General features: G+C 39.3%; 9 protein-coding genes, 1 long non-coding RNA gene and 1 other non-coding gene across 13 annotated transcripts in view; 7 read left to right on the forward strand and 4 right to left on the reverse strand.

Moving 5' to 3' along the window:
• The window catches only part of ccm2 (CCM2 scaffold protein), an 8179-nt gene extending 3291 nt beyond the window's left edge, over window positions 1–4888 (reverse strand). The window contains exons 1-3 of one of the 2 annotated variants that reach the window (XM_014996204.2): window positions 4476–4888; window positions 821–997; window positions 623–706 (exon numbers count right to left, since the gene is read on the reverse strand). In XM_014996204.2, the coding sequence (XP_014851690.2) occupies window positions 623–706; window positions 821–997; window positions 4476–4505 (291 nt within the window). In that variant the 5' untranslated portion in view covers window positions 4506–4888. Of the gene's footprint in view, window positions 1–622; window positions 707–820; window positions 998–1467; window positions 3104–4475 lie in introns of those variants that run through there. The other variant, XM_014996205.2, reaches the window with a different exon arrangement.
• A 6707-nt stretch (window positions 4889–11595) lies between these two features.
• Window positions 11596–13715, reverse strand: LOC148153043 (XK-related protein 6). Its single transcript, XM_088001904.1, has one exon. It carries the CDS (start codon window positions 13580–13582, stop codon window positions 12704–12706), a length of 879 nt encoding a protein of 292 aa, XP_087858030.1. The 5' UTR covers window positions 13583–13715; the 3' UTR covers window positions 11596–12703.
• A 374-nt stretch (window positions 13716–14089) lies between these two features.
• Window positions 14090–57202, reverse strand: xkr6b (XK related 6b). The gene is made up of 3 exons (XM_088002265.1): window positions 56634–57202; window positions 14739–14935; window positions 14090–14100 (listed from the first exon to the last, which is right to left on the reverse strand). Exons 1-3 carry the CDS (start codon window positions 57200–57202, stop codon window positions 14090–14092), a joined length of 777 nt encoding a protein of 258 aa, XP_087858391.1.
• Window positions 57203–62810: 5608 nt separating this feature from the next.
• Window positions 62811–72971, forward strand: mtmr9 (myotubularin related protein 9). Its single transcript, XM_014996202.2, has 10 exons — window positions 62811–62892; window positions 63265–63449; window positions 64633–64741; window positions 64856–64981; window positions 65084–65475; window positions 65958–66119; window positions 66215–66356; window positions 66461–66681; window positions 66807–66958; window positions 70320–72971. The coding sequence occupies exons 2-10, from the start codon at window positions 63268–63270 to the stop codon at window positions 70481–70483; spliced, it is 1650 nt and encodes a 549-aa protein (XP_014851688.1). The 5' UTR covers window positions 62811–62892; window positions 63265–63267; the 3' UTR covers window positions 70484–72971.
• Window positions 65526–70417, reverse strand: LOC148153044 (uncharacterized). Its single transcript, XR_015761798.1, has 2 exons — window positions 70294–70417; window positions 65526–66948 (listed from the first exon to the last, which is right to left on the reverse strand). It is a non-coding gene; the product is annotated as an uncharacterized LOC148153044 (long non-coding RNA).
• A 5112-nt stretch (window positions 72972–78083) lies between the features above and the next one.
• tdh (L-threonine dehydrogenase) lies at window positions 78084–84836 on the forward strand. Of its 2 annotated transcripts, none has more exons than XM_014996200.2 (9): window positions 78084–78316; window positions 80234–80428; window positions 80788–80830; window positions 80958–81028; window positions 81338–81487; window positions 81710–81882; window positions 82002–82092; window positions 83378–83647; window positions 83807–84836. In XM_014996200.2, exons 2-9 carry the CDS (start codon window positions 80242–80244, stop codon window positions 83944–83946), a joined length of 1125 nt encoding a protein of 374 aa, XP_014851686.2. In that variant the 5' UTR covers window positions 78084–78316; window positions 80234–80241; the 3' UTR covers window positions 83947–84836. The 2 variants fall into 2 exon arrangements, with proteins under 2 accessions (XP_014851686.2, XP_014851687.2); XM_014996201.2 differs by lacking the exon at window positions 78084–78316 and adding an exon at window positions 78741–79163.
• Window positions 84837–87333: 2497 nt separating this feature from the next.
• pinx1 (PIN2 (TERF1) interacting telomerase inhibitor 1) lies at window positions 87334–110417 on the forward strand. The gene is made up of 7 exons (XM_014996196.2): window positions 87334–87413; window positions 88159–88268; window positions 88572–88664; window positions 88896–88977; window positions 90098–90187; window positions 95574–95656; window positions 109346–110417. The coding sequence occupies exons 1-7, from the start codon at window positions 87395–87397 to the stop codon at window positions 109958–109960; spliced, it is 1092 nt and encodes a 363-aa protein (XP_014851682.2). The 5' UTR covers window positions 87334–87394; the 3' UTR covers window positions 109961–110417.
• A 3507-nt stretch (window positions 110418–113924) lies between these two features.
• On the forward strand, window positions 113925–118065 carry sox7 (SRY-box transcription factor 7). Its single transcript, XM_014996195.2, has 2 exons — window positions 113925–115310; window positions 116241–118065. Exons 1-2 carry the CDS (start codon window positions 115079–115081, stop codon window positions 117230–117232), a joined length of 1224 nt encoding a protein of 407 aa, XP_014851681.2. The 5' UTR covers window positions 113925–115078; the 3' UTR covers window positions 117233–118065.
• An 8624-nt stretch (window positions 118066–126689) lies between these two features.
• On the forward strand, window positions 126690–126772 carry trnal-cag (transfer RNA leucine (anticodon CAG)). The gene has a single exon. It is a non-coding gene; the product is annotated as a tRNA-Leu (tRNA).
• Window positions 126773–129441: 2669 nt separating this feature from the next.
• Window positions 129442–135637, forward strand: LOC106923254 (RP1 like 1). The gene is given in 4 exon segments (XM_088002266.1): window positions 129442–132385; window positions 134683–134859; window positions 135070–135529; window positions 135615–135637. Coding segments are annotated over 4 exon segments (1158 nt in total). The 5' UTR covers window positions 129442–131887.
• The window catches only part of rp1l1b (rp1 like 1b), a 12221-nt gene continuing 3552 nt past the window's right edge, over window positions 135511–144179 (forward strand). The window contains exon 1 of the mRNA XM_088002124.1: window positions 135511–144179. This exon is cut by the window's right edge and continues 3552 nt beyond it. Within this exon, the coding sequence (XP_087858250.1) occupies window positions 135652–144179 (8528 nt within the window). The 5' untranslated portion in view covers window positions 135511–135651.

The raw sequence follows: 144179 nt of genomic DNA on the forward strand, positions 1-144179 counted from the left end.
GAGCAGGAAAACACTACATCAGCAATTCTCAAAGTCCAGACTCTGATCTGGACTGGACCATAAGCCAACCGTGATCCAGTCTTCAGGGGCTGAAAACGCAGATGATATTGTGGAAGTGGACAAATAAAAGTGCAATACTCTCAACTGACAGAGCAAAACAATAAAAACCTGTAAAGCAAAGTGAAAAGCGAGAGAGTATGAAGTCATTACTCAAAAAAAATAATAAAAAATAAAAGCCAGATTGCTCACAGGGACAAAGACCTTCATTTTTAGAGAAATCTCCTGTAGTCTGATGAAACTAACGTAAAGCTGTTTGGTCATACTTAATGTTACATTTGGAGTTGATAGGGGCGCATGGAAACACCATCCTAATGGCAAAGCATGGTAGTGGCAGTATGATGTTATCGGGCTGTTCTGCTGGGTACAAACAGATCTTATAAACAGACAACGACCCAAAGCATACAGCCAAAGTAGTTACAAAGAGTTGGCTCTTTATACATAAAGTTTGTTCACTGGGATTAAACCACTTCCTGCTACTGTCAGCTTTGTACTAATAACCACCCAAATAAAGATGTAGGAAAATCGTATTGATCGTCCAGGCCAACACTGTGCATATACTTACTCTTGCATTGTCAATGAGCTGGAGAACCTCTGTTCGACTCGATGGGTTCAAGTATCCTGGAACTGATGTCAGCTGCCCTAAATACTGGACAGGACAGAGCAGGTGACTATTTTACATTAAGCGTTTTTGCATGCAACTTGTTAGATCCCTTTAATATGTGTACGATCAAGAAACGAATACGTGGACAGCTAAACTCACTTTTACTTCCTTCTCAATGTAGTCGTTAAGCAGAATGTCGGGTTCAATGCGGTGGTCAGGCTGAGACAGGGAGAAGGTGTGGAGGGCCCGGCGCTCTGTGGATTTCTCCTGAGCCTTCTTGTCTCTTCCCTTCTCTCCTTTCAGAAAGACCCGCTTGAACGGAGACACAATCCCCGGCTATAGAAAACAAAACAGAGGGGTGATGAGAAAAATACATAGGCTGACGTGCATGTGTGCAAACGTAACAGTGACGTGCTTTCACAAACATGACCAAGACACATCATATATGGAGCAAAATAGGCCAAACTACTCTATTCAAGTCATGTAGCAGACTTAAATAGCATAGCTATCTATACAATACTCCCACATAGTTTTAGTAGTCGGATTAAGTTATTGCTTAGATATACAAATAAATATACAAAGAGATGAAATACTAAAGTTCTATTGACTGCATTCGTGTTTCTCCTTAGTGTTTTAACAAAAGCAAAAGGAATAACAATGATACTGAGAGTCTAGCTCAAATATAAACACATTAGTATAAATGCTGCGTTTTGTATAGGCGAAAACAAAATCTGCCTGAAGAGCTTGGTATTTTAAGCCACCTCGTAAAAATCTATTCGGACCCAGAAGACTTTAAAAAGCGTTACCTCACTCTCCATGATCCCGCAAGCAAGCAGTCACACACACCTGTTCAATAGCAACTTCGCAGCCCGGCAACGGGTGCAGCTACAATTACTAATCTATCCCCAGTTGGCCCGATCTTGCAAACTGACAGCTGCCAACTGACGAGAGGCGCAGTGCACCAGACCTGGGCGGTGCGCATGACGGGTGTGACCCCCACAAAAAGGAAGGAACGTGTCTTTGACTTCTACTCAGGCACAAGAACAGGAAAGGAACCGGCCACAACTTCCTGTGATGACACGCGCTTTAAATGTTGTGACATTCACTTCTGCATCAGACTTCTCATGGCTTTTTTTTTTTTTTTTTTTTTTTTTTTTAAGTTTGCTTTGCAGACAATGGCCAAAAAAACACTCACTCGTGCATTCACTCTTAAACCTACTAATATTCTGATGTCACAGCTTCAGCCCGACTCACTTTCTGCAAGGACTTTGCAACCGAGTCTGTGCAAAAGTCTGCAAAACCACAGCAAGAAAGGACGGCATGCATTTCACTGTGCTAACCACACCAGTCACATCTTAAATATTGGTTACGTCGTAGATTTACAGAAGGGAAATGTAGAAAAAAAAAAGACTTAAACATTCATCTCATGCTTGCTGCTTTTTTCCCCCTTATTATTATTTTTAGATTCAACTCTGACTTTGTCAGATAGGTTACATACAAGCATCACTAGCATGTGAAAATAACAAAATAACACAAAGAGTTACAAAGACAAGAAACCTCGTCCAAGACAAAATTGTATGATTGATTGCTGTGCCTCAAACCTCTAGTCTGTCCTACAATATTCCTATATCTCCCGTTATCCATAATGTCCACAAGAAGATTGGATGATTTTAAATCTCTTCTAAAAACTCATTTATTTTCCTTGATTTTTTTTTTAATTCTTGGGGGCTGGAGAATTAGGCCCCCTAATTCTATTCCTGCTTTTATTGCTTTATTGTGTTTTTGTTTCTTTTGTTTCACTTTCTTTGCCTATTTTACACATGAAGAACTTTGGTCACTTTATTGTGTGTGAGAGTGCTACACAAAGACTGATTAATCAAGGGATATTTTTAATCCACGACTCTCTTATTCTGCCTGTAGGCTTTTCACTTTTTGAGTCGGACATCGTCACAAGAAATGAGGTGATGCTTTAATATCTCGAAATGTTCCTGTTCCACCCCATGAATATTTTCTGCAATGTCTCCTGTACTTTCGACAAGCTTGAAGTAGAGCTACCTAATCTGGTTTTTAAGGCAGTATCTGTTTCAAGTCACATTGAAAGGATCATTTGAAATATTTAACATTAAAAACTAACGAGACTTCAAATATTGCCATAAACTAAACACTGAATTTCTTTAAGATTAATGACACATTCTCAACTAACCATATGTTGATGAACAAATCTCATTTGCAGTTCCGTTTAAAAAAACAACAACAAAAAAAAACCAAAGCAAATATGTTTACGTACAGCCCGAAAATAATTGTTTTAGCATACAGATGACACTGATGATGTTTGGCTGCTTACAAAGTTAATACTACAACACCATGGTAGTGCCGTTGCATTATTTAATAGTATGCCACAGCTCAACACATTAACATTTTACGACTTCTGCCAGTGACATGCGATACGGCAGCCTTGGCAAGTGACTTACTTGCTATTAACTTTTGCATTTTCTTAACCGAGAGAACAGCAAGAGAGGAAGGCATTTTCATGGAATATGTAAAGCGACACTTTTCAAGGTTAATGACAGAGACATGTAAATGTCTTGGTATTATTCACTGAAAGCTACATAGTACAAGATATGGTTGATTCAGCAGTAAAATTTCTATATTTATAAATCGAGTTCTTTCTCTTCCAAAATTCAGTTGGTAGCGTTAGTGGATTACTAATGTTGAAAGAAATAGAAAAAGCTTCTACAGAAATGACATCTCTGTCAATGTTTGCCAAAAATCATGTGTCAGCCCGCAAATGAGATTTCAAACCTCAATGGTCTAGAGTAGATCTGCACTAGACCGAATATTGCATAACAAAAATGAGTCAAGATAACGCTTGGTAAAATTAAAAGGAGCAATCTATCACGTCGTTAAAGTGATTCTCTGTCAGCACCATGTGGTAAAAATAGTAACTGCATTCGGTTGAGTTGCCCATGTACCAAAATAAACATTACAAAGAGGCATTAAACTCATGCCATTAAGGATAAAAAAAAAATATGATCACCGCTTTCTTCCAATGACAAACAAGAACAGAGTAGCTTGTTTGTTTTTTCACCGTTTGTCCCATCTTGACATTTAAGAAAACGACAGAAGGTGCCTTTGCAAATTATTATACGTCTAGTATTGAAAGTAAATCCCACATCAGGTGGGAGTCATTGCATAGTATTGCAGGGTCCGTTTGTTAGGGGGAGACAGTAAATCTGCTCACTCTCTTGAGCCAGAACAACTATCGAAAACAGTTTCTAGTATCCAGCAAACGTGTTTTGTCTGTCTCTTAAATATATAATACTGCGTCGAGGAATTACGGTACGCACCTATTACATTAAGGAATAGACTGATCTCTGATAATTAAATACAGTAGTCTTAGCTATGCAATAATTCCTAAATGTTATTTTAAAAACTTTAAGCCGATAATTGCAGATGAGCAACAACTAAAACGTGAAATCAAAAAAGTGAAGAGCGCTGAGGTTTATAACATGGAAACCGCCTGAAGAACAATCGTTCAAAAGTTTAATGCAGATCTGACTTGGAAAAAAAACCCAACCCAAAGCTCTAAACTCCACTAATCAGACACATTATTCAATATTCACGAGTATTCTCTCTTTTGAATAGCTTATTAAACATACTATCTACATGTTAGTGTTGTAAAGTGGTGTGTTTGATTTCGATTGCTTGTCAGCTAACTCTAAACTTTTCTAATTAGCTAACAGTTAGCCTTACTCCCGGCAAGCTAACAAGTTAGCATGTAGTTAATATGCAAAAAAAGTGCACCGCAACCCACCTTTTTTACTTTTTTCACATCTTCCTCCATCTCTAAGTTGTCTTCTTCATTCTCCCTTCAGCACGGAGATCTATGTGAGACTGGGTGAGACCACAGGAGCTTTAAAATAGCACCTACCTAAGGGCGGTTAGCCTGCTAGGCTAATTTATTTTAGCACTGTGTATCTAAAGAGATACCCAGTTAGGAGCTGATAGCAACTCGCCATCCCAGCTCCCTTCTTATGGCTTAACAGTTAGACAAAAACCCTAATTATCAGTGACTTAAAAAAAACAGACACGGCGCGTGTCTAGAGCAACTGCGGAAAAGGTGTGGTAAAAAGACAAACTCGATGAAAACAGCAAAAACTTTTCAATCGTGCCGCCATTTTGGGCGTTGAACTGTAGTCCAGCATGCTTTGCTTTCCTCAAACCAAAACAGCCTGCTGGCGTTGTGCATTACTGAGATTACTGCGCTTATACGGAGGAGGCAATCGGCAAAAAAAATTTACAAAACATTTTTAAAAAATGGCACAAAGGATTTGAATATTTGCAAACTCACCACAGATACCACATAGACCAGAAGGCAATTATGTTCTAGTGCTTAACTTTATTATTTGCTTTAGTCATCAAAACAGAGAAAAGAATCAAATCATTAACGATAAACACAAACTAATATAAAGGTGTAAGTTAAGTCAGTGCTAATTACATCTACTCTGCTTTTTGTCTAATATAGTTTAAAGATTATATTACAAGACAATAATTTCTGGAAGGAGATTGGCATGTGTCCTATATCAGTGGTTCCCAATGCTTGGCTTTGGACCTGACTCATGAAAAATAAAGCAAAGCAGTCTTCAAATTATATTGGGAAATCAATTTTAAAAATTATAAAAATGACAGAAATTACAATATGTTTGCTATTGTTGTTAAATCTGACAAAAACAATTATGTTAAATTAAATTTAAATTGCAGTTTCACAGGATAAACTTGTTTACATAATTAACACATCCATTTAAAATGTATTATTTTTTCCTATATTTGCAAAGAACAATAATAGATGAATAGTTCTTATTTATTTATGTTTTCCTAGTATTTTTTTCTGTTTTTTTATTTGTTCATTTCCACTGATTGTTCTAATTTCGCTTTTTTATAATTAAATCACTAGAATAATAACAATAAAAAAATATTGTTGCTGATTATTTTTCCATCACACATTTTCCACCTATTTCAACACACTTAGTTTAATTTTGAAGAACTTGTCTCTTTTCTTTTCTTGTTAGTTTGAAATTAAGTATATTGACTCTGGCATGTTGATTTCCAGCAACTTGTGATAATTTCCACATTTTTTTTTCAGTGGGAATATTTACTGTAAACAGTTTAGAAGAGTGACTTAGAGGCTATTATCCTTTATTAAGAAATATTTTTGCTTGCTGGGAAAATAACAGAACGTGTAAATTCTTACAGTTACATATAATGTAGCTAATACATTATAATCATGCCATTCCTTTTGCTACCTTGACTGGTCAGAAAAAAGAGAGACTAACAGAAAATAAAAACACCACTGGGATTTTCCACTTTCAAATACTATATTTATTTTTCTCTTCTGGGATGAACAGTCTGATATATGAATCTACAGTAAGGCTTAACATTACATTTTCAGCATAATATTTCTCTTTTCATCTAAAAACCAAAACATACAAAATAACTTTAGCACCATATGTTATTAATAATATTCATATTGTTCCCAAAAATAGGGCGTAAGTACAACACTGGACATCAGTTTTGCTTTTTTTTTTTTTTTTTTCCTTTTCAAAGAAATGGGGATTCATTAAAACAATGTACTTACATTTTATATTTAACAACAACAAAGAAATTCCTTTGTATATGTTTTTCTCTCACAACATAGGCTGCAATGTTTCCACAATCGTAAGGAGCTACATTATGTAGCAGATTTAATGACTAACTTTTGGAATACCCCAGAAAAATCATATACCCCTCTGGAGTATTCATGGAACACACCAACAAGCTAACACAATCAATAGGTTGATTAAATATAAACAAAGCCAAATTCCCAACACTTTTCAGAACAATTCCAAAAAAAAAAAAAAAATTCAGCAGCAATATTAAGACATAGTTGCTCTGTCGGAATATCAAATTCATTTTTGAAGAAAATATTACAGCTGATTCTACAATTAGCAAAAGAATAAAAACAAAAATAGATACATACAGATAAAGGACATATAGGTGACAGGAATTTACAACATAGCAATCACGTTCTATATATATATATATTTTTTTTTTTTTAACCCAAGTCCAACTGCAGATGTACAGTTGTGCTCCTTTGCTTTTGCTGAAAGGATACACTTTGTCATCTGTTTCATTCTCTCAGAGAAAAAGAATTGAAATCCTAGTGCAGACAGATTTATTGCAAAATAAAACCCCACCATACGCTGAACCCAATAGAATAAACATTATTCAAACAGTAAGAACTGTAGTCTTTTTTTCTTTTTTTTTTGTGAAGGTTGAGAAATTAAAATGGCACCATTGAGAGTTGAGTTCTGCTGTAAACTGTGTGGATTTGAGGTGCTGGCTGCAGAGCATTCAAAGACTGCACATTTTGTGAGGGTGCAGGCTTTCTCGGTTTCACTGCAAGTGTATATGCTCTCAGAAAGCCAAAAAGTGGACCCTGAAGTCCACCTCGGTAGCACCTTTTAAATGTGTGTGTTTTTTTCTTTTTCAGCACCAGGTTATTGACAAAAAGATACAGAAGGAACAAAACAAACAAAAACATAATTGCACTGATTTACTATCCCCAACATCCTTCCCTTTTGGTAAAAACGACAGTTGTGACTTAAACCAGGTCAAACACTACAATGGTCTGCTGCTACACATTAATGGGAAATCAAACTGACTTTTGAGCACTGACATGCTAAATGCTGAGGTTCACCTGACAATGAGCCCTAAAATTCATGCTAGGAAGTGGAAGAAAATATGGGTATTTTAAAACAATATAGTAATCTACCTGTTTTATCATAGAAAATCCAACACAACACTTTTACTTTTTTTTTTTTTTTTTACACATTTTGTCATCAACCTCCTCCTATTTGTACCACAGGCATTGTTGTTTTGGCTGGAGGATGCTTTCACAAAACACCGAAAATGCTTGAAGTTTACTTCTTGGCACCACAAAATATTAATAACGGCAAGAAATAAGAAGATGTAAAGGCATAAACTAAAGTGCTTAACAATTGACCATAATTGTTTTCAACGTTGTGGCTGGTTTGTGCTGTAAATCTCCATCAAAAACAATCCAAACGTTATGCTTCAGGGCCAAACATTAAGCTCACAGTTGCAATGCGTGAAATGGTCATAATACAGTGTCTTGCAAAGGTATTCATTCCACTTTTAATTTATGACTTTTGTCCCGACTGGAAACTTAAGAGTATTTAATGGGGATTTTATGAGACAAAGCAATTCAAAGTTGTCCATGTGAAATTCAGGGGAAAATGATCCATTGTTTTCCAAGTGATTGATGAATAAAGTAAGTAATAAGTAATTCAACTTAATATATTTAATCTCAGTATAAATCCAGGTCTTCTGTGAAGGTTTAAGAGATTTATTGAAAAAACCAAACAAAACCAAACAAAACAAAGACAAGCCAATGAACAAAAGGCGCCATGAAGGCACACCTGAACTGATAGGTAAGGAGAGCATTAGTCAGAAAGCAGCCAAAAAGCCCACGACCACGCTTAAGGAGGAGCTGCACAGATCAACAGCTTAAGATGGGAGAATCTGTCAACAAGATAGATTCTGTTAGCCTTCCGCTTCACTAATCATTGCAGTTTTCTTCAAATGGGGGAATTAACAAAAAAAAGTGCTCTGGTTAAAAGAGACGGAATTTGACATGGTGGCGGCATCATCACACTGTGCTGATGTTTTCTGTGGCTCAAGCTCAGTACAGGGCAACTGCGAAAGTGAATCTGTTAGAGCGGGCTGGGGTTTCTTACTCCAGTCCTCGAGATCTTTTGTCCTGCAACATTTAGATGCCTCCCTGCTTCTACACACGTGAATTAATTAAATGGACGGCTTATTACCAGAACTCTGCAGAGCTACAAGATGGTGGTGAGCCTATTTGATTCAGGTGAGTTGGAGAAGGGAGAGGTGGAAAACCTGCAGGATGATAGATCTTGAGGACAAAGTACAGTCAGTGCTAAATAACTGAGTTTGAACTTTTTCACATGGGAGAACGGACAGATATATCAGTCTGTTGTTAAAGTTGCCAAAAAGACTCATAGAGAAACACATTCTCTAAGACAGACTGAATATAAATATCTGAAGCACTTTTTTTAAAAATTGTATTTGTAAATCATTTGAAATGTCATGTTTTCCTTCCACTTTACAATTACACAATACTTTCTGTCAGTCTACCAGATAAAAAACCCCCTAAAAAAACAATAAAAACACAATTGAGTTTATAGCTGGGCTTGGCAAAATGTGAAATACTCGAAGAGGTATGGATACATTTGCACATCACTGTAAACGTTGGCCCGTTTGTTCTTGTTAATCGTCTAGGTGGGTCTCACATATGGGAAATACAGAAGAAAGACGCTGGCATCACTGTCTGCATGCCGGGCTGCCATGGCTGGGTTGAAGCACCCAAGGTAACAAGGCACAACAAGGACTGAGACGAACAAACTTGCTCATATGCTCTTGCTGTGTGTTGCGGCCATCAGGAGTGCTGGCATTGAAAAAAAATATATATATCCTGACTCAGATCTCTGAAGGGGAATTTTTTTCATCAAGTCAGCTAATGGTATTATATGTATCAACCTGAATCCTGTTTTTGTTTTGTTTTTTTCTTTACTGTGAATAAACATCCTTAACTTCACTATATCTACCTTAGTTCTTGACACCCGTGTATATTTTAAAGATAATAGGAAAAACATAAATAACAAATAAAACCCACTCATTATCTGGCTACTCATTGGTTACAGAATGTGGCAGAACAGCGGTTGTTTGGTAAGAAATACATAAAATATACTCTATGTTTCATAAAAATTTAGAGTTGTACATTCGCACTATAGTCTTTAAAATGATTTATTTTGCTGTTAATTCTGTTTTAATGACACAGTTAGACAAGCATAGATACTCCGCATTATACAACAAGCACCAGAAAATGAAATCCATTCCAGTCTAATATAATCTTTTACGTGGAGCTACGTTATGCAGCCCATCGCCATCCTTTATCGCCTTATCCCACCAAGACATGGACAGACGGGGGGTTGTGTATGGGGGGGGAGGGAAATGAGTCACAGTGTGTATTTGCACCTGATTTGGACATGAGTCCACCTCTGGAAAAGGTCAGCAGTGTTTAGAAAGGATGCACTGCCCACCAGGCAGCCGACTACCACAAAATATAGGGCCTTACTCTAATTTAAAACAACAGTTCTCTTTGAAAGAAAAAGTGCAAACTGGAACTGAGAGGTGTAATCCCAGCCGAAGAGGATGAAATATGCAAAGAAAAAACAAACAATGCAGACCCTAAAGGATACGCCTGGGGATGAGAACTGCATTGAGACACCCCTGAGTCAGCTTGGTCAGTTGTCTTGGTTGTTGGTCCTGAGGAACACCTCTATTGGCTATTTTTCTTTTTTTTTCTTTTTTACTTATTTATTAATCACTCATCAGCTACCCTATTTAACATGGCTGTTCCTTCACTAAGCAGAGAAGCTACTCTAGTTGATATAATGAAAAAATGAAGAACTTAATTGTTTGCATACAGACGTGCATCAATCTGGCGTGCTGGCTGTTTGCTTCACCCTTGTACACCCAACAGTCCTCAATAATTCAGGGCTAAAGGGTGGAAGCCCCCAGCCGCACATTGGAGCTTTTAGTCATGGCAGTGTACCTCATTGCAAGTTCTCATGTCAGGATCTCTGTTTGTTAAGCCTCAGCCCTGTTGTTCATTGACCAGAGAGTGTTTTGCAGGAGTGTGCCAAGGCCCTGAACAGTCAGGGAAGAGGGTGGAGCAGCAACCAAGGATGGAGTCAAACATTCGGCAATAGGACAGAACCGTGGGAAACGTCTACGGACGGACAAGTGAACGCCCCTGATATCTAATCGGTCCCCGTACAGCATTCTGTCCTCATGTTCTTTTCCATCCCGGGCAAAGAAAAAAACAAAAAAAAAAAAAACAACCCTCTTTGACCTTTATCCGGGACTTACAGGGCATCTGCTTTTTTTTTTTTTTTTTTTACAGTACAATGTTAGCAGGCACACAAGGCCACAGCTATGCCGAACGCCGGTAAGTCAGGAAACGGGGATCTCTGTGTTTGTAAAGGGCTCTTGGGAAACCCTTGCTGGGTTTCATCAATACTGTGGTAAAATCATGCCGAACACTACAATGTAAAAGAAAACAAACAAAAAAAACACATCATAAATTCAAATGACTCATTGAGTTTATAAATGAAACGAATTATGAAATGCATTCATTATTCTCATGAATTTTTCAGTAGCCCTCTGTGGAAATTTTAGTCAAGCTCCTTTAACTTAGAAGGCATGGTATTATGTAGACATATATACATACTTTTTTCATATATTTCTCTTCTTTTTTCTTTTTTGAGATAGAGGGATGGTTGTGGTTGTCCCTGGGGGTATCAATAGTGGAAAAAGTCCACACAGAATGAACCAGGGTTGAGTTTCTTAATGTTATAACTGCTGCACAGCGTGCCGGTAAGACGGCACAGTTTCGCACAGACCCATCGGTCTGGGGGTTGGGGAAAGGAACGAGGGGCAGTTAAATTACAAAGACAGTACTTTAAGATTTGATTTGGCTTTGTTTCAACGTGTCAGCTAGTTCCAGAGCAGTCACACAGGGTACATAAGGTCATCACCTCTGTTTAAGGGCACACAGTTGGTGAGGAGTGTACCGTTTAACGCTGTAGAAGTGAGCTATGTCAAAACAGAAAATATAAAATGTTCTCAGTCACCATAAATGTCAACAATAAAGTATGATGGCACATAAATATCTCAGATGTGTGTGTGTGTGTTTTAAAGAAGTCTTTGCACCTATCACTTGATTACTAGAACTAAATAAATAACATTTTATAACAAAATAGGGAGGTTATGCTTTCCAGTATTTGAAAGGGAATGGTGGAGGATTCTCTGAAGGCTGTCTTTGTACGGCACGCAAACATTTGCATCTTAAAATGCACTTATACCTTTTCACTCGTAATTAACTACCTAAAGGCTATCTAAAAAGTCTTTGGAATGCTTATAACGCGTTTTGTAATAATTAAATTGGAAAATGTGCTTCTTTTCTACAACTTTTTATTTCTAAATGGTTTATTTAAGTTTTTTTTTTTGTGCTGATGCTTTGAGTCTCACAAGGCAATTTGTTACAGCTCCTTCCCACCAGAGGGCAGTCTACATTGTAGAAAAATTTTGTTTGTAAAACAGACTGAAGGCCAGTGTGCTCATGAATTTAAAAGCATTTTGCATCTAAATTAAAATGGGAAAAAAAAGTACAGTTCACGTGAACAAAATAAACACAAAAAGGAAAAAAAAATAAAACATACAACAAACACAATTTCAGAATTACATCTTGAAGTATCACCCATATTGTTTTTAAGCATATTTTTTTATTAATTGGCTAAGTACTTAGTAAACATTATTTGTTTCATATATTTCAGTGAGTTACAAAGAAAATGGCAGTAAATTTAGGGGTGTGCAAAGACCTGGCCCCTCTGAGACTCTCCTCCATCATTCCCATAAGGTTTTGCACCAGTCCCATGTCAGCGAGACACACAGTATGCCCTTCACAAATATCCACAGGTTGAGTCACCAACACAGTATAACACATAAACACATTTCATAATGAAACATTCATATGTTATCTACACACTCATTTAGAAGCCTCCTTTATCAGTATAGAGAGATTTATCTGAGACATATATATTTATATATATGTATTATATTTATCAAATAGTATACTGTAACATTTTCTCTCTGTACTATGTGTGTGTTGTTTTTTTTTTTGTGTTTTTTTTTCTCCAAAAATAATTCTTGAACGTTTGTCTGTTGGGTTTTTGGTTGACAAAAAAATATGTCCTGGAAAACTGGAAAACTTTCAGATCATCGAAGAGTGATGAAGAGAGCCCGAGAACGCATGGAAAGATGCAACATCTGAGGAGAAACGAAATGCGTGCGCACCATTCTGTGTAAAAGGTGAGGATAGCATCACGGACAGGGCCTTCAGAGGGAGGATTCATACTGTAGAAGTTCATAGAGGAGTGGACCGTCCCTATACCTGATGCCCACCGCATTGGGGCTAATAAACTGCAGCACGTTTATGGTCCTGCGCAGTCGCCTATCAACAAAGTGTGCGTCCCAGGCTGGATAGCGTTTTCTGGGCATGTCTATTTTAATAAGTGGGCCCTCAGGCGGGATGGGCCGGCCTGCCGCGTCCACAGGTTCTGTAGACCTCACTTGGAAAACCGGAAGGCATGTGTCTGTCGGTGTTTCGTCTAACCCCATCTGTTCTCCTGCCGCGCCTCGTGTAGGGGTGGCCTGGGAGCCACGAGGCCCAGGCGTGGGAGCCATTGGCTCAGCTTCAGGTGGTAACGGGAGGCCCCATAGGAGCTCAGCACAGCAGGAGGAAGCCAACATCCTCATTCGGGGGCCCATGGGGTGTAGGACCCCGTAGTAGAGAATCATGCAGGCCACGCCTGAGGCAAAGCACAGGAAGACGCCACAGATGGCAAAAGAGGCATAGGCGTCAGTGGTGGCTGGGTCGCGGTATGCGTACCAAAGTGAGGTCAGGATGGCATTCTCCAGCAACACGACGGTGTAGTAGACCACCATTCTGTACCGCGTCCGGCCCTCGCGTACGTTGAACCAGCAGAAGACGTAGACCACGCCCACCACCATGTTGAACAGTACTTCTTCCCATTTGGACATGCAAAAGTCAGTGCCGCCATGGATGACCCAAAAAGCCATGGCGCACCAATGGAGCACCACAAAAATGCCAAAGTAGATGTGAAAAACTGAGGCAAAAAGGGCAAAGGAGAGCACCCGTGAAGAGATGGTGAAAAGGCGCCAGAACAGATGCACCAGGGCGCCTCGGTAACTCATGCTCTTCTTGTCGTCACGCGAGTCGCGGAGGAGCTTGTGGTAAGAGGCTAGCACCCAGGCCAACGACGTTAGGGAGGACAGGGCAGAAAGACCTGAAAGACACACACACACACACACACACACACACACGCACAGGCACGCACACACACACACACACACACACACACACACACAGCAGAGAGAAACCAGAGAATCACCAAGTGCAAAAAGAGACATACGTAAGGACAAATTATATTTGTTATACATCATAAACTTAAAAAAAACCTATGTGTATCACTAAGAGGCGTATAGGTCTTTTAATTTTTAATCTTTGATTTTCAAATTAAAGATTTGCCGCTTTAGATTTTGAATCTTTGAAGTCTAAAACATAAATAAATCAAAATCCACTGCCTTTCAAACTGGATAAGTAATTTTAAAATGCATTTTTCCTTCCCATCTCCTTTGGTTTAACGTTCTTTCACATACTTTATTTTTTTTTTTTATTTTATGACTACCAAAAGAATACACCTACTGTGAACCTACAAGTCGGAAAACAGTTAAAAGTTGTAACACTCTCAGAATTTACGGTTTCAAACTGCATTGGTGGTTCTTCCACTCACAGAAGACAGATTTTATTTTAGCCAAAGCAATCCGTCACATCTGTGAAAGCACTGTTATTACTGAGATCATCACACATCATCCAGTCAACACAATCTCTATTTAGTGGACCAGTTCGGTTTTTCTGTGACATCTATAACGGTAAAGTCAGCAGAATGTCTGAGGAACAACCCTGTGAATGAAAAATGATAGAGGATTTTCTGCAGAGCAGCGACGTAGAACATTACAGCAAATGTCATGAAGGCATAAGGCACCCAATCCACTACGGGCACCACATGCTATGATTGAGTTGCTTTTCTCTGGAAACAGTATCGAATGAGGAAACACGAGTTGTAAAACCAGGTTTAATAACAACAGCGAGGAAAGTTGGAAACTGGATAGAACACAGCGTAATTAAAGAGGAATACAGAGGACACACATAATGATTTTTTATTATTTTTTTTGTCTTGGTTACAAAAGCATCACGACTCTAAATGGAAACTAAAACTTGTATGAGAAAAATCTAACCTGGTTTTCATGCAAATATCAAGTTTAAGAGTAATCATAAAAAAACACTTACACTGCAGCCACTCAGCCTTGTTGCTCTGGATCATGATGCAGAGCTGCAGCACCAACTGAGGGGCGCTCTCTAAGAAGGTCTCCAGCAGTCGCAGCATGTTGACATCAGCATACTCGTACATCATAGCCCAATAAAAGCGCCTCTGGTTCTCCTTCTGCCGGTGACTTTGTATCCCAAGATACATAGTGCGAATGTACCTGAAGAGAAAGAAAGGGTCTGAAATCAGGCTTCTGTGCTTTTAAACCACAAACACTTTCCAAAATTAATTGAGCGACACATGTGGTGTGATGTACTTTCTGTGAGCACCTGTCTGAGTTTCACCAACTGTGGGAGGTTTTACTAGCAACAAGTTCAACATAAAGTAGTCAAATTTGCATATGTTAACAGGAATCATCGTAAAAAGGAGATGTAACAAAGAGGATTACTCCTTTTTGACAAACATTTATGTTAATTATCACAAGATGCTCTTATGAAGAATTTTTAAAGGTAGAAAAAGAATAAAAATAAAAATGTCATTGTAAACACTTGAGAAAATAGGGAAAAATAAATAAAATAAACTGTATTTAATTTAAGTACGCACTTAAAATAATAATATAATTGACCTGAAAGTTATTACATATCACATATTTTCTAATGTCATGCAGGCCTATCAATGTGGTTTAAATGAAAACTTCTTTGTATTCTTCAAACAGAGATTGTTCAGACTGCTTTCTCGAGACTGTAAAAGACTGAAGCATGAATGGCTGAAGTTGGCCAGATATTTTAGAGCTACTTGTGCAATTAAGAAAAACAACAACAACAACAATAAGCTTAATTTCCCAGTTCTGTCCCGTGAATAAAAAGGCAAACCAGCAAATTAATTTTCTTTTTTTATTCCACAATACTGTCATTTTAGAACAGCAGTGAGGAAAAAAAAACACTTAGAAGCTAATTAAAATCTCAGTCACATTCTTCCAGGATTCATAAACTTGTTTCAGGATTAACAGCCACCTTGTGTAATATCTATTTTACCACCTTCTGAAGTTTAATTGAGAGGTCATGAAGCAAAGTGCACACAGCTTATAGTATCACACTACTGGTGTAATTAAAATCCAACAATTTCTTCTTTTCATGTTAGAAGATAATCACAAACTTGTTGTGTGTGGCTAACAATCAGTCTAATGCACTTTGCGTGGTTAAAGCTAATTAAGATTATTATCCCTCTTTGGGTGTGGAGTAAACTTTAAATCAAAGGATTCAAAAAGCGCCAGATTCAGTGAATAAAAATGTAAACAGAAATACAGCAGTATCACGACAAGCTCAATCCCCCACGTATCAAGCACATTTTTGAGCTTCTCAAAGACAGTGACAAAACTCTGGATGTGCAGAGAAAAATGAAAGTAAAATCAGAGTGACAGCTCTCATGCTTTGTAGTTATCTTAGCACTGACTTCAGCTAATGCACATTGGTTTGTAGCTGCAGGGTTTATCTGTCTGAGCTGGTAGAGTAGCCAAATAAATCCAGCTCTTGATGTGAAGGCAGTCAAGCGATGACAATAGCAAGGACAGAAATAGACTAGAAAGCAGCAGTCCACCTTTAAATTGGCAGAGGATCTAAATTCTGCACCTAAAGGTGAGACACACGTTCTCCATGGGAACTAAAGGAAAGCCAAAATACTTATGAGTGGTTTAATTCTACACATCTTCGGATATTAGATTTCTATGAGATGAACAGTGTAGGACACCAAAGCGTTCTCTCTTTTTTTTTTTTTTTCCTCTATCACAAAATATTTTTAGCATTTTCCTGCATAAATAGGAAACCTTTTCCATGTTTTTGGGGCAACCATTTTCCAGAAATGTTAGTAAAAAACATGTGAATCAATCAGTGGAGCCAAAACTTGTGCACACGGTAACATATCACAACATAAGCGAGGTACTAAAAGTGGGCATGAAATTCTTAAGTTTTGCCTGCCAATGCAGGATATGCGACGAATGTCTTTGCTCCTCAATCGATATTCCAAATAAAGCCATTAAGAACGGATTGACGTTTGATATGCAATAAAATGTAGGAGCAATGTCCCGTCTCAGGAAAGCTGATACGATGAAGAAGTAGACAAGATGATGGAGGGAAAAAGGTTTTTTTGGGGGATCAATAGTTTCAGGCAATTTAAGATGCACCAATATGTTCAGAGGTGAAATCTGGCATTCCATGACGTTTTCAGACAGATTGGTAAATGTCAAATGGAACAAGAGAACTCCACTTCCCCCAGCAATGTCCTGCTATAAATAAGATCTTTGTTTATACCAAGGAGTTTCAGAGGCTTTTCCATGAACTATCACTGCTCTGTTAGGTTTCCAGTTTAAACCAGTGTATCTTCACAACTTCCAAAGCTGTATTGCTTTAAAAAAAATCTATTCCGCAGCCATGTTTGTAGCTCTTTTAAGCAGATATGACTTACAGATTCTACATGAATGAAGGTCACTCTCTGTGGATCTACAAGGAAAAGCCAATTAGGAGTTCATTCCTTCTAATGACCTTCAGGATGTTTATTCTGGAAAAGTTTTGCACAGCCTGTAACCTTTCTTACTGAAAGATCGGACTATAACTTTATTAAAACGAGCTACTCCATGTTTCATGTGGCTTTTAATCTACCTTAAAATTAAACCGAGGAGGACTCTGGCTAGTTGTACAAGAGCCTTATATGAAAACCGGCTTGATGTGAAACAGAATGTGTTGACACATTCAAACCTCGTGTTAAAGAAACGGCTGGTTACGAGGTTCCCCTTTTACAGTATTCTTCTCTAATCATTAAAACCCAATTATTTCATGAAGAATATTTGATTTCCATTATAAGGGACTTTACTCACAAAGCAGGCAGCATATTGTCTATGCCCTTCAAGATTTTTATATAAAGCACTGGTTTCACACAAAAACACAAAACTAAATAAAGTACAAGAATATAATTCATGAAAAATTCCTTGATGTGCAGCTTTACATCAGCTCTGTGTATTTGTACAGTCTGCACATAACCTTGCAAAGTTACCTATCGACCTTATCAATCTGTGGATTCACATTAGTGTGGCTGGTTGAATGGGGCTCTATTTGTTTTACTTCATTTCATTCCCCATTTCTTCTCAGCTTCAAGAAATTCTCATTTGGCTGATAACAGTTCACGTGGCTAGCGCTATTCAGCGAACTTCAGTGACAAAAATAAATAAATAAATAGCCACGTCTCAGTATGAGATTGTAACACTACGATGTGAGGTAAATCCGTGTTACCATAAAATAGGAGGAGGTCGTGGGCGGTAAAAGAGCAGAATACTGAAAAGGAATAGTATAGCTGTCCAGACTTTTATTTAACCTCCATTTCAACAGAACAGAACCCAAATGACGGCATTGATTAGAGGATGCATGGTGCTTCCATGCTTCCATGCTTTGGTGTAGTCTAGATCAGCAGTCTTCAGAAATACCATCCGCTTAATGCACAATTATGAAAACAGGTATACCATGCAACGAGGTTGCAAAAATCAAACAGTGATTACACGACTTTCCGTTTAATGACTGCACTTTTGTCATTGCTAATACCAGTGGCTCTTTTTACATCAGATTTATTGCATAGACATGAGTTTTTCAGATCCGTGTACACCCACTTAAACAAGTCGATTAAATTCATTTCAGTCTGCCAGCAGAATGTTTACCCCGAGGGCAATATGGGCTCAACACACACTCACAGAGCTAAATTTACATCCAGTCACTTTGAAATTACACTGCACACCACAGGATGTGATAGGCCGTGGTTTCTGATAAGCGCAACAATGAGATAATAAGACTAATGGAGTTTTATTTCCTTTTAGGAGAGCACAGACGTATGGAAAGGAAGTTGCCAACTTTGTGAAGACTGGTAGAAATTAGACAGTCTCTCCATTTGTTTTTGATGTAAGTGTCTAGTTTTTTAAACCCGAGAGATATATTAGAGGAACATGTGTTTCCTGGAATTAAAAACAACAACAAGGATTTGGTGAGTTTTTTGTATCATAGCATATGCCTGATCCCGTGCACCTGGGTTGCTGCTCACTAATCATGGATGGTCAGGCTGAAAAAGTAACAAAATCTGTATATTGATTTGTCTACACTTTTAGACAGTGTAATAATAGGCATCAATGGTTGCAGTCCCCAAATCCCTTCTGACTAAAAACAACTCAAACACCCATTATACATCAACCAAGATACCTCTCGATGAATCTCAAGACTTTAGGGAAAATATTCTGTGGACTGAACCAAACAACCTTAGAACTGCTGAGGTGTACTTCCCATTGCATGTGGCATAAAACCAAAACAGTATTTTATAAAAGAACTTCATACTGAACAGGTCAAACATGGTGGTCAAACATGGAGTTGTCTTCAACTGCGGTCAATAGGTGTCTCTTTTTGATGTACAATTTCAAACCATTAATAGGTATTACTTTCTCACTGATAGGCTTTGAATCTGAGAAGACGACACCCAGGGTTTAATGATGAGCTGACATAAAAACAAAGTCACAACTATTTTTTTTAAGTTGCTAAATGCTCTTTGTTTAGTATTTTTGTGGTTTTCCTTGTTTTCTGTACCCAAAAAATAATTGTTTGAAGTAGCAGTTCAGTAATCCAAATCTGCAATAGGTCCCTAGAATAAAGTCCAGAACAGAGAGCGGTCTTGAAATAAATGGAAAAAGAGGAAGATACAAAGTCTTCACAAAGTAATGTACCAGTAAATACAATTATACTTGAAATTAGATTAATTTTAATTACATTAAGACAAATGGTTTAAGTACACGGATATGACATATTTTGTTTCCTGGTATGATCAGGAAACAGTGCAAATATTTAGTTAGCTTTTTTAATTTTTTTGCAGATTTATTGTGTATTTTGTAATAAATATGAAAGTTTATTCTAAATAAACAAATAAAATTAATAAAACTAACTGTCCTTTTTGGAGAAAAATTAATTGCTTGGATTAATGGAATAAACATACAAAACAATTGGCTGGTAGGTTAATGAATAAATAGTTCCACATAGCAGTGTTAATGTGCCCATTTTGTGCCTGATAAAACACTATTCTTACAGGTTTTTGATTTCAAAACAAAGTAAATAAATAAATAAAAGACCGGGATGGTTAAACATTCGCGTTTTTGGGGCCGTCAGAAAAATCTGAGCTCACTCCATCACATTTCAACACTGCGCCGCTTTTCTTAACAAGGATATCACACACATCCCGGGATTGTGATGCACACTGTTAACGCTCCCACTGTGAATTTTCAGATGTAGTAACACAAATAGCTTCAGAAAAAAAACAAGCACATGCACACACAAAGCGACGAGTACAGACAACGCACATGAACGCTACTTGTCAGCGCTGAAGGTAATAAGGGATTTCCCTCCTATTCCAAAAACACATCTGTCAGATGAAACTCTCTCTGTGTTCAATTCCTCTCCTTCCACACACTCGCGCAGACACGCACTCCACTTACGCTGTGGTTTTTGATGCTTTCCTACCCCCCCCTCCCCCGCCTCCTCTTCCCTTTAAGCTCCATAGCTCCTCCACAGGGATCCTCATGAATTATTTGTGGCAAGATCATAGCAATCACTCATGGCTCGTTAGGCAGCGTACGCATGGCCTAACAGCGCGATGAGGTGCCAGGGTCATCTTCCAGGCACAACCGTCTGCCATTTCTGTTGAGTAGCGGGCAACCATTAACCTCCTGCCCCGCACCTCCACCACCATAAACTGACTAACCAAAGATAAGACATCTGTTGTGAGGCGCTGACACAGAAACGCGCGGCCGCAGTATCAACGTTTGCATGAGTAGACATCTTGACCTCGGCATCTGAGAGGCAGAGAGAGACATCTGGAATGACAAAGGCGGACCATGTGGACAACTTGGCCGCGTTGTTCCTCGAGCTCGTCTAGAGTCACTGACCGGTGAATCATCCAAGCACTCTAACACTAATCTCTTGAGTAGGTGGCTAGATGGCTCACACACTCAGGCCACTCTGCCATGTTCAGCAGCATCTGTCTCCTAAGTCATGATCGTGGGAAAGCTGAGTAGCTCAGACCGTGTTCCTCAGGAAGATCCCGAGCACCGATAAGGCAGAACGAGACGGAGTTTTGTAGCAGGTGGAATGTGATGAAACACTAAATGTAGGGGTGGGCATGTAATATGTTAAATGCCAGAGAGGCTATGAGAAAGTAAGCGTGTGTGTGTGCGTGTGTGTTTATGTGGGTAAAGATGGAGGCTGTTCCAGCTTCAGTGAATCACACCCTGAGTCACTCTGAGGGACGCATGTTTACTCTTAATGAAGTTTAAACCTCCTATCAGGAAAATTTACTTTTCTGGCCATATTCCACTGATATATGCCATCTAAAACAGAAATTAATATCTTTGATTGTTTGTGGGTCTTTATAATTGATGATAGCCAAAATCTCAGTGTTTTCTTCTTTTAGTAAATTCTAAACTTAAGTATGAAAATGTAAATTATGTGTTCCGCCAAATAAGCCCATTTGCCCAATGTGAGTTATCTGAATGCATTTTCTTCTATAATATATTGGAATGGTGTTGCTAGTTAAACCGTAATTGGGAACATGCAAAATGCTGGTCAGCAAATAAACAAAGGATTTACTTCCAGAAATTGATTATCTAGACCAGCATAAAATCCTTTATAATGAAATAAAATAAAAATCAACATTATCTTTTTTTCCCCCACACATTGTATAATTGTTGTTTCACAAATTCCTGTCTCACGTCCCATCAGAAACAAACATCTTGGTGGAATTAAAAATAACAATAATAAAATCTTTGCACACCGTGATACTTTCACTGAAGGTTATCACACTGCTGGTTTCTCATTTTGGCCCATGCCTACACAGGGCTCAAGGCAATTGCTGACCTTTGCCTAATGGTGAAGTCCAACCCTGAATGTCAACTCTCAGCAGAATGAAGTGAGTACTGCTGATGTATGGATTAGGGAAGCACAGGATTTAATACTCTTCTCCTATGCAGTATTTTATTTACAACATTCAAACAGAGTAGGTGTGTGTGGCTGTCAGCTCGAGTTCTAACTATTGATCTTACTGTTACGGGGCCAAAGGTTACCGTCTCTCCGAGAGCAGCAATGGCACCAGTCGACACCCACAGCCTTTAATGAGTGGGTAGTACATGATTTTTGAAGGGTAACATAATCTTTTCTTTCAACTATGATGAGATCAGAAGGACGGATGCAAAGACAAAAGGGAAGCTGGTTGGGATCCACCATCTTGTTTAAAGGCATTAATGTTAACTGCCTCAAAAATGGCATGTTTTTTTTTTTTTCCCCACTCATTTAAAACAGTGTCAAAGGTAGGTAAGCAGGTAACTTATGTTTTCAAAAATACAAACATTTCTGCGATTCTTTCTTTCCTGAACCACGTCATGGGTTAATGTGGCACAGCAAAGCTTCAACTTAGAATCCACTATCACCGTGTTTTTATCCTCCTTCTGTTGGTTAAAAAGCCCTGGAATAAAGGCAGGCTGAGTTAAAAACCCCTGCTCCTGCAGGCAAGTCAGATACACTCAGAGAAACACACAGTGTCCTGTGACCAGCACCTTTGGGCGATGACTACAGAGAGGGTGGCTGGAATGTTGAACAGAGACTGAGCTGACAGGAAGCAAACAGAGAGAGATGAGGAGCGGCAGCCCGAGATGAAGTTGCAGTTGTCACCGAGGCTCCGCCTTGTCAGTTTTATGAGTTTGCAGTAGTTAACCAGCTCTGGCAGCTTGAATAAATATTAGCTCTGTAAAATGACAGGTCATACAGTTGCTGTTCTGGTTTATTTTCAATTTGCAATGGATGTTATGCTTTTTTAAAAATTCCTCTAAGTAGAAAATGAGCCAGGTTCAAGACCGGTCCGGTGGAATTATTGGTTGTTACTCTCAAAAGAGTAAAAGTAGTTTGTAGGATCATCGAAAACAACTACCGTAGTTTTATCTTTTGTCTCATGACCTAAAGGGATATCTGCAGCTTTTCAATAAGAATAATCAACCTGTAATTTCTCTCACAACAATACTACAAAATAATCTTCAACTGCTTGTTGTTGGTATTTTTCCAGCAAAAGAAAGCAAGGTTGAAAAATATATTAGAACACCTTAAAATGTCTTAAAATTAAACGCTATTAGGATACAAGATCATAAGCTTTTCTTAGCAGATGATGCCACAGCAAACCATGATATGATTACATAAAGGCGTGCTGATATTGTAAAAAAAAAAAAATATCCAAATGTTATTTTCATTAAAATGTAAACCCTCACAAAGAGCAATCACATTAACACCTCCTTCTCCTGTGCAGGCAACACATGCTGGGCCCTAGTATGCATATTAGCTTTCCTCTAGGCTGTACATTTTCCTTTCTTCTCTGCACACCAGTCATTTGTCACCATTAGCAACAGTCCACAGGTACCCCAACTCACTGAACCGAGGTCACGTGACTCTGTGATCACCGAGAAGAGAAGAAGCGCGGGGAGGAAGAGGTGCAGACAGGAACCCGAGACATGTGACAAAGGCTCCCCCTGCTTTCAGATGGAGGTGATTCCTGTCGACGCAAGATAAGGCCGAGTCAGTTTTCCGTTGGACAATTAAAGCAGCACATGGATTCGAATCTGTGGATTTGGTATTAGTTTCCAAGAGAGGCCTGTTGCCTTACCTTTAAAATAGAGGATATTGATCTCCTGTCAACAGCGCAGGGGATGTGCTTTCACACATGATAGCACAGTGATCACAGTGGTGATCAAATGAAAAGCACGGCTTAATTAAATTGCCCTACCTCGTTCAATAGGAAACGCGATGCCGATCGGACGAGAGATATGAGTCGGAGATTACTGCAAAACAGAGACTACTCACTGGCCATTCAGGTTCAGGAAGAGCTGGCATTTTCTACCTTTGACTTTGTAGAACATTTATTTTTCTCTGTAAACCTCACGATAAAAGAACTTCTTGCTAATAAGGTTGTTAGACGATTGTCTTTTTGTTTTCTGTTTTTGCATGGAAAATAAGGATTAATGCCGTCTTTTATTCCTCAGGTTGAACGTTTTGCAAAAATATTCCAACCGTTTGAACTTTTTCCACCTCTCATCACGTCACAGTCACAAACCTGTGTAGGTGATATTTAACTGGAATGTCAAACGCGAAGTTGTGGCTATTCCATCTGTGGGCATTTGTGGGTTGAAGTGAAGCCTATTTTTATTTTCCAAAAGCTTAAGCTCAGTTCTTTCAGGACTGCCCTGTATCCATCTTCCCACCAGGCCCCCACCCCCACCCTCCTGAAGAGAAGCATCCCACAGCATGATGCAGCCGTCGCCGTGTTTCACTTTGGGGATGGTGCTTTCTGGATAATGTGCAGTGTTAGTCTGTCATTACATATAACCTTATGCATGCAAGACAAAAATATCATCTTCCTTTTGTTTTTTGCAGTTTGCCTATTTGATGTAGTAAATAGCAAAGGGGGCAGCATTTTTCTTGTTTCTCCTCCATAATGGTAAATGCTACTGCTTGTCCTGTAGTACATGAGTTGTCATACATCTCTAGGCCGCATCTCTGAAAAAAAAAAAAAAAAAAAAAAAAACATTTTGCAAAGCTGTACCCCTAACATACAACACTCTCTGCTCTCCGTATTTCCTATGTTTCTCAGATGTTTTCTTCCTCCAACTTATTTGCTATTGAAAGGTTAAAATACTTGCTATAGAGTTATTCTTCAAACATCCAAACCAGCAACACTTTGCAGCTGGGTTCACAGCTTCTAATATCAAATACACAGTAGAATATTTCCTCCAGAAACATGAACTAAGCAGAGAGCTGCATGCCTCCATCCTCTGCTGGGAAAATTTGACAGTTTGAGTTTAAATATTACAATTGAGAATAGAGAATAGAGGGGCTCTTACAGTAAAAGCAATTTGTTACTCTGGTTTTCAGCTACCTTGGAAATCTATTTTTTTTCTCTTCTTTTTTGAGGCAGAAAGAAAGAGATGGGGTAGAGAAAACCCCTGACAGCCTAAAGTGAAATCCTCTTTCTCTCGTCTCTGTCTTCTATTCTGCGTCTTCCTGCCCCCTCCTGTGCTGTTTAGAGACTGCTCTTCCACTAGAGGAAGGGCAAGATTATGTACGGATTAAGAAGAAAAGACTTGACCCAATTCCTTTTCAAAGAGAGCTGTCCAGAAAGACCCATGTGGAGGCTGGCTTTCATTCAGAGTCAGCAGTTATGTTGCGAGACATTTGGTGCTCATGCTTATTGGCCCCAAGTTATAATTAGCAGGGTTGGCCTATGAGGCTAATATGCTTCCTCGCTCACCTTCAGACAGGCTGAAGTGAGTGAATGACAAGCCGCTCTTCTGAAAATAACATACTCACCTCATATGACAATGGCTTTAGCAGTTTAGGTGACAGTTTGCATTATTTGAGCCCACGAGACAGCGGCACACGAATGGATGCTCGAGCCAAGTCAGCACACAAGGAAGAAAAAGTGCAGGAGTGGGGTGGGGGTTGGTGGCATGAACGTCGGGGAACGGGGTGGGGTGGGGAGGCTGAGACAGAGATAGAGAGAAGAGGCAGCGGAGATAACCGCTGAGAAAGTGGGAGGGTGAGAGAAAGAGAGACAGAGAGAGAGTGGGCAAGATGAGGGGAGAATTGAGAGCTGTGACAGAGGGATGTAGTGACAGAGAGGAAGAGGAAGAAGCAGAGAGGCTGCAAAAGTGGCAGCGAGACAGAGACGAAGAAAACATACAAGAGCGGCAGAGAGGAACCGGGAAGAGTGAGAGGAGGTGAGTGAGCGGGGGAGTGAGACCCAGGAGGTAAACTAATCACCCAACACGCAATGCAATTTTCTGGCTTTGTGCCTCCACCCCAACCTACTCCGTCGTTCTCCTCTCTCTCTCTTTCTCTCTCTCTCTCTCTCTCTGGTGCACCCCCTCGCAGTCTGGGGGGCTCTTTTTACTATTCCACTCACACACACTGTCTCTTCCTCCATTATCTATCAGGACATACCATTTTCATGATCTCTCCACCCCCCCCCCACCACACACACACACACTTCCCCACTCCTGCTGTTTAGTTCTACTCTGTAATCCCCTTTGGCTTCCAAACATGGTCTGAGCCACTTTAGCCATCAGCATTTTACAAAAAAAAAAAATGTAGATGAAGGAAGTCAGAGGAGTATGAAGAGGTGGGGGAGAGGTTCTGTGCATTAGAAGTGCTGAATAATTTTTCTTAGGCGTAATAAAGCTCCAATATGACAGGGCGAATGATGGGAAAATACTTCAGCTGATTTTTTTAAAAAAAAAAGCATTTCCCTGCTTGCATCTCTTTACGAATCTAGGTGAGAGCATTTAGGAAACGTTTTATATTGCTTCTGTAGAGGATTAGAGATCAGCGGTGCAGCCTGCTTGCCTCCCTCGCTGCTTTGCAGCGTCTTGTTGATGATGATAGATGTTCACTCCAGACATGCAAATAAAGGAGGCATATGCACATGCTCTTTAAAAGAAATAAAAAGAAATAAAAAATACACGCTTTCTCTCCCTTCCACAGTAAACGTGTATGTTTAACTATGATCAAGTCATACATTGATATATTAAATTTCCCTCTTTAGGGCATATACCCGTGGGAAAGTTTAAAAAAAGAAAAAAGAAAAAAAAAATTGTTCCCACACACAGCAGTTTGCCCTATTTTCACAAGCGCAGCAACTAACGAGTAAAATTAGTCACACAGCATGCTATTTTGAAAAATCGGAACCCTTTAGTAAGAGACAGAGAGAGGCGTGAGCGCAGGAGAGGAACGTGAGCTCATTATTGACACGCGAGGTGTCACCTCATCCATCACATGCAACACTGCTGTCGCACAGCTCTGAGGGCCACATACCGTCCACGACACATCCACACATGCATGCTAAACGAAACAAACAGCAGGATCACCGTGCACCACAAATAGATTCAAATTAAGCTATTACACAGATCGTCGTATCAGTGCCAAAAGCACGCCAGGAATCCTCTCGCAAACACTTACAGAAACAGCTTTGGAGCAATGGCAAAAAAAAAAAAAAGCTACTTAGTTGAGGCTTCACACCATCACACGGTGTTACAACGCGGAAGCCCCGAGCTGCATGCTAACCTGAGGGGATCTGGTGACACAAAGCATATGTGTGAATCCCCGACTGCTAGTCACTGACAGGCCTGCTGAGAAAAATTTGTTGTGACAGATAAGAAATATCAGCGGGGCAGACGTGGCGATGGAGAGGAGCAGACAGCTAAACTACAGCAAATACCCCAAATCTATTAATTATGCCGTTCCTCGTAAAAAGCACTGAAATCAGGTGATAAACTGCAAACAAAAAAAAACCACAAAAAAAAAAAAAATAAGGAAAATGTGATATATATATGTCAGTAGAGTCAATGTTTTGTAAAACCATATTTCACTGCAGATTTTGGGCTAACTTTCTGTACGGAGACCTCCGACTCGGTCAGACTGGACGATGGAGCGCATTTGCGACCATCAGTGTTCAAATGTTGACACAGATTCTCAACTGGATTTAGATTAGCGCAAATCCAACACATGTAAATGTGTCAAAAATATGTACATGTGTCTTTTTATTTGGTGTATGTAAATATCTGGTTTAAGTTGTACATAAAATTATGTTTGCTCAGTTATTGTCCACCCTACTCTCGAGTCTTTTCCAGCCTTTCTTCCAGTAACACTCTACATTAAACTCGTCCATCTTCTCACCAACCCTGACCAGCTTTTCTGGCCTTGCTGACAAAAAGCATTGCTACATTTTGATGCTGCCACCCCCGTGTTTCACTGTGAGGATGGTACGCAATGTTAACCTTGATCAAACACTGTACTTTGAAGGTAAGAGAAAAGAGTTCTTCATTTTTGGCATCGTCTCCCATGTGTTTACTGTCTCTCCTACCAATGGCAAAGTGTCTCTGGGATTTGAGGGAGTTTCTTTGAGAAGTACCTTTCTTTTTGCCTCCCTTCAACAAAGACCAGATTTGTGGAGGGCAAGACTAATACTTGACCTGTTAATAGAATCTCCCGCCTCAGCTCTGGGTCCCTGCCACATCTCCAGAGTGACAAAAGACTAATAATCTCCTTATCTGGCCTGTAAGTTCAAGTAGACAGCCATGTCTCACTTCTGCCATGTTCTTTGCATTTTCTGGTGGACCAAACAGTGCTTTGTGACGTGGTTAATGCTTCGGAATATTGTTTTACACCTAATGAAGAAGGCCTGGGGTGTAAAACCGAGTCCATATGTTGGCCAGTTTAACACTTTCACTAACAAAAGCAATGTTGTCCCATAACTTAAACACTTTCTGATATGATTTATAACACAAAACCTCTTGCTCAGTAGAACCTAAATTCACAGGGTCGGCTTTTACAGCTCCTGAAAATTAATACACAGGATTGTAAAACACACACACACAATAGCAGACATACAACACATGGCATCAAGAACTCCAGGGTCCTGCTTTGTATCGCTGAAGTTGGGGGATGGGGCCGAGATCAATAAAGGTATCCTGCACAGTTTCCCTCTTTCTTCCATGCATCTACTGAAAGAGGACTAGATGCTGACAGGGCAGAGCCTCCCTGACAACAGTGCTACTGTCGGTCTTCCCAACTTGATGATGCTTTCACTGAGCAGCGGATCTGACTGGCAAGTGTCTTTGTGCTCCGCCGTGTTGCTTGTATGACCATCGTCTTGTGATGGCTGTGTGGTGTTGTGTGAGATATATGAAAACCAAGGCAAAAATGGTGCCGAACGCATTCATGATCGGCAAACACGATAAAAGAAAGAGGTGCTTTAAAGATTTCGGGTCAAAGTGCCCTCAGTGATTCAAAGAGAAACGGAGGCATAGGCAAAGGCTACATGTTAGCACACCCTTTGGGAAAGCATAAAGCAGGGCCATTTAATTAGCTTCAGATTGCTAAATCCTGTGGAAGCAGCAATGATATGCTTGGCACACTTGGTAAACAGAAGCTCCTTTACCATGAGAAGTGAATATTGCAAGTCAGTGACTCGATGCAGATTTGCTGGGTTTCCTTTGATAGTAAACTTCTTAAACCAATTTCAATAATGAACCAAACTTGACTGCATGGTTTAGAAGCCATGCAGCGTGGTTTGAATTGACTTTTTTTTTGTCAGGTGCCATCACACGACAAGTGTTGCGTACTGACGCCATATAAATAAACTGAACTGAATTATCACAATATGCAGATGCTTTGGCTGCAACAGGTGTGAGCTAATTATCTAATCAAGCTCAAATATAACTTTAATATATTTGGTGACACTTATTTAATGAAGCCTTTTTCTTTTTTTTAAAGAGCTGATAAAGCCGTCAGCTTAATAAGAAGCTGCAACCAAGTTATTTTAACACCAACATAGCAGACGCTGACGGCTGGATAACGTAGCTGGATAGAGTACTCATTATCTGTGGTTTTAATTTTTACTCATTTATTGCAAGTCAGTGACCAATATTATTTCACATTGCACATCCTCCTAACATTGTGCATCCCCAGTCCATGCTAGAGTTTACTCCACTGTCTTTTAAACAAAAGCTGCAGTAACACAGCAGAAGAGCCAGGCTGAAATAATCTAATCCAATCTAATCTAGCTCAGCTGTTGAAGCCATGAGGCGGCGTTCTGTGCGCTTTAGATAAAAATGCACTCAAACAAGCAGTCAACCTTATACAGATGCTACAGTAATGAGCAAACAAGCTGGAAAAGAAAACATGTCGTCACAATGGAAATCTATTCAATGGGTGTAAAATGTCTTCACAACTCTGTTAAAATGCTATTTTTGTGATATAAACATGTGGTTATGAATTTTTTTTTTAAAAAGGGAAAGATTTATTTTGTACCATGCAATGATTCACAGAAGCAAAACAAACAGATCTGTTAGAGGGGAAAATATGAAAAGCGAAACTGATATCAGCATTCAGTATCTGGACATAGGTCGGAGGTCATCAGAGTCATTCACCTCAGTGGTCATAATGTTCTGCCTAATCTGTGTATATGAAAAATAAAACAAACATTTCAAAAGGAGCTTTTTAATGTTATGTTTATATGTTCCGTTCCCTTAACAATTCAGATCAAGCACTGCTATTTTAAGACAAACGTAGAGCAAATTTGGAAAAAAAAAAAAAAGATGCAACTGAAACCAAGAAAGCGCTGAAAGGAGCTGAAGAGCCCTGGGAGATACTAAGTGAAGGTAACTGGATCCCAACATGTTGCAGTCTGGGAAGTCTCCTGATGAAAAGGAGGGGCAGCAGAGGAGGGACGGGAAGGGAGGCAGGAGAAAAGATTGCTGTGTAATGTATGGGCTCCATGCCAAAGGATCCATTTCATTCACAAAACCCCGAGCGTGGCCAGCCTTAGGCTGAACGATCTGCTGCTATAGCCGGAGGGGCAAAGGAAAGGAAAGTTCTCACTCCTACTTCTCCTTGCTTGCTTTCATCTGACTTCCTCCAGCCTTGTTCTTTTCCTCCTGCCTCCGTTCTTTTTCGTAGACTTTTCTTTTCTTTTCTTTTTGCGGAATTATCTCATTATTCAGTCTCTTTGAAGCAAACCAGCCAGACCAATTCATGACGCTCAGGGAATCCCTGGCTGATTTTATTCAAGTGTTTTCCAAGTTTGAAATGAGTCATCTGGCACTCGCTGCGCTCCATTTCAGATCTTTCAAATGAGTGAGAAATTTATCTAAACACTGACTTTTAGCCAAATAATTAAAGGTTAATCACAGCGATGCGAAACTGATGTGTTCGGCTGAACAAAATCACTGCAGCTTGTGTGCCAATGCTGCATTGTTCTTAGGTTACAGTGGACTCTTTAAAATGAAAAACTGTGGTTTTGTTTTTACTATCAAAAGCATCTCGTCTGTCACGAACCTGCTCAGTAATCACACTGGAGAAATTTGAGTCCGCCGTCGGCTTTTTCTCGTCATCATTTTTGAAAAAAAAAAAAAAAGACCTGATCAGGCATCACTGATAAAATACACCGCAATTTTGTAGAGATAAATTATAACAATGGTTTACCGGGCAGTAAATATAAGAAGATACTGTAACATTTTATTTGAAGGGGGGTGAATAAGACTGTCAAGACACTGTCATAAACATGACATAACACCTGTCATGAACATGAATAAGCCTTCATGAATATTTATGACTGTTGTCATAAAGCGTCATTCGGTAAATTATGACACTTTTAATACAAAGTTGACATTATTCAAAATGTCTTTGTTATGACAACTTGACATTAACTAAGAAATAATTACTGTTTAAACTTTACCTTTAATAACATAAAGTTACCTAATTTTTAAAGTGCAATCAGTAATACTTTTATAACAAATTTATACCAGTAATGATTTCTTGGTTAATGTCAAGTTGTCATAACAAAGACATTTTGAATAATGTCAACTTTGTATTAAAAGTGTCATAATTTACCGAATGACGCTTTATGACAACAGTCATAAATATTCATGAAGGCTTATTCATGTTCATGACAGGTGTTTATGACAGTGTCATGTCAGTCTTATTCACCCCCCTTCAAATAAAGTGTTACCGAAGATACCAATGATTAAATGGAGCGCACTGGTTGAGATTTGTCCACATTATGGCTGAAAAAAGGGGCACAGGATATAAATTGACTAAGATAAAGCATGACAGCTGGAGATGCACCAAGAAATCAGTTTGACCAACCATGATTGGTGATTTTTCCCATCTGTGAATTCGCTACAAACGACCGCCACCAGGTCACACGAACAACAGACGTTGGTACTGAGTGTAGAAGGCTGAAAGACATTACAGCTTCTTCCAGTGTCTGTTTGGTTTTTAAGATGAAATCAGAGGAAGTTAAAGAAAAAAGCTGTAAGGAGCTTCTGAAGAGAAAACTACTTTTTTTTTTTTTTTTAACAGAGGCATTCCCGCATGGGGAGTTAACAACTTGTTAAGTCTTGGTCTTAAATAAGTATCTGTCTATCAGTTGACCTGAAAAAAAAAACCCAACAAAATGTCACCCCTGTTTCCACCATGTGTTTGATTTGAAATATAAGTAAAATCCACTTTAACAGCAGAGCTGCGTAACACTGACTGCTCTCTCTGACATGGAGATTATGTCACCTTTGCAACTCATATAAATATTTGATTACAAAAAGGTTTCCTAAGGCTCCTGCATTCAAGAAATTTATAAATAATTTAACAGTCAGAGTGTTTTCCTCTCAAACATAGATTCTGGACATAAACTTTGGAGGTACTGTAAATTATTTATAAATTATTTTGAAGAGAAAACTGAATGGTTTATATATATATATATATATATATATATATATATATATATATATATATATATATATATATATATATGATCACATTTCAGTTTCAGTTTTCAATTTGCTGTTTTGTCTTCTCATAAAAATGTTACTGTTACTATGGCTATGCTTTAAATGTATCTAAAAGGAAAGAAAAACAATATTTTGCTGTTATTTATTGTAGTAAGGAATCCATACTGGTGTTAAACTTACTGATTGGAAATGGGCCACAATATTCTTGGACGGTGCCTCTCTATTAAAAACATCGATTTTGCATTTCACCAGCAAAAAGTAGATGAGAAATTGTCACTACCTTGCTTGGATGCACATGACTCTTTAATCAAACACTAACATCACATTCCACTCATTTGTTAGCTTAAGGCTCAAATACATATATATAAAAAACCCATCTAGACACACAAGAATCACTTCCATAATTAATGTGACCCATCGGATTCATAAGCAAGCTATAACTATGACTGGACAGCCCCCTATTTGTCAGATCAGAACTTTTTGATTTCACTTCAACTGGAACAGGGATGTGTCTGATACTACTGATGTGATGCTTTCTTTTACCTCTCATTTTGCTACTGAGGGTATCTCGCAACCTGTCAGACTGCGTCTTTCACCCTGTGAGAGGATCATGCCACTGAGGATGTCATTCCTTGTATGTTATTTCTTCAGAGCCACATCCTGCCACCTACCTAAGCTCTTATCTACCCTCTTCGCCTACCCACTGACTCCTTTTTATACTGACCCAAAATGGGTTGGTGTTATACTTAGAATTATTCGTGAAGTTACATTTTTATGTGTTGAAGTCATTAGGGATGTTATTTACAAAAATGTAGTGTCCAGGTTTCCCCCAACACACTTTTTAAGAGCACAGTGTAGTCTTGATGTAGAGATGTAACACCTTAATTACCTTTATATCAATTGTCAAACATCGCTGTCGTTGAGATGTTAGCACAACCTGGAGTCATGCAAGATCCCAAACATAGTTAATCTACAGAGAATAATGAATGTGTTGCGATGGTCTAGTTAAAGTTGAGTCCTTCAGCCTGGCTGGTTTTCTTGGATCAACCTAGGCCTGTGAAATATCAGAAAATTATCTGAAATTGAATGTGCTTAAGTGCACATACAATGAACGATCAAAATACACGTCGAACTGAATTTTGTTCCGTCACTTACAAAGGAATTCAAACGTGAAACATCAAACGGGAATTGAAATGCGGCGCTACGAGACTCGTGAAATGAAAAGCGGATTGGGGTTTTTATTCATAAAGACTGGTTGGAGCACGAATTCAGATGATGGGGGCTGAGGAGAAGATGAGGAGGATGAGAGGGAGAGAAAGTAGGACAGAGATGTGTGGGCTTGGCTCTGGAAGGACGATGGCTCTAATCAGGTCTGAGCAGCTGTTATTACTCTAGCACTCTCAGAGAGGGACGGCAAAACCCCACTCACGCTGAAACATCAAGGGAGAAAGTCTAAATCAAACAGTCAGAAGCAGCACATAGCTAAAATTAGGAAGAGAAAACAGGATTTTCTCAGTTTTTTGCTATATCCACACAGTAGTATCCTTAAAATATTAACCATTATTGATTTTTGGGTAAAAATCCATGAGCGGCTGAAAGCTTCAATCATTCAGACATCGTCAGAAAGACGTGTGAGTTAGAAAACCCTTGTAGGCCTGTTTGATTTCTTTGTCTTTTTTCTAACACTCATGTAGACATTTATCTCTTTAAAAATCCATAAAAACCTATGTTTTTACCCCCTCCCCCCCCCCAGTTAACTAAGACGTGTGGCTTTAAAATATTTCCCTAACTGCATCCTGCTGGAGTAACAAGCAGCTAGAAATCACTTAACTGGAACCAGCGCCATTAACTTCCCAAGGACGGCCAGCTTTAGGATAAGCTTGGAGTAACAATTGTTCCCAGGATCCCGGTGGGAGGCAGAGAAGAGGAAGTTGGGCTGAAACCCATTTCGTGTTACCCCGTCACAACTAGGCCAACGTCTACCCTTTGGCTCTTAATGTGAAGCCGCAAAAAAGACTTTTACAAAAATTTCTTTGAATGAAACGGGATCGAGCTGTTCAAGAAGCCGATGTCTCAGTTGTTGCTGGTTCCTTTGAGCATATCGGGTTTTTCTTAACGAGAGCATTTCAACTGGCATTGGCAACATCAGAACACATCAAAGCACACTTTACGTTGCAAAAGCCGCTTCGTTTAGTCTTTAAAAGTTAGCATGTGAAAGGAAAGCACATGCAGTCAGATTTTCAGATATGGATAATGAAATGAAACTGAAACCAGAATAAAAAAAAAATTAAAAAAAACACACACAAAAAAAGTTCCTAAATGCGGTTTTCTTTTAATCTTTTAACATTTAATTCAACATACAAGAATTGCTTCTTTTTTTTTGCCATCTTGGCACTTTCCCTCTCTCCGGAGGCCGACAGCTTTAAAATCATGGGGCAGATTGCCTCGCGAGGCGAACTTACAAATCAATTTATTGAGAACATGACACCGTGTTGCAGCTATCATCATCAGAAAAAAAAAAATACTTCTTCTTTTTTTATTACAAAGCTTTTCACATCAATCTCTTTAAAGCACACATTTTTTTTCAATCAAGTCGCCGAAGCTCGATTCCTTGCAGCACACCCCGCAGCATCAACACCCAGAAAGCCTTCGCACTGAAATATTAAACGGCAAATGGGAAGCGACAGTCTCTCGAAAACTCTGCACTTTGTCGGGGAAAACAAGCTGTCAATATCTGTGGGCAGGAAACTTAAAGGAGACAGAGCGACAGACATACTCGGGGGCCGGGATGGAGAAACGACAGAGAAAGAGGAAGCCTCGGCATCTGTCTCTCTTGCTGTGTCTCCCATAGGTTTCTCTGTATAAACTCGGATGTTGATCTTTATCTGAAGTTGAAAGCCGAACCAACAGAGTTACAACGGGTTGTGTTTAGGGGGCTGCGCAGGGTAAAAATGTAGTTAATGTCATTATGGAAGTATATTTTTTTTTGTGAAAGTATGAAGCACGTCAGTGCTGTAGCCTGTATGCTCCCTGAGTGGCAAAACTCTGAACTTTCCTCTCTCTCCCACTTGTAAGTAAAATGAGGGAATTTCATCATAAATTTAAGGCTGTTGTGCTCAACGGGGAGCAGCGCATCCGACCAGGGGGGGGGGGGGATAAGCAGACTACGCCATAAATCATGTTTGAAGATACTCACATTTACCTGCTTCTATGTCTTGAATAATTAGGAAGCACATCCTGAAGGCATTTACAGCTTTGATGTCCTCTTGGACCCAAATCAGATTCATCAGTGTGTCTAAGGCAACATGTGCAGACATGGTTGTAAGCAGACTCCCCTTTTTGACATTTTTGTGTACACACTGAAGTCTGCAATCCTGTTTGCAGCAAATGATGCACTACAAAACCATAGTTGAGACAGATAAAAATGTTTTTCAGCACACTTCATGGGGTGAAAGAATTCAACTTGCTGCACGGGTTTCATCATAGAATACAGACTTAAGTTATATTAAGATGACAAGCCAGTATCCTAAATCCCCATATCACACAATAAAAAGCCTAGTTATTCTGTTATTTGTGTGTGTGTGTGTGTTTTTGTCCATGCACAATGAATAACATCAAATAACCTGAAGTCTCTCTTTTTTTTTTTTTTTATAGTTATGAAAAATGTTGTACATCAAGATTATCTCCATAGATTTTAGGACCAGACAAGTGCAGATTTCTTTCTTTAAACTTGTTCAATTACAATTGAAGTAAAACAGATGGGGTTGAAAAGATTCACTGCTAATTATAGCAAATGCTTGATGACTGTTGTTGTCTTCAGTAGTACACAAAGAGTTCAATTACTTTTTTTTTTTTTTTTTTTTTAACAAACGGCCCATCTGGTTTGAAATTATGTTCTGGTGTGTGTGTCAACAGCAACAGATATCTTGTCAACACTTGCACTACAGTTTTCCACAAATTCATGTCTTGCTCCTGTTGAACTTGTTAGCCAAAAGAATAAATTCTTGACTTAGTAAGACATGGTTAAAGAGGCTAAGACTAGATTCTTACCATGACCGGGTGGCTTGAGAGCTTAAATCAGAAACAAATGCTTGGATAAAAGTTCAAATCTTTCCCCGTCTGGACGTTTTCTGTTTGTCAGGAGTCTTCGTACGGCCTCACAGTCTTTTATGTTTCTGTTTTCGATAGAAAAGCAAAATCATACAGTGGTCCTTGAACTCCCTTTGTTATGGATTGCTTATTTGACAGGATTTCTGCCCAGCCCCCTCGCCCCCCTCCAAAAACAAAACAAAAAAAAATCCCATAACATGTGAGGGTGGGTAATTAGCCAATGTTCACATGCACATTTGTTTCTTCTCTTGCAAAGGTCACTCACTCGATTCTCATCAGACCAGATCAAACGGCTCCATCTCTCAGGTCTGTGACACGCTTTCATCAAAGGCAGCACGCAAGAGACGCGGAGTGAAATCTTTTCAGAAGGGTTCAATATGTTCGAGCTACATTCCCAAAGCAAATTCACACACACACACGCACGCACGCACACACACACTCAGATACAAGTTTTTTTTTTTTTTTTTTTTTGAAGAGACGAATAGCACAGACTGTATCCAGTAAACAAGTCAAAAACAGATCTGCAAAAATTCAACAGAGCGGCAAGCTCAGGCAAAGTATAAACACAGCTCAAAATATGAGAATGCGACAGAATATTCAGCAAAAATGTGTCAGCGGCTTGCTCTCGCTCAGCCGGCTCCTACTCTGCTGCATTCTACGACGTTTCTGTCTGTGTCAGAATATAAGGAGAGACTGTTTCAAACGGTCTTGTCCCAGGTAACATCATGTCACAGTTCTGCCTTTTTTTTTCTTTTTTTTTTACCGTGGAAACATCCTGGACAGAGCATGCTCAGTGAGACTCAGTCAATAAGTCATTAGCGGTGGGTTCAATAGCAGTTGCTCTCCCTGTGAGGCCAAGCAGTGACCCAGAGTCAGTGCAAGGATTACTGGTTCGCCTCTCTGCACGGTTCCTAGAAAGATTTGTTGAATAGTGTCCACCTTCCACCTGTGGAAAGGTTTTCACTGACAACTGGACTTAAAAGCAAAATGTCTGCGGCGCTCTGCTGTGAACCGCAACTTCGGTTCACACGGTTGCAAACAATCAGCTATTAGATATGCAGCTCCAATGTCTTGGAAAAGAGTTTACACTCAAAGAAATGTTCACACGTTTGTTTGGCTTCTTACACACTTTAAGGTGGGTTTTTTTATAAAATTAGCAAAAAACAAAGAACATAAATGTGAATACATTTTTTTTTCCATATAAAGGTTTTGAAAGTAATTAACATTTGTGTTAATTATGCCTGAGTTCATATATTGGCCAACCACCTTTGCTGCAATTACAGCTTCAAGCCACGTGGAGTACTTCTTCTAAACCTAGAGAGCGTTTTCTCGGCCAATTCTCTTCACAAAATAGCTGAAGCTCACTCATGTCAGAAGGAGAATGTCTCCTTTCTGATTGCCACAGATTCTCCATTGGCTTTAGAGCTGGAGCCACTTCAACTCTGACTGTATGCTTAAGGTTGTTCTGCCAGAACAGCCTCGACACTTCACTTTGACACTTTGACGCTCCCATTCACTTTGACAAAAATTGTGATGCTTTTTCTCTATAATCACTCTGTGCTGTCTTTCAATGCGTTTCTGTCTAAAACAGCTTGCCTATTTGTTCCAGAGCTCTTTTTTAAGTCCTTTTAACCCAAGACCATTAGGTCCCTAGACAAATTCCTCTCTGCCAAGCTCTGTGTGAGGGAGCGAAAGCCTGTTAGAGAAACTCAAATTTCCAGGGAGGAGCAGAGATAGTACATTGACAGCACAGCCTCAGGTATTAAGCTCAGCTCTTTTACCTAATTCTCCGAGGAGCAGCCTCTAAACAGAATGATACCTGACAGCCAAGAAAGAGAAGGGAGGTCTTGTAATCACTGCGAAGGCCAAAGTCTCAAATGCAAAAACTTTGACGCAGTGTCGTAGAGCTTGTTATTACCGTCCATCATTATCACAAGGAGCCCGTGTTCTGCTTCTAAAAAAAAATACACAACGCAATTCATTTTGCATGACGGCACTCATGAAGGAAACGATGAAACAAATCACAACGCCTTGTAAAAGTATTCATACATTTTCTACATTTTATCACATTACAACCACAAACTCCCGCACTGCATGTGTTATTGGGATTTTACACCACAGACCCACACAAAGTACACCGTATTTGTGAAGTTGAACAAAAAGTTAGATTCTTTTCTAAATATTTCCTAATAAAAATTGGAAGAGCATAAATCTGAAGACGGTTAATATTGCATAATCTCCGAGTCAATACCTGGTAGAAACACCTTTTTGCTGCAATACAAGTCAAAGTCTTTTGAGGTATACAGTATCTCTACTTGCTATGGCAGAAACTGAAAATTCAATCTTTATTCGCAAAATATTTCAGACTCAGTGCAACTGTATGGACACTGTGTTGAGGTTTTTCTTTTTTTAGGTTAAAAATCCTCACAGGCCTTCACAGATTGGGTGCATTTTGTGGTTATCACACAGGCGGACTTTGTTTATTACTATGAGTTCAGAACATAATTAGTTTGACTGTCTTTTCTGTAGGGTTTCTGAGTATTGTTTTCTGAATACAGGCTTTTCACAATTTTCTTCATCATAAATTCTAAGAACCCTCTATCATTTTTTTGATTCTTTTTGTTGACGCGTCACATAAAAGTCTTGTTACAATCTGACAAAATGCAACAAAGCTCAACAGTTTCGCAAAGTGCCGCAGATAAACCCCACCAGAACTACTTTGCGCTATAATCTGTAGAAGATAGCCATCTTCAGTGAAAACAGACTCTCTGTGAGAGGCTCGTGGTTCTCATCAAACCGCACGATAAGCAGATTAAGATAAAACATCTTGTGCAAAAACTCAGAGTCAAATCTGCCCACTCCGGTTCTTCAGTAAGTTCAGTGGACACCCTGCTGGAATGACACCATCTGCAGCGAGGACTCAAAACACACCCACACTTGGGACTCAGCAGGAGTCTTTGGACTCACAAGAGATACTATGGTAACCAGAAATTGATTGTACAGCAAGTTTTTAAGAGACCTGATGAGCTCAAATGGATTACGTGAATTTGTGTGCAAGAAAAGCACCCGATCAGGAAACCAGATGTTACACTGCACTCCGCATTCTTAGGGGCGCCCCTCCATTTCTCACCACCTGCCCGCCTATTTCCATCCTTATTCAGCACACAAGCCCGAGACTGAGCATCCAGCTGCACGCTCAACAGCTGAAACTAATTCCACACCTTGAGCAAAGCTTCCGAGCAGTGGCGAGAAAAATGTAGACAGTGACAACAACCAAGAAACGGGGAAAGGCACGAGTCGTTGAGTCGACAGCGCAACGCAGAACCAGACCCACGGCGCAAAGACAAGCGCCATCTGGAAGCGGGAGCGCGTCGCGGCGTCACTCTGCCGCTCGTCTGGAAGCTGAAATCTCAACGCAGATCGTTGTAATCAACACAAAGCCACTGGAATCCGAAGCCCCGCTGAGAGAGGAAGCAATTAGCGACGATTCGTAGAACCCTAAACACCGCAACAAACAGAAGCGCGCGCACACAATCAAACAAGCAAGTGCTGATTGTCGCCTAACACTTAATGATGACTTGCTGTTAAACCGAAGCAGTGGGGTCAACAGCTGTGGGAATTTGGGAAGGGGGGCGGGTGAGGGGTTGGGGGATTCATGCGGGTATGCGCAGTAAACATCTGTGTACGCCTTCGTTCACAGCTACAAGGAACAGATCTCTTTGACTTTGTGGTGGGAAAAGCCCTCACATCCTTCTCTCAACGGAGCAGTTCCTTGAAGTGCTTGTTGCCATGGCGATTAAATGTCAATCAAGACAGTCTCGACTGGATTTTACACCCACATGTGCCGGCGCCGGGTCTTGCCCTTGCTTTTTTTTTTTTTTTTTTTTTTACCCAAACAGTAAGTGCGAGCATGAACATATGTAGGTGGAGTGCACCAATTACATTCTAAAAAAAAAGCTTTTATTTTAGTCTGCAATTTGCAAATTATGTATTCGTCTCATTGTACATCAGCGAATTTTTGTTTCTAATTTCACACTCGGATGCATAATTACATAATTAGTTTTTTTTTTCAATTTCTGCTTATCTTTCATGGTTTAAATCCAATACTCACAGCTTAAGGCCCTAATATGTGTGCGCTTATATCTACAGTAGGTATATTCAATATTTTCCACTTGCCACTGCGCAGGCTTCCAATTGCTTTGTTTCTTCGCCTCTGACAGTGTTACTAAGTCTCACTGGAGCACAAGTGACCTCGAAATCGACTGCTAATACAACTGTCATCGCCTGCTGCCCGCCAAAGCCCACCAGGGTAGGTCTGGGGAGAGCAGTGGCAGCAGCATCAGCAGCAGGAGAGGAAGAAAGAGACAGAGGAGGAGCGTGGGAGCCTAGCTGAGAGAGGTGACAACATCATGGTAAAGGAGCCTTGTAGTAGAGGGAGCGGTACAAACATAAGAGTGGAAGAGCAAACAGAAGAGAGGCAGACAGGCATCATGGGGGGGGGGGGGGAGCAGCAGACGACTCATGACGAAGACGTGTCACCGAGGTCACCCTGTGACAAGGCTGCACATTGTACCAATACGGTCAGCAGGCCAGACAGGTTGATGCCTGAACTAGACGATGTTTTCAACCTCACTGGACGCAACCTGATGCATGCGACTGCTTCTGCCACAGACGTGTTTGCACGGAAAGCAGCTTACGTACATGTAAACACATGAAAAACAAACACGACTTGTTATAAATAAATAAAAAAGTGACGAGAACCAATAGCGGGGATGCACAAACAGATACAAACCATGTGATTACATAAAAATGAGCAAACCTAACAGTTTTCTTTTCTACATTTTCTCATTAGTGTCCTTCAGGGGACCTTGAAGGCCACTGTCCTGCCGCTTTTGGGAACATCTCGCCCCCAACACAGTTGACTCAAATAATTGAGTCACCGCTTCAGAACGCCATCAAGTTTGCCATAATGAGACAGTCATTTGATTCAGGTGTGTTGGAGAGGGGATGCATTCTAAAGCTGCAGGACAGTTGACAACACAGCGCTGCTTTTCTTTTGCATATGACATTAATCACCTGCATTCTCCATATGTCTGGACTACAGATAAAGGTTGAGAGAACCATTGGGTTCAGGAAAAAAAATTCCCAAAGACTTGTGAAAGAGGTCTTTCATTGTTGTAGCTGTTTCAAATAAAAGCAGAGTCCTGCTGAAGTTCAGCGTCAGTGGATTGGTAGGTCAGTTATGTGCTCTGTTATGGAACTAGGCCACAGTTTGCATAAGGACATTAACTAATTAACAATTATTAGACAAATCTTTGTTTTTCCTTTTTGACCATGAGCTACATAGTAAAAAGGGAAGATTGGGGATAAAAGTAACTTCTCACCTTTAGCACCAAAATGACCCTCTTTTAACATGACTAGTATGCTACACCTCATTAAATTTGACTAATTTGAAAATAATTCATCTTAAATCCCTATGAAACAGCTTAAGTGAAACCAATGACCAATTCAGAAATGAACAAACGAAATGATAAATAAAGTGCAGGATTTTAAAAACCCTCAGCTGAATTTTTCTACCACTGCGGCTCGGTCTCTTCTCTCTCTCCTCGTTTCAATCGCCCATACGTTCCCTTCCCCAGCATTCGCCTCTGGCTTTGACGTGACGCATCTTAGTCACTCCTCCGACGTTTTGAGACGCCTTGAGCAAATTAATATCTTAGCTCAATTAATTTCGCAGAGTCTCTGGCAAGGACAGGTGTAAATGAATCCTGACACGTCGCATCAACATCAACAGTCCGAAACCAGGCAGGAAAGAACCGCACAAGCCCACACACAGACACTCGCACAGTCATCGGAGGTGTAAAAACAAGCATTTACATCTTTTGGCTTTGAGTAGTAATGTAGCAGGTAGAGAAGGCAACTGTGGAGAGGTTATAGAGCGACTATTGAAATTGTTGGCTTTAATAGTATTTATCCACCCGTGCATACACTGATCTGGAACTCAATTTGTAATAATTAAAAAATAACATGCATCTGTGGCTTTCAGGCATTAACCTGTGTCATTTATTGATATCAAGTTGTCAGTGATTCAACGATCTTCGAAAGGTGGGGAATTCAGTGACCTGACAACTTTTGACAGATATCAGACATTTTGACGTGAGAATTGAACTCTTGAGGTTTGAACATTATACCAAAACTGAGTTCTCAATGAGATAAGTGTGAGCATTTAGGGATATCTCAATCCAATTTTAAGCAATGAATCGGGATCCCAATCGAGGTGTTTTTGAAGGATCAACTCAACTCCTGAAATCTGTCGTTTATGTGCTGCTTTTGGTTTGGTTGTAGCTGCAACCTTACTGTTAGTCAGACATAAGGTCATGCAAAATGTTGGAACACATTCTCTTGCGCATGGCTTGCAAAATAATGTCACTGGATATTAGTCCTGCAAAGCCTTCTTCAGGGAAAATTGGTACCACAGACAAAAAAAAAAAAAGAAAAAACTTGACAACCCTCTGTAATGGCAATAATTGTAAAGAATGCTTGGATTGGAGTGTCTGTTAGCTGCTTCAGGTTCTCAAATTTGCATTTACATATCAGTAAAATGTTCAACGTTTAGGATGTCTTATCGGTTAGTTATCTCACAGACACTCCTTGCACTTTACAGATGATGGTACCCATAATAAAAAAATAATAATAAAAAAAACATTACAAAAAATAGATAAGAGTGAGAAAAACGTGGATTTGTAATATCAACAACAATGTTGCAACTGTATGATTCCCTTTAATCCCTCTCCTCATTCCACTGTATCTCTGGAATTCATGTTGTGTTTTGTTCTTCTATATTTACATATGAAAGGTGTAGTTTAATGGGCAGATGAGAAAGTTTGGCCATTTCAAAAGAGACAAAACTTAGTTTAAGGTTTAAAATCCAAAACTGTAAAAAAAAAAACACACACACAAAAAAACAAAAAAAAAAACATAATTATATTTTCTTTGAAGATCCAAATGTTGAAAACCTCTGGGATCTGTTCTGGGTGGATAATTTTTTTGACATTCTCTCTTTTTTTTTTTTTTTTTTTTTTTTCCAAGGGATCTTTCTCCTCGGTGCAGACAAATGGAATTTCCAGGCTTCAGTTTTTTATTTTTATCTTTTTCCCCTGCTGCCTTGCACTCAGAATAACGTTAACGTCTTATTAGGAAAGAGTTTACGGTTAAGCATCCTTCTGATCTTTGTGGCTTCTGCGCAAAACTCCAGAGAGCTTTAATTCATGCCAGGAAACGTATGGGCTCACACAGACAGCAGGAATCCTGTTGCTTTTCACAATGAAACTGACAACAGTAAAGTGTAAGAGCAATGAGCTCGCCTCTCACCACACAGCAAGGTTAAAACAAAAGTGTAAATTAGCCATATGGGTAATCAGTCTTGTGAATTTTTCTAAATTTATGGCAAGAGCATGCCATAAATTATTACTGGGTCGAGCACCAGGCACAATAATGGACATAAAATCTGATTAAACGTTGACTTCGTGAGAGTTTATAGTTATAAGTACACGACTAAATAAAAAGCATACTGAACCGAACGCTAAAGCTAAGCGAGAGAGAGAGATCAATAAAGGACTTGACACAGACTCAGCTCACAGCCCAGCACAGAAGCTTTTTAATTAGCTCCTCTAAATGGACACACGAGCAGACACCATATGCAAAACTAGAACAGGACAGCAGCACGCAGTGCTGAGGACATGGGGTGCACGCAGGACTAAATCGTGAGCCAAAACCGTTGCAGTTTGTATCCATCAGTTAACCTTAAACATGAACACAAATACAACCTGACTCGAATCGATAAAAACCACACCTGGCAAAGCAGTTATTTAAAAACGACGTTCTGCCTGTTGAGACAAACGTCTTGCTTGCTCTTTTGATTGATATATTCTGTCTCCGGGCCACAAACACTGTTGTTTGTTCTTGCTGCTCAGGGCTCCATATTGCATATGTGGTTCCTAACCCAAACCACAGAATAAAACAGAAAGCTATGCACATTCACTGACATAAAATGTATAAAAAGGCTTAATTTTTTTTTTATTGCAGTAACACAATATCACATTGAAAAAAGGTGAAAAATGTCATCCTTATCTTGAGTGCTTTTATTCAGCTGTGAGCAAAATTGCATGTTAATAAATGATGGATTTTTACGGACATCAGACAACTCAAACTTCTTTAAGACTCCCCGTTTTCTTGCTTCAGAAATTTGACATGATGCGGAGATGCGTTTCTTGTTTTGGTCTTCTAAATGGCAAAGAATGGAGCGCTCACCCATCAAGCAAGACAAAATGTCTGTTCAGGAAAAACAAAGCCACAAAGTTGTTGTTTTTTTTTTTCATATGAAACACATTAAACAATTATGACAATTGGATAAGGGCTCAAGTTTATTTTTTCATCACACACAATGAGCAGATGACAACTGAGGTAGAAAATGATTCTCCAAAACCTCACTGCAAATTTCTCAAAATGAAATTGTTCTACCGCAACTAAAGCTGAGCCCATTTGAAATGTTGCTAACATTTTAAATGTTCTGTCATGCATAAGACTGACATGACGCTGTCATAAACATAAAGGAGTCTTCATGAATGTGCATGACTGTTGCCATGAAGTGTCGTGAAGCTCATAAATAATGACATTTTTAATGCAAAGTTGCATTGAAAGTGTCAACTTTTCATTATTCGGTAAGTAATAATCAAACGTTTATTTTTTACCCCCCAACAATAGAGGTGGGTGTTTAATAAAGAGAAGAAGTCTTGTCATGTTTTTGTTTGTTCCAATCAAACATTTATTCTGTATGAAAACACCAGGTTCACACTTGCAGTTTTGAAGCTGCTACGCCCTTTGAAGGAGCTGAAAACATGGTGGAAGGAGGGTCAGATTGGGAACTCTAGTGGGCCAGTATTATTTTTCTGAAGAATGAGTATAAAATGAGCAAAAACTTGAAGATGGATTTTATGAAACCTATGAAAGATATTAAAAAGCATACATAAACAGTTGAAGGATAGGACTATATTTTAAAGTTTGAACGGGGTTTCTAGCTCAAAGTACGTGGTAGTAGTTAGCTGTGAAGGAGCGCAAAGTTTTTAGCTGAATTTTTCAGAAATTATGGTGATTTTTCCATTCATGTCAATGGGGCTCAAGACGATCGCAAAGGCAGAATATTTTGTAAACCGTAGAAGATGTCGGTACCAGAAGACATAGCCGTAATGACCCAGAATATGGTAAAAAAGTCGAATGGTTGAAACAGAACAACGTATGCAGAAGTAGTTAAACTCAAAAAAAAAAAAAAAAAAAATGCTCGGAAAAAAAGTTGAGGAACTCAGGAGTGTGAATCAGTCTGCAGTTCATGCAGCAGCATCAAAACAATTTGCGTGCTCACATGAGTACTTTATTTATGAAACATGGAAAAGTTTCCAGGTTACACTGTAATCCTCCAAACTCCCACATATTTGTTGTACTTATACTCGGGAAGCCGCAGCTGCGTCTCTTTACTTTTTTGTTCATATTTAATGTTCGAACTGAACAGGATCCCTAAACAGCCTCGGTGGAGCGAAATAGGGGATACACAGAATGTCAGGATTATCTGAAATTTTACTGAAAGATTAATACAAGAATCTTTACTCAAGAGCTGTATTGACTTCATCTCAATAGCCTGCAGGCATACAATTTCTAATGTATCCAGTATTGCTGGTTGCAGTATATTGAGAACTTTTAACATTTTCTGATACATTTATCCCACAATAAACTGTGTAAATGATATTTTAATCATGCATTTAATTTAGCCCACTATTTCCCCTATATATAGATTTTTACACACAAAAAAACACCACTCCTTTAAGCATGTTTTGAAAAGCTTTGTTGCATCACCATATTGTCAAGACATGCAAAACAGTTTCTGTTAAAAAACAAAACATATACTTAACAAGGTTTTAATACAGAAATAATCCAATTAACTATCATAAAACCTCCATTTTATGAGCAGGGACATTCTCAGCAGACTATCAGGTGTTTCACACCAAACCGTACGACATGAGTCACATGCATCTCAACAGTCATTGTAGCATAAGGCAAGAGAACATTCACACCTCCTATGCATGCAGCTCACGTGTTCGCATACTGATTTCTACACATGCAATGTATGAGTAATAAGCAGGAGGCCTGAGATATTTTTAAATATAGGGGTACTGAGGCATCAGTGGGTTCTTACAATGAGAAAAAAAAATTAAAAAAAGCATTCAGTCTCCTGTTTTATTCTGACACACCTCAAAAATGAGGCGTGAAAAAAATAAGAAAAAATAAATAAATAACTGGTTGGAGCTTCAGCGTATGAAAGGGGAACCTTAAAGAATCTATTCATGCTTCAAGTGATGGTGCTGGGTAACTTTAACTGATCAATGTTGGATTCCTAATCTGATCCTCCAACTTCCTGTGTGTGTGTTGAACCAAACCAACACACACACACATGCACACACGCACACACACAATGGTCACATGACCGAGAACAAGACGTCCAGCAATAACCCTATGGAAGAAAATAAGGACACTGGAAGGACAGTGATGGACTGCTGAGCAAGAGACCTGAATGTGTGCTGTTCTAAATATGAACCCAACGTTATGTGGGCCAGATCAGAACGTTCTTTCAGGAAACGTCATATACTGACGTGACAAATGGACTTACTGCACCAGGAAGGATTCAGGCTTATGGAAAAAAAAAAGAAAATTGTTTAGAGGAGGAGTTTGAGAGTCCACTAATGAATCTATTCAAAAGTGTTTGGAAAGATGAACTGCCACCATTGAGGTGGCAGGTAGTAGGTTTTGGTTTAGCATGGGAACAACTGCAGAGACAGTGATCGTTGTTTTTTTGTATGTTTTTAACATGACTTTTGCATTCCCATATTTGCACAAAGGCTCGATGCTTTTATAATCCGCAAAATAGGTTGCATTAGGTGTATCTACGTCTTCCCAGTTTCTGAGTGAATGTATCCCTCTTCGCAGCTACACTTACCGTGTAAATACGAGGAGATGCCTGGAAAACCTCGCAAACGGTCGGGCTGGGAGTAAGAGCACTAACACTGCTCTTCAATTATTTATGAGCAGAGATTGTCTGTATATCAAACTGACGCCCAGAGCATCGTCCATGATTAGAGTCAAACAACGGTGGTCCGCGCTGAACGCTGCTGATGCAGCTTTCAGGAAACTGCGAGATGAGAAAGGCACAGGCAGCTTCAAAGAGAGCTGAGGAAGCGTGTGTGTGTGCGCGTGTGTGTGTGTGTGAGAAAAAGTCTAAAGCTCTTTATATTTAAAGCAGAGTTTCTTTGCATTAAGTGAAATATTATTTTTTGTACATGTACGCAGGCTGAACTTCATCATAATTGAGACGTTTTAGGAAGAGTTCATTTAAAGAATGTGATTTTTATTGAAGGAATATTTTTGCAATTGTATATTTTAAGACAGGCCGGGGTTAAACCTGTTGGGGATCGCATTATAAGACAGTCCCTCACTCAAAAGAGAAATAAGTACGGTCCAAGCGAAAGCTCATAAGGCTGTCCACTTAAAGCTGCCCAGCTCAGTATTCTTCTGAGAACCTGCTAAAAGCTGGGCGGCTTCTGTGAATAATACAAATATCGCAAAAAGCTATGGAAACAGCAAAAAGAAGGAATAAACGACACTTCTTATCACACTGAACACATATGGTGGTGGCAGCATCATGCTATGTAGATGTGTTTTTATCACCAGGCACTGTGACGTTGATCATCATAGATGATAAAATGGACAAAAAAGAAAGTAAATAATCACTGAGTATTAAAATAGAAGAAAACCTGTTAAAAACTGAAATAAGAAAGCCTACATCAGTGCCCAAAAGCAGGTCGAGCCATTCTCCACAAGGTGATTCTATAAATTGACTCATTTATGCAGATGTGCACCACAATGGTTGGATATGAATCGTCCATCTAAATTGAAAAGCATGTACCCTCCTTTTGCAACCTCACAATTATGAACAGCTTTGTGCTGGTCTCTTTCTTAAAATAATTAAAAAAAATAATAAGTTCAAGATGTATGAACACTTTTGAAAGGCCCTTTAATTGCCTTGTTGTGTTTCTACTAATGAGCTATGGTTTAACATGGGGAACAATTGATAACTTCCCACATTAAATTAAGTTTGCAGTTATATGTAGAAAAATTCATATGCTTTTCTTGTTGTTGTACCACTGGGCAATTTGAGAAAGAAAAAAAAAACACTTGGAACCCTGCTGTTAGCTTCTTCTGCCATATATTCCTCTTAATGCCCATTTGTCTCATGTAACATAAGCAGTACTGCGTATGATATATGTTTTGCTTCATGCAGAACCTTCTTTTTACTGCTGATCTACTCATATTTAAACAATGCATATTGTAGATGTTGTTTCCCACTGTGATCTGCATTACATCAGACATTACAATTAAACATAAAACTCTCCGTTCTTCTCTTGCTGAACTTCCACTGACTCACTTCACTGCATTCTCTCCTTTTGCAAAAGCACAAACGAGTGCCAACGAACAGCTTCGAGTGTTAATGAATGGGGATGCGGAACGAGAGGAGAGCCGCGGAGCCACAGGTTAAAACGTGAGCTGAAACGGAGCAGGTCTCCTGCAGAAACGAGACGTTTTGTCAGAGCGTTAGCGAGCAGAAACGAGCGCGGCGCGTGAGAGCTCTGTCTGAAAGCGGGGCTCTGCAGGGAGTAGAGGGGATGTGTGGCATGGCAGGATGAGGGAGACAGGGAGGGAGGAAGGAGAAGTTCAGTTGTAATGGGGCAGGAGCCAGATGCTCCACTTTCCTTGACAGAAATGGAGGTCAAGTGCAGCTTTACTTGGAGACACGCACACACACACACACACACACACATACACACAGACATAAAGGGAAAGATGGAGGGCAGGGAGGTAGCATGATGACTTTAAGTAGCAGTAAGGGACACAGTTTTGGAACTCACAGCACAGAGAGGCCCATTCTTCTAACTATAGCCAGTAAGCAGAGAACAAAGAAGACACAGAGGAGCGCACAGTGTGGTGCCTTCGCCCAAGATGGATGGAGGCTTTAGAGGAGCCTAAGAACATTAATAGGTGTAAGCGACAGGGAGGGATAAAAATAAAAACATATGTTAACTTTGCAGGGAAGACAGATGGTGATGCGGCGACTTGAGCTTATGAGCACCGCTAATGGATAGAGGGAGTATACACAGAGAGAGAGAACATGATCATCCCAAATAGTGCATCTGGGAATGTAAGCCCCAACCTTTTCTCGGGGAAAAAAAAAAAAAAAGGAGAAATATATTTATAAAACAAAAGCAATATTAGGCTGAGAGGACTCCAGATGAAATATAGCTTTGCTATGTGTGTGCATGGGTGTGTGTGTGTGTATTTCAACTCACAATAGATGTCCTCTGGGCCCCGGGAAATAATGATATAAAGTACAGTTAAACAGAGACATACACATCACACAACAAAAGCTGCTTCAGGGGTTCTGGGAGAATTTAAAGGATTTGTGTTTTCCGAGCAGATTGAAGTAACTAAGAGCTGTTGGAAGGATTGAAAACTGAAGTGATGATTCGTTACAGCTGCCAAGCAAAACAAGGCAGAGCAAACAAACAAAAGACCTTAATGTCAATCAATCGTTAGTTGGTTACAATGTCTTTTTCTGCAATTTGCTCCATCTATAAATCCTATCTCAAAAAAAAGAGTAATAGTTGATTGCCTCTAATCAACTATTACTCCCAATTGAGGTGTCAAAGACTATTGTGCATTTCAGCCAAATGCAGCTGCTTTTGTCAATACAAACTGTTAGACGTGCAAATAAACAGTTAATTTCTGCTCCACTCACGATATTTTAAAAGGTTGCTTGACCCCTGCTGGATTTGATCGTGAGGTGTTGATCAAGACTCTACTTGATTTCTGTAACTTAGAACTTGGAAATTCCAACTTTAAGTTAGAATTGTAGTCTTTTCTGGCTCATCATCTTGAGAAGGAGTCACAATATGTCAGACATAACATAACATAAGATCCCTTTACAGTCTTCGCATAAAAATGTTGCTTCTTGAACTAACATTTCAACTAAGATAGTTAGTTACTAACATAGTGTTAGAGAAGGACAAAGTCCTAACTTTTTAACTAACATGACTTAAACATAAAATCCCTTTTGTCGTGTTCCGAATGAATATCAGAAGATCCCTTTTTGCAAAAGGAGAATACAAAAAGACTGTTGGGGAGTTCGTGGTCCATAATATTTCTCTGATCTATCAGAAAATGCCAAAAGGCAGAATTCAGCTAAGATGTGTGTCTCCGTGTATCTGCAGAAATGCTAACCATGAAACTGTATGCAAAGAAGAACATAATACAAAAGAGATGCTCTCTTATTCCCCATCCCCTGGAGTATAATATTCATACATACCACTGAGATGCAGACATAATTTTGAAACCCATCTGGCAAAGTGCTTCGAATTTCTAGGAGTGTCTTTGCATGTTATTACTGATGAGGGCAGGAAGGCAGCAGGAATAGTGTGGCTTTAAGGTTTGCAGGGTAAAGCCGTTTTACTTACGAGGCAGGCTGAATCAGGCGTCATCACAGGCCTTTTTCCATTCTTATTCATTCACCCTACGCTGACCGTACAAGCTCTCTGCAGTGACAGAAGGCGTAGCTGCCCGAGAAATGAGAATGAAATGAGCTGAACACATTGAAGAGTCATTTATGCAGGAATTTACCCTGATGCACAGGCGTTACTAAAAGACACACTTTTGAGATGCAAAGCTTGAAATTCATGCAGAATAGTGAAAGCTGAACCGAACCTCTTTTTTTTTTCCACAAGAAGAAGAAGCCAGCCCGAACCCAGACCGAGATGACATAAAACCAAAACAGTAATTGAATTCCCCCTTTCAGATCTGTCTCTCTCTTCCTCTCTCTCTGCTTCTTGAGTAACCGAAGCCCGTATTTATCTGCCATTTATGGCTTTCCGTCTCTTTACCCCCAGCTGCGATACGCTCCTAGGAAAGCTGTCTTTTCTTACATTTCGACGTGCTCCTCTGTCACATAATTGGGGGTTTTCTTGGGGAGCCCGCTTTAAAGGTTTGCTCTCTGTTATCATCGCTAATGAGAAAACGAGTAGACGTACGCCGGTGGGCTCCGGAGCAACAACAGAGTCTGTAAATAAGACTCGACAGAGCTGAATGAAAAACTTCATAAAGATAAGGGTTTTTTCTTTCTTTCTTTTTTTTTTTGGTGCTTGCATTCTCTGCTCATCCTTTTTTGTTGCTTTAAGATTAAAAAGCATATTTGCACTGGGATTATATTCTACCAAATGGCAAACTGCAAAATTTGCAAACATCACTGCACACGGAATTTTCTTTTTTTTTTTTCGTAAGGCTCTGCAGAGCATTTGCAAAACAAACAGATGGTTTTAAAGAGATTACGCAGGTAATTTGTTCTGTTGACCACCAGGATAAGCAAATCAAGACATCTACGAGTCATCTCCTGTCTTCCAAAAATACCCAAGTAATGAGAGCGCGGTGTTCATATCATATCATTTTCTGTTTTTAGCTCTCGCTGCATGTGGATTATCACCACTTCACCCATTTCTTTCCCCACTTTTACCCTCACAGCCATTTCCTTTGAAAAGTCAGATCGCCGCCATTGCACCATCTCACTAATCTTGCAGAGCTGCTTCAGTACAGCTTTCTTGGCAAACACGAGCCAGCCAACCAGCCGGCCAAGAGAGGCTTCTGTTGACTCCTTTGCGCTCTTGAATTAATATTTGCACGACAAGCAAACCGAAGCAGATGTCAACCGTGAGGCGATTCTTCTCGAGTTTATCTGTGGTGAGCCACTCTTATATGGGATTAAATGGTAATCCAACTAACTAGATTTGCAGCGTCGCGATAGTCTGCACTACTGAAGGGGGAATCCTTTAATCTCTGACTGGCGAATTCCTGAAAACCAAAAATGTGCGCATGGATGTTTGGGTGGGATGTACACCTACTGTCAGCACAATTAAGGATATAAAAAAAAAGTTATGAAATAATATTTTAAAACAATCCTATTGTAGCCATATAATCTCCAGTGTTTAATCAGGATACAATTTAGTGAAGACAAAACTAAAAGCAAGGCTGAAACATGTGGAAAGAAGGATTTTTCACCTTTTTCCCAATCTGTCAAGATTATCCAGAGTTCTGGTGAAACATCTCTTTGTTTTCTAAATTTTTCAGAGTGAAATTATGCTCACGTAATAAAATTATACATTGTGTCAAGGCTTTTTAGATGACTTTCCTAAGGATCCTAATAAATGGGGAGGAGCTGTTTATATGTGCTTTTGTTCTCAGATACGGATGTAATTTTGCTTGGAGTTTTCTTCTTTTTTTTCCCATAAAAAAGAAAAAAAAATCATTTATATGCTTTCGCCAAAGCAATAATGCAGACTTTTACTCTAGTTGTTAAGGCACAGCGCGACATAATAAAATGAACTCACATCTTTCAAAATAGCCCATATTGAAACCAAGTAACCTGATTATTTCTGATGAACACAGTAAATCAAGTCCTACACACTCAATTCAGCAGCAGTAAACAGACAAATTGAAAAGAAATGAGTCATGGCATCATTTTTAGACAAGCGTTGGACTTGCCTGGGGGCCAGCAAATCCCAATGCACACTTTTGTGTATAAAAAAAATGACAGTTGTGAATAAAACTTACATTACCTATTAATGTATTCCTACCCCTTGAACTTCTTAATATATTATTACAATACGACCACTAAGTAAACATTTGAATTGGAGTTTATGTGATAAGCCAATACAAAGTAACATAATGTTGTGAAAAGGGAATGTTTCACCAATAAAATAAAGAAAAAATCTGAATTGTGGTGTCCATATGTATACAGCAAGAACCTTTTTGCTAACTCTTCCTTGCATTCTTGGTTAGCGAGTTACACGTTTAGCAATTTTGCACCGTTTCCTGTGGGTGTGTCACATGAAAACCAAACTAAATACGCTGAGGCTATTTTTAGAAAGTGTTTTTTTCAAAAGTCAGTAAGGAGGAGAAGAGTCCTTCAGAATAATTTAGAAACAATGCTCACTGTTTTCATTAAGCTTCAATAAGACAAAGTCAGTTTGACGTTGCGTTCCTGAACACCTGACCTTTTATTTCTTAAACTAGAGAACCGAAAACAATGCACATAGCTGTGTTTGGCAGGGAATTCCCTATAACACAGAAATTCAAAATTTTTTTTTGAAGAGGGGTAAGGAGAGATGGATGCGTTCCCTCTCTCGGCGAGGAGCTAATTTGGGCTTACACTGATTAAGCTGTCCATCGTACCACCAGGAGACCTCTGTGTACGTCTGATCCAGTGTGTGCCTGAGCAGAATCCCTAACACCATCAACAGAGCCGCCGGTCCACAGTGAGGAGGGACATGAAAGAGCTGTAGTAACCGGTGACATAGCAGGATTACAGATGGGATTCTGTCAACAATTAACAGGGAGATAATTGCAAGACAAGCGCAGTGAATTCAGCCCCGATCCTCAGGTGCATAGGAGGGGGGGGAGAAAAAAGTAGCTAATTGAACGGACTAAAAAAGTAGAACTGACTAATGATACATGATGGGGGAAGCTTTTTTTTCACTCATGTCAGCACTTTAGCCTGCTTTATGACACTGATGGAGGGAAAATATTTCACAAATGGACACTGTAGCGGCTGGTCTATTAATTGCTGGTTTTATAATCGGTCTTTTAAACTCAGGAACGTGAACACATCATTTGAAATATTCACGTTTAAGTTTTCAAATCAAGTGTTGTGCAACACAAAGCTAAAATAAAAGCTTGTATAAAATCCCATGATGCATTGTAATATGATACAATATTGGCAGGGTGGCCTGCCCTCCCTCTCTCTCTCTCTCTCCCTCTCTCTGTCGAATAATCCCCATATCAGCTGATATCCTAGAGGGTCTCAGAGGTTGTGAACACTAGTTAAGCTGACAGGAGCAGCTTTTGACTCTTAACTGCAAACCAGTGGTCAGATGGCTTGTGTCCAGGGGGGGAGAAAGAGGACTGATGAGGATCCCTGATTACAGCCTCAGAAGGTTTCACAGCATTCACACCGACACATTATGTTTCCCTGAGACCTTGAAAAATATTTCACTGCTCAGACTTGTTCTTCTTCAACAGAGCTGAATTTCACATTGTGTTTTCTTCAACTCCACTCCCAGTACAGCACTGTGCAAAACGCCTTGGGTTATCCCTTATTTTGCTCCCAGAGTTAGATCTTGCTGTTGTCTAGAATTAAAAGTTCTTCCTGTTTTTGTCTATTCCTTTGGACTTTGTCTTCCCAATATGCATCGACACTAACATTTTTGTTGCATACTTCTGTTTTGTGTCAGCTCCAAAACCATTTTTTGTTGAAATGCACTTACCAATTGCTAACAAGTTTTTTTTTTTTTTTTTGCTTTAAATCCTGGAGATTACCAGTTGTATGCCTCTCTACATCATCTTGTCTTTTCAGGTAAATAATCACGGATCCTGCCAAAATCAGGGGTGAAAATTTTACAAGAGTGCACAAGTTTCAGGACATCAATTGCATTGGGATGACACCAAATTCAAAAGCCATGACAGAATAAAGACAGTTTATTCTAAACACAGATGCTTCAAAGATCAAGAAATGCCATATTATGTTGTAGTATGTATTAAACATGGAATCCTAGTACTATCTGAGATGGGGGACGTGTATGGAAGAAGTGGGGCATTTCTACAAGTGCAACTGGAGTGTTTTGAACAAACAAGCTCACACAAAAGCAATATACTAACTTGTGATCAATAGTTTATCCCTCAAAATAAGCCTGATGAGGAAATCTGTGTCTGTGAAAACCCAACTCAGCTTGGTATGCGCCACGATGAGCTAAATTTCCCTATAGTGCGAAAGAGCAAGTAAAGCAAATAGCGCCTTTTTTCCTATTACCCTAAAACTCAGAAACACAAGTGTAGAACTAGTGGATGAGGAAAATATGCATTTTGCTGCCTGGCATTTTTCCCCTTTAGAGGAAGATCATTGAGTGTGAGTTTCACTCCTGGACTCTCTGTGTGAATCATTTGGCCAGTGGCGCAAATGTTCTCATGCATCAGAATAAAACACAATCACGGCCTGCAAAAATCTATTTATCTGAAGAGGAGCATGGGGGCTGCTGTCAGCAACACAAGTGGGGATCAATCCTGCTTTCTGGAAGAACAGCACACTTTCCAATATCGAATTATTATGAATATAAATAATAATAAATAAAAAATATTAATAAAAACACGAAAGAGCATGATGAAATCTCCTGACCCCTGCTTCTGGCTCTCATATCGTGCTGCTGTTTTAACGTGTTTCACGTTGGCAGCCCCCCCTCGGGACAACCGTCATGCTTCACTCCCTCCCTCCTCCCCCCATATTAAATGCCAGCCACTGCGTCTGTCTGCACCAAAAACAACTCGCTCCTCTGTGATCAGCATGAAAAAAAAAATGAAAAAAAAAAAAAACAGCGTGAAGCCTCGCCATCATATTTTACTACTGTAGCCGCTGCATGTCACATTTTACGCGCAGAGCGAAAGCGTCTCCGAGGTTCTCCGACGCATGATTTCGTTTATGGAAAACCTTTAAAAATCAGTTTGGTGGAGGGAGCGTGGGGGCGTTGGGGGGGGGGGGTATGGATGGGTGGGAGGGAGGGGGAGTGGGGGGTCAGGTCTGTGGAGCGCCGCAGAGGAGTCGATGACATCATGTCTGTGGGGAGAGATGTAGTTTTGCGAGCCGTGAAACCAGATGCTCGTCTGGCCTCTGGTTGGTGTATGCGGAGGGAAAGGGAGTGGGGGGGCGAGGGGGTGAACCGAGGCGACTGTACACTGTGATGTGAACAGCGCGTTTCGCTCCCTCTCTTACACACACACAGACGTACACGCAAACACACATACGCAAACGCACACACGCATTGCAAGCTTTCAGCTGGCCCTCTTCGTTGAACAAATAGCCGCCTTCTCCCCCTTCCTCACACAGCGCAATGGCGCATTCAGCAATCTCGGTGCAATTTCTATCCAGATGTGTGGACACGTCTGCCTGAGAGCCCGAGAGGACGGGGAATTTGTAGCCGAGAGCGTTAAAATGCGAGGCAACGGCACACATGAAACGAAATGCAGACATGTGCATAGCAGTGGAGACTGGGAGGCGAGCGTAAAGGGGTTCACTACACTGCTGATTTTCACCCAAGTCATGTACACAGGACCCGGGTTATACCAGGTGACAGCGGGGGAGACGGAGGTGGAGGATAGACTTCTCTTTGAAGGAGTTGATGAGATTTTTTTTTTTTTTTAAGTTTAAGCTAAAAGTTTGCCCTACCTCCACACTTGTCCCATCTGAAAGATGTGAATGATGGTCTGCCAGACCCAGACAGACAGGCGACAGCACCTGTCCCTCTGGAAACCAGCCGTAGCCCTCCGACTGCTGAGTCCCTCCACGGAGCCCAATCCGCCGCCGGTGTAATCCTGCACAAACCACCTGAAGCTCAGGATCTGGACCAGGACCGAGGGCACCAGCACGAAGAACAGAGTCAGGCTGGACCACAAGAAGTCCCGCTTGTGGTAGTAGTCGGCGGCCAGCCACAGATCGGTGCCCACGTCCCAGAAGAACACCAGCAGCGCCAGGACGATCCACAGGCAGTCCAGCCAGAGGCGCTCCTCCTGCGGTGGTCGCCCCGCATCCCTCCCCTTCCCTCTCCCCTTCCTCCGGAGGTAATGCAGGCAGGCGCTCCGGCAGCCCCAGTAGCACGACGAGGTGTTGCAGCAGTGGCAGATGTGGAAGGAGCTGCCGTCCCGCGCGTCGTCCTCTCCCGTCCCCACCACTTCGTCCAGGTTGTGCAGCTGGGCGAAACCGGTGACGACCCCGCGACCATCGGATTTCGCTGCCATCTTTCCCTCTGATGTTCCCACCTCCTCCTCCGGCTTCCGGGGTTCGTGACGACACTTCCCTGACACCTGTTTTGCTGCACCCCAAATGTTGGCTCCATCTAAAAGCGGGGTGTCAGCGCGTCGCCGCCGCGGACTCCGTCCCCAAACTGCGCGCCATCGTCACGGGAGACGCAGCGCGTCTTTTCTCTCTCTCTCTCTCTCTCTCTCTCTCTCTCGCCCTCCTCCCGCCCTCCACCCCCCAACGCCCCCCTTTCCCTCTCCACTGCAGACCTATCCCCCACCTGGTCACGTTAATCTGTCTGTGTAAACACTTTCATTTGGAACCCCTCGCATCCAGCTGTGGTCCAACACCGTCTCTGCTCAGTTTTCTTCCATTCCGCTCGGTTATGTTGTTCTCCTTCTCTGCTGCTCGCCTCCAGCTGCAAGCTGCCATGAGCAGACCGTCAGTCCCTCCACTGTCCCACGCCGACGTAATTTATCCCCCCCACCTCTTTCCTACTCTCTTACACACAATCACACACACACACACACACAGAGAGAGAGAGAGACACTCGGCACCTAACACCCAGCTTGGTTGCCATCTAGCGTCTCCTTTTAGGCTCCCAAAACAGTTTCTGTCGGAGGACTGCGTGACGCAGAATCATCACGGTGACACTTCGGAATGATTCTTTTGTCGGGAATCTTGCCGCTTGAAAGGAATGGGTTTCCCTACAACCCTACGTCCCTTTTCATTGAAGAAACGTCACAAGTGCAACTAAAAGCGAGCGAGAACAGACCACAGAGTGTCAAAACAAAAATCATAATACTTTGACATGCCAGACGTGTGCGTGCCTCTGGCTGTATGCAACACGTTTAGTTTGGTTGTATGAATGCACCGTAAAGCTTCGCCCGAATTTCTTTTATCTACATCAGGTTTTCCTCTAGGATTTTTGTGCGTTCGCTCTTTTCCACCTCTCATCAACTCTGCTTGCCTGTCATTTGCTCACAGTACGAATCCCCTCACAATGCTGCTGCCCCCACCATGTTTCCTCATACTTGTGTATTTGTGTTTCTGTTGTCAAATTATTATGCCGCAGATCCTCCAGCATTGTCATGAGACTTTTGGTTGATTCTCTGATTAATGCTCTCTACTTGTACGCCATGGTGTTGGTGGAGTTAAGGTTGTGGCGTACTGTGTCTGATTTTTGAAAAATGGACTGAACAGTTCTCCACGAGCAGTTCAAAGGTTGGGGGAGTTGTTTTATTGCTTTTAAATGTCTCCACAAATGCATCCATGACATGTCTGCTGTGTTACTTGGTTATTCTGATGCTGCTTGTTGATTAATGTTCACTGAAAAACCTTAATAAAACAAAACAAAAAAAATCCACTGTATTTACAATGAGAATAAGACACGCTCTCGTAAACTCTATTTATTAATAAAGTAATAATTAATAAAATGACTAGTGAAGTCTGTTGCACTAGATTTTATACAGGGGTTATCAAAGCAACAGAGACTGAGCATAAGGCTTGTTTGGAAACTTGCATTTTTTGTTAATATATGTTACTTTGTTTCTCAGTCTAACAGTAAATTGATATTTTATCTAATCAGAGACTATGCATTCTGATTTGTTGAGCTTTTTTCTTTTTCTCCTATCTTCAGCTTTTCCTGAGTAGTGCAGGGGTGAGCAAAAGAGGTTGTAAGTCTGTGATTAGACTGTGCCCACAGAGCTGCCATGAAGGGTCATATAAAGCATGAGACTGATTGGTTCATTCCCGCTTCAGCCTCGCTGCAGCTCCACTGTGCTCTGCTCAGCAGGCTCTGCTCTGCCTGTTTGAGTGTGATGGGAGCTGTCCGGTGCTGAACCCTGACAGCTCTCCGTGTTTTCCGTAGATCCTCGTTAAAATTGTACTCGAGTTTCGTTTTAACCAGCAGGGCTTTGACTATTGATAACTTGGTTGATAATGCGATAAACTACAAGCTCGCAATGATAAGATTTACAGTCAACGCTGGACTCGGGAGAGCAAAGTGTCTGCAGAAAATCAGTGTTGTTCCTCTTTTCTAGATTGCTTACTGAATTTCTGTCTGCGCTGTCTGTCTTCATCAGAACATCTGTCTAATGCAAGTCTTCTGTTCAAAAATGCAGGAACTAACTAACACTTAGAATTTTGTTTCAATAGTGTATTTAGGTTATTTGTGGAATGCTTGGTTGATTATGCTTGTCAACTTTTAAAATGATGAGGACAACAGTAATCCCACATATTTTTGCCGTCTGGCTCTCTGTTGCTGTTTTCTCCGTGCGTTAAACACAAACTCAGTCTTTGCCTTGCAGAGCAGACTGTTGCGGTTGCATCCTCCCTTCTCAGTGTTGTAAGAATGTCATTTATGTTTCAGCGTACAGATTCTTGAGAAATAATATTGGAAGTCCAAGTATTCTTCTGAAAGATGTCTGCACTCTTTAAATGGCACAGCACTCCTGCCAAGTTTCCATCTTCCAAAAATAGTATTGATTTAAGAATGAGACTGTGTAACCTTTTAGTTCTTGCATGCGCTTTATTTTTGCTGCCTAAAGCGGCATTTCACAAAGCAGAATTTACCCCAAGTTTGGCAGTTTCAGTAGCTTCCGCTTTGAGTCCTTGTTTTTAAGCTCAAATTGTTTTTGGACGTTTCCTGCAAGAGCAAAGCGTCTGTTTCAGTAGTTTTCACATCACCTGAACCAATCTGTTTTTGAAGTCCTTTTCTTTTTCTTTTCTTTTTATCTCAGGAGGTTGTCTGTCAAGCATACGATAGTTCTTTTTTTGTGGTTACCATTTTCAGGAGAGATGTAAAAAGGGATATGTCAAAAAAACAAAACAAAATACTTTGTTTCTTTTTTTTATAATCATCGTCACACCAAATAAGAACCCCATCGGCAGATATTTCTGTAATCTCTCATGTATTTCTCTGAGGCATCATGGGTCTGATCTTGATTTTGTTTATTTTGACTATTTGTACTCATCCATGTACGTTTAGCACATCAATTAAGAACCTTTGCACTGTGACCTTCTACCAAGATAACTGTTAAACGTAACTCAATAACTCCTATTTTTAATGTCTTCCATTTGTAGACCAGTTGAGACATTTACAAGTGAAAGACGTTCAAAACAGCTAAAGACACGTCCGGGTTTCACCAGCTGTACAGTTTTATGCCGAATAGAGCTAAATCCTAGAACTAAATCTGTTAGAGCCTGAAGATTGATGAGTGGGGCTAAGGTTTGCATCCTTAAACACAGAGATGTTCATGTTCTTGTTTTTTATGGCTGAGCCAAAGTCGAGACCTAAATGCAATTGAGAATCCTTGGCAAGACTTTAAAAATTTCTGTTCGTAGATGCTTTCCATACGACCTAACTGATTTTCAAGTATTTTCCTAAGAACAGGCAAGACTTATTGCTGTTTAGATGTGTAAACTCGGTAGAGACATATACTTGATGTTTCACTTTCAACTGTGAAACATCAAACGTGCTGAAACCAAACACCTGTCAGACTCCATTAGATTCTTAATGTATTTCCAAATCTTTATTTCACAGACATCCACTAAGTTTAAGAAATGATAGTATTACTGTATTGTTATAAATATTTTTGAAGTACAACGTAGATGGATTGCAAAATAAAACCGAGGCGTTCCCTTTGGTAGCTGTCACATTTTTCACTGGCTGGCCAGCTTCTCTGGTGTCTCATTTTCAGAGCCGCATCCCTTTACAGAGATGATCAGACATGGCTGCATGCTGTGAGTTGGGGAGAAAGCAGTAGCACTTCTGGTTGGTTGTTAAATGGGGCAAAGCTTTGACCTCAGTCCTAACAGTTGGCAGAGGTGGCCTGTGTCCAGTTGCTCCTGTGTAGATATTTACTCTGGTTTGCTTGTCTGTTTTTTGTTCTGACGCTTCATCACTGGTTTCAGATTATTATCTCCTTCAATTTCACAATCAGTTACTATTGCATATTTCTAAATCATGTACAGTGTAGACTGAATGAAGATAATGGCATAAAGGTGCCAACAGAACCATATTGTCCAAAGAGCACAGATGAGATCATTCTCTTACCCTCCGCTCCACCACCATTGTCAGAGCCCCTGTCCATGAACACCACAAACAAGCTTTGGAACAAGGGTACATCCCAGGCGGAGTCCAATCCACACTGGAAAGAAGCTTGAGTTTGTCTATCTAGATTCTAGAATGTAGACATAGGTCTTCTTTTGAACAGCAAAAGACCAGCAAAAGACCAGAAAGCAATTAAAAACAACTCAGGTAATCCATGCTCTCAAACAAAATACCACGAGAGACATGAACATTGGCTTTTTCCATTAACTGATAACTGAGCTCCCATGATTACCTCAGAAACTCTGTGAGGGTGACGATCAAGTTTCTGTTCCCTGGTCAGGACAAAAGTCACATTACTCCTTCTTAATCTGAGGTTCAACAGGTTCAGCTGTTCCCTTAATAACACAATATAGTAAACTTTCTGAGCGAAGCTGAGAAATCTGACCCCTTTATAGTTGGAACCCAATCCCAGGTCCAGTTCCCCTTTTTTTTCATGTAGACCATGAACTTATTCTGCCACTCTAGTTGTGTTGTCCCAGTCCTTACATTGAAGCAACATGTCAACTTTAACATCCCGTCAATGTCCAGACTTCAACTTTTCAGACCAAATCTCATCCAAGCCTAAGTATAAAACACAAGTGTTTTATACAGTTTTCCATGGTGGCCAGATCAACTTTGCCACACAATAAAGTACATTTTAATTCAAACTGTTTTAGCACGCACGACTCAGCTCCCACATTAAAGACATTATGTGATCTGCCAGAATCCTGTGATTCAACATGCCCAAAATATCTTCATATAAACAGAAATGCAAACAAAAAATGTTTTGCCTGGTCAAACCAAGGGAGTGAATCATAACTGAGTTGGCCTTTATCTGAATCAGAACAAAACTCTTGTGTGAGTAATAATGTAGGTTTGGAGGGTGATTAAGAGTGCTGAAAGTCAGTAGACAATGCTCAGAGCTAATCGGCAAATGTCAAACTGTCATCTGCAATGGGAACATTGAGAGACTGGTTTAAAACATCATTCATGATAAATCTGTTCTTTGTTGTTCATTGGTGTTTCTAAATGCAATTTGTTCAGAAAGTATAGTTTCTGACATACAGAGCTTGTAAAGTATTTTACTCTTTTATTGTTTTAAAAAATCATTCATGAATTTTTGGCTAACGTTATTACTAAAATACATTTTAATGTCAAAGTGGAAAGCTATTTCAGCCAAAATTAAATAACTAAATAAATAACTAAATAAATAAAGAAATAGTTTCTTTATTTATTTAATTTTGGCTGAATTGGATTTCCATACTAAATAAATAACTGATAAACACCTTAAAAACCGTAAAACTATATTCTGCATTTGTATGTCGCCACCTAGAGTTATTTCTTAAAGTTGCAAGATGCAGTAAACATTAATGCGAGTTACCGTTTCTTATGTAAGTGTTTACATTACATATTCTTGTAATGTAAACACATAGGACAGGGTCTGACTCTGATCTGACGCCTTTTTAGAGCAAGAAGGCTTTTCTTTTTTTTTACCCGCGCGGAACCGGTGATAAATTTATCGAGTCAGTTGTTTCCGGCCGGTGTGTTTTTGCGAATGTACTTGCCTCGCTCAGCTGCTTAATAAGAAAATATCAGGTAACTGACTAAAAACATTTCTTTAGCATCGATGAAAAACGTCTGTCGTTGTTCTCTGTGTTTGCATAGCATCTAATGAAGCAATTTTACCATTTATATAGAAGTTACTGTCTTTGTTTTTGGTTAAATTAATCTGGTTGTGCTATAATCAAGCAGCTAGCTAATGTTAGCCACCTTACTTCCTCAGTCTTGCTAACCAGCCAGCTGACATAATGTCATTGATGTCTTGAAGACATCGACCAGGACACTTTATATCTTTTTATCAGCTGCTTTGATCAATGACGTGAGCTTAGAGTAAATGCCTTAAAAACAGCCTCTTCCCTAATGTTGCCTCCGTATTCGTGAAGTCTCTTCTGATATTTCTTTTCGTAGATCATGGAGTTTGCTGAACTGATAAAGACCCCCAGAGTGGACGGGGTGGTCCTGCACCGACCCTTTATGCCCACGGTGGAGGGAACTCTGTGTTTAACCGGCCACCATCTGATTCTCTCCTCCAGACAGGACAACACGGAGGAGCTTTGGCTGCTCCATTCAAACATAGACTCCATAGAGAAAAGGTGATATCCGTACAGCTGCTGGATTTTACGGTTTTTCCGCATAGATGTTATGAACTGACTCCATAAAAAGGGGATTTTATTTGGTTTCATCAAACAATGATGAAATAAACAAGTCTTAAAAAAACATTTTTACAAATAAAAATCTGAAAAGTTTGACACACATGCTATTTGGAGACCTCCAACTAAAATCTCTTGCAGCCACTTATCTTCAGGAGGTACTTAACCTGTAGACATTTGTGCAATTGAAAACCAACACTGCAATAGCAATCTAAGAACACCATCCCCATGTTGAAACATTGTGGTGACAACATAATTCTGTGGAAATGCTTTTCATCAGCAAGACGAGGAAAGCTGGTCAGAGTCAAATAAAGGGTTATCCTGGAGCTGTGAGAGGCTGGAAAAAAGACGTAAAACTGCAGTAAATGTTCACCTTCCAGCAGGACAATGACCTAACACATACATCTAGAGCTACAATGAAATGTTTTAGATCACAGCATGTTAATACGTTAGAATACTCCAGTCCTATTCCACCGCTAAATCCAATTACGAATCAGTAGACGGAATTGTAAATATATACTGTTGGTCTCCATCCTGTCTGACTGAACTTTAAGTATTTTGCAAAGATTGGGCAGCATTTTATTAGTCTGTAGATGTGTAAGGCTGGTAGGTACATTCAGCAAAAGACGAAAAGCTGTAACGGTAAAGGGAGGTGAGCATAAATTCACACCTCGTTTCAGATTTTGTTTTCTGTGAGTTGCTTTTTTAGCTTCAATTTGGTATAAGGCTGCAAAAATGACCTCAATGCACTTTGATTTTGCAATAGTAAATATTGACAGGAGTTACCAATAATGAATGCTGTAATACTTAAAAAGATGCAGTGCAGAGAGACTATTTTATATCCTTCACCTCATGTTTTTTTTTCTTTTTAACACTTTCATCCATGCAGACTGGTTAAACTTTATCGGTATAGCGGAAAATAAAAGCTCAAATACAGTACATAAGTATTCACACAAAGAAGAGTTTGAGGAATGCTTACCACCACGTATACTTCGACTACATGACACTAATTAGTCAGTGTAGACATCCAGGTGGTGACTCGTCAATATCTACACTGGTTGGAGAACCTAAATCTATTCTGACAGGATATTTTACTCTAAGAAAATCTGAACTGTTTGTCTTTTAGATTCGTTGGCTCTGTTGGAAACATCATAGTTAAATGCAAGGACCTGAGGGTGATCCAGCTCGACATTCCTGGCATGGATGAGTGTCTGAACATTGCCAGCTCTATTGAGGTAAAAGCTCCAGCACAGGGTATAGAGCTGTTGATAATTACCTATTTTTATTGGGCATCGAGAAATTCTGTGCATTCTTACTAACATTGTTTCATATGTTTGTTCTCTCTCAAGGCTCTGTCCACACTTGACTCTGTCTCTCTGATGTATCCTTTCTTCTACCGGCCCATGTTTGAAGTTATTGAAGACGGGTGGAATTCATTTCTTCCTCGGGACGCTTTTAAGGATTTGGAATCGATGGTATAATGATGATTAATCAGAAGAATATTCATCAAACCTGGATTTTAGGTCTGTAGCACTCATTTATATCCCCACATAACACAACACTATTTCTTCTCTCAGACAGATGAGTGGCGACTGAGTGAAGTCAACAAAGACTTCACCGTATGTTCGTCATACCCCCCTCTAGTGGCGGTTCCTAAAAGCATTGACGATGACACGCTCAGGAAAGTAGCTACATTCCGCCATGGCGGGCGTTTCCCGGTGCTAAGCTACTACCACAAGAAGAACGGCATGGTCATGATGCGAGCGGGGCAGCCCCTCACCGGCACCAACGGGCGGCGCTGCAAAGAAGACGAGAAGCTCATCAACGCCACCCTGAGGCCAGGGAAGCGGGGATATGTAATCGATACACGGACCATCAACGTCGCCCAGCAGGCCAAAGCTCGAGGCGGCGGGTTCGAGTCTGAGGGTAACTACCCGCAGTGGAGGAGGATACACAAAGCCATTGAAAGGTGGGCGGTTACAGATGGATGCAGTGCCTTGCAAAAAAACGTTGGAAACATAAACTTCAATGTGCTTTATTGGAATATTAAGTTGTAGACATGCATAAAGTAATTGTGGGGATGGTTTTTCATCCCCACAATTGGTGCACAATCATTTACATCCACTTCTCTTGAGTTAATATAGTTTGATGCAATGAAAGCTGCAAGCCCTTTAAGGTAGGTTCCTACTGACTTTGCATGTAAGATTTTTTTGTCCATTCTTCTGTGCAAAATGGTTCAAGCTCAGTCAGATTGGATGGAAAACATCTGGGAACATCAGCGTTTAAGTCTTTCCTCTCAGTTTTAAGGAACATTTTGTAAGCCACTACACATTATAGTAATATGTGGCTATTCTCAAGCAGTGCATGTTTTCTTGACTTTAATTATTTTATGACATATGTTAAATGTCAGAGTATATGAGCTTATACTGTAAAACATCTGTTCATTTTCAGGTACAACGTCCTCCAGGAAAGCCTGATTAAGCTGGTGGAGGCCTGCAGCGATCAGTCCCACAGCATGGACCGCTGGCTGAGCAAGCTGGAAGCCTCCAACTGGCAGACTCACATCAAGGAGATCCTCACCACTGCTTGCTTGGCTGCCCAGTGCATTGACAGGTCAGGATCTATCTTAACATTTGAAAGCTCTAATAGTTACACAGAGACATTCTGGGGGAAAAAAAAAAAAAAAAGCATGATCACGTGTGCTTCAGGGAGGGAGCGTCGGTGCTCGTTCATGGAACAGAGGGGACAGACTCCACCCTGCAGGTGACGTCTTTGGCTCAGATCATCTTGGATCCGGCCTGCAGGACCATTAAAGGCTTCCAGAGTCTGGTGGAGCGAGAGTGGCTCCAGGTTAGGCTTGAGGAGCTTTGATTCACTGTCTCTCATGCTCTTTTATGACTTAGGATGGAGTTTTAGTCATGGTAGTATCTTCCTTTTTTTAACCACCTATCCAGGCAGGTCACCCGTTCCAGCAGCGCTGCGCCCAGTCCGCCTACTCCAACAGCAAGCCGCGGCAAGAGGCTCCCGTCTTTCTGCTCTTCTTGGACTGCGTGTGGCAGATCCTTCGGCAGTTTCCCTGTTCCTTTGAGTTCAATGAGAGCTTCTTGGTGCTGCTCTTTGAACATGCCTATGCCTCCCAGTTTGGGACCTTCCTAGGAAGCTGTGCAGCAGACAGGTCAGTTCAAGTTACCACGCGCAGCTCTACCAGCTTATATAAACCACCTGCTTGATTCTTTTTGCCTCATTTCTCTTTTTGGCAGAGGATGAATGTCGAGCTTTATTTTTGTTCCCTTGTCACAGAGCCAGGCTGTCTCTTCCTGAGAAGACGGTGTCGCTGTGGTCATGGGTGAATCGGCCTCAGGAGCTGGAGCATCTGACCAACCCCCTTTACGAGGCCAACAGTCTTGTGATCTGGCCCTCCGTGGCTCCTCAGAGTCTGCTGCTGTGGGAAGGTAAGTAAAGGCTGAAATCGTAGCTGGCACAGAGACAAAGCTACAGTCCTAGAATATATAGAAAATACATTAAACTGGTAACCATTCCAAAACCTTTTAGAATTAAAAACACAGAACACTGATTTGACTTTTAAAATCTCTGTTACACTAAAGCTGATGAAATGTAGCAACAATTATTAAGTAAGCATATTTGAGCTGCAGAATAAAACAATCTAAAATGGTTGAAAAGCTGAAACAGGAAATAGAAAACATATCTGAGACCATCTGACCACACATATGCTTATGGGTTAAATTTCATTTCCAGGTTCCAAGTTGTTAGGATTTAATCACCTTTGAATGACAAATTGTCTTTTTACTTAAGAAAAAATATGTAAAAAAAAAATCTGGAACAACTTTTACTTCGTAAAATATGTACTTTGAAGATTCTTTGTTTGATTATTTGTAAAATCTGTAAATGGGTGGAGGCTACATTGCTGACTGAATTCATTACCCACTAGTTTCTATACAGTGTAGCTTTGACATAGTTTAGTTTAAAGGCTGCTAAATGAAACCTGGCAAAGTCTGGTTGTGGTAAAGGGATAAAATGCACAATAATGTGTCCATTGTTGAGAAAACCTGAGTTTAATCCATGATGTGATTGTATTTCCCTACAAACCTTACCAGAAGGGGGCGCTAATGATCTCAGAAATTATAGCTTTCACAAGCTTGAGTTCTCACTCACTCAGAAGTTTATGTTCAGTGCAACTTAATCACTTTGCATTGATTCACTGTATTATACATGGATGTATATTGCATATTAAGTTATGTTAAGCTAAAAGTAAAAAAAAGCAAAATATTTAAGACTTTATTTTGATAATCAGCAACTGAATTAATAGGTTCACTCAGTGAACAAAGTTTAATCTGTTCAGCACTTTTAATACAAACTTTAATACACAAAGTGCTCTGCTCAGGCTGAAAACAAACACATTGTCAAGAAAAGGAAGAGACATTTCCCTAAACAAATTGGATGAGAATGAGGAACCGAGGAGAAAAAAGATGTGAAGCAACACAGGAAATATTCTGAAACATTTATAGACTTTAAGCTCTGACACATAATGGGAAAAAATACTGTAAAATATCAAAAAAATCGACATTTGAAATCTAAAGAATAATAAATAAATAAGTGAATGCATTAATGACCAAATTAATGATAAATAGCTAACTCCTCAACATAAAAATCGGACCGAAAAGATGTGCTATTTGTAGTCTTTTGAAAACATTGACATCTTTAGCTCACTGCAAAATCCTGTTTTTATTTGAACTAAAGTTTGCTTGGTGGAACAATATTTGTTACAAATGAATAGTGAAACGAATGAGACTATTCGTGCTTGAAAGCATATCGTCTTTGATTTCTTTATTTGTGCTTGGATGAACATTTTGAGGTAAACCTTCTGTGGAATTATTTAATAGAAAATAGCTAAACACTTTTAGCTTTATGGCGTTACAGGGTGTGCTGAAGGTAAATCGTCACCGTCACCTGAGCCTGCCGATCCTTCTCAACATATAACATCTTTCTACCAGCTCAGTTAGCCATCATAAATCACATTAGGCTAATCTTAGTCCTGTAACTCTCTCATAGACGTGGCAGTGAAGAGTCATAACCAGATAATAAGTGAAAGCTCAATAAAGTTGAAAAACCTGTGCTTTATTATCTCGTTAGTATTGAGCAGCAACCGATACCTTTGTATTTGTAATTTGTAATTGTTTGTCTAATATTTTTAAATGTTTTTGTGACATTTTATTAAAATCAAAACATTTAAGATTTATTGAAAGCTGCGTTAACATTTTGAGAAGAGGCTATAAACATGTTGTAGCTAATTGAAGACCTCGCCATGTTAGATGGTGAAACAAAACTGGTCAAATTATGAATCCAAAGTATTTCAGAGCCAATGAGGTTCATATGCAAAATACGTTTGGGAGTACAATTCAGAAATGTAATTTTGAATGTCTCTAGAGCAAATGATTTTCTGTTTCAAACTGAAAGTTCAGAACCAGTGACGGGGACTTTGTGTTAGTGCTTTCATAAGGTGAAATTGGGGGAGGGGTAATCTGTGCAGGGGTCAAAGGGTTCAGCCTTTCTGTGCAAAAGGCCTCCCCCACCTACAGCTTTAAACCAACACCCTCATTCAAAACGAAGTTTAAGCAGATATTTGAGAACTCGGCGGAGCCCATGAGGTTCTGCTTACGGAGCGCTTTTACTTGAACATGATCCACATTTTTGGGTCAATTTGAAAGACTGCAGCGAACACCGGATCTCCAGCTGCTGATGTGGACACCAGCAAGGACAAAAGGTTGATGGAACGCTTTCACATGATTGCTGATGCAATCTTGGCAGATTTTACTGCAGATTATTTTAAACGGGAACGACTGGGTGTCCTCAGTAGTAAATGCAAATTACTCTGTCACATGTTTAGAATTGGGGGGGAATTTTATTGTGGTTAGTAAATATTACTTTATGGGACAAACCAGTTCGAACTTATTCACACAGTCTATGCATCTGTTTTTAACACTCATTAATGTTGAATTCTGGCTACATTTCACTAATTAAGTTTGACAGAAATAAAGAAAATCAGATAAAAATGTCTTATTTGATTATGAAAAGGATCCAACAGTCTGCTTGTAAGGCGCACATATATCTGAACCTTTGCTTTCAGGAATTGCTTACGACTTTATGTAACAACAATTTGCAGTCAGTCATAAACCAGTCTGGCACAAAGTTTTGGCAAAATATTTGCTTATAGATGTATTCATTATAGGTCCTTCAGCAACACAGTGATTGAGGACTGTTTGAGTTGAGTCTGCAGTATATATATATATATATATATATATATATATATATATATATATATATATATATAACGTTGTGTTCCAGGTGTAGCCCTAAAATACATCCAGGTGTAGGAATGAAATTAACTCAAATGTGTCATTTAACCTATGAGAGCTTTCCAAAGACAAGACATCGTCCTCTTTTTTTAGTTTCTCCCATTTATTAGAGACTGTAATCATTCATTCTGTATGTAAACTTCTGATTTTTGAAGACATTCTGACAAATAATTTTCTCATTATTGGGACATTTAACAAATATAAATAATTTTGGTAAATCTAATAGACATAAAACAAGAGAACTTTGGTCTGACTTAAGTTCAGACGGTGAGAAATAAACGAGTGTGTTTCTATTTGAAGCATGTAAATATCTGGTTTCAACTGTACGTTATACATACGCACTGATCAGGATTTTCATAGCAGAACATAATTGTGTGAGACCATGCCCGTATTGGATTTTCTTTGTGACTCACCCTGTCGTCCTGTTATTCTGTTCCAGGAGTTTTCCTTCGCTGGAACCGCTCGTCCAAGTGTTTGGATGAGGCTTACGACGAGATGGTGCACATAATCGAGTACAACAAGGAGCTTCAGAACAAAGTGAACAGTCTGCGCCGGCAGCTGGCTCAGCTGGAAACGGACGATCCTCTGCTGAACACGCCATAGGGAGAGAAAGGTTTAAAGAAGGAGAAAATGTCAAAATAACTACAGAAAGGTCACATTCATCCTCTCCTTTAGGCTTTAACAAAGCTTAAGTTGGTTTCAGATATTTCAAGATTTTAAAATGAATTTAGTTGATGATTGCGCAGTGATGATTTGTGGGGTTGATTCTGTTGATTCTTTAAAGCATGCTGTTCTGATGGGGGCTTCTAGTCATCTTTCAAGTAAAACATTTCACCTGATCGTAATCATATGTTGTAATATATGGAGCTTTGCACATGCAGGAAGGAAAATTCTTAATTATGCTCAAGCTTATCAGCTGAATTTACATTTGTAAAGCGTCATCAAATGTAAATCCTACTTATTGTTGTCCATATACATTTGTAATTACTTCATGCTTTAATTAGTTTTTTTTTCTTCTTTTTTTTTCAGAGAAACTGTGTTTATGTTAATACAGGGTTCACATTCCTACCAAGCACGCTGCTATACGCAAGTGCCGTAAAAGCACTGCATAGTTTCTATGGCAACATGCGTGGTGCTGTAAGGTGATGTATGACTTTTTCAGCATGGTCAAGTAAAACGCGTAGGTTGGGTCAGCACCTTCTGCATCATACAATAAGGGAGTTTTATGGAGATTTCCAACCAAATTATTTTGCATCTGCTATTGACAAATTATTCTCTGGAGTTCTGGTTAGGAGCAGTAGCAGTGCTCAAATATCAATTATCACATCCCTACCTAAAATGATACTGCTAAATCATCAGCTGTGTTGCTGGAAGATTTTAACGTTGGTACTAAGTGCCTTGTGGCAAAAAGAGTCTGTTTCTCAGAGTTGATCACACTGACATTAATCTGCTTGAAAATACACTGAGGGAAAATGTTGCTTCAAACACCGATCTGTATCTTGGCACCTATAATTGTGTAATAACTGTTAAGTTTGAGGGCAAAATACATGTTAAACATTAGGTACTGATGCACTTTTTAAATGAGTTTCATTTTGTGTGTACAAAGCCATACTAAGTCTCAAAAATCTACTTTTCTTATGTTTTTTTAGTTTCCAACAGCTACACTGAAAGAAAAAAAAAATCATGGTAATATTTAACATGGATGTTGATGCATACAACGCATTTCATCCAATGTGAAAAACTGGTTTCCAATGAAATCCCAAACATGGGAGTCATTAGTTGTATTTTCTTTCTTTTGCTTCAAAGTAGGTTTATTTCTTGGAAATATTTTTCTTTTTCAGTTATTTATTGTTAAAATGCAGGTTTTTTTTTTTATGTTTGCCAAACTACCATGATCTTAGAATCGTTGAAATAAAATTTTGAAGAAGTAGAACAAAGTCAGGGAAGAACCAGTTTTTTGTTTACACGTGGCAAAAAAAAAAAGACCAAAACAACATTTTTCTTTCATCTTTAGTGAATTTTGTCCCCCTCAGACCTCTTTCGCATTTCTGTTTAATTGCTTACATTTAGCTAAGCAAACAGAAATCAGCACCATCTTTGTGACCTGCAGCTGGTAATAAAACACTAAAAGTTCCAGTTTAAAATTAGTTCTCCTCTTAAGTTGTAAATTCCTGCGTTGGTTCTCCTTGTGCTGCCAAAGCAGCTCAGACCCATGAAATCAAAAATGTTATCAGACATCGGGGATGTTTATTTTGGCCTTGATGATTGAAGACTGTGCTCTCTGTCGAGCATAGTTACTCCTCATGCACGCCATCGAATTTAATCTGTCATGGAGATATGGGATGTAGCAACCTTGAGGATCTCTCTCTAACCAGCTTTGCAGGGCATTGGAGCATGTGGTAAAATCAGGATACAAGTTTTCCCATCGAACAGTGGTGCTTCTACCAGTCAGTCGTAATGTGATGGCCTATGTTTGTTCAGAACGCTTTATGTTGCTCTGCTAATTTCATCTAAACATGGGTTAGTGGGCAAGCATTAAAAGCACTGCGGTCATATTTTAAATGTTTGTGTGTCAATAACTAAATGGGTTAAATGTTTCTTTGTTTAAATGTAATCTGCACATTATAGTTGAACCGGATAATGTAACAGTCACACTAAAGCTCTTTAAATCGCATTGGTAAGAAACAGGACTTCATTCAGCTGCTCACTGTTTGTTGCTCTCTGCCAAATATCCATCTCTATGTTTGCAACAGTCAAATAGTAGTGTAAGCCAAATCAGCGGTGTGGTGTGTAATTGTACAAATTTAAGCTTGCACTTGTGTGTCTGAGTGATTTTTTTGTATCCGTAAAGAATCAGTGAACTCTAAAAAATAAAAATAAAAAATAAAAAGGATTAAGCTTTAGACGGATAATAATTTTGTCTGTTCTGCTTACTGACTTTGTGCAATGCCTTACTGTAAAACCACAGTCCATCTCAGTGTGTACATTTATCACTGTTGATTACATTCTTAAGAAATCACCATTCAATTGTATTCAATGTTTTGTTTTTTTAAGTTTGAAGACATTAAAATATGAAGTTTAAAGACAAAAATATTCGTCACTGTTTTGTTCTCACCAGTCCATCGGATATCCGTGAAAAAAACAACAAAAAAAACACACACACTTAACCTTACACTCATGTCTTTGGATTGTGCACTGAAAAACCTATGCATGCACTGAGAGAACATGCAAACTCCATGCAGAAAGAATTCACTTAGCTTTGTGCTTGAGCTAAAAACCCTCCACCTTTCATGGCATTCCTGGTTAGAGTTTTATTTCTTCAAAAATAAGTTTAAAAAAAAAATCTGACCTTTGACTTGAATAAATCTATTCATTTGAAAAGAAATGAGTGAGACTCTTAATTTGTTTTTCACAAAACATCGGGAGGTTATTTGCTGTCAGCTTCCCTGAAATGGTGGGTGTAGGGTTAAGGAAGAGTTCAACTTGGATGTGATAAAATATGATTTTAATGCTGGCTGCAGATAGTTATCTTTCAAAACAATAGTGAAAGTTTACAGCTTAACTTGTCTTCAGTATGTCTTTGGTCAGGCCCTGTTGACCTCAAACAACCTTGAAAGATAATCACAGTATGTGCGCACACGTGCTTCAAAATTTTCTTCACTAGCTTAAATTAAATGAGATGGGCTGACTCAGTTCAGCCAATGGTACTGAGTCAGTCCTACTGGCTGATGCAATTCACAATTTGCATAAACATTAAGGGAAGCATTTTAAGCTCTAGTTCACTATCAAATTGTTTGGCTTTGCATGGCTGCAGAAGCATTGTTCCATTTCTCTTTCAGCTTGGATACAATCTTAGAATTGAAGGAATTTTGTATGACTCTTTGTTTTTATTAGTAATTTCATTGTTTTGACACGCCCCCAAAGCTTATTTTATTTATTAAATATCTTGCAGTAGTTTGTAGTTAAATTATGATTGTTGAACTTTATTTCCATCTTGGCTAACTGAGATGAGGATGAATATGTTTAATATTATACGCTGTTGTGTATAATGGAGGATGTGTAATGCTGTGGGCCGACTTCTCTTCCAAAAGTGCTCAGAACCGTAAGGTGCATTGATTTATAAAATGTTTTAAATGTTTGGAAATTTATATTAAAATATCTGCTAGAACATTTAAATTGTGTTGCTGTAGGGTCTTTCAGTAGGACAACTATCCAACACATTGTTTCTTACAGGAAAAAAAAGTGCCAGTTTTTCTCCAAATCAACATGGAGATGTGTCACTACACACATGCAAAACCTTTTTTTCACAGTCATCTCGGTCCTCAGACCAGTCCAACAGAAAAGCTGCAGGGTGAACTGAAGATAAATATAAATATGAGGACTGTGGTCAAACTGAAGAGGTTGTGAAACAGAAATAGCTAAAACTTCATTTCCCTATAATATGTATTAACCTTATTATAGGAAAGAAATTATTCTCCTATTGGCAAAAAAAAAAGAACTGTACAAAATTTACTGGTAATTTTGGCAACCGTAAATTTTGCTTGACAGTACCAAGCAGTGTGTTATTGTTGTTATGTATGTAACTTCATAATTAGCTTACATGAACAAACAAACCATGTTACGTGAGATAGAGGAGCAACTTTATTAGTGTAACTGCGGAGGGCATCAGTTTCAGTCTGGCCCTTCCCCTTCCCCTATAACTTGTTTCAAAGTGAGTAAACAGCAACCCAGGAAGCTCCCCATGGCTGTGACCAAGCAATCAGCTGATGATGTGTCTCAAGAATAAATAGCTAGAGAGCAACTGCTTTATACAGGCATGTATTGGCAGTCACATTGTTTATCGCTCAGCTGCTCCGCTTGCAGTCTGTTTTCCATTTTTTAACTTAACCACATGTAACCAAGCAATTTATGAAATTATCTTGAATCAATTATCTTCTCTAAATTTTTCTAAAACTGTATATTAGTTCTTAGAAAAATGTACATTTTGAAATTTTGAAAACTTAAAAAAAAATCTTCTCCACCCTTCATTATAAAAAAGTAAATATAACATTTTGCTGTTTCTCTAAATTATTGTTAAAATATATTAGAGAGATTATGAATTAAACATATCGTGCTATTAAAATGAGTTTTATTAGAGGTTTTGATTGGGTTGCGCAGGGTTTACACGTTTAGTTTTACCCTGTGTTTGGGCTGGAGTATTTCAAATCTGGCAACAGTAGCTAACGGCGCCATTTTTGTTATTAATGAGCGTTACGCGCATGCGCCATGGTGGATTAAAAAAAAATTTAAAAATGACGCAGCTTCTACGTGAGCGTTTTTAAAAAAAGATGCGGCCTGCACCTTGCCGCGCAGAGACCAAAAACTGTCGGTCTGATATTCATGAACTTTGGGAACTTGATTGAAAATTATATTTTCTGATCTCCCAAGACGCGGAATCCGAGTGGACGCCCAGCCTTATGACTGAAACTTTTGAAATCGTATCGGTGTTTATCGAGATCTAGTTTGGCGTCTTGTACTTGACCTAGGAGTAGGCCAAAGTGATGACAAGTAGGCCGCGGGAACGCCGTGTTTGAAATCGCTGCGTTGATTATTCGGTAAGTTATTTTTCGGAAACCTTATTTTGAGTTGTTTGTCTTTTTCCACCGATGACGTTAATGAAGCAATTGTTTGTGTCTAAACAGAGCAGCACACAAGGAGAGACCCGACCATGGCCTCTCAGCGGCGGTTTGTTTGGTTGCTGGTGTCCCTGAAACATCTGAGGAGATATATTGGCATCTGGAGTTAGCAGTTGATCGATTATGGATGTACTACAATCAAGCTGAGGAATCGCTTCCGTCAAGCTGAGGATTCCCTACAAGGTGCCTGGTGGATCCGCCCGACCCATCAAAAGTTGGTTAGGTCAAGCAACTATTTCAATGGAGGGTCCATTGGAATAGTTGAGAAGACATCTTAGGGTAGGAGCTGTTGGAGGGTTTTGCTGCTGATGCTAACGCTGTTGAAGGCCAAGCTAGGCCTCTTGGTGTGCTGGTTTGGTTTGGTTCTCTTCTGAGAGTCAATGAGCTGAGAAGGATTCTGCTGTTTTAAAACCTTCAGTCTTTGGATTTTTAGTATTTGAAGCAGTTGCTGTGATCTTGTGACCTGTGGAGGTTTAGGTGTAACAAGAATCTGATATCTCTAATCTGAAGTTCCTGGCTCAAAGTCAGTTGTCATGTGAAAGAAAGAAGGCTGCCAAGGATTTGGCAATTAGAGGCTATAGAAAGTGATTCGGTTTAGGCTTTGTAAATATCACTATAACAATCCTTGATAACATGCCTACTTATTAGTACTAATATAATGTGGCTATTTTGACATTGGCATAGCTTCATTAGGAAAATATTTATCTTTCCAGAGAATATCAAATATGTTTTTGGGTGAATATGAGGTCTTCAACATACATACATTTTTTTTACCTATTTAATATTTAGTTTGAAATTTAAGGTCCATACTTTAACAATTCAAACAACTTTAATTTATGTTCAATTTAAAGGTGAAAACCGATTGGTATTTGTGCCGAAACAACACGTGTCCTTGTGCAATTTCGTCATTTCTGGACGACGACGGACAACGGACCGATCTCCTGGAGCTGCAGGCCGGAGGTCACAGAGGTAATGTTGACACTGTAATCCACCATCTTTTATTTGCAGGTTTTCAGCTGAACTCCATATTTCCCTTCTGGAGAAGGTTGACTGGGATGTGTCCTCCAGTGTTTAAGTTTGTTTTAACCCATTTTCTCTCCTAGACTAAGCAACTGGCGGACCTTTTGTTGCAAATAACTTTTTTTTTTATCGTAGATAAAGCCACCAAAGGAGCTTTTACTACAACTAACACTCTTTTCTCCTGTAGAAACACTCCTGGAGCAGCTGTTTTTCTTTTTCTGTCTCTCTCTTTATTCTGTCCTAGGACAAACAGGTCCTAGGTGAGGGATTGGACCAAGAGCAGCCCAAAGATCGCTTAGAAATATAAACATAGAATGTTCCTATTTAGAGATGGAGATATAGACAGGGTTCCCACTTACAACCAGAGTTATAGACAGAAGTCAGAGTTTCTCCTAGTGTTTTGTGACTTGAAACTTTCTTGGTAATCTTTCTTAATTAGTGCTGCAGGTATTTTGCTGTTTAAGTAATATTTAAAAGTGAGTTTTTGAAAAGTGATTTTATTCTTGAGTTGTTAAAGGGTTTGACTTGGAACCTGGACCTGTCCTGTTGTCGCCTTCCCATCCTCAGTTTCCAATTGCATGATTTGTTTCTCTGTTTCTGCCAAAAACTAGATGAATAAAGTTTTCAATCCGGTGTTTTGTAAATAAAATTGTTCTTTTAAAAATGATTTAGTTGAGACCTTTTATTTTGTAGTTTCTGTTTATTTATTTAGGATATTTTGAATGTCTTCCAGTTCCAGTAAAATGTTCATTAGAATAAGTAAGTTAGCACTTACTTCCTAAAAGTTAGCAGGTGGGGCTAACTTTTGTTAGCACTTAATATAATTGTTTGTGTGCTAGAAGTGAGCTAAAATTGGAATAATTTGTTTGTGCCAGGTTGTAAATATTTATTTTGAAGCATGCTGGTAGCTTTATTATGTGAGATATTGAAGCCGTGTAATAATAGCGGAACAATAGTGCATATTAAGCATATCATTTGAGGTGTACAATGACCTGCGCAATCCGGTGGATACATTGTGGATACGTTGCATTTGACAACAGACTGCCATACAACGTATTCATGCGCAAAAAGAGCTTGCGGTGAATGATCCGCAGATGTTTGTGTTGAATTGAATTTCAATAAGAACCTTTCACCCATCTGATATTTATTCTCTGTACTTAAAATATTTTTAAAAGGTAGAATATTCTCGGAAAAGGATTAGTGCAAGCACCTGCGATAGCTTTTCATTTTAAACGGGTAGGATATTCTGATGAAGGAAGTGATATTTTTGTGTTTTTGTCGTGCATATAAAGTGTTCCAGTGCTATGCTAAGCATAACTCCCAAGCTTCCACTCCAGTGTCGTCACTCAAAGAATGTTATCCAACGATAATATTTGACATTAACACAACCTGCTGTCGTTTTCGATTTGTAAACATCACGGTAGAAGTTTTAGACGCGTAGCACCGCAACGGTAGGAAAATCTGATGAGGTAGCACAGATAGTCAGAACACCGCACCTCCGAGGCTCCACCAATCAGAGTCCACCCCGGGCCGGCCCCCTGGAAGCAGATGGCCGCTGATATATATAGTAGAAGGCGAGGCTGATGCAACACCGAACTGAGATAACACCCGAGCATCACGTCAGCGCGCAGGAGGAGCAACTCAAAGCAGGAAACCGCATCACTTATTTCGCTGTCTTTTAAAACCTGGTCAGACATCATCCTTGTTTCTTTTTTTTTCCTCCCATCGATTCTCATAACCGGTGAGTAATCTATTCTATTTTATTTTATTTTTTTTTATCCATTCAAGCTGCAATTTTCCGTTTCATTTTAATGTATGCAGGCTTTTCAAAGAATTGTACGAATTAGCATATTCTCTACCACGTGCGCTTTTTTCACAATGAGGTAAGCGTGCTCGCGTTACACATTTATTTTTTTTTATGTAAAAATGAAACATAATTTTATTGGGAAGACGCCTATGTGCTTTAGCAGAAGGTTTAAGATGACTCAGACATCTTCACCCGGCTTTCGGCCTGCTTTTTGTATTCATTTAGAAAAGGAAGAAAATCATTTAAAAATATTTCAACCCCACTATATCTAATTAAACGCTGAATATTGTGATACATAATGTTTTAAAACTATTGGTAAGGTAGCGAACATTTATTAAACATATCAAAGATGAGGCGGAGGAGGAGGTCTCAGATATTACACAATTGGCTCTCCTGATGTCTACGTAATCTTACTGGAACGTGCGTAAAGGAAGTTGAAGAGCGAGTAAAAATCAATAACTTTTGTTATCGAACGTTTTATTTTCTCAGAAGGTTTTTCTTTTTTCTTTTCATCTTTTTTTTGTGTCCTGTAATAGAGAGTCCCTTGCATCTCTTTAAGGCGCTCAAGACAGAGTAGTTTAAGTGATTCCTAATGCCTTCCAAAAATATTTCTAAATCCGGTCGTTGAGGTCGCCTACCTTGTTCTTGGCACCGTTTTCCTCTTTGTATGTCACTGTACGCCCTCTCTCCCTGATTGGCTCTCTCTGAAGGCAGGGCAGTATAAATACTCTCACGTTTCATGCTTTCCAACTTTTTGGAAGCCCCAAGTTAGCACCCTGAGGTAAGTTCACGTCTGTCACGTCAAGGATGCGTGGCGCAAAAGTCGGGTCGATATGCAGAAACACAGGGGTTGCAATGGTTTACGCGATGAGTCGGTGTCTGGTTGGGGTTCTTTGTGAGATTTTTTATTTTTTAGATTTATTTTATGTATTAAATATTTTTGTTACATTCAAACGTCGTCGCTGATGCGTTAATATTCATGGTGCAGGAGCCTTCAGAAAGTTTAGAAGAGTCCAGTTGGGGGCCCACTGTTATTCAAAGCCACAGCACAATTTCAGGATTTTAGTTGATTATGTTTCTGTGGTGGAATGTCAAATTTATGTCTGATTTAAATGTGCATATTATTAAACTGTCTTTGGATATTTTTTTTGAAAATATCCTAATAATTCATATGTTCAAATACTCAAACAAACAGAAAAAAAAAAAGCTGATTTGATATTTTGGACATGAATTTCCGAGCTGTAGGGCCAAAAAGAACAGACTTCCAAAAATTGGCACAGCAAAGTACCAACAACAGCCTGCAAATTAATCAATGTTTGTACTTTTCTGTATGGAGTTCATGTGCAAACAAACATACATGAATTCAGACGAGGATTACAAGTTAATATGAGCCTCCATTGGTTCCTCTCCTGGTCTCCTCTGTTGTGTATTTCTCACTGTTATGGTTTTTGGATAGCTATTGTTTATTTTTGTCTTTCCCTCAGCACAAATATGACAACTAGATTTGAATTATGATCATTATATAATATTTCTGAGAAATAAAAAAAGAAAAAAAATTCCAGAGTGAAAGTAGTTTTCAACCCAGCTATTGCTGACATGCTGCTGGTCAGCTAGCTGGCAAGAAATAAAGTTATGGTATGTTTGTGCTTTCTTAGGTCTATGATTGCAACAGAAATAAGACAATCTATCCTATATTTAGAATTTTAACTGCAAAAAACAATCAGTTATTTCAGTTTGAATGCAGATCATGTTATCCATTTTTACTTCACTCTGGTATTTTACTGAAGGCGATCTTCTGTAAAAGTCTTGTACCATCTCTTATCTACTTTTTTTTTTTTTTTTATTGTACAGGTTCCAACATGTCTGTTATCAGAAACCTCACCAAGGTAGCCAAGCAAGCCCTGCTGAGCACCCCGGGGTGCGGCTGCCAGCCCCTGACCGTGGCTGTGCGCACCATCAGCTTCTCTCCCCGGCAGGTTACATCGGATGCAAGCTTCCACTCTGTGTCTTTCTCAGAAACAGATCACCCCAAGGTGCTAATCACAGGTATGGGGCATCTCATTTTGGCAATATTTTGCTCTGTAATCTAAAGCAACACAATGACTTCCTGAAAAGCAGTCTCCTTTTATTGCTCCTCAGTTAAGATGAGACTTGTGAATGTAATGTGTGAGCTCGAACAAACTGTGCTCTGAAGGAACTTAAACAGCAGTGGGATTTGTTGGCAAATAAAGCTGGAAGCGGTTTCTGGTTGAGCACAAAGAGTTGAAGTCAAGTGCAGCAGGAGGGTTTTCTTATGGCCCTCTTTTGCAGTTGCTTAAATCTCCATGGAAATAGGGGCTGAAGATCATTAGCTACACCTCATTGTTTCGGTGCCACTTCCTCACATGACTCTGTATCATTTACAGGTGGCCTTGGGCAACTTGGAGTCGGGCTGGCCAAACTCCTGAGGTCAGAATTCTCATTTGTTTTAACAATAAAATTCTGCAAATAGTTTCACAGCTAGCTACATGTGTTATATAAGCTGTAACCCGTTTGTAATGCATTTTACCTCTCCTAACTCTTAACTCCCTTCCAGGAAGAGATTTGGCAAGAACAATGTCATTCTGTCTGACATCAGGAAACCTCCCAATAATGTGTTTCACAGCGGTGAGTGAGTAAGCTTCAAGTGTCTTCAGAGATGTTATCTCCTCAGTGTTTGGTCAATAGACAACCTCATTGTTCAACATAAAGTTCCTTGATTGAGCATGTGACTATTGCTGAAACCTTGAAAAAAGTCCTTTATTTCACAACAGTTATCTTCGCAATCATTACAACAGTCTTTTAGCTTTCTTTAAAATGTTCACATGTAGAAATGTTAAAACCCTAAAGGCTCTTCTATGAAAATCACTGAGTGTAATCAATTATTGAAAATTATTGAAGTAATACTCACTTTTTACATTAATCTGCCACCATCAGGTCCCTTTATCTACTCAGACATCCTGGACTACAAGAACTTACGAGAAATTGTGGTGAACAACCGCATCACTTGGCTGGTTCACTACAGCGCCCTCCTCAGTGCAGTCGGAGAGGCTAACGTGGCCTTGGCACGCTCTGTGAATATCACTGGTGAGTAAATTAACTTAGACGTGGTGGCTAAAATTAAAAACTTTATTTTTCCAAACCCAATGAGGATAAGAGGATAAGCTACAACTCTACAAGATTAGAAGCAGGACATTTGTACCCTAAATATTGTACAAATAGCTGAAAATGCACATACTCCACTTTCTTGAAACATACTTTTAGAATGAATTTCAAATAATGATGGCATTCTCAATTTTTCCTGTTTAGGGCTTCACAATATCCTGGACATTGCTGCAGAGCATGGCTTGCGGCTGTTTGTCCCAAGCACCATCGGAGCTTTTGGTCCCTCTTCGCCCCGTAACCCAACGCCAGATCTGTGTGTGCAGAGACCTCGCACCATCTATGGGGTGTCCAAAGTTCATGCAGAGTTAATGGGAGAGGTGAGCGCTTAATCTGTATATCTGTTGCCAGATTATCATCAAATTATAATGCAATCTCCTACCAACCTTAAACTTATTGAAGTGAGCATTTTCTAATACACTTGTTTTGGACTTTTTAGTATTACCATCACCGCTATGGCCTGGACTTCCGGTGCCTCCGTTACCCAGGAATCATCTCTGCAGACTCCATGCCAGGAGGTGGCACAACAGGTAGGAATGATGAATCTAAAATTAACTATGGGAGTTCCTTAAGGTTGTTATTTATCTCATCATTTGTTTTTTTGTAAAACAAAAACAAAAAGCTTTAAGCTTTATAAGGGGCTTAAAGAGGTTTAAGCTCTTTCTGAGACTTCATAAGAACCTGCGATATATTTAGTTCTCTGCAACGGGTTGCAGAATATAGAATGGTGATCATCTTTAGATCATAAATTTGCTTGTTTAGTTCCTCTATAAATCCTATTCCACGTGCCAGAGAATCATTGGGCAGCATATCAGCACAATCCTGTTGCTCTATTAATGTAGCTGGAGAACGTTTGAGATGTAATGAAAGTGGTCCGCATATGTTATTAGATACAACCTAGTCAGATTACAGTCACAAGATGTTGGGGAAAAGCGACGAGGTGTGTGTATCAAACGTGACACCAACACGTGGAGTTGTCACAAGGCTAATAAAAAAAATAGCACATCTGACATAGGGGCCAATGTTTGTTTTGAATGGTTTTCAGTGGTAACAAGTCAACATTTTAAATTGGATTTGGGGGTTTAAAAGAAGTGGAATTGATATAATAAAAAGTAGTAGTTACAAATCCTTCATACTCTGGGTTTTGCTAAATAAATCAATATGCAGATGACATGCTTGTATTCTTGAATGAAAATCATGTAAATCTGTGGTAAAAGTCTATAACTAATGAGTCAATTATTATTCAAAGTAGTGAAACTAATGTTTTGGACAAAATTAAAGGGTCTCCTAGTGGGTGTATAAAAGGATTTTTTGGTTTTTGTCAGTGTACCGGATAAACTTTAGTGACCGCATGAAAGCAACCCTAGTTGGTGGCAGTCAAAGTGACATTTGGAAATGTGTTTAACATACTTCATGTTATTAAAACATCATAGGGAAGTGAAGCATGAGATGAATAATGACCTCAGCTGGTGTAATACCTTTCCCATTTAATGAGCTCTATTTCGGTGTTCTAGTCCTTGTCATGTTGCAAACTTCTTAGGCAGCCAAATTCAGAGTTTTTGTATTTTTATGGCTGCTCTATCCTTGTCTGCATATTTCTTTTCACACAAATAGACAGCCATCACAACCAAACTCTGTCAGCAATTGGAGCTTTTTTTCTTTTTCTTTTCTTTTTTTTTTTTAATAAAGTGTCTTGCACTTTAATTTAGTACATATTTATTATTTCAAGATTAACTAACATCAGAACTGCTACTATAATAATGAAAAAAAAAAAACAAACAAAAAAAAAAACGATTTGATTCTGTTCCTGTCCAGACTATGCAGTTCAGATTTTTCACGATGCAATCAAGACGGGCAAGTTTGAGTGCAACTTGAGGCCTGACTCGCGGCTACCCATGATGTACATCGACGACTGCCTACGCGCCACCCTGGAGGTGTTGGAGGCACCCGCTGACACGTTGAGCATGAGGACATACAACATTAACGCCATGAGTTTCACACCTGAGGAGCTGGCCCAGGAGCTCAGGAAGCAGATGCCGGAACTGGAGGTCACGTACAACATCGACCCAGTACGACAGGCAATTGGTAAGAATCTATAAACTAACATATTTTAGGAATTTTTGTGCAGATATTGATGTTTTTTTTTTTTTTTTTTTGTCATTTTGGTAACAAGAGTATTCAAAACTCATCAACAAATTTTATATTTTATCTACTTTTTTTTTTTTTTTTTTTTTTATCTTGTAGCTGATAGCTGGCCCATGGACTTTGATGACTCCAACGCACGGAATGACTGGGGATGGAAACACGACTACGATCTCCCAGAGCTGGTCCAGACAATGCTTAACTACTTAGGTGTGGAAACGTGCATGGCTCATGCCAATTGAGAAGCCCTGTTAAAGTATATATATATATTTTTGTATATAATGTAAAATTTTTACCCAGGAGAATAGAGAAACTTGGTCTGTACATAATTGTTCTCTCAATTCTCTGAGCAAAAAAGAGAAGTAAAGGGCTGTGCTTGCCTGCTACATGGCTACCATCTCTACAGAATGTAAAGGTGAAATACAAGAGAAAGATAACTTTCTGTTGAACATCTTGTCTGCTCGCCTTTTCCTTTTACTTCTTGGACATTTAGGTTACAAAGTGAAAGGGTGAGGAGTCTGTGCCGGGTTGAACCGCTTGATCAGTAGAAATCGATTACTAGGAGATTGACCTGCATCTGGAGGGAGTTGCACAACATTTTGCAACGTTTTCTAATGATTTTCAAAAATGCTGATTGTGCTTTTTTTTGTTTTTTTTTTTTTTTGTTTACCTGGGTCAGTTGTTGTTGTTTTTTTTCCAGGAATGAAACTTAAGAGTACAAGCTGTATCTTTGATTGTACTGTATGTGAAGTGACTCAGCGTAAAGATCTGGGGAAATGATTAACTGATACTACTCAGTAATTAGTTTATTTTTCATATTCTGTTATTTATTCTTTCCCTGTTAAATGTTTGGAAGCTCTGTTGCCCCAAATCATTTGATGATCTGTTATGCGTTTCTCTTCAGTTTTTGTTATTTAATATTTTTTCACCAGCGTTGACATTATTTTGACAAACAAACAAACAAAAAAAAAAAAGACAGACAATGGGAAATGTGACTCCACATGTCAGATTCATGCTCAGAAATATTTAGGTAGTGTCTGCAAAATAGATTACTCGTTTCTGTGTGTATGTGAGAAATTCTGCCAATTCTTTCAATCACGAAAGAAATTTCACAATAAATATTTTCCATATATTTTCTTGTTTATGTGTAGTTTTCTTTGGGGAGGAAGGTTGTCTAATCCTTGGAGTTTCCCTCAAGTTAATGTGCCCAACATACAAAATACTGTGGCTGACAACTAACACTCCAAATACACCTGCAGCATAGCATAACATTGTGGTACCCAGGTCACGCTGAAGGGAGTATTTTCTTCAACATGAATAGAAAAGCTGGTCATAATAAGCTAAAAACAAGATAATACGGAAATGAAAAACCTGTTAAAGACTGAGAAAAGTCTTGCGATTTGTACAGAGGTTCAAACAGTTACCCTAATCAGCCAGAGCTGAAGTTAACTTGAGTCACTTTAACACGTTTGTGTGTTAGAATGGCTCAGTTAATGGCCAGACTCAAATTAAGCAAAGGATCTGTGGCAAGTTTTTAAATAAATGATTTGGGTATGTAAAATAAATGTAAAAAGAAAAATCAAAAACAAATCAACAGTTTCCTGTCACTTCATCAGGAAAACTGAACAATATCAAACGATGTAAATCCTTTTGCAAGGAACTGTATTCCTCACGTGTGTAGGCTGTACCATAATGTGCATGCATGCTGTTCTTACTGGCTAAAGTTTGTGTGGTCAAAGAAGCGAAATTACGCCCACATGCAAATGTAGATTTGTCCGTCTTCAATGGAAATGTGAGTCAACCTTTGGGAATTGCTTTAAAAGTTTTCTGAGAAAAGGGATGGCAAACAAGGAAATGTTTCTTCTTTTATTTTGTGGCTTAACCTGTTGAAACTTAGTTACGTAAGGCGTCTTTTTAGAAGTATGCGCACATACTTGGAGTCTAGCTTCCCACTGAGCTCCTCCTTGTGCCCTGTGGGGCCTGGTAGTTTGTTTATGCATTGTGTAATAAAATTCCCCACAGCGTGCTGCAGATTATGTTTTACTGCAGGAGAAAGTAAAGGACAGGAACACCATAAGAGCTGATGTTCCCTGTGGGGTCCTGTCGCCATCGCAACGACGCCTATCTCTTACCCCACACATTCATGTAGGGGGGGGGGATTTTCTGGAAAGTGTTACACTTACAGTTAGAGTGACCAGGCTGCTGAGTCATTCAGTCTGGCATGACTGACACTTCACAAGATATGTTACCAATATATGCAACTTCATGACTACATATCTGAATAATTAAACCTCACACCTGTGCACCTGGCAGTCTTGGTATGTGAAGACAACAGCATTAACCAGTCAAGCCTGTGTTATGTAACTTTGCTCTAATCCCAGGAAATGGTTTAGCTGTAGTTTTTGTATTAGATAAGAGTTTCACACGAATCCAATCCAATCCAGTTTGAACCGGTATGATCTGAAAATAATATCTGTTATTAGAACAACAGAAGAGGGGAATCATGTTTGTTTTAATCCAACAAGGGGAGTCTGTTCAACTTGGGTAGGATTTTGTATCCGGGGAGAGTGCGATATATTGCAGTTTTAAATTTGCAATATGTCAAATTTTTTTCTTTCAGAGTCAAGAAGTAACTTTAGGACTCTAAACAGCAGCTGTCTCAAGCACATCTAAACAGATAGAGTGCATGTTAGGTCAAAATGATAGCCAAGTCCCACCACAGGGTGTGAGTGTACAAGTTGTCTCCTGTTACTTTACAGACAGGAGCTATGTGTGTCTCACAGGAGTACAGGTTATGTAAGAGTGACTTTTGTATTCAGTCTGGGTGTTTACTCTGAACAAAAAGATTTTGTTGCAAAAAGAAAATTATAGCAGTGCAACGTCTTTTGTGAACCTGGTGATTTTTTTTTTTTAATTTTAGTTTGGAGTTGTTGATAAAAAAAAATGAATGTTACCATAAAAGTGTAAAAAAAAAAAAACACACGAAAACATAAAACAAACAAAAAACGATTTATCTAAACAGTTTTCTGTCTGAATTCTGATATTAATTTCTTCCATAAGATGTTGTTCATACTTCATTCTATCACCTGTCTACCCAGCCCTTCGTAAGAAACAAATCCTCACACCATGATGCTACTGCCTTATTTTGATACAAGGGTGACGTGACGAGGATGCAATGTTAGTTTTCTGTTACACATAGTGATTTGTACACTTTAAAAAGTTACATTTTGGTCTTATCTGACACCTTATACACTGTACCATTGCATTAAGCCTCTCCACATGTCTGCTGAATGCTATTTCCTAGTGTTCTGCGAGAAACATCTGAGGCCTTCACAGATGAATTGCATTATACTGAGTGTAAATAACAGAGTAGAACAGTTTATCTTCTCTGTTTTATTATTTAGCTGATTTCTTTTCTTCTAGCCTGGAGCGCCCTCTGCTGGTAAGTGTTGATACAAATGAAACAGGAAAACAATCAACAGCCTTTTTGAATACTTTGAAAAATGAACTAAGTTGAATAACCTACCGGATTTGATCTCTTGGTTCCCTCATGTATCTTTGAAAAAGTTAATTATTTACCCGTTACATACTTACGGTGTCTTCAGGCACCGTAAGCATGTAACGGGAAAACATTGTCTTCAGGCATATTTCTGGGATCCTTCCTTTGCGTCATCTGTTAAAGGACCCAGGATGTCCATGCTCGCTGAGCGTGCGTATATTTCTCCCAATTTTGATACATTGTTAATGTTTTCTTTGTTTTTATGCTATCCTTTATTCCTTCTGTCGCTTCCGAAACCATTTCCACTCTTGTATAAATTGTTGGTCAGAAAATATTCAGTTTTTTTTCGAAAAGTACTCCAGTTAGCATTAGCATTTTACAGTCGGTGATTTAAACACGTGTGTGCTACTGTACTCTGCCTCTCAGTTTAGTAACGTTTCAACAGACTATTTACTCTACTAAGCAACAGTCTGTCTTTTAATATTAAACTATGACAGCCCAGTAAGGCGTTTTAACTGCTGCCTTTAGATCTTATCGGCTTGTTGACAAACACCTGTTATTTTTGTTAAGCTGTATCGTTGAATAAAATCATTAATGCCATTATTAGTACAATCCCTGGCTAAAAACATTGAAGCAAAACACACTTGCAGGATGTTGAGTCCCACTTAAGACATAAAACTTGTTTGATTGGATAGATGGAGATTACATGTAAATCACAAAATGAATGGTTAGTGTTACAGTTTTAAGAAGCACTTCTATAAATGCCACAGGGCATTTGACTCAGTGCAGCTGCGCTCTTACATAATTAAAACGTGATGCTTCACGACAGGGTTAACTTCAGCCTGTGTGCACCACACTGTGCATACACTTATCTGAGGAAGTTTGTTCTCATCTTTCATGCAAGCTCTTGTTGGCGGACTGTTATGTAATCACATTGCTGCTGCTCCCTGTTCAGCCCGCAAGAAACAGAAGTGGTCTGTAGACCCTAGGAACAGCGCCTGGAGCAATGATGACAGCAAATTTGGCCAGAAAATGCTGGAGCAAATGGGCTGGTCCAAAGGCAAAGTGAGTGAGGTTTCTTCACATGGAATATGTAAAATAATTAAATGTGGACTTTTGTGTTTGGGATGGGTTTTTGTACAGGACAATACTTTTATCATAGACCAAAAGTTAAAATACTGTTTATTTCTTGATATAAAGCTCAAAGTCTCGACTTAATTGCAGTTTCAGGTTTATCATAATGAAGTTGTATTGTTGTCTCACAGCTTTCAATATAATAAGTTCTGTGTAATTGTAAAGACATATGCTAAGTTTGTGCAATTAGGAACATTTGCTAGTATTTTCTCTTTTTTTTGTCATCCTTCTCAGGGACTGGGGAGGAGTGAGCAGGGATCAACGGATCACATAAAAGTAAAAGTTAAAAACAACAAACATGGGCTCGGAACAAACGCCAGCCATGAGGTCAGTTCTAGTAGAAATAAAAATGACAAAAATTTGCATGTACTAAGCATTTGTTTTTTTAAATCAGAAGATGTATTAATTCTAGGGCTAGAAAGGACAACAGTTTCTTTTAAATGTAACGTTGCATTATGTCTTGACCCTGCTCAAATAAAAACTATTAATCTTTTCATGTAAGTTCAAAGAAGTATGAAGCTCGAGAATCAATTGATCTGTTCTTCTTTTTTTTCTCAGGATAACTGGATTGCTCACCAGGATGAATTCAATGAGCTTCTGGCTCAGCTGAATGACCACCATGGTCAAAACTCAAGTAACGGTAAGTGTGGTTTCAACTTTCTACTGCATCGAGTGGTTTGCAGCTACGTATGCGAGAATGCAACAGGAAATGTTACTCAGATTGAAAGGGGTTTACACTACCGATTTAAAATGTGGCTTCTGTGCAACATATACTATATTGATGTGCTTAGATTTAGCAGATATTGTCAAATGTGCTTTTTTGCATGGCAGTAAATCTGATCAAAATGTTCCTGTTTTAGGGAGGTCGACTAAAACTATTTCTGTTTGGTAAATTCCTGGCTTTTTACTTCTTATCTGATGTCTCAAGTATTTCCATATAACGTTCTTTGCTTCTGAAGTTATCTGTTTTAAAGTCCAGCACTTCCTGCTGTCATGAAACCACATGTTAAGTCCCATAAAACGATCATCTTTATCCCCTGAATGCAAAGTTTAATATGGCTTCTGTTGCCTTTGGAGTAATGTCTTCATCCTTGCTGAGTGGCCTTTCAGCCTATGTTAGTACAAGGCTAATTAATGAAACTCTTTCCAGCTTTCAGCCATAATTTTCTCAATGTGTTTTGCTCTTTTTCCTGGCTTTGATACCCACATTTCACACTGAAACACATTCATTCAGAATCCTTTCTGAATGGCATGGTGGCTTGATATTTCCAAGGTTTTTATGCTCAAATATAGTTGCCAGCATCTGGAACGTTTACTCACTCAAGGCTAAATCATCACCCGGGCTTTCAGAAATTGTTTAAAGGCAAGATAATATTTCTTTGTGTAAACATCTGAATGTGAAGAAATGAAAAAAAAATAAATAAATAAATAAACACATAATTCTGGTGCTCAGCAAATTAAAATAATTTTGGTAATCCTATTTAACTTAATTTAATCTGATTTACTGTCATACACTAGGGTAATTTAAGTTGTGCATACAGGACCTTAGATGCATCTTTAGTAGCTTTTTAAACAGCAGAGGGTGCTACACAGCAACATTTTATAAAGTTCAAGGATTTATGTCCTCACTCATCATGTTTCCAACATTAGTAGCACTATGCTAGAAATCAGACAGATCTAAAATAACTTCTCACTTGTTGATTTATTCATTTTGTAGTGGGTTGATTTGCATAACATAGTTTTTGTTTTGATATCTGTAGAAGTTCCTCCAGATGAGATGAAGAGCTTCAGTCTGGAAGAAAAATCAAAGACTTCTAAAAAGAGGGTTCATTACACAAAATTCACAAAAGGTGAGTATCTTCCTTTTAACCAGCTGTGTTTTTCCAACTTTAAACAGTTTTAACTCGTCTTAACCAATCTGTATCTGAAAGCCACACTGTGACATTCCTTCTTACATATTTAAAGCAAGACTTCATATCAGTAGCTGATTCGGAATGGTGCTGCTGCTTTCATGGTTTTTTGCCAGAGCCCCCCCTGCAGTGTACACTTGACCTCTTATTAAAACTTATGCTGTCGTCTCAGACCACAGACGCTGATCAGAGTCCGGTCGGTATCTGCTGGGTCAGTTGACCCAGTGAGTGCTTTGGGAGGTTATTTATAGGCCTTCCCACTCCTTTCATTACCCTTTACACGTCAGGAAGTTAAGATTTGCTGGTCAAGGTCGGTACACTGATAGACTCGCAGAACGATGTGTGTTCAGAACCACTTGAAGGTAAAGCAGAAAACTATCTGATTAAGCTGCATAGTATCATGATTACATGATTGATTAGTAGAATTTGCATGGTAAATAATGACCTAGAGTCCATCATACACTTTACACTTTGAATGGGGGCATTTAGAGTTACATCAACGATCTGCCATCCTAAAACGAAAAAAATATAACATTAATTTTTTTTTTTTTTTTGTCTTTGGACTTACTTACTTGCACTACTTAAAATGTTTTTAATCGTGTACAATATATATAATAGTGAGTCACTGAGTTCAAATCTGCCTCATCAGATCTGAACACTTGACAAAACAAACATCTCAGCTTTTGCTTCACCTGGAAGAACCTTTAATATTTTACGTCATTCCAAAGCAACTTCCTGTTTCCTGTTTGGAGCATCTGGTATCTGCATTTACTCCCCCCCAGCAGAAACAGCACTCCTCTGACCCATTAGATGACCCTGCCTGATAGGACCTGGCCTCTGTCTCTCCCCCACTCTCAGCTTGTTTTTATGTTGCGAGTGTGAAGCAAGTCAGAAAAAGGTGCACACTTGAGCATGACGATCTGACTGTTTTAATGTGCTTGTTTCTTTAATTTCTTCCAACATTTATATTCTGCTGCCATTTTTTAATTGCCAAGTTTTAGCCAGGTTAAGCTCATTCTGACTCACAATTGTATCATTACCTAATGTGACTTGGGGTGAGTATGTTTCTGTTTGCCAACTCCAGGTGCATTCATGGCAGCGTCTAACTAATATTTCTAATTATCATTCATGAAGCATAATGCATACATTGTTCTGCTTCTGCATGTCCACTCACTATTCATTTTTGGATAATTGCTTTCAGGGCCAACTGAGATGATTGGAAAATGTTATTCCAACAAATTTAAAGACTTGGCCTGTCGCACCTAATATTACATAATTGCTCGATCATTTTTATGTGAACTAAGCAGATTCATGTTACATGATTTCAGTAGTTTTTATTCACCTCTATAAAAATATTAGGGACACTTACAACTTAAGGCCAGTTGTTTGATATGTTTTTTAGCTGCGTTAAAAAAAATGTTGTGTGATGGTCACTAATAGTTCACACAATAGAGAACTTGTGTATAGATGTGAAATTATTTAGTTGAACAGTCAACTTTCACAGTTCATTTTTTTATCTTGGGTTTAAGCCAGACAAGGATAAAAATACAAACTTTGAATGTAAATTATAAAATGTATTAAAATGTACAGGTGCACAATACATTGAAATACAATTATAACAGTTCTAGTACAGTTGCAATATTTGGTTGGCTAGTATATTCAATGTTCCCAGAATAGTTTGCTTATTCATCTTTGAATTCAGATATTCCAACCAGATATTTGACTACAGTTGTATGAATCAAGCACCAGGCATGTAGATTATTTTACAGACATTTGTAAATAATGGGTTGCGGTCAGGATCTCAGTAATGACCTGGATTGTATAATAGGATGCAACCTGTGCATTAATACCAGTAGTGCAATTTTTTTGCCATTTAAAATTTCATTTTGCACTTGTAGTTCCATTTTTATTAAAGTGGCAGCAAATGACAATGTCAACAAATTGGCCACAAAACGACTGGCCAGGTTACAAAAGAGGGGAATAGAAGTTGCTGCTTGCACAGACCTGACCTCAGCCTGATGAAACAAGTTTTCAAGAGTGCAGCCTTTTAGCCAGGCTCTCTAACCTGGGCTCACACAAGAGATACTGGCCAAATATCTCCTTAAACAAATTCCTAAAACTTATGGAAAGCTTTCCCAGAATAATTGAAGTTGCTATAACTTCAAAGATGGCTGATATCAGACCATAGACCACATGGATCAAGATTTGGATGTCACTCAAATTCACATATGTATGAAAGCAGGCGAGTAAGTAAAGCATGTATCTTAGGTTTCCTGCCTTATTAGCCAAGTGTCCGCATCCAACTGCCATTGTTGTGATGGCAATTAACGAGGAAAGTGTTGAGCAGAAATTGAGGGGCAAATTTTTCTTTTGTGTTCATTAGAGATTTGTATTTAAGTAGCCTGTTTTATGTAGAAAAACTAACAAATGAACTGAAGTTGGGTAGTGCTCACAAGGAAATGTGAAAGGGGGATTGATCCCTGGTTTTCCGTCTTTGCAAGGGCTGCAACGCTGACTCCTTTGTGCCATCAAATAATTTCTCATGGATGCTTGATCATTTTTATGTGAACTAAGCAGATTCTAAGAGATTGGATCACCTCATGCATGAGGTGATCCAATCTCCTTTTTTTTTCAAGCAATGTTTTTGTCGTTTGGAGAAGTACTTTTGTTCTTTTTTTAAGTGATGACTCTAAGGAACAGATTAGGAGTTACTGCATGCAGGAATGTTTACACTGCCAATCAGCCATTTAAGGCGTCGACAGATTTGGCACCAGTCTTAATAATTTAACTGTCATTTACAATGTGACGCTGTCCATTGTCAGAAAGGGCCGAATTCTTCCCCAGCAACAAGAAAGTCTCAAAGATTAGATTGGAAATTTGAGCGCTTACTTCTTAGAACGTATGTGTTGTCAATAAGAGGTCATATTTGTGTATTTGTGTTCCCCTAGGTATCAGCCACAGTAAAAAAAAAAAAAATAGTAATAATTTTCTCCCTAAGTGGAGGTGGACTGCCACTATAGTTGCCAGTAGCAATTTGTAATCACCTAAACAGAGCTGCAGGGTAACATGTAATCCGCCACGCCTCTTTGCATGCTTCTACAGACCTCTCCAACGCCAACTCCCCTTTCTGTGAGGTTGTTGCCAAGTAAAAGCTTGCTAATAGATTTACTGTTGTTAAGCTTGTTATATGAGTGGCTGGTAAGGTCAGGTAATACTCTGATAGTTTTTGATTGTAAAAGAGGTCAGCCAGTTTAGTAGATGATGCTATAAATTCATGTTGCATCATGACTTGTTAGTTTATAACTTTCAGTTAAAATGTTGTAGCTCAAGTAGCAGTAGGCTTCCTTCCTCTCCCTCTCAGTTCAGGCCCTCTGTTTACTGTCCTGCTTATTTTTTCTATTGATATCTCGTTTATGGTGGTTCGCTCTTTGCCAACTCTGAGGATTGATGGCCTTTGTTTGCGGGGAAAGGCACCGAAATCTCCACTGCTTTGGTCCAGGCTCCACAGCATAAACCAGTAACCCAGTTTTAATTGCTGCCCCCATCTATCACTTGTCAGGACAGCCAGGGTGGTTGATGCAGAATTTAACTACTGTTCTTTATCCCCCCTCTCTGTGTGGTGGCTTCATTGCTGCTTTTGGGTTTTTAAAGAGTATCCTTTTTTGTTGTTTTTAACAGATCTTGACTATTTAAAAATCACACAAAAAATGTATTGTTTTTTTATTATTGTAGAGATACTTGGCAATAAATATTATGCTTTTTAAAAGTCTGTTTATTTCAATTTAAATTACACCACATTGCAAGGAAAATGAATTTGTGGGTTGAACAGTGTGTTAAGTTTAGTATGTGGGTTGCCCCCATGAAAAACGTGCCAAGTCTCTTTTTTTTTTTTTTTTTTTTTTTTTTTTGCAAATAACAAACATCATCTTCCCGACTGGAAAAACAGGGTTTTGCCATCATCGTTGGTAGTGCAGAGATTTCAAGATGAGATTCAGCAGCTAGTGTCCATCCCACATCGCCACTCTTTGGGACCAGACCAAGATGTCAATGCAAATAAATACAGAGTTTGAAAGTAGAGAGACTGAAACTGCCAGCAATCCTGACCTCAACCCCACTGAATTGGCTGGGTTGAAAAGATCCTGAGGAATAGGATGCCATCCCACAGCATTGTGTAACCAAGTTGGTTACCAGGAGGTGCTAGGCTGTTGTGGTTGTATGGGGTACTACTAAGGTCCCTGTTTATTATATAAATGAATTGTTAATTGCCAATAAGTCTTGGTTCTTCAAACTTTAATAATCCAAGCTAATAAACACGACCACATTACAAACAGTTGCTGACTAAGCTGTTGGCAGGAAAGACTGGATAGTTTATTGTGGCCAGATAGTCAACTCTGTTGATGCATTTTCCTTACAGATGTGAGATCATTTGCAAAGAAATAAACTTCCTTCGCAACAAGAAGCATGCTTGCAACAGAGAAATAGGTTAAAACCAAGTTCTTTATAAGTTTAGTACAACAAAACTAAGAGCTGTTTCAGAAAATGGAACTATGTTTACTTTAGTCTTGGCACTCAGTAATTTGATGTCAGATTTGCATTTCAGTTAGTGCATTGTAAATCTTGTTTGACCAGTTATTTGATCTGATGATTTCTGCCATTTTAAACAACTCTTTGCCCGTTCACCTGAAAACCAGGAAATGTATACGTGTGCTCCCTTTTCCAAGCAGTGAGAAAATCAGATCCAGTACAATTTTTACGTCTGACCCAAGTCCAGTAGGTGACAAACACCAAATGACCTCCATCCCATTTGTTTTAGTTTTCAGCATACTTTCTTGGTTTTTACCTCTTAAGTGTGCCCTGTGCTGTGACTTTCAAAGTCAAAAGCAGGGGAGATAGGGTCTTAAAAGCAATAAATAACCAAATGTTATCAGAGTCCCGCTGAAGGAAGAGGATGCAGCTGTTTGAACAGGACCCAGGCTCGAGACAGACGACTGCATGCTTCAGGAGCCTTTGAGGCCCAGTCTTGAGAACGGGAATCCGGAGACTTGGCGGACCTTGTCGTCAGTTTATTTTTCTTTGCTGTTTTATCCCTGCTGCATAATTGGACCTTGCACAACTCCTCTTTTCTTTACCCAGCTACCACATCTTAAGCACACACACACACACACACACACACACACACACACACACACACACACACACACACACAAAGTGTGTCAGATGTTCTTTAGTCTTTTCAATCTGTTGGTTTGTTTTTGATATATCAAATGAAATTTGCTAATAAATGCTGATGTTGAGTCCAACGTTTTACTTTCTTGTTTTATTTTAGGCAAGGACTTATCTTCCCGTAGTGAAACAGACCTTAACTGCATCTTTGGGAAGAGGACCAAGTCTGCCAAAGACCAAGAACAGGTAAGCTATTGAACTTTGTTGTGTGAGTAAGTAGAAAAACTTTTATGTTTTGGCTGAACTCAGGATTTCTTGCTTCAAATATCATTGAGCATTTCTCAAAGTCTTCTCAGTTAATATTCCTAATTAGTTAGTTCGCTTATGCTGGAAAAAAAAAACCTGTCATCTGAACAGAGCAGGCTGATCCATGATCTTTCTAAGCCTAATCAAAGTCAGGACTCAGGAGGAAGACGGCATACCTCTAGCCAGGTGGCTCAGGCTTATCAGTCTCAGTAATTGCTGGTGACCATCAGTTGTGATGTCCTCAACATTTACTCTGGTACAGTGTGATCCCTGAGGTTTTGCAGGTCCCAGCTCCCGAGCTGCCTCTGGCTGAAGATTAGCCATGTCGCAGTGAACAGCTTTAACGCTGCCAAAGGGCCACTGATGGTGGCAAGAGCACTTAAATCCAGTTAAGAGATTTTCACTCTTACCTCTTCGTCCCCTCCTTCACACTCCCCCCCTTTTCTACTTCTGTCTCAGACCATCACATCAGGTGGTTCTGCCTGCCAGAAGGGTTTATTAAAGTAAAAACCCAAATTGTGTTGAGGTTTGCAAAAATCTAAAGTGATGATGCTTACAAAAAGTTCTTTTTTTGCTCTTGCCATCAGTGGTTGGCCCCTTCAGAGGTCACTTTGCCATTTGACGCTAAGGTAATAGTCTAATGGTTTTGAAACTTACAAGGTCAGGTGGGTCCAGCTTTCATTTTATTTACCTTTGTAAATAAAAACAAAAAAATGCATGAGATCTTCCTGTAGATAACTTGCAGGAGTTATGATACATTTTAGGCTTATATTTGCTTTAATAAATTCACATTACCTAATTTACAGATGGACCATGATACATTAGGTTTCTAAAAAGTTAATGTATTGGTAAAAGGTAATAAAAGGTAAAACATGTAGGTTTACACACACATATTTTAAGTGTTTCTCCTAGTTTTTATGATTATTTAGTCGCTAAAGATAACCCAGATTTTTGATTTTCTAAAAAGTAGATTACATGGGAACAATAGACAATTATTTTCAATATAGACGTCTTTTTATATACTAGCCTACAACGTCCTGTCATGTATGGATTCCACACCCTAAACCAGCAACACAGTTTTAATTGCTTTCTCCATCTATCACTTGTCAGGACAGCCACAGTTTTTGATGCAGACTTTAACTACAATTCTTCTTCCCCCCTCTCTGTGTGGAGAGAAGCAATTATTCCATTACGGAAACTGCTAAAACCTGCATTTATTATATTTAAAATATTAACTATTTTTTACAATTATTTTTACTCATGTTACTAAGAGCTATTGTGGGTAAATTACCAATACCTGTGTCTTTGGATGGAATAGTTTTAAAAACATAGCTTTATAATGAGAACACACACAAGATAAAACTTTACTTTGCAGCCAGAGGAATTAAAACTAACAATTATTGCGCCACTTTTACATTTGTATTTTATGGTGAAATAAGCATTTTCATCCATTGTGTTGTAATGAATTAATACATTTTTATGTCACAAACCAGTTTTGCTTCCCCAAGTTTAATCGACCCAGTACAGAAAGCCAGTCAGACGGTGAAATACCTACCTTTTGGACAGCAATACACAAAAAAAACCTTTTAATGGATTCCTTTGTTTATTTCAAGCACTGGGCTTGAAGAAATTGGCATCTTGAAAATCCATAAATTGTACACAAAAACCCTTCCTCTATTCCCCTGCAGGTGCTCTGCCATAACATTACAATAGGAGATGCTCCCTGGCTGATTAACATTGGAAATGCAAGCAATACACACCATCATTTTTTCCCTAATCGTTTGGTTATGGGTTCTTATTTTTCAGCCAGGTGGGACACCATTGACCACATTGAAAGCACCAGCAACAATTACAATGGTTTCCCACGAGCCCTGTGTTAAAGCCCAGCAACATCTGAGGTTGCAGGGAATAAATAAGAACTGTGATTGACCAATCAGGATCTAGGCGTTTTGCCTGATATCCTATGAATCTGTCTGTGACACTGGAATGAACCTTTGTCTCACACTCGTCTTAAATCAGACATTTGACATGTTACGCAGTGTATATTGAATAATTTCACTGCTCCAAAACTTTATACCGATACAGATATGGGAGTTTTGGTGTGTTTGATTACAGTATTACACAAATGTCCATCTTGATGAAGCTCGTCTGAAGCTTCATGGACTTCTCCAGGCTTGCCCTTTTCCCCCTCATGAATCTTCCACCTCTTCAACCACCACCCACGGCTGTCTCTCCAGCATCCCTTCCACCAGTCCCCCCCACAGCGGGTGTTTTCCTTCCTCCACAGTGATGTTTCCTGCTCGTCCCTTATCACTGTGCGCAACGCTCCACGAAACAGACAAGTGCACGCACACACTCGACACGCAGGTTTCTGTTCATCAAAGGCAACACTGGATATGAGAGCATGCAAACATTTTTTTGTGTAGCTGCTGTCGCTTAACAATTATGGCATTACACCACACCTGAATTACTATCTGAAATTAATAATTAACCTTTGAGCCATTCAACTAAATACACTTTGACTGGTTGATGCTTTAACCCTGACACCAAATATGTGAGGGGTAAAGTTGTGGAGCTATGTCTCAAACTTTGAACATCTTTTTGGAACACAGTCTGAACAGTTATCCAAAACTAGTGTGGCACAACCACTGACCTACCAAGAATCCTAAACAGACACTAATCAGGGAAACCCATGATAACTCTAGAAGATCTGCAAATCTTTTAAGAGTACAGTGATAGAGTGAAGGAAAGAAAACATGTTTTTAGAGTATATATACTCCAGTTAATTATTTATTTACAAAATTAGCTGACAGTTATTTAATTATTAATATGATTAATTATTTCAGCCCTATTCTGGTCAAATGAGTCTATGTCAAATGTACTGGCAGAGGTGCAATTTAATGTTTTGGATTCGAGCATGTTTGCTTGAATCTCGGTCAAGATTTCAAAGAAGAGCTGAAAATATATTTTCATACAATCTCCCTGAGTTTGAAATATAAGTCTGTAGTTTACAAAGCTGTTAGAGACATTCTCCAAAAGACCAAAAGGTGATTTTTATTATTTAAAAAAATTTCATTTATTGTCTTCCTTTCACTTCAGAATATTACATCAATTAGGTTGATCACAAAAATCCAATGATCTGCATTGGAATTTGCGGTTATGATCTAATCTAAAACGAAATATAAAATAAAAAAAGGAAAGGGGGGGTGGGTACTTTTGCATTCCACTGCAAAATGGATGAGTTACTTTCCCAAAAAAATTTGATTTTAAGTATGTTTATCATACTTATTTATTGTAGACATTCAGCTTTGTTTTGCTGGGGGAAAGCTATTTGCCATATACAAGTGACTAACTTAGCAAGATAAATCACAGGCCACCGTTTCACCCACAGCTTCTCTTTTTATTGTCTAGCCACCTAAAAATGTAAGGTTGCAGTCATTACTTACGATGTGGGTTGGGGTATAGCACCTGTCCATCTACCTGGCTCTCTGTTATCCATCATCTATCCTATACACACGAACCTCTTCCGTCTCCTGCCTCCTCTTGAGCTCCTCAACACAATTACTCACCACATGACAAATGACAGGCTCTCACTGCCGAGATATCAAAAAGCCCCGGCCATTTTTAAATGCAGGGACATTGGCACCCCCGTGCTCCCCGCGCTTATCGGCGGGCGAGCAGTGCCCCTGGCTGTCCTGCTCTCCTCCTTCCCCCTTTCTCCACCACCCCTGCTCTTCGTGCCCTCCTCAGGGGGTTTAGTTAAGGGAGCCACATGGAGGGCCAGCCCAGCTTGATTTATCTCCCTCGCCCCTCTGCCCAGCCACTCAGGCAGTCCGAAAGAGCCGACGAGGCTCCAACGGGCCTGGGCTCGAAAGCCCGGCATTAGCTGAAATAAACCATTCTGCCGCCCAGTGAAAAATGTCCTCTGATTGGCTAATTAATCAGTCAAAGGGGAGCGACGCGGCTTGTGGCTTGAGGGACCCAAGCGGGCGACCGCAGAGGGCCCGCTGATAAATAGACTCCCCGCCGATTCATACATCAACAAAAGTTAGTCATTTTTTATAGGCGCCAGCTCAGATGAAAGGTGGAAACAAGCTGGAGTTTTATTTTTTTCACCTACATTTCATTCTTTTTGTTTTTTTTTTGTTTTGTTTTTTTGCAAGGAAGAGTCAAAAAATAAAAGCTTATAGGCTTTTCATTCAAATGACCTACTTTTGTAATTGTGGTTTTAATTTAATATTTAAAAGAAAATGAAGAAAATCTTTATTTTCCACTTTTCAAATAACTCCAATTGTCCACTTGTCTTAATTAACCATCATTCATTTTTATTTTAATTTGATTTCAGTAAGGGCACATCCACAGTTTTAGCCTTTTGTCGATTGCTTATTCTGTTTGACTTCAGCAAAACATTAGAGGTGCTCCAACATTCACCCATTTATTATTTCTCTACTCCCTTGGTGTCAGAAAAGAAAAATGGTTCAGCTTAAATTGGTACCAGCCTTGTTTTGACGTTTGAACCTCCAGTCAGACGGTGGGTTTGCTGCGCCCTGCTCTTCGGTCAGTGTGACCCCTGCGGCCTCTCCCACTCCCACTCTTGCTCAGGCACAAAGAACGGGGGGATCAGGCCTCATCGGGTGGCACCTGTTGCAAGCGTTGGCTGCCCACGCGTCGTCCACATGAAGGATAGCCCGTCGGCATGGGCTCCCCCGATACCGCCGTGTTAAGGAATATGGAGCAGGGGCGACACGGGTTGAGCATTTGGCAGACGCATCACAGAAGGCGCCAGGGAGCCGATGGGCGGAGTAAAGCTGTGGAAGTTTGCTGACAGTGCAGAAGCAAAATCTAATTTTTGCTACATAAATTGTCTCCAACCATACCACAGGTGACAAAGGTGGCAATTGAGGAAGTGTTTTTGATAATTAAATGTCAGAATGTCAAGAAAGTGTCATTTATTTTTAAGATCAGTCTAAGAAATTTGTGTCTAATTGTCAAGTTTGTAACTTGACAATTAGACAATTAGTTTATAATATTTCTTATTTATTCCAGACTGTATCCAACAGTAATAACAATCAAGAACAATGAACACATGGTGAAAACACACCCAAGACTCCAGGATAAGTCAGTCATGCACAGTCTGAAAGATGTTGTTGGCTGAAGCATTAGCTTATAAATTTCAAACCTTCTCCAAGTCATCTGCATATCTTATAGTAACAGGGAAATATTCAGAATTAGGCTCTTTGAAAAATGTCACCATCTAAACTGGTGTTATCCAATCTGTGCCACACTTATCCAATGTGTGAGGCACTCATCATGAATGATGAGCCCCATAATAAGTTTGTTCCCTACCAAAATTCAGCAAAGGTGTCCAAAACGGATGGTCACAACTTTTAGGCTGACATTTTAGCTGATAGTCTCAACACTAAGTATTAATATTTAATTGCATTCTAATTTAAATTTATGCCAACCCTTCATTCTCCTAACAAATGAATGTTTGGGGCAGTCAATTATTAAATTTGGTGGCGTTTTTTTTTTTTCCTCCTAAGAAAAATTACATATATCTTATTATTTTTGATGAAAATAAATTATTTTCCAGACTTTGATAATGGAAAACAATAGATCTTAACATTTTTCGCCTTTCTTTTAAGGAGGCAGAAATGTGAGACTTTTTTTAAATTATACTACTTTGTTCATTCCATTAAGAAAATATTTCTAGATATGAAGAAAGAAGAAAGGCTAATTTTATCCCTTTAGACAACAATGCTGATCTGATGAAAGGGCCCGACGGTGTAAACGTGCGTCGCTGCAGCGTGGTGGTTGCTATTTGAATGCGCTCATACAGGGAGCTGCACTTACTTAGTTCACAGATAGCATCTAATTGCCGCGACCAAAAGCGATCCCAGTCTTGATCGTGTTTGTTGACAGAGCCTTTTACTTTTACCGCTGAAAATACCAAGACCTGCCAAGAAAAACCCCTCCTCCTGTAAAATAAGCGCAGCACACAGTTGCCATTTACCTCCGTGGCAGTTCTGTGGGCTGCTCCCTGCTGGCAGTGCCAGCTCGCTGACACTTAGAAATTAGTGCTGGACTGAAACAAATAAACAAACAAACAAACAAAAAAAAAGAGGTGTCTGTCTCATAGTTACAAGCCTATGCCACAATATGAGAACTGGATAATTACCTCCTAGTGAAGCTAACCGCCCAGACATTTCAGACCCTCTCGGCTGTTCACAGTCAGACCACCATTTAATCACTGACTCCAAAATCTAATGAATCACAGCTGAGAGAAATAATCACAGCCTCTTCCCTCCCTGGGGTCGGAGTGAGGAACCCTGGTGTTCATGAAGGCCCATTGTCAGCGAGTGTTTGCAGTGTTGAACAAGCTGCATGCATAATGTTGTCTTCATTTGTTATTTATGATTAACGTTCCCTCAGTGGGAACAAAATGCAATTTTTCAACCCGTATTTATGTTTAAACTCCACACAGTGTCTGCTTTTAGCAAAGTTTATGATGTGTGGTATATGATGGGCTTATATGCTTCATTTGTTTCCTTTAAATTTGCGATTGGTAAACCTAATTTACAAAGAAAGGAGAAAAAAGATTGGAATTAGTTTAAAGGTGTAGACTTGCATGTTGAACTGAGGCATTCACTTATTTGGATTAAGGCTTCCACCTGTTTTTCTGTCCACCCACGTCATGCCGATGAACGATGGGCTGCCGGACTTGTGCGCTCATCAGGGAGAGACAGCTGGCTAATCAGGCCCTGATCCATAGACCTCGAGTATCACCAAATTTATTATTGTGGCAGGACAATGAGGGCAACTCTCATGCAATTACCCACCCAGCCAATATCGGTGAGAAATTATTGAAAAAATATAGCAAGCAATGCAAAGAGGCAGTTTTTCAGGAGATAAAAGGCCATGTGCTGCACAATCAAAGTCTAATTAACAAGATTAAAAAGGTGAGTTGTTGAAATGGTTTTTGGTTAAATTTACGTGTTTCAGATTGGAGGAACTTTAATACAAGTAAACTCTCGAATCTGGTGTTACAGTACAAAATAACACAAGTAAATGCAAGCTGCTACTTTTTAGGGAGTCACCTATTAATCTTTCTCTCCACATGTTTCATATTTTACTTGCTGTTGAATTAGACTGCAGCCAACTATTCTGCCTTACATCTCATTCAATTGTTGAATTTGTTTGTAGACATTAATTCAACGTTTTGGCCTACTAAAAGTATTTAGTTAGGCTTACACAAATGGAAAGAATCGAGATGAGAACTAATGAATGCAAAAAGTTTGCATCCTGTAAGTTACATTTCATTTGGTTTCTTTCATTGGATATATCTTTTTGATGTAGATCAAGACACTACAGACCTTAGCCTTAGTTTTTATTAAAAGCATTGATGCTTCTTTATATGTAAAGAACTTAAATTGCCTTGCTGCTGAAATGTGCCATACAAATAAACTTGCCTTACCTGCATAGAATAAGCTTGAACGTTTTGGCAGGCACCACCTGCATCTTACAACATTAGCCACCAATCAGGCGAAGCTGGGTTGTTGCTTGGGACAGAGTTTTTGTTCCACTTCTTATGCTGCTGATGTGTGTGTTGCCTTTGATTTATTTATTTATTTATTTATTTTTGTAACATCTTTTCAAAAATATGCTTAATTGCCTTTTTTTCTTAAATGTTCAGCTTTTTGAACTGGAACATGTTTTTCCCATGTGCAAAATAAACATAGTAATTTTTATCTTAGAAATGTATGAAATGTGTCTTTTTGGTTTAAGGCATAGACATATTGCTAAAAACTGACATTGCAATTTTTTCCTCACCCCGTGATGCATAAGAATAATACAGGGATTTTTGACAGATGACTTGTATATCAGTATAAGTTATGGCGATTAATTGTTGACAATTAACCACGACTTATCTGACCTCTTTTTTTTTTTCCCTGAATGTCACAAATATGGTTTTTGTTTGTATTTGGAAGTTATTATTAGTGCTGCACCATAGAAACTCTTATGATTACCAGTTGCCATATATGCCTATGTTACTCTTTCTCATCTGTCTTTCTGTTACTCTGTGATCTTCAGCATTTTGAACATCATTGGCATCCAGTGTGAGAATGCACTGCTGTGAGGCTGTCCAGCTGACTAAATATTACATTGGCACAAAAAAAGCAGGTTCATGACACTGAAATAGATTATCGCTATGTTGTGATATGAACACAGCACAAGCTAATTTTGTTTTCTATTGTTCAAAATCAGTCCTATTCTTTATTAGAGGCTTCATGTTCGGAACAAAAATAATTTTTTCAAAAGCCCTTCTTCTACCTTTAGAGCTTGTGTGAAACTGGCAATGTAAAACAGTTTGGATTTAGTAAAACCACTGAAGAACCAGCATTTTACCTCAATGTAAAAGCAATGGAAGTTTACCCACAAATATTTAATTTAGGATCATTGATCTATTTCGCTACCAATTAAGCTCTTTTGGTAAAAACTGTATTAAGTCTAAAATACTTAAAAAATTTTAATACCCATCTTCATTTCAAAGCATTCTTGCTCAGCTTTTTATTTTAAATATGTCAGGTGATATTATGCATCTTTACTCGGTTACATTGCACTCTTTTTGCTGTAATAATGTTGAAATCAATGGCATACAAGGTAACAGATCTTGTATTGTAAAAAAAAAATGCTGGCTTAGATTTTTGCACTCTTTAGCTCACAATCAGCGAAAAGTAGGATTGCTTCCTTTGCAAAAAAAAAAAAAAAAAAAAAAAGCCCAGGTTATTAGAAATAAATTTAATAATATTGTAGGATTTTTTATTTATTTTATTCATTCTAGGACTCACTGGAAAGAAAAGTTTCTCATGCACTAAAGTGAACCTTCTTCATTTTTCCTGGCTTGATTGACTTCCCCTCTGAATATATTGGCCATTCTATTTTGGCACCTTGGCACATGCTTTGCCATTGGCTTTCCATTGGTTACATTAGCGGGGAAGAGATTGAACTGGAGTGTCTTGAAGGAGGCGTCTTGTTGAATGTCTTCCCAACCTCTCCTTTTCTTCGGGACCCTCTGTGGACCCCTCCCTGTGTTCCCTGCCCAGCCCTATCCCCCGCCAGGGGAGTGAGTGGATCAGGAAGGGCCCGATAGCCAGCCAGACCGCTCCTCTGCTGAAGGAGCCTTATCTCAGAGCTGCACACAGTGCATTGAGCGCATCCTTTTCCTGGGGTTCTGCGTCTGGGTGGAGAGAAGTAGATGGTGTGGGAGGAGAAGTACACACGGCTTGATAAGAGGTGTGTTCTCCAACCCTCTGCTACTCAACTCTGCCATTTTTGCCATTCTTCCTAAATTTAGCAAGAAGCTGGACAGACTTTTGCAAAGTTAATAAAATATAAGACATTTAAAATTGTGTATTTTCACAAAACAATACAGAACATGAAGAAAACCTCTATTCTCATAATGCATTCACAAGTGCTCTTTTTCTGCAACAGCTTAGTCAAATTAGCTTGTATGTTTAAAGTTGTCAGCTTCATTTTTTTAACCTTAGAAGATGAAGATAGAATCCAAGTTCCAGATCAAAATTTCAATTCACAGCAACACATGGATAATTTCTCTCCATTTGTTTTTTTGTTTTTTGTTTTTTTTTGCTTGAAATGACTAGACAGTAACCATTGCTGTGTTTTTTATGTTATAAATGTTTTAATATTTTTTAAAAGATCAAAAACATGTTTTCAATATTTATTTATCTACTATGTTTAACCCACTTGGAATTGATGAAGTTATCAGGTTTTTATGTTATTTTTTGACTTAAATATTCAGTTGAATTAAAATATACAGTTTGTCATTCATTTCGTTGAGTTTATGTCTATAAACATTTTTAATGCCCATAGGTTCAAAACCCAGTCTTTTGGTTGTAGGTATGAAAAGTGTTGACATCTTGAATACATTTTCTCTAGATGTATAAACTCCAGCAATTCTTACCTTTAGCCATGATGATATGCATTTTTACTCTCTTATGTCATGTTTTCTGTCACCCCAAATGCTCTGCTTCAGCTGGAGAATAATCTGCAGAGTCAAATATGCATAATTTAGTTAGGTATTACATTAAGTATTAACATATTTCACATAAACCATGACAAAATTTTATTCAAATAATTTTATGCAGTTTTCTTTTTATTTAAAAAAGTATAAGACTTTGTGCATTTCTTCTCCGTTATTCATCAGATTTCAGATTAATATGCTGCTTTTTCCCCCCCACATCTGTTAATGTAACTGCAACTTTGAAAGGATGTGCATAGGTCAGTACGGCTGTCCAAATTTGATTTGTCTACTAAAGTCAGTACTTGGATTAGTAACAAGTAGTGGGTCAGATACGTGGAAAAAATACATATAGAATCTGTATGTGTGTGACTTTCCTGTTTAATTCCCCTTAAATGGTGCCACAGTTGTTAGGAAAATACACTGTGGGTTGAGTTGACTAGATTGGTTGCGTTGCGCCTCTAAAGACCTTGCTAAATCATTTCTGCCTATACCAAAAAACTTTGGTGATGAAAAACTACACTTGTCATCACTCGAGGCAGTTTTATGGGATTCTGCAGCCAATGGGAATCCTATGTCTTTGGTGACAGAACGCTGACCTTTCAAGATGTCAACACTTGCTCCCCACAGGAAGGGGTTTATCAGAGACTACCTCCACAATTTGGCAATTGAGAGGATGGAGTGATCTGCTTGCAGTCCTTACCTAAGACTCATGTGTGGGATCAGCCTTGGTATGTTGTTCATGCCAAAGTGACCAGCACAACCACGTCAGTGGATTTGTGGTAAATGCTGGTTGAAGAATGGCATGCAATCCCCAACCAATGTGTGAGGATGAGGAAGAGCTGCCAGGCAGTTCTGGTGGAGTGTGATTTTTCCATGCATCATAGATACAATGAATAAGTTGTTAAATTTCTTTTAAATTCTTCAAACCTCAGTTATGCAATCCATTCAACAGCACTAAACGGGAGTCGATACCTAAACAAGGCATTGGTAGAGAAGTTTTTAATGAGGACAACCCACATACTCACTATTGCTTAAACCACAAATAAATTTGAGAAATGGGAAATATTTTTACGTTCCAGCAGTCTGAGATCTGTTGGCAAGAAGCATTGTTACTACATAGCAGAAGCACATCAAACACCAATTTCCATACTCTTTATGATACTTTTGTTTTAAAAATACAAGCTAGAAACACAAATGAGTCTGGTAATGCTTTCTGTTTGCTGGATACAAGACTATGACATTGCAAACGATTATATGACTAACAAGTTTGAGCGAAAGACGCAACTGAAAATGGAGAAACCCCTCTAACGTTGCTGCCAAGTACTTTCCTATTACCCTATCACCCCCAATAGTTCATGCTAAAAAAAAAAAATCTCCAGGGCTGCCAGTAATGCTGACTGGATCAGTATGTTTACATCCACTCTGTGTGTGTTTGTCCAGCCTGTGCACAGCACTTCTACCTGCTGTCGTATCAGAGTCTAATGGAATCCCCAGGCAGTGAAGGAAGAACCACGCACCAAGCTCAAGCCACCTTTCCCTGATGATGATGTTTCTCTCAGTCACTCTCCCCTCTTTCTTCCCTTTGCTCATTCAGCCTGTCCCTCTCCTGAGAGTAATTTCACAGGCAGCTCTAAAGTGGCCCCCAGCCATCTTCCCAAATCCCAGTTACATGCTGTTTGGTGCTGTCAGCTCTAAGCCTCATCTTCACTCTCCCAAGCAGAGAGGACGCCATTGTGCAGTAACTGGGAGTATAGATTTTTAGTGGGAAGCTGGAAAGTTTTGTTTAATGGCACCTCACCTGAAGGGCTTTATATTCCCCTTGTTAGAAGTTGTGGTTATATCTGGACAAGGTCCTAGGTGGTGGAAAACTTTCTTTAGCTTTCGTGTTGGGTTCACCTACATTGGAAACCACTTTTTTTCTGTTTTTAAGGTCTGCACTCTCACAGAAGTTATTGGGAACTATTAATCTTGTTGATAATTATAAGCTTTCTTGGATTTATTTGAGAATCATTCTGGACAAATCATTTTTTATATCTTCATTACATTACAATTTTTTGATGAAGGGACTTAACAAGAAAGCTTCATGTACATCTCTCAACTTGGCTCTGCATTTGACTGTAGATTTGCATAACTTTAGCCATCATGTCTATCTCTAACTGTAATTGAACATAAAGGCTTTAAAACCAAACAATGATACGTTAGCATACAACTCAGTGTTTTCAGTTAATCTGTGTGGTGTGAAAAATGCCATGCACTTCACCATCTTAGCAGCGGCTGCATTGTTTAGTGCGACTCTCCAGAGGAGCTTCTGTATTCTTTACGACAAATCATTATGCATTGAGTAGACCATTAGGAAAATGAAGACAAATGGGTGATAGGGGCGAGGTGACAAATTGTACATGCTGTGGAGGTAAAATCTGGACCACGTTGTGCCTAACAGTTTTAAAATAGGCCCCATTTAATGCCGAACCTAAAGGCTGCCGCGAGGATTTATAATCAGACTCAGTTTTCTCCTAAATATAGAACAGAAGATCACTGCATGCTATGTATGTATAAATTCATAAAAACTAAACAGCTTACAGTATTTTTGCTGTGCTGTTTTATTTTATTTAATTTTTATTTCTTTTTCCATCTGAAATAAATGCAACAATCGTTGATCCCTTTAACACAGACGTTTATGGTCATAAAGTACATAACCATAAATTTGGGGTCACCATTTAGTTTGTCCTGAAACTAAATTTCGACCCCATAACTTTATGCCAATGATTTAGTATGAAGAAGTTAAAAGTTAAAAAAATGGCTAAGAATGGTAAAAACAGATCCAATCATGTAAAACTTCAACAGAGTTCATGCCTGCAGCAAGCAATCCTTTCTCAATAAGAGTCTAGACCTTTTGTATGAACCAAAGCGTAGAACAAGGTACTGGTTTTTCCCAGTCTAAGTTGTAAAAAGCCTTTTGCAACTTTATTCAGAGGAACCACACTTTTACACTGAAAAATTCTCTGAATTATTTTATTTTGTTAACTAAGTAACTTCTCTTTTGATGCATGTGCCTTCTTAGGAAAATTAAGTTGAATTTAAAATTCTGAAACATTTCTGTGGAATGAGGGATGACTTTCCTAAGAATGTTCACATGTTGGATTAGGTTGATTGCCAGCCCCGGTTTTCGTCTCTTTTCTTGCTCTGGTGGTAAGCCAACACAAACAGCAGATCTGGTTTCATTTTAATTTGACAGTCACAGTTCAGCTACAACTTGTATCTCTATAACAGCTCCTCACCACTAAATATGGAGCTGTTGCAGAGGGACGACAGCTTGGAGCTGACTGCGAACAAACCCAGCTGGATGTCAGGAACGATGAAAAAATAAAAAATGTGACTCTTTTGTTAACTGTGCTTATTTTAAGGTTCTAACACCTATTGTTGCTTCAACATCCTTCTTTGGGTTTGTCACTCACTTTACATCTTTGGAGTAATCTTAGTATGATGATTGACAATCACTTAAGCTCCTTTGTTCAAAATGGTGGACCAGGTCTGGATGTGCAGATTCTCTAAATAACTCTCTTCTTATTTGTGTCTTTGTGGTGTAGGGGAGGAGCAGAAGCGAGTCTCCAGTCGAATCAGAGGAAAGTGGGACTAAGGCTTCTTCTGAACTTGATACTGAGTCAATAACCAAGACTGTGACAAGTTCTCTGAGCATGCAGGAGTATTTTGCGCAGCGCATGGCACAGTTGAAGAAGGCTCGTGGCTCTGAAGGTTCAGCATCTTCTGTCAAAGCGGAGACTACCGAAACATCAAGCCCCACTGAGGAGCTCAGTCCAGTCCGTAGCAGCAACAATGATGCTGAAAAGCCCAAGAAAAAGAAGAACAAAAAGCTAAAAGAGGACCTAGTGGATGTAGAAGAGAAGTGCAGTGTCCCAATCGTACTAGAAGAAAAAGAAAACGAGGAGAAAGCGTGTTCAAAAAAGAAGAGGAAGACTGCAGAAATCATTGATGAAAATGAAAACTCTAGCTCTGCCTGTGTTGTGGAGATGAACTGTGAAAGACCAAGTCTCTCCAAGAAGAAAAAACCTAAACACATAGAGAAGCAGCTTATAAATGTTAACGAGGGCGAGGAGGCCCACAATGGAGTAAAGGAGTGTGAGGAGGAACTGGTTACTAAAAAATCCAAGAAGAAGAAAAGGAAGAGAGAAAATCAAGACTAGGGTGGAGTTTAGGTTTTGGTTAAATTTGTCCACCTTCCAAATATGTTTTACTTCACTTGTACACTTGTCCTAATTCCCACCTTTTTAAATATATTTGTGACCAAATGAAATCTCTAGCACATGAACAACAAATGAATTAACTGTTAAGGCACATTAACGTGAGACGTTTAGCATCTGGCTTAAATGAGCTCTTCCTGAAACTTGTATCTCCTCATTAAATATGATTTAGGGAGGGAAAGAAGCTGTTTTCACATTTATTCTTTTACTATTTGCATGCATTATTATTTATGTACAAAACTCCATATTCTCCATGTCTCGCAGTTTATCACTTGTTTCAAAAACTGAAAGGAAAGCGGTGAGCAATGCGATACATCTGATGCTTTGGCATGATGCGCCTTTTAAAACGAGTCATTCTTTGAAATGTCGAAATTTTTCTAAATAAATATGGTCACACACATTTTGACTCTGCTTGTATTTTATGGCCTGAAATTAGATACATTTATGAATAGCATGACTCCTGTAGAAAGAGAAAACAATATCCCATTGTGGAAGTTGAAAGCATAAGTTTATAAACTGTAGGGATCACGTTAAAAAAAATCAATGGAAATACTCAGGTGTGTATTTTGTCACAGATGATTTGGCTGACGGTCACCATTCACCTTAAAGACGTGACGCAGGATATTCCGGTTGGTTTGACTTCACAAACTCAGACAAACCCGCCTTGTTCCAACTCCTGTGTGGGATGAGGAAAAGAAGATGCCGGTGGTGTCCAGTGTTGCGCGTGAAAACGTTGTAGCATTCCTTGTCCCCATTTTGGGTTCGTCTGTGTTGAAATGATCTGAATGTGTGTTTTGTCTTTCCTGGACAAAAGAAAAGGTTGACTAACTTTGTAGGCACGTCGGATGTGCTAATTCTTACTCCGTTCTCTTTCCATTTCCTGCTACAATCAGCTAAATCTTGTTGCACCCTCTAGCTTAGAAGGAAATATGACAAATCTTTACAAAAAATTAGTAGTCAGATATTCCCTGGTTTATGGTTCCTTGCAGAGAATCCCAGTTTTTTTTTCTTAATAAAAGTCACAAAAGGATTGTCTACTTGCGTAGTGCTTTCAGCTTTTCTGAACCAATATTTTGTAGAACCAACTTTTTGCCTTGCTCTGATTACAGCTGCAACTCTGTCTTCATTATACTGTTCACTAATGTTCTTTGACAAACCTCTGAGGCTTTCACAGAACAGTTGAACACACAGACATGGACTGTGCGTTAATTTCAGGGCTTCTGAAGCCAGTTGGTCTCGCGAAGTTTGCATAGGAATATCACATTGATGGGGATTAAAAGTAAATGCATTAATTTCCTGTCTTCTGTTTATCTAATACCCTTTTGCACTTGTCTCTTGGTAGAATCTGTCGCTCTTTCTTTCTCCCATGTGTTCAGTTCTGGCTATTATAGCCCACTTTATGTCTTTTTACATCTTTTTCAAAGAAATTACCTACATAGCCTTATATCTCGTCAGTCGTGTTAGACGTTTCTTTCAGGTTTTGATGTTGATCCAGAGCCATAAGGCCCAGACTTGAGTTTTGACACCACTTGCATCACATTTCTTCACAAAATGCATTAGTTATGTCCAGGTTTGTAATTTTCATGATGAGTATCTTTGTTTGAAAGGTAGCAAAGTTGTAACACGCAAAGCACCCATTGTCTTCTTCCATGTTTTACTGTTTTGTTTTTCACACAAGCCTTGGCCAGTAATCTCAGCTTGAAATCTTTACCAGAATGTGTGTTTAACAGTCTCAACCCATTTTCACAAAACCTTCTGACTGACTTCAAGAAGTGTGATACTATGACAAACTATAAACAGGAATCTTTAGAACTGCCTTTATGCTTTTTCCAGTACCCCTGATTCTCCAATCATTTTTTTTTATCCTCACTGTTACAGGAAAAAAAAATGTTTATATCAGAAAATAATTTCTAGGTAAACACCTAGAAACCAGTCTCATTGATTATAAAAAAAATCAAATATATTTTTGTTATTCATCCACATATTCTAAGCTGAGTGATGATTTACAAAGACGCTGAGGTTTCCTGCATGTTCCAATTCTTAAAATGCATCAAATTTAACAGATGTATTGAGATGTATTCATGTCCATTATGAACTAATTAATTTCTACTCGATCTGAGACAATTCTGCTTAGGCTTCAGACGACTTATTAAAGAAGATTTAATCAAAAATACAAGTGCTCTTTTTTGAACCTGTTTAAAGATTTCATGAAATGTATCAACAATGTCTTCTGCTCTTAGAAGTCAAAGGAAATTATTATGATTAGCTATTTCTGTATTTTTTTTTTTTCTATTTTAATGTAAGAGGGGAAGATAAAGTCGGAAAATTGGATTTTGAACCAATAGAGAATCCACCAGTATTTGCACAGGAATCCCCTCTTTAAAGAGGAAAGATGCCATTTTGGGTCTGACACTTTAACATATATGCACTTCCCTTTTCGACTCACATCTGGGTAGAGATTGTAACATTGCTTCATTTAAGATGGGAGAGCAGCACTGGTCTCGTTTCAGGTTTGGTCGTCTTAAAATTCTTTATTTACTTACAAAAATGATATCCTCCAGAGCTTTAATCAGACAAATTTAGTGTACAAATGAAAAGAAATGGTTCACACACTCATTTTTAGATGAACTAAATCTTTGATCGCATCATGACGGGAGCTTCCAGGACCACAACCTATTATGAGGAACTGGTGAGCCAAACTAAAGTGAGACTTTTATTAGACAACACTGGAGCTGCATCAAGTCATGTGGCCCATGAGTTAAAGAATAAAGTAAAAAGGTGAGATTTCACCCTCACTTGCTCTTCATAACTAAAGAAAAGTGTAGACATGATGAGAAATACCGTGCATTCATTCGCTCATTTAAGGATTTTGTAAACTGCCCCGTTGAATAAAAGTAGATTCATATTATAACGAACATTTGTTAACAAATTTTACAAAGACATCCGACCTATTTTAATGAAAAATGAAATAAGGTGAATAATCATCATTTGTCTCAGTCCAAATCAGGGGCAGATGGGCCTAATACAAATGGGATGATACAAAAGTACCCTAGAAAGTAAAGAACAAGTTATTGCTGAGAAAATTCTTTCTTGGCCAAAGTTCATTTTATCTAAATTATAAAATCCAGCTTTCCAGCCGAGCAGAGATGAAAAGTCAAAATTCAAAGATTGGTGCATTTGTTGCTTGGTGTTTTTAAGATCTTATTATATTAAGAACTTTGTCAGCATTTCGTAAAGCTCTTAAAAAACATTTAGAACATTTTATATATTATATATTTTCTACAATAATGAGCAAACCTGTTATTTTACAATTTAAAAAAAGAAAATCTATTTCCAGTTATACATTTTTTTGCTATTACAGCATATTGAGATAACCTCTGTTGTCAGTGTAGTTGAGATGCCTCAACTGCCCAGCAACAATGGGTAAAACTCGGAGGCACTTGTCATTTCAGGACTCCCTGTCTCTGAGTTTATAATTTAGCATTTAAACCACAAAAGCATTTTATCTCCCATTAGCTGCGCCCCATACCTAAACTCACCTTAACTTCACTCTCTGACTTTCACTGGTAACACAGCGGCATGGTCCAAGCCAGAACAGGGCGAGGAAGTGTGGCCCTATATATCACTGATGTGCCTGCATCGGGCACAATCTGTGGCTTCAGGTGCCATATCCTTTTCCTGTGGGAAGTAAACTAAAACTGACAGCTTGCTTTGACAAGTAAAGAGCAGCACGACTCCCTACAAGACATGAATTCCAACCTGAGCTGCATGTGAACTTCAACGTGCCTTTGTAATCTGTAATCGGTCAGGTTTCTCCCATCTCCAAAGATTAATTACCGATAAGATCATTTGCAACCTGATGGTGTTGGTAGCTGTGTTTTGAGCAATGAGAGCGAGTGTGTGTGTGTGTGTGTGTGTGTGTGTGTGTGTGTGTGTGTGTGTGTATGCGTGTGTGTGTGTGTGTGTGGGAGTGTGAGCTCCTCCACCACTGCAGGCTGAGAGTATCCTGTCAACAGGAACTCCTGGATTTGATATGCACCCGCTGTTGGCCACAGAAGGAAACTGATTAGTCGGTGTGCGCTCCGTGGTTTTATTTATTTGCTCAGCTCAGAAATGTGGCTCAGAGGAAAATCATTTTGAATCTTTAATAATCTTTAATGTTGATTGGTTAAGTCCAAAACTCTTGCATTTTCGAATCCTGTAAAAATGAGAAGAACCTCCCATTTTATGTACTTTGTTTTGCATCTCTTTTTGCACACTCAAAACAAACAAACAAACAAACAAAAAAAAAAAAAAAACCTGGAAAACCTGAGGCATAAAGTGCAGTAGAAATCTCAAAATGTCACTTAACTTAACAACTGAAGTTTTCTGAAAGATGAGAAGTCTACAAAACAGGTTTGGCAAGTTGGTCATGCAAGGTATTCCATGGAGACCAGAAAAGATTAAGTTCCAAAAATAAATAAGTAAAACAAAAATATATATATATTTTCTGAGTTCAATGTGAATTCAACAGCAGCTTTAAAAAAAAAAAAACAAAAAAAAAAACTAGGGAGCTTGAAATAACCATGTGGATCTAATGTTATGAGTTCTCCTGTTAGTTTAATTCATATTTGTGTTAATGACAAGAGCTGTTGTGTTGTCGGGCAAGTTTAAGGAGTTACTTGTGTTGAAATGTTGCACCCTATCCCTTCCCCTTCCACTGGGTTTAACTTGCAATCAAGGAGGAGTCGAGAGTCCTGCGGGGATTTCTCCTGGAACCTGCTCCTCAAATATAAAGCCTTCCCCCATCCAGCAGGAAAGACCGAATCATAACCCACATGGAGGAGCAGCTGTATGTGAGCATCTGTGCGTTCTCCTGAAATCTGTTCAGGCATTCAGGTTGAGCTAGAGCTTGAAGCAACACAGGAATTTAATGTGAAAAGTCTGTTTTGTTTTGTTTTTTTTTTTTGTAGTTTTTCACAGCTTTAAGTCAGGCGGCAGGCAGACAGACAGAAAGCGCACAACTTCGTTAAGAGTCTCAGACGCGCTTCTTAAGTTTGGAGAGGAGAGAGCGCGCTTCAGATGGCTGCTCTCATCAGCGCGTACTCGTCGTGGCCGGAGTCCTTCGACTGTCCTCCGGGAGACGGAGATGTCCCTGACGCGCATGTCTCGCACAGGACCCCCGTGGACAAGACGCCGGAGCCGCGGATCAGGCGGCCCATGAACGCGTTCATGGTCTGGGCCAAAGACGAGCGCAAACGGCTGGCGGTTCAAAACCCAGACCTGCACAATGCAGAGCTCAGCAAAATGTTGGGTAAGAAAAAGTTATTATTATTATTATTATTATTATTATTATTATTATTATACATTTGACCTTCCTTTCTCTTGAGGCCTGTGTTGCTTTAAAAAAGTTTTTTTTTTCTGCCTCAACGCGACAAAAGTAGCTAATCAAAGTAGCTAATTATAACGCGAGTTGTAAATTGCCTGTCATAGCAAGGCAATGCGTAAAAGCAAACTATTCCCAAGTTAAATTCTCCTTGAATTCACATCCCTGTAATTCAAATTAATACAAAAAAAGTTGGATAATAATCAGACAATTGTTTTGTTCGGCACAGTGCGAAAAGGTAAACTGCAAATTTGGCACTTTTATCACAAATCAAAATCCAGAACATTATTTTTAATTGACTTCTTATTAATTCGTCTTTTTTTATTTTTTTTTTTACGTTTTTTAAATTTAATTTTGTTATATTAATTTTTCTGTTTTAAAATGTGTGAAGAATATTTATTTGTAAATCTGCCATTTTCAGTTATGTCTTTTTTTTTTTTTTTTGCTAAAGCAACAACCAAGTTGTGTTTTGTCACCAACTTTTTTCTCTGTTTCAAAAAAACCCTTGCAAAGTATCAGTTATTATACATTTTAAATGTATTTAGCTTTTCTTCACTATTCAATATAATTTCTAGTTATAAATATTTGTAGTTATATTGTAAATGTAAAACCCAAATATCCTCGTAGAAGAATAAAATGTTTAAAGTAATGTACGTAAAATACATTAAAGTAAAGTACGTATATTTCTATTTACATTGAAGTTATAGCAAATGTTGATTTAAAATGTTCTTATTTAATTTATTGTGCTTTGCTTAAAAAAAAGGCCAAAGAAAAGTTTTACTTTATGTTAACAATTAGACTCTTATCCAGACTTCAGTCCAAATAAAATGATTTCTTTTCGATCTTTTTTAAATGCAGGAAAGTCGTGGAAAGCTCTGACTCCCCCACAGAAAAGGCCGTACGTGGAGGAAGCAGAGAGGCTCCGAGTGCAGCACATGCAGGACTATCCCAACTACAAGTATCGTCCCCGCAGGAAGAAACAGCTAAAACGTATCTGCAAGAGAGTGGACCCCGGTTTTCTCCTGAGTGGGCTGGCTCCCGACCACGTCTCCCTGCCTGAGCAGCGAGCCCTCAGTCACCCGCTGGACAAAGACGAGGGCAGCTCTAATGGAGTCGGCGGCGCCTTCTCGAGCTCCAGTCCCGCTCTGCCCAGCGTGAGAACCTTCAGAGAGCCTGCTGGCTCCAGCAGCAGCTTTGACACCTACCCCTACGGCCTGCCCACACCTCCTGAGATGTCCCCCTTAGATGCCATGGACCACGAGCATATGCCCCCGACCTATTACTCAACGTCCGGTAGCTCTTCAGTCTCCTGCTCGTCCACCGTCTCCTGTCCAGATGAACACCACCAGAGCCAGACGCACATGGGCAGCCCACCTCCTTACCACACTGACTACACACAGACCCAGATCCACTGTGGGAGCGCACACTTAGGTCATATTCCTCATATACCCCAAACCGGAGGCAGCGGTGGACTGATCCCTGGCCCGCCCTTGTCCTACTACAGCTCCTCGTCTTTCCCGCCAATTCACCATGGGCACCACCAGGGTCACCTGGGTCAACTTTCCCCCCCACCAGAGACTCAGGGTCACCTGGAGACTTTGGATCAGCTTAGTCAAGCCGAGCTTCTGGGCGAGGTGGATCGTAACGAGTTCGACCAGTACCTGAACTCCACTGGAGGTGGTTTCCACCCTGAACAAGCCAGTGGCATGACAGTTACTGGACACATCCAGGTGGCATCGACTACCGCCACCTCCGCCTCAGCGTGTCCCAGCAGCACCACAGAAACGAGCCTAATTTCCGTTCTCGCAGATGCAACGGCGGCCTACTACAACAACTATGGCATCTCATAAGCCCGCTGGTTCACTTACAGACATGAAACTGATGAAAAACACTGACTGTAGAGACAGTTTCAAAGATGAAGGACAATGTTGCAGTTTTTAGCATCTACGAGCAACTTCCTCCTGCCCTAAAAAAAAAAAAAACTGAGCTGATTACTGAGCAATATGTTTGTCTGGAGCCGGGTGTGAACAACAAGCAGTCTGAGACACGTGAAGATACGGAGATGGACACCTCAGGGACACAGACACAGACTACTATAGAACGCCACCTCCAGTTGCTAGGAAATTTCTAACTTTTAGTGCAACAATCGTAAAAAAAAGGCTTGTTTATTCACCAGTTAATGTAGCTGCGGAGGCATGTACAGATGCTCTTTAGAAGCTAATTTAAGTCTGTTGATGTTTTTTGTTGCATAATTGTAACGCTGTTATCTATACTTTTTTCAATTTTGAATGTCGCCTTTTGTTTTGTCACTCTCAGCAGTTTGGGAGTCTTACCTCAATAGTTGTAATTGAAAAAAAAATGGTTTTAGCGGAACATTTCTTATGCAATTCAATTAAGTGGTGTATAATGAAGAACGGAAGGCATATTTTAACAACTTCTCTAGTACTATAGTCATATAGTCAACATCTTCATTGAAAGATAATGGTAAATTTAAGTGTATGCTAATTTAGATTAATGAAAGACTATGAAAATTTGATTTTTATATCATGACAATACCACTGGAGAACAAACCTTGTTCACTGTTATTTAAAGAAAATACTGGAAATAACTGATATATACTGAAATGCTGCCACATAGATTGACTAGATGCCTAGAATAAAAAAAATAAAACAATAAAACATCATAGAGCGTCTACTTTTTTGGGGGGATCGTTTTGGGAGCTATTGTAAAGCCATCTATCCACGTTCAAAACGGGCGTCACACTGTGTGTCATCTATTTTGGGTTCTGTTGAGGTTTAAGCGACCTGTTCCGACGCTCACTTGCTTTTTCCACCCTCTCCGTCATGTTTCCCATTGGCTCTCTTTTTCCTTCGTATCATCCCGCTTCAGAGGATTACTGTAAAACAGACGCATTCATTGCCGCCCGCCTCCATCTCAGCCCTCCTTTTGTTTTTCTGGAGTCTTATTCTGGGTGTCGTTCTAACGCGCACCGATCCCCCTCCGCCCCCCTTTCCAGCCCATCGCCCCCACACCCACTTGCTCGCCCCATGGTATATCTTGCTGATGCAGACCTTTTTTGTAATCTGTTCCAAACTAAATAAAAAACAACATAATGTTTTAAACCCTTCTAATTCCTCCGTTTTTCTTTTGCCTACTCCTACCCTTCTTGCCCTCTCTGCGTTCTCTTGAAATTGTTTCTGTGTCAATAAGAGGAATTTTGGGGGGGGGGGGCTTTTGACAAATCCTGGAGTCTGGCTTGCTCTTCCTGCATTTTTTTGGGAATGGTTGAGTCGTGCTTCTTGTAAAGAGGATGTGGCGGAGGAGCAGTGTTTCCTGACTGATAAGGGAAAAGCTTCTCTCCATCAGGATGTTTGGGCCTGGTTAGGCCCTGCATTAAAAGAGCCAGATTGAGAGAAGGGAACCCGCTGTTCAGAAGGCGGGAGGAAGGACTACTGGGCTGATTAACATCTTTACCGACTCGTCTTCCACCGTTTTTCACTGCGAGGTTTGTGACAACATGGCCTTTTGCATATTTAACACAAGCACATAGACACTTGTGCTAAACCTGGCCTTTTTAGGGACGATATCCAACCCAGATTTCATAGCTTTGACACTTTGGTGCGAATGTGATCGTTCTGCGCGGAGTGACAACATTCATCATGTAGCCGTGTTTGCAGTTGGCTAGTGCTCTCATTTCTGTAAGGTTAGACCATTACCCTGCGTACCTCAGAGGGTTTTAAACTCTGCTGTGGGTCAGTTTGAGCGTCGTCTAATTCTGAATATGGGATTCAGGCCGGGACAGCCACAGGCATTTTGTTTATGAAAAAAGCGGTCTTTGACAAGCATCGGGCCCAAGAGTTGTCGTTGTGTTAGCTGGGGGGGTTGACACAGACTCCCTTGATGAAGAAAAAGTCCAGTATCACAACAATCACATAACCTGAGGGTAGGACATGGTAACCCAGACAAGGACAAAAACATACGCATCACATCAGATTCAGATTTAATGATAAGGTGCATTGATTAAGCATTAAAAGAAAAAGGTAAAACTAACTTCCTTCATCACTTTCTATTTCAGTGAGTTGAAGTAAACAACAAAAGACGAGGTGTTTTTTTTTAATTAAAATATTTACCATATTTCAAATTATTGCAATTTACTTAAACAATACTGTTTTTAATTTAAAAATCTTTATATTAATAATATTTATTTATCATCATCATCTGGTCTTTTTATACAACCCAAATAGTGATAAGAAAGCTAAAGAAACAAAAACAGTGATTCATATTTACTTACTCATTCGGGAGTGTTTAAACACCAACTTACATGAGTGGATTTAGGATAAAACATAAAAAATACAAATTTTTTGGAATATTAGACCTTCCAAAAATGCCCCACATTTTGAGACACTGGGAATCAAACTACTAGCTCAGCGTATGATCAGTCTAATTGCTCGAGCCAAAGATCATCAAAACACGTCTTCAGTGAGATTCCCAGGAGAGTCATATGGGCCTGTTTCAGGGCAATTTGTTCATCTTGAGAATATTACACTTTAGGGAAGTGAGGGCAAAACACTCAACTTGTCAAGCTCCGTTTTTTTCCTCCTTCGAAATTGACTCATTGTCATATCAACCTGTAGACGGAGCTGGAAGCTGAAAGCCAGAGTCGGGTTTTAGTGCTGCTTCAGCAGCTATAAATCAGCAGGAATCCAAGGAGAGAGTAATGTGACAACAAGTAGTAGCACGACACTTCAGTGAACTGCAGAAACGTAAAACTTTACACACACCGGCTCGACTAGGAATCACTGCCATAGCCTCCATTCCCCCCTATTACAATCACAACTAATTTGACAAATTGAATTCTTCACACATTTACAGATCGTAGGGTTTGCAATATTTGTGATTATGAGGATATAGGCTGAACAAACAAAAGAGGCTGTTCTTGTTATTTCTCTCTGATTGCTGCTTGGCTCAGCTCCACTCTCAGGTCAGGCCTGTGGAATGAGTCTGTCAGGTAGTCTGTTATGTTTCCTATTTCCTCCTCTGCCGTCATGTTACTTCCCTGGGCAAACAAACAAGACTGCTGGTCTAACACAACGCCAACGGTTCAAGTAGTAGCCTAGCATATGTCTGAGTCCTGTGTTTGTGTGTGCGTATGTGTGCACGCCTGTGTATGAGTGTGTGTGTGTGTACAGGACCTGCAGTCACCACAGCTGTGTAACGTATTAGCCATGTTGATGGGACCGAAGTGAGCGCTGACCACTGATCTTGTTCTCAAGAGGGACAGAGGAGGCTCACTGTCTGGTTGATGCAGAGTCCATTGTGTAGCCAGGGAGGGAGCGTCCAGTCACATCTTATTTGGAAGCAGGCTATTCCAACTATGTGACGTTCTTAATGTAATAACTGTAGGTCAAGAGGAAGTAGCTGATTCGAACTACGTGACTAAGGCATATAGCATTGATGGAGGCAGAGCCTCCCCAAAAATAAATTTGGCCTGGTGTTTGAGTGATGCAACTTACAGCCTGTTCTTCTACAGGGACATGAATAATGTTTTTTATTTTGACTTGATGTGCAAATAGAAGTGCCTAATTGTAAAGCAAAAATTAAAAAATAAAAAATAAAAAATAAATTGTATTCAGACCATTTTACTCTAAATTCATCCGGCTATATGTCGATCCATATCCATCCACCCAACCATCCAACTGATTAATCTGAGTTCAGTTGTGTTTAATTTAATCTCAGTAGAAATGAATGTTTTCTGTGAGGTCTGAGGAACATCAAGGATTGCGTGTGGCTGCAAAATAGCTCTGCGTGTCACCCTGAACGCCACATTTTCAATGTAAAACTATGATCACCGTATCGTGCTATTGAATTCTTTACTTTCAGCAGGGACAGGGAAGATTTAAAGAGTTGACGGAAAGATAAATGGAGTTAAATATCAGGTAATTGAAGAAGACTGCAAAATACCGAGGAGAAGTTCATCTTACAGCAGAAGAACGATCACTGACGTCCAGGCAGAGCTGCATGAAAACACGACGTTGCGAAGCTAATGTAAAAATAATACTGATTACAATTAACCCATGATTTCCTCTCTACCTGATCTTTCTCACCAAAATCAGAAAGCCTCCCCAGACTAAGATATTTATCAGTTCTTTGTATAAAGGACAGTGAATATAAAGGACAGTGAAAGTCCTTACAAGAGGCCAGATATTGGAACGCACAATTTAAAATCGTGGTGTCTGAAATATTCTAGTCTACAAATAGTGGCGACCATGAAGTAACTTATTATCGTTGTACAGACTGACATTGTAATAATGTTGGGTATTCAGTTTAGGTAACTTTGTTTTCAAGTTAAAATAGCTTCTTCAAAGTCCAGTTCTCAATCTATTTGAGGACTGGAGCAACAGTCCTCAAAAACTGTTGCAATACTTAAAAGTTAACAGTTCCCACACTCTCCATCCAATCTGAATAAGCTTGAGATATTTCACAAAGACATAAATAGGCGTAAAACTTCAAGTTGCTTTTGAGGGAATTATCACAACAAAGCCATTTGGCACGCTAATCACGCTAAATGCAGAGAACTTTGCACCAAATTAAACTACCCGGATAAACACCCATCTATGCCTGTAAACACTAAATGCTGTTGGAGAGCATTTCCAGTAGGAGTGTGTTACAGCAGCATAATAACCTGTTTACAATTTGTACTTGGCCCTAAATGTGGCCAAAGGAGGAAAAGAAGGAAATCGCACACAGAGAAACACATTTCACAGCAAAGGGATTATGGGTGCAGCTATTCTTCATCTCATTGTGGCTCCAAACCAGGCGGAGTGTTTGGTGGCAGGCGCGTTAGTTGCCGGACGAAGAATGGACCAGACTCGCCGAGGGACAGGTGCCATGTGGCAGCGGATGTGCAGGGGACGCAGATGGGGACCCCTGGAAAACTTGGGGGACGGTGCGAGCGGCCAAGGGCCTCCCGCCCCAACCTGCGCTGCGAATGCGGCAGCCGAGCGGGATGCGGCACCTGTTCTGAGCAGATACAAGCGAGCAGCGAAAGCACAGAGGGAGGCCAGCACATGGCTGCCAATCCAGGAGACGTAGAAGGCTAGATTTCTATTTAGCACTGAAGCTTTAGATGCAGTTGGCAGAATGGCAAGAAACACGCACTGAGAAATGTACTTTAGCTGCTTTTAAACTGCTTTAAACCACACAACCTTTGCTAATACACGTGTGCTGCATAGACAAGTGCGGAACATGCCCTATTTGCACAGCCTGGCCTGCATTGCTCTCTCCCCACAGCGTGTTGCGTTGGTCTATCGGGCGCATGCTGCAGCACTATGTGGTTGTTTTTGCGAGCTGCACATTCTCCCTGGGGCGGTGTAACTCTTCACCTCAAGGTAGAGGAGGATGTTCCTATTGTGCTTCCTAATTGCAATGTGGTTGTTCCATTTAAGAGATAGCACATCCTTATGTGTTCCACGTGTGATCTCCGAGTGTGGGAATATTTGGAAGAGACATTCCGATGCATGCTTTAATGTGATTACCAGCAAATTTTATGAAGCAAAGCGTTCTTTATAGAACAGTCTGACGAAGAGTAAAATTGCAAAGGACAGTTGAATTATCCGTACCTGGGTCATATTGTTTTTTTAGAAGTTGTGAGTTAATTACATATTCAATCGTGAACATAGAAGTAGGTGGCTAAACATTAAAGGAATTTGTCAAATTTTGTTTATGATCTTAAGTCCGATTTTCAAGGTCGGCCCCCTCCCCCCCATCTTTTGCACTACAATGTGGCCACATGCAGTCACACTGGCTCGGGCCTCGCTGGCGGAGTTTACGCAGCACGCATCCTGAAAAGCAGACGGTGTAATGATTTAGATGAGTGATGGTATAAGTTCAGCAGTGTGAGAGAGAGACCCTTTTAACAGCTACTGTTGAGGATAGACAAAGCAAAGCAGTAGGCCACCTGATGACAGCTGGGGAGACACAAAGAGAGCCATTGTGCCTCTAGTGTTTCAGCAAATATGATTCATAAAACAAAACTAGTCCCCTCCCTGTCCAGCCAAATATGCTTAGATTGGCCGAGTACCTTCACTCATTACTACACACACACACACACACACACACACACACACACACACACACACACCCCCACACACACACACACACGCACACACACACGTGATCAAATAATTTTCATGCTCCTTTGTCTTTTTAAAGGTGAAAGTGTTTTTGTTTCAGATTCTGTTTTGGAAATTATTATATAACAGTATGAGAATAGAATCAGGAAATTAGTCAGAGCCACTGAAATGCAGAAAAATGTCCCCTGTGACTTTTACACTATTGTATAAATAAATTGCAATAACTCAGTTATAACTGAGTGTGAAATTATTTTGAGTATTAATTATATAACATAATCTTTTGGGTATGCATTGGATTATAGCTAACCTATAACCACCTTGTACTTGTACTTGATTTAATTTTTTTTGTTTCTTGGTGCTATGAACAGCTACTAAGTTCCTGTCAGATTGATAAGATACAGTAAAATGTACAATAAAACAAAAACATTTTAATGAATCATAACTGCATATTCCCATGTTTAGATTTATTTAGAAAAATGGTTTCTCCCTTTTGTCATTTTTGTTTATTTTGTGTTGCACCTAGTTTTAAACTGTGGCATCCATCGTGTCAGTAAAAAGTTCTCCATAATTAAAGACTGACTAATTTATCTTACTAAATTATAACTACTGTTAATAAATGTATGACAAAGAAAAAGTGACTATTTTGCTCTGAGATACTGCACAGAATTGTAAGAAAACTATATTCTACTAGACAAATGTTTTTATTTTAAACTAACAGTTTTAGCATTATATGTAAATACTTACTAAATTAAGCAGATCATAAAATAATTCATCACGTCATTCATATCATCATCATATCATTGGATCAATGATCAGACATGATAATATACTTGCTATTTCTATCAAGTGTGTGGAGCCTAAAATGTGTATTTATTATGATTTCATTTATTTCAAATTAGTCTTGACAAAAAAATGTATAAATAACACTTGAGATCATAGTGAGACTGAAATATTTAACGATAACAATTTCGCATTTTTCAGGGCATAGCCTACAGTCACAATGGTTGATCTCCCACTTAGTGTTGAAGCTTATGTACAAATTACCTTTAAACTGTTTAACCAGTGTTTAAAAAGTTACATTTCACCCAAGTCTTTCAGATATAAAGTAAAACTCTAAAAATTGTTGCATTTATTTATTGTTGTTTTAATAATATTAATAATAATGAGTGGTGGCAGTGAATCTAGTATAGATTCACTGCCACCACTCATTGGCAGATTTAGCTTCTCAAAATTGTACATATTCATGGATATTTGAAAAAAAAAAAAAGGAACCGTTATAACCCTAAAAGCATTTTATTAGGATCCCTGGAATTTAATTCTACCTTACTCATGGTATACGAATATCTATGTAAGATGACGGCCGAGTGATGCAAGTTCCTCTAGACGTGAACAACAACCTTCATTTACTGCTGGTTAATCATAGATAAAGTACGTCAGTTATGACACACAGCATTTCCCGTGCCTTGATCTGAGCTGTTTACGCTCAGGGGTTCTCCGTAAGACTCCTCCTGGCTGACCTTGGCAACAGTCAACCCTGGCACCATTTCCATTTCCTGCCACCCATTTCTCCAATCTTACGTTTTAGCTCTAATATTTGGGATGTTGTGAATGTCTGAGTGTGGAGGAATCCCTTCCTGCTGGATGCTCGGCCCTGTTTCCTTAAAGACTCGACATCAAAAACGAGACGCATGGAAATGACTCACATGGCAGTCCCAAGAGTTCAGATTCTTCAGCTAAAGTACCATGTTGACAGGTTCAAAACAGGATATGGGCTAGATAGGTCTATGTTTATTACAGATGGCAGGGTACTTAAAGAGCAGTGATAGCTGAAAGCTTAGATAAGCCAAAGTCACGTATCCATCAGGGGCTTTTGAAGCCTGGAATTACAAGTCACAGTTCAGATGTAAATTACAGTTTGATCATGTTTCACCTGATTATTCAACCGATGTATGCTTAAATAGCTGAATTTTTCAGCGTAACAACTGATATAATTGTTGTGCCCAGAAAAATAGCTAATCAAAGAGTTTGCTAAATTCTGCCCTACAAAATCTCATTGCATAATTCAGTGATACAGAATTGTCTTTGTGATTCTACAGTGCCTTTCAAGACTTTCAAAAAGCACAATTTTGTATGTGTTTTATTAAGATTTTTCGACGACAGCGCAACGTAAATTAGCACATAAATGTGAAAAAGGAAAGTTTTTCCAAAAGGTTCATAATAAAGAAGAGAAAATCTACAATATGTGGCCTTCTAATTTGATCAGATGCCTAACTGCTCAAAAAAGAGCATTTTTCAATTATACTCACTCTGAACTCACCATTCCCACAATAAGACATAGTGGCAGAAGCATCATGCTGTGGGGTTGGTCTTCTTCACTTAGGACAGAAAAGACACTATCCCTTTCTCAGAGACAGCTCAAACTACTTTGGAAAGATGGATGGGTAGAAACTTTATCTCTAAATATGTTTAAATGTGGCTCTAAGTAGTTTTACATTTTTAATATTTGTCACACATTGAAAAGAAAGATTAGAAACAATACCATTGTAAACTATAAGTATAGGTCAGATGTGCTTATTTCTAGTGCAGACACTTCTCATTAACTCCTCTCTTTTGACAAGAAATTCTTGTGCTTCAAGTGAGAAACTGATCCATTATAACAACTGCAATATTGTTTCTAAAACACACACTGAATTAAAGCTGAGTTGATGTTGTCTAAAAAGAAAGTATGCGACTTAATAATTAATATAAGTTGCTAAATATATTTAACAAGCCTTCTGTGTTCTTCTCATTTTAATAGAGTGCAATAAACTATTTTCTCTCTTCACGTGTCCAGCACCTAGTGGACATTAAAGGTATAGCAGCCAGGAAAAGGAAATGACAATACTACTCTGCCGCAACCAAAAAAAATGTCCTTCACATATTTCCGGGTTATATTGTGTATTCTTTCGCGAGACACAAATTGCGTCAAATTAGATATTGTCCAGGCTTTCAAACCTTGTAGCCTATCGATTTTTTTTTTCATTTTTTAAGCTTTTGGTACAGATCCTTGAAGTTGCTACAACTATTGCTGCAGTCATTTATACCATGAAGACGAATACCTTCGCATACGACAAAACGGCTCACAGCGGCCACATTATATACTTGATTATCCTTTGTCAGGGTTGTTGGGTAGCTTGTCAGGATGGCCGAGCGGTCTAAGGCGCTGCGTTCAGGTCGCAGTCTCCTCTGGAGGCGTGGGTTCGAATCCCACTTCTGACAACACATTTCTTTTCCTGATCATTGGTTTTTGATCACTTTGTACGTGTAGCTGCTTCATAAACGCACAGAAAATTAATATATTTCAATGTCTTCTAATACTCTTAAAGATGTTTGACCACCTGCCTCTTCAGCAATTTGGGGCCCACTCAAAGTAAATGTCTCAAGTAACATGTACTACATTTACTGCATTTTCAGTAGTAATTCAAAATAGTATTTAGTGTATATAGATTAAAAATTCTTAATGTGATTAAAAAAAAATTGCAATCATCTGAGTCATTTTCAATTTCATAAATTAAATTTATGAAACTTTTAGGGTACAACCGGATATTTGCTGTAAAGCAAATATCCGGTAATTTTGCAGATTTTAGATGAACTATATTTTACACAGCGTGTAACAGAAAATGCAATGGGAACAATATCAAAGATTATGCATTAAATATGCTGAAATATGGTCATGGAACACCAACAAAGGGGATTAATAAATCCTTCATGGACTGAGGCTTAACAGTGACTGGAAGGTAAAAAGGTGAGCTGAGCTAAAGCCTGTCTGGCCACACTATCATAGATTGGATTGGTGTGGCTTTGTCACTGTAATTATTAACCCCTTTCAAAACAAATGAAATTGCCTTGGGATGCACTTTCATTTGATTACACATTCTTGATCAAATTCAGAAGATGACATCTCTGTTATGATGTTTAATTTAATCTAATTGCATAATATTACAATATTGGTCTAATGACGCAAGAGTGCCTTGCTGGGACACCGACTTAATGTATCAGGAGTCTTGCTGCACAGCGGGCTGCTCCTTAATTAGCCCTGATATTTAAACTAGAACCAGGAGGAGGGGTTGCTAAGCTGGGGAATCACTGCCCACGTGTGAGCTGCAGGGCTGATAAGCTTTGTGGCATCCTGCTGTGACTGTGATCCGAAATGCTTCCACACATCGGAGGGCAGACAACTGTCAACACTAAGGATTACTCAGCATATGGAAGTTCATTTTATAGGCTAATAGAAATCATTTTATTTAGTCGTTAATGGACTCAGACACTTTTTTTTTTTGCCAAGTGTCAGAACAGTAGATATTTTATCTATTAAGGGCTGACATCCAGTAAAAGTACAAATCATATTTATCATAGTTAAGAATCTTAATTTGTTTCATTCTGAGTTAACTCATCAGTCATCTTATTGTAAAGAGTGATGGTGCTTTCCTCACAGCCAACACCATATCCTGCATTTCCTCTTGACTCAAAGGGACTAAAACCTGATTACTCAGCAGAGGGGGGTCACTTTGTTTTAGAATTAACTCTGGGTGCAGTAGTCAGAAATAACCGCGTTAATTCCCCTACCATTAACCATTAATCTCCTGGGAAAATAACATAGACAGTACACACATTGGGCGGAGAATGGACGCTTGTGTGATGAATCGTTTCTCACAACAAGTGACATCATAAGGAGCTGTTGACTGTTAGCAAGAGAAATATGTAATGTATTCTGCAGCAATTCCTTTCTCCCTGAAATGACTAACTAAAACTAAGTGTTCCCACTTTTAATATGACACATTATGCTACTGAAAAACAAGGGCATCTGTTAGGAGAAAATATAGCATTAAAAGTGATAGTTCCATAACTGTGCACGCCATAAAATCGATACTTCACCGAAGCGTCTTTTAATTTAAGAATTAAATCTTCTTGAGTTCACACCTGCAGTCAATTTTAGATAAGCCAATTATTCATATCGTTCAAGTTGGTCTGGAAATGTGGCAAATGTCTGGAAATATCAAAATCTTATAGATTTCGGGACATTTTGTGAGGTAAATTGGACTTAATATGTGTCATGGTGATAGACTCCTACCAAGGTAAATTACTGGAACTGAACCAATAGGTGTTTCGGCAAAGTTTTAGTTTGTATGTGCACAGCTCACAACCAGCTTGATGCAGACTATTGTTTCTTATATTTTTTTGTTCTTCTTATAGATTTGTTTGTTAAGTTTTGACAGGTATATACACAAGTTGTGAAATAATTTATCATAGTTTTAAACAGGGCTGTGTTGACGTATTATATCCATGGATGTCAAGGGGAGACAGCTGAAATTCTTTCATATAAAAAGCACAAGCAGGGAGCATCAAGAGAAACTAATCAGTTGTCTTATTTTGCCTCCGATTTTTCAAGTCAAGTAAGATTTCACCTAACCATATAGCGCTGCAGCGATATCCATGAATAGCAATAGGCAATTTAAACAACGTGATGTGATCAGAATTTTTTTAAACAGCATATCAACAATTGCTCACTCTGTAAAGTAAAAAAAAAAAAAAAGGACATTGTAGTTATATCATGCAATTTATTTAGTCATTCTGAAGTCTTGGTTATGTTTAGTTCACTGACAAATTTCCTACCCAAAAATAATAAACCGGCTGTTTGCTTCACTGAAGACCTCAATTGATTTTCCATATAAATGTATGAAATAGCCTTAAAAAACTGCCCTCTTTCCCCTATGACTTCTTTTGCTTCTTGGTTGTATAGCCAATAAGAGTAGAACTGACATCTGAATAGAATAGAAAAGTTTATAATGAATGTTACAACACCCCAAATGAAAATCATTTCAATATGACATAGACAGGGATTGTGAAAAAAGACTTTTAGAGCATCCAGTAAGTGCCGTTTTAAATGAACGTCAAAGCAGAAAACAAACATTCAGAAAACACAGATATTTGCTTAATCATTATGTGTTAGCGAGCATCCATCTTGATCCCTAAGCAAATGTTTAAACTGGCTTTATGCAGCGGTAAGGTCCAAGTCATGTGTCCAAAGCCTCAGCAGATTTCAGTTCAATCTCAGAGTGATTAGCAAGGCTTTTCAGTCTATCCTTAGTGTCCCTTGCATCTGATTAGCAGGCAGGCCAACGTCTGCAGGGAAGCTTTTGGACTGGTTTGCGAATCAAATTCTTGGAACAGTCCCGGTGTTTCTTTAGGAACTTCCATCCCACTTTCTACAGCTTTGGGACTATATTTCATTTTTGCCTTGTATAATTTACTGGATTATGGGTGTATGCAATGTAAGTATTCTTCTTCTTCTTAATATTCACCTTATTTTAGCTGAACTGCTCCATTGCTTGGATATTCCTATATGTTTTTTTTTTTTTTTTTTGCAGGATGGTAGTTTAATTTTGCTGGTTCGAACTTTTCCCAGACCTTTTGACCAACACAGGGCCTAAGACATGTAACCCATTAATCAAGGTGTCCAAAGCCTTGTATATTATTAGTTAAAGACAAAGAAAACTTTTACATTATTAATTCAGCGAGTAGAAGAAGGCACTTTATTAGTTTAGCAATAGATAAGTTGCAAAAAAAGAGTACTCTGCTCTTTTGTTTCTACCACCATTCAGAAATATGTAGATTTTTTTTGAGTATTTGACTCCCACTAAATTCATTGAACACCAGGACTGTATTACCAATGAATATTAATATTTATATGGTAAAGATAATCCACTACTGTAGGTAATGAAGTGGCATTGAAACATCTGACAAAGAATATCCTGCAGACAACAAAAAATGGCACATTTTATTTTTGATTTCTAAAATTCTGAATTAACAGAACAATAAGCCTTTTGTTCAAGATATATTTTAAATAAAATGCATGCGTTGCCTGTACATGTGAAAAATTAAAATAAAAACGTTGACAGCATGATCTAAAGGCATTGCACTAAATTACTTTTCCTGGCCACGTTTTTCCACAATGATTTTTTTTTTTTTTTTTTTTTTTTTTTTTTACTGTAATAAAGCATTACTAATACAAAAAAAGAGGTTGACAGACACAGCAGTTCTTTATGAATGTCAGTCAAGCTTAGCCTATTTTACCACTTCCAAAATTTCTTGCTTTGTATTTTATTGTTGACAAGAAGGCATTTCATTCCTTCAGAATTGTCCTCAACCCTCTAAGTACTGCCACAATAGGAATACATTGTGCTTAGTGATATTTTGACTATGGTTAGTAATCCCTGGATTTTTGTTGCAGGAGAAACTGGCAAGCAATCTATTTTTGTCAGAGAAGGGAGACAATCACCAAGGTAATGTCCACTTTCACTGCTTGCACAGATGTAAGCTTGTTATTTAAAGTCACTCGGGGGATTTATTTGTGGCTTTATAGCCATTATCCGTGCCTCCATTTAACGTTTGATCTCCGCACCAGTCACTACAATCCCTATGTAAGAACCATGTCCTTTGCATCCTGCTTAAAATGGGAAAGATAAATGTAGATTACGACTATTTTTATCTGCCAGCACTGCAAGCCAAGGCATTAGGGAGTCTGCTGCGCTTGAAAACTAACCAAAGTAGTCTGTGGAGTTTACTTTATGATGTCATTATCATCATAGTGCACGTCTGGTAAATTTCTACTTTTCTGGTTGTCAACCCTGTATCTGTATTTGGGAAGATTCTTAGTAGAGCAGTTGCAGATTTTTAACAAGAGCACCCAAAAATGCTGGAAGTTTCCCCTATCAACAGGCCATGAACGCTTACAGTTGTATTATCCTGATAGCAGCAACAGTCCAGAAATGATCTTCCTGCGAGAAGATTTCTGTACAGACCAGATATTTGGGAAAAAAAAGAAAAGAAAAAAGAACATAAATAACAAGAAAAGTTGTGGCAGACTGTTGTTAAACTTATGATATTGGTCATGGTACAATTTATATAGACAAAAAAAAGAGAAAATAATTTACAAATTTACATATTCGGACATATTCACTTGCACTTTCTGGGTGATTTATTTCCAGGAAGATTGTGGTAAATTCAAAATTAATCTTCTACACATCTACATCTGCATCCACAACATAATTTTATGTCTACCTCCTTGACATAAAATTTAGTTTTCAAATGTAAAATTTTTAGTTAATATATCTCACCCCTTGCTGTCTTCATAAGCATGACTTCCAGCTTTTCATGGCTTTCTCATCTTTCTTTTAGTGTTGGATTAAGGGGAGTCATGAGGAAAAGTTGTGGACCACCTGTCTCTAGGCCGCTTGTGAAAAACATGACAAACATCCGTCAGAGTTTGTCCGACCACCTTCTCCTGCTCTTCTGACATCTCAGGCCCAACCATCAACGCCGCGATACGCCAAAATGTCTCGTCACAAGCGCAACTTCCACTGCTTCAATGCAGTTGGAGGGGAAGGCTCCCACAAGTCCTCTCACCCTTTAGATCATCGCACCACCTGGCTACCAAAGATACCGCAGCGTGGCATGGCGGCCTATCATGAACTAGAGCAGGAATGCTGTCTTTGCCCGGCATGTCGACCCGCGCACACTTTAGACGATGTAGAGAACCAGCTGTTGCCTTTCTACCACGCACACCCACCATATTATCATCATCATCACCCTCACCAGTATGTTCTCAGTGGGCCAAGCAGACATGAAGAGACTCACTCAGCCAATGACTGTCACCTACATCACCAAAGATATAATAAAAAGATTGTGCTGGTGAAAAACAGCGACCCTTCATTTAGGAAGACCGTAATATTGCACCGTAGGGGTCTGCGCAGCTTTGATCTGTTCTTGGAAGAGGTTTCTGAACTCATGCAGTACCACATCAGGAAGCTGTACACTCAAGAGGGCTGTAAGGTAAGATGAACTAGATAAGGGTGACTCCAAGTCAGTTTTACTTTTTATTGTAGCTTTCTTTTTCTTGAATTTAAATGTTTTTTTTCTTCCTTTTACTTAGTTTAGAAACAAAATGTTGAAATCTAATGATCGTGGTTATGCTAGGAATACATTTTGCTTGCATTGTTTCGGTGTCATAAAAATGAAAGAAAAAATGATGTCATGTTAAAACCATGTTTATGAGAAAAACTGAAAACTAGAGTGAAGTTAAGGGCTGTAGTGACAGAACAAGCAAGGATCCAAATCCAAACTGCATGCTAATCAGAGCCACAGGTTAAGGCATGAGCAACGCAAGTCATTCATTATAATACTATGTAACTTTTTAGATTTTAAGGCTTGGTGAATATGTCAAAATATGTCATTAAGCAAAAAGGATAACGTCTCCAATTTGAACACTTAAGATAAGCTGAAATATTATCACATAACATCTTTCACTTACTTCAGGCAATGGATAAATATCTTATTATGGCTTACAGTAAATAACACAAGAACCATATTTTGATCCAACTAAGTACTATTTTCCTCCTTAAAAATATAGAAAGTAATTACACAATAAGCAGGTGTTTAATACTTCTAATTACATGAAGGAAGGATTTTAAAAATCCCCCCTGCGTATGAACTGACCCTGACGGATAATTTGTGCTATTATTAAGGAACGTATTTAAAACAGCTCTTAATCTGGAGACAAAGCCTTTGTTAAATAGTAAATACCATCTTCCCCTGATTTGGTGTGTAATCCAATCCAGTTGACAGTGTTTACTTAAATTATGCTGGTAAATAAAATCTCATGCACAAGGAGAAAAGGGTAGTTATTGGTGTGGCAAGACAGGCATAAGTGGCATTAATAACACCAGTGTCTTAAGAAAATATTGGTGTTATTTATCACGTGAACTAAGTAGCTTTTATGAGTCAAGTGGGGTAGGGATTATTAGTGTGTGTGCGTATGAGGGAATGAAACGGGGATATTCCTTCACACAGCCATTCAGATTGTGGATATCTCCCCAGAAGCCCATTAATCTTTGTCGAATCAGAGCTATTTTTGAGCGAGGAGAAACAGGTCAATGTTGAAACTTTGCTGCTTTGATACCAGAGGTGTTTCGGAAATGTGACTTCCACGGTGGCAATTAATTATCTTCACCTGGGCTTTGTGTGACCACAGACGAAGCCATTCATCTACCTTCTCTGAGACTGGATTTAAAATTTGAAAGTGCAAAGTCATCGAAACCAAATATACATGAGCAAAATGAAAACAATTCGATATTTCAACCTGTTTTTTTTATTTTTTTATTTTTTTATTTTTTGCCATTTCCCTGTTGCCAATATAAAACCTTGGCAGCAGTATTTGATGCTGAAAAGCGTACATGGAAATAAAGTTGGCAACTGGCAAAGTTTTATATCTGTGTTAGACATTGTACAGCTTCTACTTTCAAATATTATACTGGGCATTCCACTTAAGAAGCTAAAAATTGAAAGTTGTACACAATTGGTATATAGCTAAATTTTTACCAGAACCTATTACAATATACCTATATCTATTTATATCTACTGAGCAATAAAATAGCAAATCAACAAAGTAATATTTTCTAATAAAGTAATCACATTTTAAGCACTGATAAGGTGTTTGATTTAATCAATCATTTCTTAAGGAGAAGGAAACAGATGTAGTGACAGGAATTAAGCTAGATACCATTAAGTCAAAAATCAACAATGATACATTAAAATCAATCTTCATATGAACAGGAAGTCAGAACATTTAATAAAATAGAGTGTGTAAGAACACTTGTTTTCTAAGTTTCTGTTAAAAGGCATATATCCTTTTATATCCTTTACGACATATCAGATCCTTAGAAGGCATTAGAATAAGCATTTAGCTTCATTATTAAGATTAACTCGTTTATTAACTTGCAAAACTAGATAGTTGTTATCAAAATATAAAAGATGTGTTGAGAATCTGAGTTTTCAAAGCTAATTTTAGGTATTAAGTAAAAGGCCTAAGAATATTGTTAACATTTTAAATACAACCTAATTGCACAGAGGCAACTTCAGTGTGGGTTTTATGTCTTTATTAAAGTTCATTAAATGTTTTTTTGTTCTCGTGATCAAATAGATTGTGATATTATCTGGAAACAAGTGGAACGCCATCTTAAATTTACTAAACACACCTCGGGGGCAGCAAGTACAATAAGGAGCTCCAAATTTAATTGGTGGATTGGTGTTGTCTGTCAAGTTTATAATTAAACAACGCTCTTTGCTTGCAGATTGACAGCGTACAGAGTCTTCTGCAGTGCCCAGGCGTTCTCGTTTGTGTGGGACGGGAGCCTTTTCACCCATTAGTCATGGAGGATTTTGAGAAAACGTCAAGCTGTAAACTTCCGAAGCTGAGTGGGAAGTCGTGTCCCGCAGAACGCACTGACGGAAATGAAAGTAAGCGAAACAATCTTTGCTTGTTCACAGAACAATATCTTGACCCAATATGTGTTAAGTTAAAGGTCGAAGAATTGTTTTCAGTGCCAGACATATTTTCATTTTATTATCTGTTAGATTCCATGTCATCAAAAGCAAGCGATTCTCTGACTTTTGGTAAATGACCACAGATGCACAAGATCACTAATTTTCTTTTTTTGCTTCTTCCCTACTGCTGTTTGATTAATTAAGGACTCGCCACAAAGACAAGTATCATTCTCCCAAACCTGGGAGATGACAAGAGAGCCACCAAGCACTCGGTATCATCTGACAAATCTGTAGCAGATGGGAGAGACTCTCCGGACTTCGTTAGTTCCTGCCCACCTAGTGGCAACAGTGTGAGAGAAGATGACATAGAAAAACGGGTTCGTGTTAATAAAGACGGAAGTTTGTCCATGGAGATGAAAGTGTGCTTCAGACTACCAAATGACGAAACGTTACACTGGTCTACAACAGTAAAAAAGACAGCAGGGCGAACCTACGACCACATCAAAGCCCACAACGATCCTAATTTAGCACAAATTAGTGACGCGAACTGTTCAGAATCAGAAATCATGTCAGCTGATGAGGCGTATTTCACTCAGCACTATCAGGGGCGCAAGGAGAAACCTCACTGTCCTTACTGCTGCAGTCACTGCCAGGGTTATGAGACATGGAAAAATGTACCAGGGGCACACGGTGCAAGACGGTGCAGTCATACTTCTAGTTCAAGTGCATCCTCCCGTAGAGTGGTTTCTAGAAAGACAGTGATTGAAAAACAAACCATGTCGAGATCAAGTGAAGAGCTTGCAGACCACGTGGTGGAGACATGCATTACGGAAAGTATTGAGGCAGCTGAGATGGTGGAGTTTTGCACCATACAGAGGGAGGCGTGTTCACCAAAGTGCAATGTGAAACTATCCACTGTGGAAAATGGTGAGACCACTGGTATATATAAGCTTCCAAGGAACGTTGATCTCAAAACTGCTCAAGAACCAAACCAAAAGGAAGAAGAAGAACCCGGATCTGCTACATGTGCAGGCGATGTTGATGATGGGCCATTGTCCCAAATTAGCAGCCCTGACAGAAAAGAGGCTAATGGAAGTGAAGTGCTGGATTCAGGGTTGCCTTTTCCAAATCCATCTGAAGTCCCAAAAGACAAAGCATCAAAAACATCAGAGAAACGTAGCAAGCCAAAAACTTCAAAACCTCCTCATATCTGCCACTGTGGACAACCTGAAGGTGTTCAGATCGAACCAAAAGAAAAAAATACAATCAAAGATTTAGAAGAAGGTTGGATGGAAAAAGTTGAATCGAGTGCCATGTCTGTGAAATCACATGCAGCTTGGAGTTCATCTAAATTAGAAGAAATTCATAAAGTCGACTGTTCAGAAGAGGAGCGAGGATCCAAAAGTGCCATGTCAGTTAATTCAAATGCCTCAACAAACTGCAATTCTGCTGTTCCAGATGTTTCGACTGAAGGATTTCAAGCAGGTGATGACAAAGAAAAGAAAGAGAGAACGCCCAGTAGCCTATCTGTGAAATCCTTTAAGTCCACTAAATCTGTAAAGGCACCGCCACCACCGCAACATCAGCCAGAAGAGGATGAGGATGATTCAGAGCTGAGGACACAGAGTTCCCTGTCAGCTTTATCCAGTGTGTCCGCTGAATTAAAAAACATAGCACAAGAAGAATCAGAGGATGAGGACAATCAGGTTACAGCTGAAGAAAACGAGGACAATAGTGCAATATCAGAGAAATCAAAAGGTTCAAGGACTCCAGGAGATGAAACTGAGGAAAACCTAGAAGACAATCAAGTTGAAGGGGGGAAAAGATCAAGTTTAATGTCTACTGCTTCTGGGAAGTCAATACTCAAGTTGGTATCTCCAACATCCAGGGCGTCTGTGAGAGCAACCAGTGCTTTGTCAGCAAAATCCAGAGAATCAAAGACCCCTGAGCTTTATAATACAAAAAAGGCAGACATCACGGAAAATGGTAACACTGAAGATGAGAGTGAACTGAGACCACAAAGCAAGCTGTCAGTCAAATCTGAAAAGTCTGTCAAATCAAACATATCTGCAAAATCAAACAAATTAAATCAAACAAAGGATTATTATTGCGACATCACAGAAACACCAGATACATCCAAAGCAAGAACATCAAGTGTGGCATCAGAAGCATCAGCTGGGTCAAAATCTGCGATAGCAACTGAACAAAACTCCTGTGGAGATGACGGGACACCTGAAAGAGCAGGGAGTGTCAGGTCAGTAAAGTCTGGCAAGTCACACACCTCTGTGGCGTCTTTAAAATCAAAAGCCTCTCAAGTTTCAACAACTCACTCTGGTAATTTGTGTGATGAAAGAAATGATCTGCATGCTACTGCGGGGAGATCAAGTTGCATGTCAGATAAATCCATTAAGTCAGACATTTCAGCGAGATCAAGTAACCCGAAAGACTGTGACAAGTTGAATAAAGGCGACGTGGCAGATGAGGAGCAGCGAGGACCTAGTGCTATGTCAGCAAAATCAAATGTGACAACTGAATCGACCTTCTCTAAAGCTTCAGGAAAATCTAATCTGTCAAAGCAAAGTGATGCTGTTGTTGAAGGAACTCCTGGAGATCACGCTGAACAAAGAGAAAGAGCTCCAAGCAATATATCAACCGCATCTGCTCAGTCCTCAAAATCACATGCTTCTGCAGCATGTGTAGAGGAGGAAGCCTCTGAAGTCTGTTGTAATCCGTCTGACGGAATATTTAGTGGAGAAGAGATCGAGGGAAGATCAGTGAGCTCAATGTCGGTCCAGTCACTTAAGTCAAATATCTCTTTAAGGTCAGGTAGAACAAACGGTTCTACTTGTACTCAAGCTGCTGATGCCACTGAGTCGTTTCTTCGAGACAGTGAGGAAATGAATCCTGAAAACAGAGCAGAAAACTGTACATCAGCCAAATCGGTTGAGTCACAAACAGTGAGGCCAGCAAGTGCTAAGTCTGCTATATCCACAAAATCAAAAAATTCTACTAAATCTACCAAATCAAATACTTCCAGCATATGTTCAAGCAGAAGGCCTGGTGAAGACACCACTGAAGAGGCAATTCCAGAGAGAGCTCTGAGTGTACTTTCAGTCAGATCTACAAAGTCAACTATTTCCATTGACTCTACAAAATCAAAATGTTCTATCCATGATCGGCAGGAGGAAAGCTACAGTCAAGAAAACGACACAGAGCAGCTTCTGGAAAGACCAACAAGCAAAGGGTCACATGTTTCAGAAAGGTCTGTAAAGTCTGCAGAAAGACCATGTGGTGTTTTATCAGACAAATCAAAAGTTTCTGATGTTGAGTCATGTGCATCTGTTGAAATTTCTGATAATGCAGATCGTGAAAATGCCACTGAACAGAGAGCTCTGAGTGCACTGTCAACGGAAACTGTAAGGTCAACTACATCTGCCAAATCTACTAAGGTAGCAGAACATGATGAACTTCACGAAAATATAACTAATAATGGAGAAATGGTGGAAAGAGCTGCAAGTAACATGTCTGCCAGATCAGAAAAATCAACAAAATCAAACATTTCAACAGTTTCTAAACGGTCAAAGGTTGATGCAGGTTGCTTGGAGGTTGTCTGCCCTGACGAAAGGGTTGTTGAAGGAGAGAATGAATGCAGATCAGTGACACCACTGTCAGTTGACTCGATTGTTTCGACTAAATCAAATAAGTCAATGCATTTAACTAGAGGAGAGGAAGATGGAACACCTATCAACAAAGAAGAGAGACGCAAACATGGTGAGGAAAGACCACCGAGCAGCATGTCAGCCAAATCCATCCAGTCATGCGTGTCGGAAATATCAATGAAGTCTGCAGGAAGAACACCAAGTTCTGCAAAAACTAGTACTGCTGAGGCTTGTTCAGGAAAGTGCCCTGATGAAAGTAACATTGAGGAAGCACAAGCAAGAGCAGAGAGCGTGATGTCATCCAAAACTGAAAGGTCAGCAAGCTCTGCCAAATCAAACAAATCAAAAGGACTGGGTAGTGGAGCAGATGAAAATAAGGTCAATGATAACAGACATGTGGAGAGATCCCCAAGCAATTTGTCAGTCAGGTCAGAAAAATCAACAAAATCAAATGCCTCCAAAGGAAGCAAAAGATTAAAAGTTTCCAAAATCTGTTTGGAAAATGAGGGTGTAAATTCAGAGGAAAGAGGCAATGGAAGTGAAGACAAACCTTTATCGCCTCGGTCAGTTAGATCAAATACATCTATAAAATCAAATAAATCAAAATGTTGCACTGATGCGCCAGTTGCAAAAACGTCAGACAATTTTAATTCAGATATTAAAAATGACAAAGAGGCAAATACAGAAAGAGCACCAAGCAGAACGTCAACAATTTCAATCCAGTCAAGTGTCTCAGAAATTTCTACCAAGTCTGAAGAGAGAGCAGCAAGTGGTTTGTCAGAAAAATCACACGCCTCAGTGATGTCAGACCTAAAAAATATTTCTGAAGTACCATCTGAAATACCTGCCCCTCCTGATGAGGTAGGGAGTGAAGAAGATGAAGAGAGAACAAGTGTCATGTCAGTCAAATCAATTAATTCATCAGTTTCTGATAAATCAACCAAGTCAGCAAGTCTGGATTGTGAGAAACCCACAGAGAGATCGTCCAGTAACCTGTCAATCAAATCAGGGAGATCAGCGAAATCAAATGCATCCAAAAGGTCAAAGGTTTACGAAGTCGATTTGGAGAACAGTGTTGACAATTCTGATGTAAGAATTGTTGAAGGGGAGAGTGAAGGAAGCGCCACTAGTGTAGTGTCTGCTCGGTCTGTAAAATCAGAGTGTGAAATGTGTGATGATGAACATGAATATCCCGAAAGACCACCAAGCAGCACCTCGACTAAATCAGTCGTCTCACATGTATCTGAAAAATCTGCCAAGTCAGCAAACAGACCACCAAGTGCTTCGTCTGCAAAATCAGCAAAGTCAGACACTTCAGCAAAGACTGTCAAATCAAATATATCTGATGCAATGTCTGGCAAAACTGTGGAAAGTCAAGAAAGAACAAACAGCGTTCTGTCATCCAAAACTGCTAAGTCAGCTACGTCGACAAAATCTCCTAAAGTAAAAGAACATACAAGCCCAACAGAAGAAGATGACGGGGAACATGAAGACAGAAATCTGAGCAGTATGTCTGCCAGGTCAGTGACATCAGCAAAGTCAAACATCTCTAAAGTATCCCAGGAATCAAAAACCTCTGCTGTCACTTGTGAGCTAAGTGCTAAAAGTGGTAACGAAGATGACTGTCAAGAAGAGCACAATGAGAGCAGGTCAATGAGTTCAATGTCAATCCATTCTGTCAACTCAGATATTTCTGCAAGGTCAGGCACGTTGAAATGTTCAAGTGATATCGCAGTTCAAGAGATCATCACACGATCAAATTCACCCGCTTCAGTTATTTCTATAAAGTCAAATAGCTCTGGCGTTTTTTCTGATACTAACCGAACTGGGGAGAGAACGGATAACAAAGCATCTCAGGACAGATCAGAGAGTGCAATGTCTGCAACAGAGGGATGTGTATGTGGTCTCGATCAGGTAGAAAGACCAGCGAGCAATTTATCAGTAAATTCTGCAAAATCAACAATGTCAAATGTTACTGGGACATCTACAAAATCAAAAACTTCTAACATCCCCTCTGCACATGAACAGGAAATTACTGCTTCAGATACTGAAGAGGAAGGAAACTCGTCGTCATCACAGCTGACCGAGTCAAATGTTTCTGGTTGTTCAAAAAAGTCCAGATGCTCTGATGTTGCAGCTGCTCGGAGCATTGAGACCCCCAGTGGAGACAACAGTGATGAAACAATGCAAGACAGAGCTGAAAGCTGTACATCCGTTAAAACAGGTTGCTCCCATGTATCAGAAAGAAGCACTGGGTCTAAAGCCTTTAGTCAGGCTAATGAAGAGGTGGATGAACATAAAAAAAGAAAAGAGAGTGCATCCAACACTTTGCCGGCTGAACTGGCAAAATCACTGTCCACAGAGTCAGAAAGGTCTGTGAAATCTAGTGGCTCAAACACTGATGGTGTACCAGATGAAGATTATGTTGCAGAAAGTAACAGCATTGCAGAGAGAGCAGGAAGTCGGGTGTCTGACAGATCTGCAAAGTCAAAATCTTCAACAAAATCCAAGAGATCAACAGGGGGAGATTTAGGTAAAGAAAACTCCAAAGAAGAGAGCTTAGAGAGAGTGCCGAGTTGCATGTCTACTAGCTCAGTAACAGAGTCAGTTGAGCAAGTTACAAGTACAAGGTCATCAAAACCAAACATTTCGAGAATTTCAGCAACTGCTTCTCAGGTTTCGGACACTACTCTCAATGATGAAAACACTAATGAAAGGTCATCAAGCAACATCTCGACAAATGTAAAAACTTCATCAAGAGTGACAACGCCGTCTGAAGTTACTTCAGTGGACGGCACTTCAAACGGAGAAGGAAAAACACAAAGACCGCCCAGCACTTTGTCAGCAAGATCTGCTAAATCTTCAAAGTCCAGTAAATCCACCAAATCTTCTAAGTTACAAATCTCTAATAAGCCAGATGACAAAATAAGTGTGGAGGACATGAAGCGTCCACCAAGTAAGTCATCAATCAAATCAACAATATCAAGGCATTCAGATGGCGGATCAAATAATTCTGAAATCTTAGCCATTTCTCCTGAAAATGTTGCTGATGAGAACACAGGCGACACTGAGATAAAAACGTTGAGTCCTGTTTCTGCTAAATCCCTTAAGACAAATGTATCATCTGTCTCTACAAAATCAAAAGCTTCATATTCACAAAAAGCCAAAGAAGAAGATCAGTCACAGAGGTCTCACAGTGTGTTGTCAATAAAGTCTGACACCTCTTCAAGAACCATACAGTCAAATGGATCTTGCATCACCCCTAGGGAAGAGACGGGGATGGATGAAGACAATGAGTCAACGTCAGAAGCAAAATCAAGCAAATTAATAGATCCTGATATTCCTAAGGAAGAATCCGACCCTCACAATGATGGAAAAGCTTCAAAGAAATCTGAGGGAACACAGAGTTGTATATCGACAAAATCCCGAAAATCAAAAAATACACATGTGGAAGAGAGAGCATTTAGTCCTGTGTCAACAAAATCAGCAAAGTCTGATCCATCTGAAGCACTAAGTAGATCTGAAGTGCCCTCAGTAACGATTGAAGAGAGTGAAGACAGATCCCCTACTGCCACGTCGTCAATGTCCAAGGCTTCAGGGCGTTCAAAAAAGTCAAGGACCTCAGACATTCATGGATCAAAAAGTTCAAAAAAGTCACAAAGTTCATTGAGTGTACACTCACATGTGTCTAAGTCTAAAAAAAACAATGCAACAGATGTCTCCACTGCCAGCGTGGTTCCTGAGAACACAGAAGAAAGTGTGACTCCTTCAGAAGTCAAAGAAGGCCCAGCTGATAAAAGAAGTTCTAAGACCAATAGGTCAAGAGAGCAGGGTAAAGAAGATGCAGGCATTTGCCTAAATAAACATCCAGTAATTTGCCACGCAGACTCAGATGAAAGTGACCTGTCACAAACCCTGTCTTGTTCAGATAAAGAGATTTGTGAAACTTCCTCCCCTGGAAAATCCAAATCTCATGTTTCTGACAGGATAGTAAATGGTTCAGTAGAAGCCACAGACACTGTCTCTGATAAAAGTGATACAGGCAGTAAACATAAGGAAAAGAATGATGCTAGTGACTTTGAGCTGGTTCCATCTATCTTACCTAACACATCCCCCACCGAAGTAGTAAATGAATGGCTTAAAACCTTACCAACAGAGAGAGTCATTTATGAAATGGAGGAACTTAATGAAAACAGCGATGGAGTAAAAGACAATGTTGCAGCTGAGGAAACAGACACACCAGAGAATGCTGAGAAGAATGAGTCTGAAGCTGAAAATTCAAAAGAAGTAAATGGCGTGGACAATGTCCAAAATGACTGTCAAACTTGCTTAGAGACACCAACTGAAGGTAATACCTGTACCCAGAGGGAAGATGACTCAGCAAAGTTCAACTCCTCCATACAAGTTATGAAAGTACTTTTAAACCCCAAGCTTGACAGATGCAACAGCTTACCAGAAATCTCACCTGTATATGGGCGTAAGCTAAGTACCTCAGCTCAAGGTCTTTTAGATTGCCTTGTAAAGTTGCAGTTAATAGACCACGACCCTAAGAATGCAAATGAAAAGAATGAAAGATATCAGGAGCTAATGAGTATTCTTCAGTCCCTTTGGCTTTCCAATCCCTCAGAAGAGGAGCATGTACAAAATACTAACGATCATCATTCTGTTGAGGGGGAGTACAATCATACCTCATCCTCTGGTGTGGATGTAAACAGTGGATCCACTGGTTCTGGGAAGAGTAGTGATGGAGTGAAGAGCAGCAACAATGTAAACGTTGATGGATCTCAACCTCAGAACAGTTTAATAGAGAAAACATACAAAGAAACAGATGCCCAGTGGAAACCAGAAATAGAAGAAGTAAACCAGGAAGAGGAGGATCCAGCCACAGACGAAACGATAAGAAGCAACGACAGTCCGAGAGAACCACCCGAAACGCCATCATCCTCGAACAAAAGCTCTGGAGAATCCAGCAGTAATGATGAAAATCTCTCCAAGAAATTGTCTCAAGATTCTGATCCCGTTTGGGTGCTAACGTTGCTAAATAAAATAGAGAGGCAGTTTATGACGCATTATGTCGGTGCAATGAAAGAGTTAAAAGTTCGATGGAGCCTCGGAGATACCGATCAGCTTGACACAATGATAGACGAACTCAAAACCGAGGTACACAACAAAATTCAAATAAGCATCAACAGAGAAGTGAGGAAAATTCAAGGCAGAGCGGGGTTGCCGAGACCCCCAACAGAGGCAACACCCAGAACCTCAAATAAACAAAGAGAAGAAAGAAGGCGGGGGGTGAAGCTCAAGTTCCAACAGTCAATGGATTCACAAGGTGAAAAAAGCGATTCAACAACAGGGACATTATACAGTGACCAGCGAGGTGAAAATATTGATGAATACTGTCCATGTGAAACATGTGTGGAGCAAAACTTTAATTCCACACCACCTCACTCCGTGGAAGTAAGAAGAACCGCACCCGTTGTTATGGACTACGACCTGAAAAGGATTCTGCTGGAGAAAACCGCAATTGATTGTGCAGCTCCCTGCAGGAATGACGATGACACAATGACGGCGGAAACACTTGTTGAAAAAGTTATTATTGGTGCAATAAAGGAAGTAGAAATCAATAAAATGCAACAAGTTGGAGA

This window comes from Poecilia mexicana, unplaced genomic scaffold, assembly GCF_051168715.1.
Source record: "Poecilia mexicana isolate PSO_F unplaced genomic scaffold, ASM5116871v1 scaffold_21, whole genome shotgun sequence".
Taxonomy (NCBI): Eukaryota; Metazoa; Chordata; class Actinopteri; order Cyprinodontiformes; family Poeciliidae; genus Poecilia; species Poecilia mexicana.

Excerpts from the sequence above, each read along its gene's own strand:
- mtmr9 (XM_014996202.2), top strand. The coding sequence starts at position 63,268 with ATGGAGTTTGCTGAACTGATAAAGACCCCCAGAGTGGACGGGGTGGTC. Across the intron at positions 64,982-65,083 it reads TTAAGGATTTGGAATCGATG|ACAGATGAGTGGCGACTGAG; the intron begins GTATAATGATGA and ends TTCTTCTCTCAG. Across the intron at positions 65,476-65,957 it reads ATACACAAAGCCATTGAAAG|GTACAACGTCCTCCAGGAAA; the intron begins GTGGGCGGTTAC and ends GTTCATTTTCAG.
- sox7 (XM_014996195.2), top strand. The coding sequence starts at position 115,079 with ATGGCTGCTCTCATCAGCGCGTACTCGTCGTGGCCGGAGTCCTTCGAC. Across the intron at positions 115,311-116,240 it reads AGAGCTCAGCAAAATGTTGG|GAAAGTCGTGGAAAGCTCTG; the intron begins GTAAGAAAAAGT and ends TTTTAAATGCAG.
- LOC148153043 (XM_088001904.1), bottom strand. The coding sequence starts at position 13,582 with ATGAGTTACCGAGGCGCCCTGGTGCATCTGTTCTGGCGCCTTTTCACC.
- pinx1 (XM_014996196.2), top strand. Across the intron at positions 88,665-88,895 it reads GAACAAACGCCAGCCATGAG|GATAACTGGATTGCTCACCA; the intron begins GTCAGTTCTAGT and ends TTTTTTTCTCAG. Across the intron at positions 90,188-95,573 it reads TTACACAAAATTCACAAAAG|GCAAGGACTTATCTTCCCGT; the intron begins GTGAGTATCTTC and ends GTTTTATTTTAG.
- tdh (XM_014996200.2), top strand. The coding sequence starts at position 80,242 with ATGTCTGTTATCAGAAACCTCACCAAGGTAGCCAAGCAAGCCCTGCTG. Across the intron at positions 82,093-83,377 it reads GCCAGGAGGTGGCACAACAG|ACTATGCAGTTCAGATTTTT; the intron begins GTAGGAATGATG and ends GTTCCTGTCCAG. Across the intron at positions 83,648-83,806 it reads CCCAGTACGACAGGCAATTG|CTGATAGCTGGCCCATGGAC; the intron begins GTAAGAATCTAT and ends TTTATCTTGTAG.
- xkr6b (XM_088002265.1), bottom strand. The coding sequence starts at position 57,202 with ATGGCAGCGAAATCCGATGGTCGCGGGGTCGTCACCGGTTTCGCCCAG. Across the intron at positions 14,936-56,633 it reads CAGATGGGACAAGTGTGGAG|GTACATTCGCACTATGTATC; the intron begins GTAGGGCAAACT and ends CTTTCTCTTCAG.